This window comes from Pituophis catenifer, unplaced genomic scaffold (genome assembly GCF_029215685.1).
Source record: "Pituophis catenifer annectens isolate HBS135680 unplaced genomic scaffold, rPitCat1.0.hap2 SCAF_2, whole genome shotgun sequence".
Taxonomy (NCBI): Eukaryota; Metazoa; Chordata; class Lepidosauria; order Squamata; family Colubridae; genus Pituophis; species Pituophis catenifer.
The window spans coordinates 32,243,513-32,387,691 of NW_027256882.1; the positions used below are offsets into that span (position 1 = coordinate 32,243,513).

At 42.6% G+C, this 144,179-nt stretch overlaps 6 protein-coding genes and 1 long non-coding RNA gene across 7 annotated transcripts in view; all 7 read left to right on the plus strand.

Moving 5' to 3' along the window:
• LOC139312057 (zinc finger protein 585A-like) overlaps window positions 1-5,702 on the plus strand; it is a 23,543-nt gene extending 17,841 nt beyond the window's left edge. Inside the window, exon 5 of the mRNA XM_070936579.1 lies at window positions 4,897-5,702. Coding sequence (XP_070792680.1) covers window positions 4,897-5,699 — 803 coding nt within the window. The 3' untranslated portion in view covers window positions 5,700-5,702. The remainder of the gene's footprint in view (window positions 1-4,896) is intronic.
• A 6,234-nt stretch (window positions 5,703-11,936) lies between these two features.
• LOC139312078 (zinc finger protein 850-like) lies at window positions 11,937-21,329 on the plus strand. The gene is made up of 2 exons (XM_070936601.1): window positions 11,937-13,473; window positions 20,254-21,329. The coding sequence occupies exons 1-2, from the start codon at window positions 11,955-11,957 to the stop codon at window positions 21,225-21,227; spliced, it is 2,493 nt and encodes an 830-aa protein (XP_070792702.1). The 5' UTR covers window positions 11,937-11,954; the 3' UTR covers window positions 21,228-21,329.
• Window positions 21,330-34,852: 13,523 nt separating this feature from the next.
• LOC139312079 (uncharacterized) lies at window positions 34,853-39,035 on the plus strand. Its single transcript, XR_011599967.1, has 3 exons — window positions 34,853-34,918; window positions 35,225-35,333; window positions 38,541-39,035. It is a non-coding gene; the product is annotated as an uncharacterized lncRNA (long non-coding RNA).
• Window positions 39,036-39,049: 14 nt separating this feature from the next.
• Window positions 39,050-52,477, plus strand: LOC139312077 (zinc finger protein 268-like). The gene is made up of 2 exons (XM_070936599.1): window positions 39,050-40,434; window positions 49,668-52,477. The coding sequence occupies exons 1-2, from the start codon at window positions 39,129-39,131 to the stop codon at window positions 50,423-50,425; spliced, it is 2,064 nt and encodes a 687-aa protein (XP_070792700.1). The 5' UTR covers window positions 39,050-39,128; the 3' UTR covers window positions 50,426-52,477.
• Window positions 52,478-66,329: 13,852 nt separating this feature from the next.
• On the plus strand, window positions 66,330-74,095 carry LOC139312076 (zinc finger protein 253-like). Its single transcript, XM_070936598.1, has 3 exons — window positions 66,330-66,363; window positions 72,633-72,734; window positions 73,236-74,095. Exons 1-3 carry the CDS (start codon window positions 66,330-66,332, stop codon window positions 74,093-74,095), a joined length of 996 nt encoding a protein of 331 aa, XP_070792699.1.
• An 8,699-nt stretch (window positions 74,096-82,794) lies between these two features.
• LOC139310070 (zinc finger protein 135-like) lies at window positions 82,795-106,645 on the plus strand. The gene is made up of 3 exons (XM_070934231.1): window positions 82,795-82,885; window positions 85,682-86,300; window positions 105,706-106,645. Exons 1-3 carry the CDS (start codon window positions 82,795-82,797, stop codon window positions 106,397-106,399), a joined length of 1,404 nt encoding a protein of 467 aa, XP_070790332.1. The 3' UTR covers window positions 106,400-106,645.
• An 18,023-nt stretch (window positions 106,646-124,668) lies between these two features.
• The window catches only part of LOC139309311 (zinc finger protein RFP-like), a 21,404-nt gene continuing 1,893 nt past the window's right edge, over window positions 124,669-144,179 (plus strand). The window contains exons 1-6 of the mRNA XM_070933365.1: window positions 124,669-125,091; window positions 130,266-130,361; window positions 133,506-133,733; window positions 139,818-139,840; window positions 142,186-142,295; window positions 142,858-142,890. Coding sequence (XP_070789466.1) covers window positions 124,669-125,091; window positions 130,266-130,361; window positions 133,506-133,733; window positions 139,818-139,840; window positions 142,186-142,295; window positions 142,858-142,890 — 913 coding nt within the window. The remainder of the gene's footprint in view (window positions 125,092-130,265; window positions 130,362-133,505; window positions 133,734-139,817; window positions 139,841-142,185; window positions 142,296-142,857; window positions 142,891-144,179) is intronic.

The following is a 144,179-nucleotide window of genomic DNA, read 5'->3' on the forward strand; positions in this document are numbered from 1 at the left end:
TCTATTAAGTATTTATATATTTATAGTATTTTATTCGTAATGTTTATAGGTTTTGCATATTTTTATCTTTTTAATAAGCCACTAAGAATTATCCTGTGGTAAAATGGGCAGACAATGAACTGAATTGAACGAACAAATGAACAAATGGATGGATGAAGCTGCCAGGTTCTGTGAATCAGCATTTAAAATTTATCAGATGATGGATGACATGTGCCATAAAATAATTTTAACCAGTATCCAGCTTGTCATATTTGTGTGCTCTGTATTGTGATAAATTTAGTCTGCCACATAACTAACCTTTATGTTCGCTACCCCCATCTCACCCTAGCTTTCCTTTTAGTTCCATTTAAACTTCTGTTTTATATATATATATTCCCTCTTCCGTGTATTTTAAAATAATTATCATTTTTAGACTATGATTCTTTTCTGTACTTTTCAACTGTATGCTGATCTTTCACCGTAATAAAGATCGATTTGATTTTGTCAGGTTATCTAGTACTTTTTTCCTCCAATAGATCACATAGCATATGAACCCTTTACAGAAGGAGACCCAAAAATTAGAATCAGGCCTGGAAGCATTTTTTGGCCTGAGCCTCAAGCTCCAAGTGGCTTCCAATTTAAATATGTGCAAAGTTTTTAAACCTTAAAATAATAAATTTATATTTAATTATCTTTTCCTTCCTTATTCCCTTCTCTCTTTTGGTGCCATTTTTTTTAGCACCTCTGTTATCAAGTCACATTTTATTATGCTTAGGAGTTGAAAATGCGTGAAATGGTTTAAAAGTGACACCCAGCTGTACATCTCCACCCCAGGCCACCCCAATGATGCCCTTGAAGTGATGTCCCAGTGCCTGGAGGCTGTGCGGATCTGGATGGGGAGGAACAGGCTCAAGCTCAACCCTTCCAAGACTGAGTGGCTGTGGCTCCCGGCATCCCGATATAGTCAGTTGACTCCATCACTGACTATTGGGGGAGAGTCTTTGGCCCCCACAGAAGGGGCTCGCAATCTGGGAGTCCTCCTGGATAGGCAGCTGTCCTTGGAGGAACATCTGACAGCTGTAACCAGGGGGACCTTTTGTCAGGTTCGCCTGATTCGCCAGTTGCGGCCCTTTCTTGATCAGGATTCCCTGTGCACAGTCACTCATGCCCTCGTCACCTCTCGCCTTGACTACTGTAACGCTCTCTACATTGGGCTCCCCTTGAAGAGCACCCGGAGGCTCCAACTGGTCCAGAATGCAGCAGCGCGGGTAGTGATGGGAGCAGCATGGCGCTCCCATGTAACACCGCTCCTGCGTGAGCTGCACTGGCTCCCAGTGGTCTTCCGGGTGCGCTTCAAGGTGCTGGTTATCACCTTTAAAGTGCTCCATGGCATCGGGCCTAGCTATCTTCGAGACCGCCTGCTGCTACCAATGACCTCCCATCGTCCTGTGCGCTCCCACAGAGAGGGCCTCCTCAGGGTGCCATCAGCCAATCAATGCAGGCTGGTGACCTCCAGGGGGAGGGCTTTCTCTGTGGGGGCACCTACCCTCTGGAATCAGTTGCCCCCAGAGATAAGGAGAATCCAAGACCTTAGCGCCTTCCGCCGTGCCCTTAAAACCCACTTTTTCCAGCAAGCCGGGCTGGCTTAAGAAGAAATTTTAAATGTTTTAATCGATTTGTATTTTTAATTTTGGGCCAAATTTGTATATATTTTAATTGTTTTTAATATTTGTATTTCATGTTTTTTAATTCTGGCTGTACACCGCCCTGAGTCCTCAGGGAGAAGAGCGGTATATAAATTTAAAATAAAATAAAATAAAAAAAGTGTCTGGATCTTTGAGAGCCCCATTCTATAATGCAAACTCTTAGTGGCTACAATATTCTGATATCTGTGGGTCATCAAAATGGGTCATTAGCACAGAGAGGAGCAATGGAAGATGTTGGAAGAATTCGTGGCTGACTGGCTACTGCAAAAGTTCAGTGCAAAAAGTGTGTTTCTTTTTATTATCATTCTGTAAAGACTCCATTTTTTTTCTTTTGCGGTGTGTCTCATGCATACAATCAAAATACCAGATGGCAAGAAAGAGGGGCAATGGGAATGAGTGTGAGGAGAGGAATAACAATATATGCCATGCTTAAGAACTAAGCGTGGAGCAGAAATAAAAGAATAGCAATTGAATCCCATTACACAAACATTCAAAATAGATACAATGAAACTGCTAAAAAGGGAATAGTGGAATTCCCAACAAGTAACTCCTTAACAATAGAACGAATATATACATTAGGCACTCTAAAACCTATGAACACTATATAACTAATAAAGTCAAACAATATTAAGCAACAGGCAATCTCATAGCTGGAGAAGCTCGTCCCCAGAGCCAGGCTGGAAGCCACTAGGCTACAATCGGAGAAACACTCCATTTCCTCAGAATTTATTGGTTCGATTTATTTATTGGTTCGATTTATATGCTGCCCTTCTCCGGAGACTCAGGGCAGCTTACAATGCATTAAGCAATAGCCTTCATACTTTTGTATATACCTGCTTAGTAGGGCTTTCGCCCCCCCCCCCCCAGCGGGGTTCCTTTTTATACAAAGTAAGCTTATTGCCTCCACAATCCGGGTCCTCATTTTACCTACCTCGGAAGGATGGAAGGCTGAGTCAACCTTGAGCCTGGTGAGATTTGAACTCGCAGTAATTGCAGGCAGCTGGCAGCTAAGTGCTACTTAACAGCACTTTAATCTGCTGCGCCACCAAGGCTCCTAATAAAAGTGTGAGAAGCTCGGATTTAAGGACCAAAAAAAAAAAAAAGAGAGAGAGAGAGAGAGAGAGAGAGAGAGAGAGAGAGAGAGAGAGAGAGAGAGGGAGAGAGATCCATTTTCAGGAGAATAATGGAGAGCCGGTTGCAAAGATGTTGGACTAGATCTTGAAAGATTGCAGCCGCAGGAGCAGCTGAGTGGGTAGATTTTGTGGGGAGTAAGTAGAACCACTTTGGTGTAGTGCTCAAGGTTAGAGACTGAGAAAGGCTCAGCTCCAGTCCTACCTTATGTACGAAGTCATCAACAAAACCCATGCCTAGAAAGCTGGCAACAGAAGAGCAACATTCCTGGTTGCTGTGTAATAACACCCAACCGGAGGGGGAGCGACTAAACTGAAAGGTTTTGTAACAATCGAGTATTGCTAGAGAGGATGTGGGAGGGAACTTCCTCTTCTGGATGATCCATAGGAGAATGGAGGAATGGGGGACGGTTTTCCTGCTCTTCCAAGGACATCAGCTGGGAGGTGAGTTGAGGACAGGTCAGAGGGGAGGCTGAGAGCGAGTTGGGCTGCTTAGTTTCCTCCAGGGTGTAGAAGCAGAGAAGGAACTAGGCTGAAACATGCCATCTACTACATGTTTTTTTTTTTACCTCCCCAAAAACAATTGCACGGATTCTGCTCACTTTAAAACCCGTGTCTGCTATTTTCTGTTGGTTGGGAGTTTTATATGTCTCTTTCACTTTAGGGTGTCTCCTTGTGGTTTTTATAAGCGTGTTGTTTTCTTGGCAGTGAGGAGTTTCATGGCCAAAACTGGCACTTTAAATCTTGCAGAGGCTTTGGGCACCATTTCCTAGGTTGGAGGCCCTCCCTCCCCAAATATGAGACCAAAATATTTGAGCTTACCGACGTTTGAGACATTTTTCAGGCTGAAATACACATGGATTTTCAACACACATACATTTGTAGATGTGTGTATCTATATTTCTCTCTGCGTCTATCTGTATCTGTATAATCTATCCTCAGCATTTCCAGTTATCTTTGATAACAACAATGGTAGAAAATTATGATATACAGGTAATCCTCAACCTATGACTACAATTGAGCCCAACATTTCTGTTGCTAAATGAAACACTTGTTAAAGTGAACTTTGACCCATTTTATGACCTTTCCTGCCACAGTTGTTAAGTGAATCACTGCAGTTGTTAAGTTAGTGTCATGGTTGTTAAGTGAATTTGGCTTCGCCATGGACTTTGTTTGTTAGGTCGCAAAAGGTGATCACATGACCCTGGGACACTGCAACCGTCATAACTATGGGTCAGTTGCCAAGCATCTGAATTTTGATCATATGAGTATGGGGATGCTGTTATGGTCCTAAGTGAACAGTGATCATAAGTCACCTTTTTCAGTGCCATTGTAACTTTGAAGTCACTAAATGAACTGTTGTAAATTGAGGACTACCTATATCAAGTTAACCAGGGAATGTAATGATTGTACGATTATTTGAACTTGGATGTCATAGTCTTCTATCTTTGAAATGAATCATAATTAATGTAATAGTTAATTCTAATACTTCGGCGTGATTACTTTCTGATTGTAATTTATGCTTTTTTTCCTTGCTGTTTTCACATCTTGTGCATCCATTTATATTATATGAATCTTTTAGACGAAGAGGATGTCCAGAAGGCCATCTTGGACAAGTGAGAATCAGAAGCAGCATTAAAAAGGAAAATCCATCAAAGGTTTCTCCCCTTCATCCAGAAAACCAAAACTTCTCCTACCCCAGCCGATGACAGGCAGAAAGAATAAGAGGAAGAGAGTTTTGAACTGGAAAAAAAGAAGTCTGTGGAACTGAAGGAAGCACTCCATCAAAAGGTCAAAGGGGAGCATTTCCAAGTTCAGAAAAAGAGGGAAATACTTGGAAATCAGTGGGGAGGAACGGGTCACTTGGATTATATGATGGTTTGCCCTCTGTGGCAATATTTTTGACTTCCACCTCCAAAACCGTCATAGGTGGAAAAGGCCCACAGATGTGCATATTGCGGAAAAAAGCACAGATTGTAGACCTTACCTGATAATGCACAAGAAGACCCACAGTGAAGAAAAGCCCACCCAGTGCTGCTAATGTGGCAAAAGCTTTAGGAAGCATGTCACCCTACTAATACACAAGAGGATGCATACAGGAGAGAAATCATATGAGTGTCCCGATTGTGGGAAAAGGTTCAGTCAGAATTCCCACCTGGTGAACCACCACAGAACTCACACAGGGGAGAAACCAGTGTGTCTGGAATGTGGGAAACGTTTCAGACACCGTTCCCACTTGGTGGTACACCAGAGGACTCACACAGGAGAGAAACCGTACGAGTGTCCAGATTGTGGGAAAAGTTTCAGTCAGAATTCTGAACTGGTTATTCACCAGAGGACTCACACTGGGGAAAAACCATATGAGTGTCTAGATTGTGGGAAAAGCTTCATCCGGAATTACGCCCTGGTGATGCACCAGAGAATTCATACAGGGGAGAAACCGTATGAGTGTTCAGATTGTGGGAGAAGTTTCAGTCGGAATTCCGGCCTGCTAATGCACCAGAGGACACACACAGGAGAGAAACCGTACGAGTGTCCCATTTGTGGGAAAACTTTCAGCCAGAATTCCCACCTGGTGAAACACCACAGGACACACACTGGGGAGAAACCCTACAAATGTTCAGATTGTGGGAAAAGTTTCAATCAGAGCCATGTCCTGGTGATGCACCAGAGGACTCACACAGGAGAGAAACCATATGAGTGTCCGGATTGTGGGAAAGGTTTCAGTATTAGGACTAACCTTATTAATCATGTAGGTTTACACACAGGGGAGAAACCTTTCAAATGTCCAGAGTGTGGACAGTGCTTCACCCGAAGTTCCTCCCTTACTGCACACAAGAAAATCCATATGAAGCAGAAGGTAATGACTGTAGGGAACACTTGAATTTCATTTCTGAACTGCTTTTAGAAGTATGGCTGAGAAATTAACTATTTAATATGTGGCCTGATTCACTTTAATGAGATATGTCTTAGTATGAGTTATGTGAGAGGAGAGAAAAGAAATGGAAAATGTTAATTTTTATAAAAATTAACTACCTGTATCTGGCTGCGATAGAAGATATTGCATATTTTATTTTGCAGAAATAGTGCAATTCTGAAAATGGTTTTTGGGGATGTTTTTTGCATGTCAGTCATCATAAATCATAAAAATATGGGTATGGCTAGTCTAGTGAAGAGAAGGACCAGGGGAGACATGAAAGCAGTCTTCCAATAGTTGATGGGCTGCCACAGAGAGAAGGGGTCTGGCTATTTTCCAAAGCACCTGAAGGCCAGACAAGGAATAATGGATGGAAACTGAATAAGGAGAGATTCAATTTGGAAATAAGGAGACATTTTCTGACAGTGAGAGCAATCAATCAATGGAACAGAAGTTGCCTTCAGAGGTTGTGGGAGCTTCATCACTGGAAGCTTTCAAGAAGAGACTGGGCTGCCATCTGTCAAAAATGGTGTAGGGTGTGCTTGGGTGGGGAGGTTGAACTAGACGATCTACAATATCCCAACTCTGTTAATCTGTAAAACCTGGACTTAAGGAGAAATTTCCTAACAATGAGAAGAATTAACCAGTGGAACGGCTAGCATCCAGAAGTTGTGGATGGTCCATCACTGGAGGCTATTAAGAAGAGACAGGATAGCCACTTGTCTGAAACTCTACAGGGACTCCTGCTTGTACAGGCAGTCAGACTAGATCTCCAAGGTCCCTTCCAACTTTGCTATTCTGTATTCCTCCCCTTTCTCTTTTTTGCTGCCATTTTTTTATGGCACCTTCGTGAGCAAGTCACATTTTATTACGTTGAGGAGCTGAAAATGCTTAAAATGGTTCAAAAGGCTCGGGATCTTTGAGATGAATCAAATGGGACATGGGGAATAGAATTGAAAGGAAGATGTTGGAAGCATTCAGGACTGAAAGTCTACTATAAGAGTTCATTGCAAAAGGTGTGTTTCTTTTGATCATCATTCTGTGAAGTCTTTATTTCTTTTTTTTCTCTTGGGAGATGTCTCATGCATACTACAAAATACCAGATGGCAAAAAAGTGGGTCAATGTTTGAAAATAACGATAGCAATAATAATTTATGGCACACTTAAGATTAAGTGTGGAGTAGAAAAAAATAATTTTAATAATGCCTTTTGGACAGATTGATATTGATATGAATGGAGTAGAGGAGTACCCAACAAGTAACTCTTTTGCAATAAAAAAGATAACTTAAATGCCACAAAACCTACAAATGATATATACTATATTTTTTGGACTATAAGACACATTTTTTGTCTCCTAAAAGGGGGCGAAAATGTCTGTGCGTCTTATATGCCCGAACCCCCAAAATGCAATGTGCGCGCAGGCCCCGCACATGTGCCCCACTCCCGCATGCACATGTGCCCCCTGCATGCCCCCTGCCTCTGTGCATACATGTGTGTCCCCACATGTGCCCCATTCAGATTAATATAGTTGGAAGGGACCTTGTAGGTCATCTAATCGAACCCCCCTCCCCCCCGCTCAAGCAGGAGACCCTACACCATTTCTGACAAATGGCAGTCCAATCTCTTCCTAAAAGCCTCCAGTGATGAAGCTCCCACAATTTATGAAGGAAAGCTCTTCCATTGGTTGATTGTTCTCACTGTCAGAAAATTTCTCCTTATTTCCAGGTTGAATCTCTCCTTGATCAATTTCCATCCATTATTCCTTGTCTGGCTTTCGGGTGCCTTGGAAAATAGTTTGACCGCCTCCTCTCTGTGAGAGCCCTTCAGATATTGGAACACTGCTATCATGAGGTTAAAATTCCCTCAGTTGCAAAGGTAGGTTTCAAGAGTTTATTTTTTTTATTTATTTATTTATTTGTCATATTTCTATGCCGAGGACTCTGGGCGGCTTACACCAAAGACAGTATACTAAATAGCATATTGCCCCCAACAATCTGGGTCCTCATTTTACCCACCTCGGAAGGATGGAAGGCTGAGTCAACCTTGAGCCGGTGAGATTTGATCCGCTGATGTGCTGAACTAGCAGTCAGCTGAAGTAGCTGCAGTACTGCACTTTAACCACTTAACTTTATTATTGTGTTTCCTCATGGTTCCCCAACCCCCCAAAAATGCTTTCCCTTGGTTTAGTTCCTGCTTCTTGCAAACAAGAGCCACTTGTTCGGTTGCATTGGGTTATTATGAATGCATCCCTGGGAGACCCGAAAGAACTGGTTAGTTAGGGGATATCTCCTTCTGTAGAGAAGCTTTCGAGGTGGTCGGTAGATGTCAATTTGAAGACATATACTAATAATTTAAAATTATCCTTCTGGAGAGAAGCTATTGATATGGTCGGTAGATGTCAATTTGAAGACATATACTAATAATTTAGAATTATCCTTCTGGAGAGTAGCTTTCGATGTGGTCTGTAGATTTCAACTTGAAGATATATACTAATAATTTAGAATTATCCTTCTGGAGAGAAGCTATCGATGTGGTCGGTAGATGTCAATCTGAAGACATATACTAATAATTTAGAATTATCCTTCTGGAGAGAAGCTTTTGATGTGGTTGGTAGATGTCAATTTGAAGACATATACTAATAATTTAGAATTATCTTTCTGGAGAGTAGCTTTTGATGTGGTCGGTAGATGTCAATTTGAAGACATATACTAATAATTTAGAATTATCCTTCTGGAGAGAAGCTATCGATGTGGTCGGTAGATGTCAATCTGAAGACATATACTAATAATTTAGAATTATCCTTCTGGAGAGAAGCTTTTGATGTGGTTGGTAGATGTCAATTTGAAGACATATACTAATAATTTAGAATTATCCTTCTGGAGAGTAGCTTTTGATGTGGTCGGTAGATGTCAATTTGAAGACATATACTAATAATTTAGAATTATCCTTCTGGAGAGAAGCTATCGATGTGGTCGGTAGATGTCAATTTGAAGACATATACTAATAATTTTCTTTAAAAAATCTTGCAAATGCCTCAGGGTAAACATCGAACAAGGGTCTTTTTTTCAGCCTGATGGCGCTCTAAAGATCAGCAACATCCACCCTGAGATAAACGGCAGCGGCTTGTGAGGTAGAGCATTAGAGTGTTGGATTGCTAGAGAGGACGGTGGAGGAGAAGCGTGGCGGAACTTCCTCTTCTGGCTCATCCTTGGGAGGATAGAATCCTGGAGAGAGGGTCTCGTGCTCTTCCCGGGTTCGAAGCAGCAGCTGGATTAGGTGAGTGGAAGAAACGTCGGAGGAGAGTCCAGGAGAAAGCAGGGCTGCTGCTTGGTTTCCTCCACGGAGTAGAAGCAGGGAAGGAACTACTAGGCTGACACATACTCGGGCTGCTGCATATTCCTTCCCTCCCCAAATTTTATTCCAGCGATGCTGCATGATTTAAAATTGGTCCCTTCAATTTTTTTCCTGGGTTGGGAGATTTAAATGTCTCCTTCATGTTAGAGTTGTATGTGTGTGTATGTGTGTGTGTGTGTGTGTGTGTGTTTTATGAGCCCCAAAGCCTAATGCTGCCATTGCTTCACTGTAGATATGGTATACTTTTGGTGATGCACAGTATTGTTTTTGCACCAAACATACTTTTTGGAATTAGCCAAAAAGTTCAACCTTGGTCTCAACTGACCATAACCTATTTTCCCAGACTTTTGATGCAGATTTTTTGCCAAATGTAGCCAAGCTCAGATGTTTTCCTTTGTAATAAAAATGCTTCTGTGCAGCGGTGAAATCCACTTACCTTCGCTACCGGTCAGGAACAGGGGCGTGTGCGCCAGAGGTGGGTTTCAGCAGGTTCTGACCACTTCTGGAGAACTGGTAGCAGAAATTTTGAGTAGTTTGGAGAACCGGTAGTAAAAATTCTGACTGGCCCCGCCCCCATCTATTCTCTGCCTCCCAAGTCCCAGCTGATCAGGAGGAAATGGGGATTTTGCAGTAACCTTCCCCTGCCACACCCACCAAGCCATGCCCACCAACCCACACCCACAGAACCGGTAGTAAAAAATTTTGAAACTCACCACTGGTGTGCCTGCTATGCGTGTGCATGCCTCTTTTGCGCATGCACAGAACCTTCTGCGCATGTGCAGATGGTAAAAAACTGGGATGTAATGATGTCCCAGCAGGTGGGTGGAGTCTCCCGCCGCTGGCGCTACCGGTTCAGCAAGCTGGATACAACTGGGGGGGGTTTCCACCGCTGCTTCTGTGCCACCCTACTGCACAGCCCAGATATATGAAGAATACCAGAGATTGTTGTCACATGTAGCATACAACCAGTACATGCCAGAAATTTCTGCAGCTTCTTTAATGTTGTAGGCCTCTTGGCAGCATCTGAGTCCAAGTTTTCTTGTTCTTTTTTCCTCAAATTTGGAGGGACATCCAGTTCTCTGTAATGTCACTATTGTGCCATATTTTTTCCACTTGTTGATGGCTGCCTTTACAGTGTTCCATGGTATATCCAATGCCATGGAAATTGTTTTGTATCCTTCTCCTGGCTGATACCTTCCAACCATGAGATCCTTTTGATGCTTTGTAAGGTTTTTGGAAACCATGTCTTTTGCTGTAAGAGGCAATTGAGTAAATGCGAGAAAAATCCTACTAGCACAGCTGAATGTGATCAGAGTCATTTCAATTGATGGCACTCTGTACTGACTACTGTTTAACATCAATTTGAATATGATTGGTTAATTCTGAACACAGCACTTCCCTACTTATAAGAGGGTGTATAATAACACTTTTCCATCACATTATTGTGAGTGTTTGTTATTTTCCTGCCTAAAACAGAATTTCTAGAAGTCTGGCACTTTGATAAATTAGCCATCAATAGACATGTAGACCTACATAATATCTACATACTGTGCAAAGGAGACAATCAAGAAGCCAAAATGGGGAACAAAAAGACCGAAACAGTTTCCCAACAGTAGTGAGCACTTAGATGAGCATAGATTAACTCCAAGATTTACATCAAACCAACACTCAATAAGTAAACAATACCCCAATCAAGAAACTGCCAAACAAGCTAACGGTAAACAGCCCAACCATAGAAACTCCAAGACCACTCCCACCAATACCGGACAGGGCAAGCCACTAGAATATAAACTGAGAGCAAACCCCACTCCTTACTATCATTGACAATGTTGTCTAGTTTGGGTAATGAAATGTCTGCAATAAAACAACAACCTCAGAGAGCACCAAGGACCCCTCATAATTTGCATACTCCACATGAAGGAATACAAATGGAGCACATACCTTGCAGGTCACCACAGTGCTAGCCTCTTTCTCCAGGACTCTTCAATATTTGTCCAGATATAATTAGATATTCTCTTGCTTTAGATTTTTAGTTGTAAGATTCACAGGCTGATAGGCATGTAGAACGCTAGCTTGATTAACTGGAGGAAGTCCCAGTTTTCTGCAGCTCATGGTGAACAACTCCTTGCTCTCCCAGCAATTTCTGGTGTTATGTAAATGCAAACAGTAACTCGAGTACTATGGCATGTTTGCTTTTTTATTCTAATTTTTGATTTTTTTTCTTGCTGTTTTCACATCTTATGCATCTATTTATATACAAGAATTAAACTAACAATTTTATGTAAATTTTATAGACGTAAAGGATGCCCAGAAGACCGTCATGCAAAGTGAGAAGCACAAGCAGCATTAAAAGGAAAAGCAAGTCCAGCCAGCCATCAAAGTATTTTCCGCTTCTCCCAGAAAAAGCCCTCCACTATCCCAGAAAGTATCAGACAGAAGAGAGAATAACAGGAAAAGAGTTTTGAGCTGGACATAATTGAGTTTCTGGAAGAAGCAAAAACACTCCACAAAAAGGTCAAGGGTGATCATTTCCAAATTCAGAAAATTGGGGAAATGTTTGGAAATCAGTGGGGAGAAAGGGAACATTTGGATTGCACCACTGTCTGCCTATGTGGCAATATTTTTTATCACCAGAATCCAAAAATAACACTGGCGGGAAAGATGTATATATTGTGGGAAAAGCACAGATTACAGATCATACCTGATTATGCCTGAGAGGACCCGCACTGAAAAAAAGTCCTCCTAGTGCCCTCAATGTTGCAAAAGCTTTAGGAAGCATATACTCTAATAATACACAAGAGAACTCGCACAGGGGAGATACCATAGGAGTGTCTGGATTGTGAGGAAAGTTTCAGTCATAATTCCCAAATGAATCGCCATAGGATTCATGGACGGTGGAAACTGTACAAGTGTTTGGATTGTGAGAAAATTTTCAGATGGAAATACCGCTTAGTTCTACACCAAAGGACTCATATGGAAGTGAAACCATATGAGTGTCCAGATTGTGGGAAAAGTTTCAGTGATAGTTCTGCCCTGGTGAAACACCAGAGGAGTCACCAAGGGAAGAAGCCCTACAAGTGTCTGGATTGTGGGAAGACTTTCAGTCGGAATTCCGATCTTGTGAAACACCAGAGTACTCATACAGGAGAGAAACCATATGAATGTCCAGATTGTGGCAAATGTTTCAGTCACAGTTCCTCCCTGGTGGTACACCAGAGGATGCACACTGGGGAGAAACCATACAGTTGTCTAGATTGTGGGAAGACCTTCAGTAGGAATTACTGCCTGGTGTTACACCAGAGGACTCACACTGGGGAGAAACCATACAAGTGTCTGGATTGTGGGAAAAGTTTCAGTCGGAATTCCCAATTGATAATACACAAGAGGTCTAACCCTGGGGGCAAAGTGTATGAGTGCTCAGATTGTGGGAAGTGTTTCTGTGGGAATTCCGACTTTATGAAACACCAGAAGACTCATGGAAGGAAGAAACCATACAAGTGTCTGGATTGTGAGAAAACTTTCAGTCGGAATTCCGATCTTGTGAAACACCAGAGAATTCATACGGGAGAGAAACCATATGAATGTCAAGATTGTGGTAAATGTTTCATTCGCCGTTCCTACCTGCTGATACACCAGAGGATACATACTGGGGAGAAACCATACAGTTGTCTAGATTGTGGGAAGACTTTCAGTAGAAGTTACTACCTGGTGTTACACCGGAGGACTCACACTGGGGAGAAACCATACAAGTGTCTGGATTGTGGGAAAAGCTTCAGTCGGAATTCCCAATTGATAATACACAAGAGGTCTAACGCTGGGGGCAAAGTGTTTGAGTGCTCAGATTGTGGGAATAATTTCTGTGGGAATTCTGACTTTATGAAACACCAGAGGACTCACAGAGGGAACAAACCATACAAGTGTCTGGATTGTGAGAAAACTTTCAGTCAGAATTCCGATCTTGTGAAACACCAGAGAATTCATACAGGAGAGAAACCATATGAATGTCTAAATTGTGGTAAATGTTTCAGTTGCCGTTCTTACCTGGTGGTTCACCAGAGGATGCATACGGCGGAGAAACCATACAGGTGTCTTACTTGCGGGAAAACTTTCAATACGAATTACCACCTGGTGTTACACCAAAGGACACACACTGGGGAAAAACCATACAAGTGTCTGGAGTGTGGGAAATGTTTCAGTTGGAATTCTGGTCTGGTGATACACCAGAGGACTCACACAGGGGAGAAACTATATGACTGTCCTAAATGTGGGAAAAGTTTCAGTCGACATTCTGACCTGGTGGTACACCAGAGGACACACACAGGAGAAAAACCATATGAGTGTCCGGTCTGTGGGAAAGATTTCAGTACTAAGACTAATCTTATTACTCATGCAGGTTTACACTCGGGGGAGAAACGTTTCAAATGCCCAGAGTGCGGAAGGTGCTTCGCACAAAAGTCCTCCCTTACTGTACACAAGAAAATCCACATGAGGCAGAAGGTGATGACTGTAGGGAAGGCTTGAATTGCTTTGCTTTGGAATTAACTATTTAATTTCTGGCCTTATTCAGGTTAGTCAAAGATGTCTCAATATTAGACGTGAGGAAGGAGAGAAAACAATGGAAATGGAAAATACTATTTTTTATAAAAGCTAACTACATGTAGCCTTTATCAAACTAATATTTTCCAGTTCCATTTATTTTCTGGCTATCGGCAGAACCACAGTAAGTGGATATTCCCATTTGCAAAAATAGGGCAAGTGCAAAAAAAAAAGAGGAATATTTTTGTATATTGATGCCATAGAAATGCATCATGCAGATTTGCGGAAACGTGCTGCAGATCCTAAAAAATATATATTGGGAGATAAGAGCATTCTGATTTATTTAGCGATTGTAGCTCCTCAAATATCGGGTGATGGGAGAGAAGAGACAAAGAGAGTTCAGAGATTATCTTTTTCTAACATTTTCACAAATTCAGGGCAAGAACAGTGAAGGACAGAACGGTGATACACAGAATGAAAAACAAGGGAGGTTTGGGACAATAGAGCACAAGAATTACACATGTAATGTTGTTGACCATGGTATGCAAATGCTATTGGAATATTGTAGAGAAAAATGGAATGTGGGTTTTGAATATAGGAGGTTTTCTACCAACTCTTGCTGCGATCTTTGCTCGGAAGTGCCTCTTGTTATCCTTTGAATGCTGGTGTGTGATTGCAGTGGAAGTTGCTAAAAACTTTCCTGAATTTAGAAGACACCAAAGAATTCAAGGGTTCTCCATGTCAGTTACACAGCTCAGGTTATAATACAATGTGCCTGTGAATCTGAACGCACAGAAACAACAAAAAAGATGCTTCTCCAGGGGCTTTATTAGGCAGACATTAGTATCGGGCTCGTCTCTCCAATTCTGGATAAATACTCAGGGTACACGGGACAATTCTATATCTCCTTGCTGCTTTCAGAGAGTCGCTCTGGTACAAAATACAGTATAATGTTGCCATATTCTGCAGAGCAGCACTTAAAAATTGGGCAGATGATGGATGACCATCATAAAGTAGTTTAAGGAGCATCCAGCTCATTATACTGTGTGCACTATGGAGTGATAGATTTAATCTGCCACATGTTAAACTTTATGCACATCACAGGAATCTTATCCTCCTCACCGTACTTTTAGTTCCATTTAGGCCTCTGTTTTTATATATACTCTCATTTATTTCTCTTGGTTTTTTTTGTATAATTACTATTTTTACCTTGTGATTACTTTCTCTACTTTTTAACTGAATACACCCCACGTCCATTGTGTTGGTCTTTCAGTAATAAACTTTTTAAACTTTAAAATAATCCAATTATATTTAATTTTTGTCATATTTAATTCTTTCTTTTTGGGTACATCTGTTGTCACATTTTTATGGTTTAGGCACTAAAAATGCTTGAAATAGCTCAAAGGCTTCTGGGTCCTTGAGAGGACCGTTCTGTAATGCAGACTCTTAATATCTACAACATTCTGAGGTCTTTGTGGAACGAAGTGGAACATTAGCATAAAGAGAATAAAAGGGAAAAAAGTTGGAAGAGTTTATAGGTGACTGGCTATTGCAAGAGTTCATTGCAACGAAAGAGAGTGTTTCTTTTTATCATTCTGCAAAATAAGGCATTGATTGTCATTATGCAAAGATTCAAAGTAGAGAAACTGAAACTGATATAAAGGGAACGGTGGAATTCCCAACAAGTAGCCCCCTTACAGTAGAATGAATAGCTTAATGAGATCCAAAAAACCCTACTGTAACTCATAAAATCAAGCTAAATTCAGCAACAGGTGATCTCATAGCCAGAGTTGCTGGTCCCCATGGCCAGGCCAAAAGCCAGTAGTCTACAGTCAGAGAAAGACTCCATTAACTCAGAAGAAAAGTTTGAACTTCGTATTTAAAGAAAAAAAGAAACCCATTGGCTGGAGAATAATACAAGTTGATTACTCCACAACAATTCTCTAGGTCACCTTGCCAATCTAAATGAGGGAATTTCCTGCATTTTCTCTACAGTTAATTCCACTATTTTTTCAGATATGTCAGGTGGGGAATGATTGAAAAAAAGCAATAGGATGCCACTGGGTATACTACAGGTAGTCCTCAATTTACAATACCAACAAGGACCAGAATTTTTATCCCTAAGTGATGTACACATAAAAAGCCACAGCACAGCTTAACATTGCCAATCTCTGGAATTCCAATTATCATTGCTAACTGAATCCTATAGTGGTTACACAAGGAAACATCCTGCCAACTTTCCACAAGAAAAGTCACTGGTTGTAAGTCTTATGCCAGGAAGGATGGCTCTCCTGTTGGGAGTGAGAGTGACAGAAGCGCATGGGGATGGAAGGCAAAGTTGGGAAGGCCATATGAGAAAGGAGTTGCATGAAGGGCACCAGGTGGGTGTGAAAAGGTGCGCTGGATGAACAAGAGGCTCTGCATGAACCATCTGCATGAATCATGGAGGATATTCAGGGTGGAAGATAGAATAGGAAGGGTGCAGTGGGGTGGAAAGCAATGAGTAAGAGGTAACTGCACAGTCAGTGGAAGTGCAGAGGGGTGTTAGGTTCACGAAGGCCCCTCTCCATTTTGTAAAAAGGCATCCTCCATTGCAGTGGTGAAATCCAATTTTTTTACTACCGGTTCTGTGGGCCTGGTGCGGCTTGGTGGGCATGGCAGGGGAAGGATTCTGCAAAACCTCCATTCCTACCCCACTCCAGGGGACGGATACTGCAAAATCCCCATTTCCTCCCCTTTCCTGGGGGAAAGATATTGCAAAATCTCCATTCCCACCCCACTCTGGGACCAGCCAGAGATGGTATTTGCCGGTTCTCCAAACTACTCAAAATTTCCGCTACCAATTCTCCAGAACCTGTCAGAACCTGCTGGATTTCACCCATGCTCCATTGCCATTTTGGACGCAGATCTAATATGGTGGAGATGGAGATTCTCCACCAGAGCTTCCTGGAAGCTACTTTTCATGCCTGACCTAACACAGAACTGGAACTGTGTACTTTTAATCCAGGGGTGAAATCCAGCAGGTTCCAACAGGTTCTGGAGAACCAGTAGCAGAAATTTTGAGTAGTTCAGAGAACTGGCAAATACCACCTCTGGCTGGCCCCAGATGGGGTGGGAATGGAAATTTTGCAGTATCCTTCCCCTGCCACGCCCACCAAGACACACCACACCCACCAAGCCACGCCCACAGAACCAGTAATAATTTTTTTTGAATTTCACCACTGTTTTAATCCCGCCTTTGACCCTTACACCCAATGTTTCTTTTAGGTGCCTTCAAGTCAGAGTTGACACCTGGGACTGGCTGGACTGCTTTCTCTGCATTTGTCTTGGCAAGGATTTTGGGAAGTGGTTTCCCTCTTTCCTGCTTCCTAGGTCTGAGAGAGGGAATGGCCAAAGATGCCCAGATGACTCCGTGCCTAATCCTGGACTTGAACTGAGTACCTCCAGGGCTGTGCGAAGGCACAGGAATATTTGGATCAGCTTTCTGCAAACCAGTTTCCTCCAAGTCTTTAGCCCCAATTGCTTGAGAATGATAAGGCTGAAATTTAACTCCACTAGAGATTGGGAAGGGTACACAGAGACATTCTGCCCTCTAGTGAGATTTATATTTCCCAACAATACAGAGAGGAATGTTTAGTGGCAAAGCCAGTTAAAATTCCTCCTCCTACGTAGATGTGGTTCAGATGCAATGCTCGTGGACGCTTTCTGCTTTGTCCCAGGTTTGGCTATTCTGTTAATAGGACGAATCTGGCAATCATTTAGGTCCATGCATAAAAAAAAAAAGAATTTCATGAACTTTTAGGGCCAGCAACTGGCTTAATCTTGCAAAACTAAGTAGACTCAACCTCCACTCTTCAAAGTTCCCTCAGTTTGCAAAAGTAGGTTTTGAGGAGTTATCCTTGCTCCCCCGGACGAATAACTTGCTGGAACAGAATTCACCGATCCAAGAGCCTTGGCAGTACAGTGGTCTAAAGCACCCTGTTATTAAGACCAGCTGCCTGCAATTACTGCAGGTTCGAATCTCGCCAGGCTCAAGGTTGACTCAGCCTTCCATCCTTTCTAAGGTAGGTAAATTGAGGACCCAGTTGTGGGGGCAATAAGCTGACTTTGTATAAATATACAAAAGGATGAAGGCTATTGCTTAGCGCATTGTAAGCCGCCCTGAGTCTCCGGAAAAGGGCGGCATATAAATCAAATTAAAAAAAAAAAAAAACAGAATTCACCAATCCACAAATGAAGTTACTGATTGTGTGGGAATGTTGGTTTGATTTCTCACTTCCTGCAAACAAAGCCGCTGGGTCAGTTGTAGTAGCTTATGAATGCATCCCTGAGACCCGAAAGAACAGGATGGATCCAAAGTGAAGCTATCGATGTGGTCGTTGAAAACCACTTAACGGCACATATCGCAATCGATCAAAAATCTTTCAAACGAGAGTGTTTTTCAAGCCTTAAGTCGCTAGAGGGCGCTCCATGCAATGAGTAAGACCCGGCGACTAGAAAGCGGGTCAATACATTAGAGCGGCATCGATGGCGGCTGACTACCCACATTCAACGGGAGGGGGAGCGACGGAGCCTAGAGGGGTTGAAGCAATAGAGTACTGGATTTCTAGAGAGGAGAAGAACAGAAGAATCTCCTCTTCCGGCTGACCCGTGGGAGGACTGTGGCGTGCAGGACGCCTCTCCTGCTCTTCCCAGGACTTTTAGCAGCTGGAAGGTGAGTTGTAGCAAGTCGGAGGAGAGGCCCCGGAGCAAGCAGGGCTGCTTGATTTCCTCCACAGTGTAGAAATAGAGAAGAAACAGACTGGAACATGTCAGCTGCTGCTGAATGTTCCTTCCCTCCCCAAATTTTGCTCCAGTGGTGCTTGTTGGGTGCTCCTGCTTGGATGGGTGCCCTGTAGTATACACCTTTGATAGTGGAGATGAGCCTAGAGTCAGACACAAGGAAATCTTTAGACTTAGACTAACTTTATTATCACTTTGAAGGTACACTAATCTGCACACATTAAAATGAAATTTCATTGCACACAGTTCTCAAAGGGTCACCACCTCTAATATACACTACAGAAACATAACAAAGAAAGGAAAGAAAGAGAAAGAAAGAAAAGAAAGAAAAAGAAAGAAAGAAAGAAGAAAGAAAGAAAGAAAAAGGAAGGAAGGAAGGAAGGAAGGAAGGAAGAAGGAAGGAAGAGAGAGATAGATAGGAAGGAAGGAAGGAAGGAAGGAAGGAAGGAAGAGAGAGATAGATAGATAGATAGATAGATAGATAGATAGATAGATAGATAGATAGATAGATGCAGGTACCCACATATATTATATGACACAGAGAACCAACACAGTTACTGTTAGTTTGGATGCATACATGTCCATGGGGAGAAAAACGAATCCTGCGAGTTTACCACATGGATGGCATAGGGAGCAAAGCTGTTACAGAATCTGATAGTCCTGCTAGAAATACTTTGAAACCTCATCCTGGAGGGGAGCAACATAAACAGACTGTAAAGTGGGTATGTGGGGTCTCTAACAATGCTTTGAGCTCTAAGCATATAGCGCTTATAAGCAATATCCTGAATAACAGGAAGCGAGCTTCCTATAATCTCTGCTGTCCTTACCACTCTCTGTATGGACTTTCTATCTGAAGCACTGCTGCCACCAAACCAAACGGTGATGCAGTTTGTTAAAACGATCCCAATTGTGCCTCTATAAAAAGTGGCTATGGCAAATCTGTATATTTGAAACTGTTATTTGAAAATAACAGTTTGCAATGCTAAAAGTTTGTGATTTACTGAAATCCAGAAGGAAATTTAATGTTTGTGTGGATGTTTGAGCTTGGATCTCGCTAATCTTCTATGTGTCAAATGAATCATACTTAATGTTAGAGGTTAAAGTAGCATTTTGACATGTTCGCTTTTTCATTATAATGCATGCTTCTCTCTCTCTCTGTTTTCACATGTTCTGCAGCGACTTTATAAACAACCATTAAACTGAGGGTTTATGTCCATTTTATAGACAAAGAGGATGCCAGGAAGAGAATTCCAGACAAGTGAAATTCCAAACCATTAAAAAAGAAAGCAAATGAAGCCAACAATTAAAGTCTTTTCAACCTCCTCCAGAAAACTAAAAAAATTCTTCCTCAGGAAGGTGACAGACAAAAAAGAGAATAACAGGAAGAGAATTTTGAGCTGGAGAAACCTGTCTATGTAAAACTCAAGGAAACACTGCAAAAAAAAAGGTCAAGGGGGATAATTTGCAAATTCAGAAAAATGGAAATAATCTGGAAATCAGTGGGGAGGAAGAGGTCACTTGTACAATCACATCGGACAGGGAGTCATGCAAGTTTTGCCCTGTGAAGAAAGCATAGCTTGAATGAAAGCAACATCCAAGAAGGGATCCAAAATCTTTTTGACCTTAAGAATCCAAAAATACCAATTTATGAGAAATGCAGAGATTGCAGATCACCCCTGATTATACACGAGAGGAACTGAAGAAAAACTCACCCTCTGTCCTCTATGTGGCACAAGCTTTAGGAAACATGCTACCCTAGTGATACAAAAAAGGCCTGAAATGGGGGAGAAGTCATTTGGGTGTTCTGATTGTGGGAAAACTTTCAGTCGGAATTCTCACCTGGTGACACACCAGAGGACACACACAGGAGAGAAACCCTTTGAGTGTCCAGATTGTGGGAAAGGCTTCAGTCAGAATTCGCACTTGGTGACACACCAGAGGACTCACACAAGGGAGAAAGTGTATGAGTGTCCAGATTGTGGGAAAGATTTCAGTCACAATTCCAACCTGGTGATTCACCAGAGGACTCACACGGGAGAGAAACCTTATGAGTGTCCATATTGTGGGAAAGCTTTCAGTCATAATTCAAACCTTGTGAAACACCAGAGGACTCATACAGGGGAGAAACCGTATGAGTGCCCAGATTGTGGGAAAGGTTTCAGTCAGAATTCCCATCTTATTAAACACCTTAGGACTCACACACGGGAGAAAAGGTACAAGTGTCCAGATTGTGGGAAATGTTTCTTCTGTAATTCCAACCTGATGATGCACCAGAGGACTCATGCAGGGGAAAAGCCATATGAGTGTCCAGATTGTGGGAAAGGTTTCAGTCAGAATTCCAGTCTTGTTAAACACCTGAGGATTCACACTCGGGAGAAACGATACAAGTGTCCAGATTGTGCGAAAAGTTTCAGTCATAATTGTGACTTTGTGAAACACCTGAAGACTCACAGAGGAGAGAAACCCTTTGAATGTCCTGATTGTGGGAAAAGTTTCAGTCATAATTCCAAGCTTGTGAAACACCAGAGGACTCATACAGGAGAGAAGCCGTATAAATGTCTGGACTGTGGCAAATGTTTCAGTTGGTATTCTGGCCTAGTGATACACCAGAGGACTCATACAGGAGAAAAACCCTTTGAATGTCCTGACTGTGGAAAAGGTTTCAGTACCAGAACTAACCTCATAAATCATGTAGGTTTACACACAGGGGAGAAACCTTTCAAGTGCCCAGAGTGCGGACGGTGCTTCACACATTATTCCTCTCTTACTGCACACAAGAAAATCCATACGAAGGAGAAGGTGATGACTGTAGGGAAGGCTTGAATTCCGTTTCTGTGTTGCCTTTAGAAGCATGGCTGGGAAATTAATATTTAATTTCTGGCCTGATTGTGTTTAGCCAAGCACGTCCCAGTATTAGGCATGAGGGAGGAGAGAAAAAAATGAAATGGAAATGTTAGCTTGATCAAGGTTAACTGCTTATGTGTGGCTATCAGGAAAAGGCAGTGGATATTCCATTTTGCAAAAATAGCGTAAAGGTAAAGGTTCCCTTGCACATGCACGCTAGTCGTTTCTGGCTCTAGGGGGCAGTGCTCATCTCCGTTTCAAAGCCGAAGAGCCAGTACTGTCCAAAGACGTGGTCATGTGGCCAGCATGACTAAACGCTGAAGGCGCATGGAGCGCTGTTGCCTTCCCACCAAAGGTGGTCCCTATTTTTCTATTTCCATTTTTTACAGGCTTTTGAACTGCTAGGTTGGCAGAAGCTGGGAGAAGTAACAGGAGCTCACTCCGTTATGTGGTATTAGGGATTTGAACCGCTTCGGATTGATAGGCTCAGCGTCTTAGCCACTGAACCACCACGTCCCATGTTAAAAATAGCATATTTGCTGCCAAAAGGCTTTTCAGAATGTTTTTTGCATATTGAACAAGTGAGATCATAGAAAAGCAACATACAGATTTTAAGAATCTGCAGATACTTAAATATATATATATATATTAGAAGATAGGAGCACACTGATTTACTTAGTGATTGTAGCTTACCAAATATGAGATGATGCAAGCAGAGAGTTCATCTTTTCCTAACATTTTCAGAAATTCAGAGCAAGATGAATCCCTGTTCAGACTGTGACCCACAGAATGGAGAATGGAGAATATATGAGGGAATTTTGGGGCAGTGACAAGAGCACAAAAATCTCACATGTAAAGGTTGTTGACCATGGTATGCAAATGCTGTTGAAATATTGTAGAGAAAAATGGAATGTGTTTTTTGCGTGTAGGATCTTCAGGTTTTCTACCAACTTCTGATCTCCTTTGCTCGGAGGTGCCTTTTGTTATCCTTTGAATCGGGGTGAAATGTAAAATTTGTTACTACCGGTTCTGTGGGTGTGGCTTGGTGAGGGGGGTAATGGTGGGGGGGCAGACCATCTGCGGCCAGCAACAGCTCCCCATCGCCTGGTGCGTTCCCACAAGGAGGGCCTCGGGGTGCCGTCGGCCAGACAATGTCGGCTGGCGACCCCTAGGGAGCGGGCCTTCTCTGTGGGTGCACCTACCCTGTGGAATCAGCTCCCCCTGGAGCTCGGGGTAGCCCCTAACCTTCGCTCTTTCTGCCGTGATTTTAAAACATGGTTTCACCTGGCTGATTTGGACTGAAGGGGTTTTAAAAGGGATTTTAATGGTCTTTTTATAATTTTATTGGGTATTTTAACATTGATTTTGCTTTTTATTGTTGTGAGCCACCCTGAGTCCCTTCGGAGATAGGGCGGCATACAAGTTCAAATAAATAAATAATAAATAAATAAATAAATAAATAAATAAATAAATAAATAAATAAAGTGACTGGGTGGGTGTGGGCAACTTTTTTTTTTTAACTTTTCAAAGCATTTTTTCTGCAAATACAAAAAAATGCTTTAAAAGCCTCTGACAATCAGGCAACTCAGCTGGGATCGTCAGAGAGGCTTTTAAAGCATTAAAGCATTCAGCAGAAGAGGTTGCAGAAAAAAATGCTTTGAAAAGCCTCTGATGATCCCAGCTGAGCCACACGATCATCAGAGGCTTTTTTTTACTTTTAAAAGCACTTTTTCGGCGGAAGAGGTTGTATAAAAAATGCTTTTAAAAGTAAAAAAAAAAAAAGCTTCTGATGATCGTGTGGCTCAGCTGGGCATGGTGGGGGGGGAGCTGCAGGGATTTTTGCTACTGGTTCTCCGAACCACCCGCCGCCATCGCTACCGGATTGGGCGATCCGGTCCGAATCGGGAGGATTTCACCCCTGCTTTGAATGCTGGTGGGTGATAGCAGTGGAAGTTGCCAAATTTTTCCCTGAATTTAGAAGACACCAAAGAATTCAAGGGTTCTCTGTGTCAGTAACACAGCTCAGGTTATAATACAATGTGCCTGTGAACTTGAACCCACAGAAACAACAAAGCACATGCTTCTCCAGGAGCTTTATTAGGCAGACATTAGTATCGGGTTCGTCTCTCTAATACTGCATAAATACTCAGGCTGCACAGGACAATTCTATATCTCCTTGCTGCTTTCAGAGAGTCACTCTGGTACAAAATACAGTGTAATGTTGCCAGGTTCTACAGAGCAGCACTTAAAAATTGGGCAAATGATAGATGACCTGTGCCATAAAGTAGTCTTAAGAATCATCATACTGTGTGCACTGTGGAGTGATAGATTTAATCTGCCACATGCTAAACTTTATGCACTCTACAGGAATTTTATCCCTCCGTGCTCCATTTAAGCCTCTGTTTTTATATATACTCTTTCATTTATGTCTATTGTTTTTTTTGTATAATTACTATTTTTACCCTATGGTTACTTTCTCTACTTTTTAACTGAATATACCTCACATTCATTATATTAGTCTTTCACTGTAATAAATGTTTTAAACTTTAAAATAATCCAGTTATATTTAATTTTTGTCATATTTAATTCTCTACTGTTATTTTGGGGCACATCTGTTGTCACATTTTTATGATTCAGGCACTAAAAATGTTTGAAATAGCTCAAAAGCTTCTGGATCTTTGAGAGGACTATTCCATAATACGGACTGTTAGTGACTACAACATTCTGAGGTCTTTGTAGAACAAAATGGGACATTAGCACAGAGAGAATGGAAGATTGGAAGAGTTTCATGGCTGACTGGCTACTATAAGAATTCATTGCAAAGAGTATGTTTTTATTCATTCTGCGAAAATAGTCATTGGATGTCATTATGCAAAGATTCCGACTAGACAAACTGAAAGAGCTATAAACGGAATTATTGAATTCCAAACAAGTAACACCCATATAGTACAACAAGTAGCTTAATGAAATCCCGGAAAACCTACGAACACTATATATAACCCTAACTCATAAAATCAAGCAAAATTCAGCAACAGCTGTCTGTCATAGCGAGAGTTGCTGGTGCCCTAGGGCCAGGCCAGAAGCCAGCAGTCTACAATCGGATAAAGACTCCCATTAATTCAGAATAAAAGTTTGAAGCTCAGATTTAAAGGTAAGAAAAGATCCATTATCTGGAGAATAATGGGGAGCCAGTTACAACGATTGCAAAGATCCAGTTTGGCTTAGTAGTCCAGGGTACAGACTGGGAAGTGCTCAGTTCAAGTCCCGCATTAGGCACAGAGCCATCTGGGCATCTTTGGCCATTGCCTCTCTCAGGCCTAGGAAGCAGGAAAGGAAGAAACCACTTCTGAAAATCCTTGCCAAGGAAATTGCAGAGAAAGCAATCCAGCCAGTCCCCAGGTGTCAAGTCTGACTTGACGGCACCTAAAAGAAACATTGGGTATAAAGACTGCAAAGAAGTTCCAGTTCAGTGTTAAATCAGGCCAGGCATAAAGGTAGCTTCCAGGAGCAGCTATGGATGGAATATTGCCAATCGAAAGGCAAAAAGTTTGTCCATAAAGGGAGATAGGTGGGTAGGGGAGATTAAAATGAAGCTCTTTCTTAGCCCAGGGTGCTCTCTAGGAAATGCTTTCTATCCTTTGAGTTCCCAAAAGTAAAGACGTATGTTGGTGTTGTTTTCATTCAGATTCCTCTATGCCACAGATATTAAAGCAAACAGCTGAACTGCACCTTCCGAGTCTAGTTTGGCTACCATCTCCATCCCTACCACATTAGTTCTACATTAAAAATAGCAGTGGTGGGTGCCTTTTAACAAAGGGTTGAGGCGCCTTCTTGAACCTAAAACACTCCTGTACACTCCCACTGACTGTAGGGTACCTTTTACTCGTCATCTCCACTGCATCGTTCCTATTCTATCTTGCACCCTGCATACTTGCATACCAGGGGTGAAATTCAGCAGGTTCTGACAGGTTCTAGAGAAACGGTAGCGGAAATTTTGAGTAGTTTGGAGAACCGGCAAATACTACCTCTGGCTGTTCTTAGAGTGGGCTGAGAATGGGGATTTTGCAGTATTCTTTCCCTGCCATGCCCACCAAGCCAAGCCATGCCCACAGAACCCGTAGTAAAAAAATTTGAATTCCACCACTGCTGCATACCCTCCATGATTCACGTAGAGCCTCTTGCTGTTCCTGTGCACCATATCACAGTCACTTCCTCACATGCCCTTCCAAATTTTTCCATCTATCCCCACACACTTCTGTCACTCCCCCACCCCAACAGGAGACACATCCTGGCATAAGACTTGCAGCTTCCTGTAAGTTTTCTCAGTGACTTTTCTTGTGAGACGCTGGCGGGAAGTTTCCTTGTGTGACTGCCAGTTAACCATGATAATCAGAACTTCACAGATCAGCAATGCTAAGCTATGCAGTGGCTTTTTTAAAGATAAAAATTCTGATCAGCTTTATCATTGTAAGTTGAGGATTTCTTGCACTGTACCCAATGGCCGTCCCATTGCTTTTTCCAATCATTTCCCATCTGAAATCGCTGAAAATTAGTGAAATTAACCATAGAGAAAGTATTCCCATGTGAGTTTTTTTCCTTACTGCTGAAATCAGCTAAGCAGGGGTTGCATGAAATTCCCTCGTTTAGATAGGCAAGGTGACCTAGAGCAGGGATCGGCAACCTTAAATACTATTTACGGGACCACCTACTGCCACAAACAGCCTCCTACCGGCCGGTACGCTCTCATAGAGAGAGGCTCCTCCAGGTGCCGTCAGCCAAACAATGTCAACTGGCGGCCCCCAGGGGGAGGGCCTTCTCTGTGGGAGCACCTACTATCTGGAACGAGCTCCCCCTGGAGATACGGAGGATCCCGGATCTGCGCACTTTCCGCCGTGCTCTTAAGACCCTCCTATTTCAGCAGGCCGGCCTGGCCTAATTTTCTCCCCTTTCTTTTAAATTTTTAAACTGAAATTTTAATTTGTTTTTAAATTATTGGGAATTTTAATTGTCTCGGGCGAAACTATTTACTTTGGTTTTAATTATGTTTTTTAACTTTTGTATTTATGTGTTTTATTCTGTGCCTGTTCACCGCCCTGAGTCCTTCGGGAGTAGGGCGGTATACAAATCTAAGAAATGAAATGAAATGAAAAATGAAATACTCAAAAGAGCCACAAAGGTCTTAACTGGAAGCCCCCATTCAATTCTGGAGCCAACCGGAAGTCCGGATCCCCCATCATAGTCTCCTCCTAGCACAGCATCCTTTTTCCTCTGCTGACTGGAAGTCGGTTCCCCCACCAAAGAGTCTCCTCCTAGCATGGTATCATTTTTCCTCTACCTGTCCTAATCGAAAGCCCTATCAATTGTGGAGCCGACCAGCAACGGGGAGCCGCAGCAGAGGGATGAAAGAGCCACATGCGGCTCCAGAGCCGTGGGTTGCTAACCACTGACCTAGAGAATTGTTGTGGAGTTTTAGGTTGCCTTTGTCTAATTTCCTTCAATCTACCAGTGAAAGGAGGGTCATTTTAAAGATAAAAATCTTTTAAAAGGGATTGGTGAAACAGGAAACAGTAGAACATTCCTTGGCATACGGTACTGTGCAGGGGTGGGTTCTAATATTTTTTACTACCGGTTCTGTGGGCGTGGCTTATTTTGTGGGTGTGGCTTGGAGGTCATGTGACTAGGTGGGCATGGCTAGCTGGTCAGAGTCATTTCTGAAAGGTCCTCGCACTTACGACCAGTCCTCGCACTTACAACCCGACTCATTTGTTTGCTTTTAACACTGATCAGATATAGGACGGCCCTTTGAAGCCCCGCGGCAAGAGTTTAAACAGTTTTTTTCCCTCTAGTCATCAGCTGGGACTCAGGAGGCAGCAATAGATTGGGGGTGGGACCAAATAAAAGGTAAGAATAATGTGGGGGGTGGGGGGGTGAGAGGGCAGGGGGAGAACCAGTTCAGTGACGTCATATCGTCACCGCTACCGGCTCGGCTGAACCGGACCGAACCGGGAGGAACCCACCACTGGTACTGTGAAAAGAATGGGTGAGCATTCAGGTGAACATTTTGCTATGGCTCTCCAGTCTTAAATAGGCCCTGCATTTTCGCTGCCTCAATGGAATTTTGTAGCAGGCAGAGAAAACCTTGGTCGGTTGGTCCTGTCTCATTCCGAGGGATCCCTCCTGATCTATGGAGTCCCAAAATGAGACTCAACTTTGAGGATCTGGTTCCTGCTTGCCACCTGTGCATAGAGAAAATCTCCCTGTTCTCCTGCACAGAGATGAGCAACGGGGAAGGCAAAAGCTGGTCTGGATTTCTCTGAGGAATGGACTTCATGCCAGGCTCCATTTCCAAGGAGAGATAATTTCCAATAGGAATGCCTGTTGACAACCATGTAGAAAGTTAGCACCCACCCCTCTCCTAGAAGAATGAAATATTTTAGGAAATATTAAAAAGGCAGGATATTATATTTCCCTGGATGAGATATTGAGAAACATGCTCTTGGAGACAGAAACTCAGCCCCAGCTCCCTGCCCCCAGCAGATATTTTGGTGCCACCTTATCTACAAGACAAAAGACTGGGCCAGCCTATCTACAAAACAAAAGACCTTCAGCTCTAGGATGATGGAATTATAATTCAGGGCAAAGCCATTTAGCCACAATAGGAATTGCCCTTCATTGCATCACCCAGCAAGATTCAACCAAGCCTGGGACACAGACAGCCTACAAAGTTAGTGATGATCCCCGCATAGCCCCCTGGGAGTCTACATTTCTTGAACAGGAACAGGAAGCTCAAGGGCAAGGCCCAAGAGAGTATAAATATCTCTCTCTGTCCTTCATGTGTTCAGCTGCACTAGGACTTCAAACCCATGTGGTCCTGTCCCATCAATAAACCATCTTTCCAATCAGCCTCCATGTTTCCAGTGTCTTTCTCCCCACTTGGAACTGAACTCAGATGGATATTTCTTCCAACAATCACTTGATAGAAAGAAGGGTGGAAAGTATAATTGTGTTGTTTTTCTTTTTTCCAATTCCTTTCCCATATATATCTTATTTTCTATATTTGTTTTTGTTTGTTTTATGTTTTATTACAGTAAACATTTCTAAACAACAAGGGCAGGTGTGTCAAATGGAGAATATGGTAACTTTTTATGCAGTTTTGTGTGCACCTGTTTTATACCATCCTTTTTGCAACTGTGAAATGTTTCTTTGGAAGGTTTATCACTTCCTTTAACCAAATATAGACAGTCACCTCTTCCTTCTAAGCCCCATTTTTCTAGGCCCTGTTGTGTATGCAACTCTTTGCTTTGATCTAATGGTGACCCCCTGCAAGGGATTTGACGGAATCACATGGCATTTAGAAGATTTAAAATCTCCTCCTTCAAGATCAAAGCTGGCTTGCAACCCCAGTTAGGATTCCTCCCATGTAGATGTGGTTCAGATGCAATCCTAGCGGATGCTTTCTCGTTTATCCCAGGTTTCGCTATTCTATTACTGGTAATAGGATGAAGCTGGTAATCATTTAGGTCTCAAGAATTTCATGAACCAATAGTAACAGGAACAGAGTTGGAAGGGACCTTGGAGGTCATCTAGTCCAGGGGTCTCCAACCATGGCAACTTTAAGACTTGTGGACTTCAACTCCCAGAATTCCTCAGTTAGATGGCTGAGGAATTCTGGGAGTTGAAGTCCACAAGTCTTAAAGTTGCCAAGGTTGGAAATCCCTGGACTAGTCCAACCCCCTGCTCAAGCAAGAGACTTATACTAGGGTCGTGATGGCAAACCTATGGCACGCGTGCCACAGATGGCACACGGAGCCATATCTGTGGGCATGCGAGCGTTGCCCTAGCTCAGCTCCAGCAAGCACACGTGTGCAGGCCAGCTGATTTTCGGCCTTTCGGGCCCACCGGAAGTCAGGAAACGAGCTGTTTCCGGCCTCTGGAGGGCCTCTGGGAGGGTGGGGTAGGCTGTTTTCGCCCTCCCCAGGCTCCAAGAAAGCCTCTGGAGCCTGGGGAAGGCCAATAACGGGCCTACCAAGCCCACCGGTAACCTTTTTGCCGTCACGTGCCAAAAGTGGGAGTGTGGAGGGGTCGCGTGCACATGTGCGGGGCATGGGGGTATTGAATTATGGGTGTGGGCACGCTCGCATGCAACCCTCCTGTGTTCCCCCCACTTTTAGGGTTAGCCATCACTGTACTAGGGATTCGAACCGTTGAACTGCTGACCTTTCTGATCAACTTTGAGGGCCCAGCAACCGGCTTAATCTTGCAAAGTTAAGTAGACTCAACCTTCACTCTTCAAGCTTCCCTCAGTTTGCAAAAGCAGGTTTTGAGGAGTTACTGTTATGTACTGGGCATACTCCAATGTTTAGGCCCCCTGTTGGAACGAATATATATGGGAACGTGTTGTGATTGGTTGACCTAGCTGACAGGGGAGTATATAAGAGCTGTCAAGAAGGGCTCGGGTGTTCGTTCGCATGTATATGTTAATTGGTTAGGTTGTCAGTTCCAGTTAATAAAAGAGTTACCTCAGCTGTTCATGAGTTGTCAAATATAAATGAATACAGTATTTATTACTGGCGACGAAGGTGGGATAGCGGACCCAGCGGAAGAAACGCAATCGAGGACAGCAGCCTGAGGTAACCTCTGAGGTAACAGTGAAACGAAGCAGATATAAGGCCATGGCGGCACAACAGATGTTTCCCCCATTTGACCAAGGCAAAGAGACATGGGATGCTTATATTGCCAGATTTGAATGTTTTTTAATTGCCAATGACTATACTAATCTCTCGGCTGAGAGGAAGAGGGCATATTTCCTCAGTTTTTGTGGCCCTGAAATGTTCGACACAGCTATGACCCTTATGGCCCCTCAATCAATTCATGCTGGTACGTGGGAGGATTTTCTGGCCAAACTTAAAAGACACTATGCACCTGCACCCTCCCGAATCGCCCGCAGACAACATTTCTATCACCGTGACCAAGCCCCAGGTGAATCGATTAATCAATATGTCGCGGCGTTGCGAAGGGCTGCCCGTCACTGCCAATTTGACAACCTAGATGACTACTTGTTAGACCGCCTTGTGAGTGGCGTGCGCGATAAGAACTTGAAGCAGCGTTTGATCGCCAATGCTGACCTCACATTTCAAGAGGCTTTACGGGAGGCATGTGCCGCGGAATTAGCTACCCTATCCATTGCCGAACTACCCCGTGGCCAGACCGCTCCCAGTTCTGAGACTGGCGCGAACTCAGCTAATGAAATTGTGACTGAACGGTATTCTGACTCAGAAGAAGAGGAAGGCGAGGTTTGCCAAATTAAAGGGACTAAGGCTAGGCAAGTGAGGGAGAGGAACAAAACTGATGGATTCCCCGGGTGTTACAGTTGCGGGGGACAGCACGTTCGTGCGTCATGCCGTTGGAGAGACGCTGTCTGTAGGCTCTGTGGGCGGCGAGGACATATTGCCAGGGTGTGTCGCTCGGCGCAGCCGCAGATCAACTCGCGTTCCCCTGCTGAAAACAACGCGCCACGCCGTTCCGGCCCGAGACCCACGCATACGCGCCAACGACAAGGATTTTCCGCCATCAATCGAGTGACGTCACGCCAGCGAGCGGTAAATCCAAAGATTACTCTGACAGTTCAGATAGAAGGGCGCCCGTGCAACATGGAAGTGGACACGGGATCCTCCACAACCATCGTATCGTGGAGCACGATCAAACGTCTAGTGCCGAAGCTGGCCAAGCGACACCTCAAACCTTGTTCTCTGCTGCTGAAGGACTACCAGGGCACCCTGATTCCGGTTGTGGGAACCGGTACCTTCAGAGTTACTTTTCATGAATTTCAGGGTCGTCTCTCTTTAATAGTCGTTGATGGCCCATTACCTAGCTTACTCGGCCTGAATTGGTTCGCCGCCCTGGGCCTTACTATACAGGGCATTCACTCTATCCAATCATCTGAATTAGACCTCTTGGCGCGTGAATTCCCGTCTGTTTTTTCCGATTCGTTGGGCAAATACACTGGCACTCCCGTATCATTCAGCCTTGATCCTGCGGTTCCTCCAAAACGCCTTAAGCCACGCCGGGTGCCTCTTGCATTACGACCGCGCGTAGACGAAGAACTGGACAAGCTTATTCATCAAGGCGTTTTAGAACCTGTAGATTACGCCCGTTGGGAAACCCCCACTGTCATCGCAATTAAAGCCAACGGCTCCATCCGCATCTGCGCTGACTACCGGGCAACGATTAATCACGCCCTGCAGGATCACGCCTATCCTGTCCCGGTAGTCCAGCATTTGCTGCATTCCCTGGGCCAGGGGTCAGTTTTCGCAAAGCTTGATCTATCCCAGGCATACCAGCAACTGCCTGTGGATGATCTCACCGCCGACGCACAGACCATCATCACACATCGTGGGGCTTTTCGTTGTCGCCGCCTACAGTTCGGTGTTTCGGTTGCTCCTGGGATTTTTCAAAGTCTTATGGAGCGGTTACTCTATGGAATCCCAGGGGTCGCCCCTTACTTTGATGACATCATCGTTTCAGCTGCCTCTGTCCCTCAACTACTGTCTCGTCTCCGACGCGTCCTCACAGTTTTTAAGCAGGCGGGGCTCACTGTTAAGAAGGACAAGTGTCTTGTTGCTGTGTCACAAGTGGAATTCCTCGGATTCCTTATCGACCGCCACGGCATCCACCCAACCCCCGCGAAGACTAAGGCCATCCTGGATGCTCCACCTCCAACTTCCAAAGCTGAACTTCAAGCCTTCCTCGGCTTATTAAACTTCTATGCCGTTTTTCTGCCACATAAGGCTTCTGTGGCTGAGCCCCTACACCGGTTGCTGGACCGTGGGGCTAAGTGGGTGTGGGATACCCGGGCTGAAACTGCTTTTGCCGCTGTTAAGCGTTTACTTGTGTCTAATGCTGTTCTTGTTCAATATTCTGCTACCCTCCCCTTGGTTCTTGCATGCGACGCCTCTCCCTATGGGGTGGGCGCAGTGTTAAGTCATACCTTCCCTGATGGCCGTGAGGCTCCTATTGCCTTCTATTCCCGCACCTTAGCCCCTGCAGAGAGGAACTATTCGCAATTAGACAAGGAGGCATTAGCCATTATCGCAGGGGTTAAGAGGTTTCACGATTACTTATATGGCCGGCATTTCTCCATTCTGACGGACCATAAACCCCTGTTAGGGTTGTTGGCCGGGGATCGTCAATCTCCACAGTTCCTATCGCCTAGGCTTACCCGTTGGTCTGTTTTCCTATCTGCTTATTCCTATTCCCTTACATACGTGCCTGGAAAACATCTGGCACATGCAGACGCTCTGAGTCGCTGCCCCCTTAAATTGCTCCTCTGTGACCCAGCCCCGGTGTCATCCGTCCTCTTGATTGATGACTCCCCCCTGCCTGTCACTGCAGCGGACATTGCTTCGGCGTCCGCTAGGGATAAAGAGTTGTCCACGGTTCTGAAATGGGTTCTCAGGGGGTGGCCTAGTGATGAGTTGGGCCCCGAATGGAGACCGTATACTCTCAGGAAGTCTGAGCTTTCTACTCAAGAGGGCTGTCTACTCTGGGGACACAGGGTAATAGTCCCCGCCTCCCTGCGGGACTCAGTTCTGTCAACGTTACATATAGGCCATCCGGGGATTGTCCGGATGAAGGCCCTTGCACGCGCGTATCTCTGGTGGCCAAAATTGGATGACTGCATTTCAACGTGGGTTTCTACGTGCCAGGTGTGTCAAGAGTCCCGGCCAATGCCACCTAGAGGGGTGCCCAGGGAGTGGGAAGAACCGAGAGGACCCTGGTCCCGTGTGCACGTGGATTTTGCAGGGCCCATCCGCGGTCAGATGTTCTTGGTCCTGGTCGATGCTTTCTCCAAATGGGTCGAGGTGGTGGCCATGGCCTCCACCTCCACAGAGGCACTCTGCCGTGTTTTGCGCACCCTGTTCGCAACCCACGGATTGCCGGACGAACTCGTGTCCGACAATGGCCCTCAATTGACCTCCACGGGGTTTGAAGTGTTCCTTGCAGGGTATGGGATTCGCCATTGCCTTATTTCTCCTTACCATCCGGCCAGTAATGGCCGGGCTGAAAGGGCAGTGAGGTCAACGAAAGAGGCGTTGGGGCGCATGGGAACTAGCAACTGGCAATCAAAATTATCTGAGTATCTCCTTACGCAGCACTCCACTCCGTGTCCCCTGACCAATCGCAGCCCTGCGGAGCTTCTCATGGGCCGCCGTTTGCGTACGGTGCTGGACAGATTACATCCTGAATACACGCACCGTACTCCGTTACTCTCCAGCCGGGCCACTGGCAGGCTGGAGGAAGGGGACTTGGTTTATGCCCGTAACTATACGGGCCAGCCCTTATGGCTTCCTGGGGTTATAGCAGAGGTTACCGGCCCATGTTCGTATAAGATAGACATGGGGGATAATCGGATGTGGAGGCGGCATCTAGACCAGATACGGGTTAGGCACGACCCTAGAGCCAGGGGGACGGGGCCACGCGAGGTAGACACGGACATTAATCAGGATGATGAGGCCCCTACGACACAAGCCAATGCCCGCCTAAACCAAGCTCACCTGCCCTTGCTCCAAGAGTTGTCGGGGGACCGGCTGCCACAAGACCAGCAAATGGCAAGCAGCCAGAAGGATACAGCCTCGTTAAACGAAAGGCCATCTGCGGAGAGACAGACCCCTAGCTATGCCACCGAGACAAATAACGGGCAAACTCCTAGCTATGTCCCTGAACCAAATAACAACTTACCTGACTCGAGGAGTAACTGTCGCGGTACGGCACAGGAAATAAGCGAAGGTCAGGGTCAGCAAGCAGAACCAGTAGTCCCACGCCGCTCCAGTCGAGTCCGCCGTTGGCCGGGGCACCTGCGGGATTACGCATGTGCATTCTAGGGATAAAGGGGTGTTATGTACTGGGCATACTCCAATGTTTAGGCCCCCTGTTGGAACGAATATATATGGGAACGTGTTGTGATTGGTTGACCTAGCTGACAGGGGAGTATATAAGAGCTGTCAAGAAGGGCTCGGGTGTTCGTTCGCATGTATATGTTAATTGGTTAGGTTGTCAGTTCCAGTTAATAAAAGAGTTACCTCAGCTGTTCATGAGTTGTCAAATATAAATGAATACAGTATTTATTAGTTACCCTTGCTTCCTCCAGACGAATAACTGGTTGGAAGAGAATTCACCCATCCACAAATGATGTGTACTTGTTGCTGTTGGTATGCACATTGTTTCTCACACCCACCTATCCTTCCCGAAAACAAAGCCGCTGGGTCAGTTATAGTAGCTATGAGTGCATCCCTGAAGAACAGGTTAGCGATCGATCGATCCAAAGTGAAGCTATCTAGGTGCTGAAAACCACTTAGTGGCGCCTACAGTAATGGATCAAAAATCTTGCAAACAACGAGCGATTTTCAGCCTTACGTCGCTAGAGGGCGCTCCATGCAATGAGTAAAACCCGGTGACTAGAAAGCCGTCAATACAGTGGCGGCATCGATGGTTGATGAATACTGACATCCAACGAGAGGGGAAGCGACGGAGCCGAATGGTGTTGAAGCATAGAGTACTGGATTTCTAGAGAGGAGAAGAACAGAGGGATCTCCTTTTCCGGCTGACCCATGGGAGGACTGAGGTGTGCAGGGCGGCTCTCCTGCTGTTCCCAGGACGGCAGTAGCTGGAAGGTGAATTGAGGACAGGTGGAGGAGAGGCGGGGAGCAACGAGGGTTGTTTGGTTTCCTCCCCATTGTAGAAATAGAGAAGAAACCAGACTGAATCATGTCTGTTGTTGCAGCATGTTCCTTCCCTCCCCAAATTTTGTTCCAGTGGTGCTGGTCGCTTTAAAAGTAGTGCCTGCAGTTTTCTGTTGGTTGGGAGATTTTAAAAAGTCTCCTTCGATTTAGGGTTGACTCTTTGTGATTTTTATGATCTTGTTGTTTTCTTGGAAACTGGGAAATTGCATGCACAAAACTGGCGATTATATCTTGCAGATGCTTTGATCACGTTTTTTATTGGTTGAAGCCCCTCATCTATTGAAGCCCTCTCTTCCTCTAAAATGAGACTGAAAATTACACGTGGACTTTTAACATACTTACATTGGTAGGTGTGCCTATATTTGTCTCTTTGTGCATATCTGCATACCTAGCCTCTGTATGTCCTGCTATATTTGAAAATAACAGTTTGTAATTCTAAGAATTTGTCATTTGCTGAAGTCCAGAAGAGAATTTAATGCTTATGTGAATATTTAAACTTGAATCTTGCTGGTAAGTATATTTGTTTGTGTGCATAACTGTATGGGGGTGCAGTGGCTGAATAGTTAAAAATGCTGAGCTTTCCAGCTAAACCTGACAGCTGGGATTTGAGAGCAGAGCTCCATGCAACAGAGTGAACTCCCATTACTTGCCCCAGCTTCTAGCAACCTAGTAGTTTGAAAGCATGCAAATACAAATTGATTAATAGGTATCACTCTGATGAGAAGGTAATAGAGTTCTATGTGCCTTTGGTGTGAGGTAAAGGTTCTCCTCGCACGTATGTGCTAGTCATTCCCAACTCTAGGGGGCGGTGCTCATCTCCGTTTCAAAGCCGAAGAGCCAGCACTGTCCAAAGTAGTCTCCGTGGTCATGTGGCTGCAATGACTAAACGCCAAAGGCGCACGGAACGCTGTTACCTTCCCACCAAAAGTGGTCCCTATTTTTCTACTTGCATTTTATACGTGCTTTCGAACTGCTAGGTTGGCAGAAGCTGGGACAAGTAAAGGGAGCTCACCCCATTACGCGGCACTAGGGATTCGAACCGCTGAACTCCCGACCTTTTGTTTGACAGGCTCAGCGTCTTAGCCACTGAGCCACAGCGTCCCTTACTTTGGTGTAGAGACATTTGGCCTTGGGTGTAGAGACATGCTAACTGCGTGACCACTGAAATTGTCTTTGGACAATGCTGGCTTCCTGGGCCAAGAAACAAAAGAACAGAATAGTAGAGTTGGAAGGAACCTTGAAGGTCTTCTAATCCAACCCCCTGTTTAAGCAGGAGACCCTGTGCCATTCCAGACAAGTGGCTGTCCAGTTTCTTAAAAACCTCTAGTGATGGAGCATTCACAACTTCTGAAGGCAAGCTGTTCCACTGTTTGATTGTTCTCACTGTTAGGAAATTTCTCCTTAGTTCTAAGTTGGTTCTCTCCTTGATTAGTTTCCATCCATTGCTTCTTGTCTTGCCTTCTGGTGCTTTGGAGAATAGGTTGACCCCCTCTTCTTTGTGGCGGCCCCTCAAATACTGGACTACTGCTATTATGTTATCCCTAGTCCTTCTTTTCTCTAGATTACACAAACCCAATTACTACAATAATTCTTCATGTGTTTTAGCCTCCCAATAATCTTTGTTGCTGTTTTCTGCACTCTTTTCAGAGTCTCTACATGGTTTTTCTAATATGGCGACCAAAGCTGGATCCAATATTTGAAGTGTGGTCTTACTAAGGATTTATAAAGCGGTATTAATACTTTACGTGATCTTGATTCTCTTCTATTCTGTCCTCTGCTAATGCAACCTAGGATTGAATTGGCTTTTTTGTCTGTTGCAACATACTGCTGGCCCATATTTAAGTGATTGTCCACTAGGACTTCAAGATCCCAGTCATGGTTACTGCTATTGAGTCAGGTTTCATCTTATCTTTACCTGTACTATTGGTTTTTATTGCCTAAGTTTAAAACCTTACTTTTCTCTACATTGAATTTAATTTTGTTACATAGGGCACAGTGTTCAAGTCTGTTGAGATCTATCTGGGGTGTTGGCTATTCCTGTCCGTTTAGTGTCATCTGCAAATTTGATGAGTTCCCTTTCTATTCCCTCATCTAAATCATTTATGAAGATGTTGATGAGTACTGGGCCTAAAATGGAAACTTGAGGTACCCCACTTACTTACTTCCATGTAGATGTAGTTTCTTTAAGGACAACACATTGAGTGCAATCTGTCAGCCAGTTACAAATACATCTGGTGGTGATACTATCTATCCCACATTTTTAAAGCTTATCAATAAGGGACTGGTTTGGATAAAACTCAGCAGCACTTTGCGGCTGTTGATAAAAATAGGATTGCCAATGTCCAATAATGGATATGGCAGAAGAACAAGAAGAAGCTCTGCTTTCTCTCTACTGCCCATTACTTTCTTGCCATCTTCTCTCATTAGTGGACCAATTGTTTCTTTGACTTTTTCTTATTTTTTTATATGTTGAAAGAAACTTTTAAAATCATTTTTGTCATGTCTGCAGGGCTTATTTCATTCTGAGCCTTAGCTTTTCTGACTTCATCTTTGCAAGTTCAGGCTATTTGTTTGCATTCTGCCTTAGTTATATATCCCTCTTTCCATTTTTTGTACTTTTGTTTTTCAATTTATCAGAGAGTTCTTTGTGTAACCATGCTGGTTTCTTCTTGGATTTTTTGTTTTTCTTTTTCAGTGGTATTGAGGTGGACTGGGCTTTTATAATCATATTTCTCAGAGTTTCACAACCTTGTTGTTTTCTCCTTTAAGATTTTCATCCACGGAATCCTTCCCAAGCTCTCTAAATTCGTTAAAATCAGCTCCTTTGAAATTTAAGACACTAGTTTGATTATGTTCTATTGTTTGTGTTTGCACTATATTGAATTCCAATATGATGTGGTCACTCTCCCCCAAAGTTGCGGCAACTTCAACTCCATTTATTATTCTATGTTAGTAAGAATTAAGTCCAGTATATCTGTCCCTCTAGTTCCTCTTCTACCTTTTGGATGACAAAGTTGTCAGCCAGATTGGTCAGGAACCTGTTCAATCTCCCACGTGATGCAGAGATTGTCACCCAGTTGATGTCAGGCTAGTTGAAGTTCCCCATTACTGCTATGGTATGTTTCCAACATACATTTGTTAACTGGTTAGCAAAAAGTTCATCTATTTCTTTTGGTTGGGTGGCCTGTATTATACACCTAAGACAATGGAGATGAGCACTGTGCACTAGAGTCAGAAATGACTGACAGGAAAATATTTAGCTATTGCTAATCTATATAATCTGTCCTCAGCATTTTCTCATATATTTGAAAATAACAGTTTGTAATCCTAAGAGTTTGTGATTTACTGAAGTCCAGAAGAGAATTTAATGTTTGTGTGAATATTTGAATTTGGATCCCGCTAGTCTTCTGTGGGTCAAATGAATCATACTTAATGTTAGAGGTTAAAGTAGCATTTTGGTATGTTGCTTTTTCATTATAATGCATGCTTTTCACATGTTGTGCAGCGATTTTATAAATAACCATTAAACTGAGGGTTTATGTCCATTTTATAGACAAAGAGGATACCAGGAAGAGAATTCCAGACAAGTGAGAATCCAAACCAGCATTAAAAAAGAAAGCAAATGAAGCCAACAATTAAAGTCTTTTCCGCCTCCTCCAGAAATGCACAAAATTCTTCCTCAGGAAGGTGACAGACAAAAGAAAGAATAATAGGAAGAGAATTTTGAGCTGGAAAAAACTTGAGTATGTGGAACTCAAGGAAACTTTGCAGAAAAAGATGAAATGGAATAATTTGCAAATTCAGAAAAATGGAAATAATCTGGAAATCAGTGAGGAGGAAGAGGTCACTTGTATAATCACATCGGACAGGCAGTCATGCAAACCTTGCCCTGTGAAGAAAACATAGCTTGAATGAAAGCAACAGCCAAGAAGGGATCCAAAATATTTTTGATCTTCAGAATCCAAAAATATGATTAGTGGAAAAGCTCCATAAATGTGCATACTGTGGGAAATGCAGAGATTGCAGATCAACCCTGATTATACATGAGAGGAACCACACTGAAGAAAAGCCCATCCTCTGTCCTCAATGTGACACAAACTTTAGGAAACATGCTACCCTAGTGATACAAAAAAGGCTTGAAATGGGGGAGAAGTCATTTGTTTGTTCTGACTGTGGGAAAACTTTCAGTCGAAATTCTCAGTTGGTGACACACCAGAGGACACACACAGGAGAGAAACCCTATGAGTGTCCAGATTGTGGGAAAGGCTTCAGTCAGAATTCCCACCTGGTGACACACCAGAGGATTCATACAGGGGAGAAACCGTATGAGTGTTGGGATTGTGGGAAATGTTTCAGTCGGAATTCCCACCTGGTGATACACCAGAAGACTCACACAAGGCAGAAAGTGTATGAGTGTCCAGATTGTGGGAAAGGTTTCAGTCACAATTCCAATTTGGTGATACACCAGAGGACTCATACAGGAGAGAAACCATATGAGTGCCCCAATTGTGGGAAAACTTTCGGTCGTAATACCAACCTTGTGAATCACTTGAGGACTCACATAGGGGAGAAAGTTTATGAGTGTCCAGACTGTGGAAAAAGTTTCAGTCATAATTCCATCCTGATGATACACCGGAGGACTCACAGAGGGGAGAAAGTGTATGAATGTCCAGACTGTGGGAAAGGTTTCAGTCATAATTCCATCCTGATAATACATCAGAGGACTCACACAGGAGATAAACCATATGAGTGTCCAGATTGTGGGAAAAGTTTCAGTCAGAATTCCGCCCTTGCAATACACCAGAGGATTCACACAGGAGAAAAACCCTATGAATGTCCAGATTGTGGGAAAGGTTTCAGTCATAATTCCAACCTTGTGAAACACCACAGGACTCACAGAGGGGAGAAACCATATGAATGTCCAGATTGTGGGAAAGGTTTCAGTCATAATTCCAACCTGATGATACACCAGAGGACTCACACAGGAGAAAAACCGTATGAGTGTTCCGATTGTGGTAAAGGTTTCAGTCAGAATTCCAACCTTGTTAAACACCTGAGGACTCATAATCGGGAGAAACGGTATGAGTGTCCAGATTGTGGGAAATATTTCTTTCGTAATTCCAACCTGATGATACACCAGAGGGATCACACAGGAGAGAAACCCTTTGAATGTCCTGATTGTGGGAAAAGTTTCAGTAATAATTCCAATCTTGTGAAACACCAGAGGACTCACACTGGGGAGAAACCCTATGAATGTCCTGATTGTGGGAAAAGTTTCAATCAGAATTCCAACCTGATGATACACCAGAGGACTCATACAGGAGAGAAACCGTATGAGTGTCTGGACTGTGGAAAACGTTTCAGTTGGTATTCTGGATTGGTGATACACCAGAGGACTCACACAGGGGAAAAGCCATATGAGTGTCCAGATTGTGGGAAAGGTTTCAGTACTAGGACTAACCTTATAAATCATGTAGGTTTACACACAGGTGAGAAACCTTTCAAATGCCCAGAGTGTGGATGGTGCTTCTCGCAAGCTTCCTCCCTTATTAAACACAAGAAAATCCACATGACCCAGAAGATGATGAATAAAGAGAAGGCTTGAATTTCTTTTCTGATCTGCCTTTGCAAGTTCACCTTAGAAATTATTTAATTTCTGGCCTGATTCTGTTTAGCCAAATATGTCTCAGTATTAGGCATGAGGGAGAAGAGAAAAGAAATGAAAATGGAAAATGTTAGCTTGGTCAAAGTTAACTACTTGTGTGTTGCTATCAGGAAAATGTAGTAGATATTCCCTTTAGCAAAAATAGAATAATTGCTGCCAAAAGGCTTTTGGGAATGTTTTTTGCATGTTGACAACAGAGATAATAGAAAAGCAACACACAATTTTTTTTAAGAAATGTGCTTCAGATCCTGAAATAAAATATATTGTAGCTCCTCAAATATGAAGTGATGGGAGAAGAGAAGTAAAGAGGATTCAGAGTGTATCTTTCCTAACATTTTCAGAAATTCAGGTCAAGAAGAATCCCTGTTCAAATTGCGAACAGTGAAGCACAGAATCGAGAACATTTGACGGAGGGTTGGAGCAGTGTGGAGAGCACAAAAATATTCATATGTAAAGGTTGTTGAACTTAGCATTGAAATATTGTTTTAATATTATAGAGGAAAAGAGTTGTGGGTTTTTTGAGTGTAGGCTCTTCAAGTTTATGAACAATTATGATCTCTTTTGCTTGTATGTGCCTCTTGTTAGCTTTTGAAAGCTGATGGGTGATAGCACTGCCAAGATGCTAAACATTTTGCTGAATTTGAAAGATACCAAAGAATTTAAAGTTTCTTCATTTCAGTAATTCAATTCAGGTTATAACACAATATCCCCATGACTCTGGAAACGAGAGCACATGTTTCTCCAGTGGCTGTATTACAGAGACGTTTGTACCAGGCTTATCTCCAGTACTGCATAGATAGTCAGGGCACACAGGACAGTTCTACAGTTCCTTGCTGCTTTCAAATAGTAGCCCTGTTACTACATACTGTTCAGGTAGTCCTCAATTTACGACCATAATTGAGCCCAATGTTTATGTTGCCAAGTGAGAAATTTGTTAAACGAACAACATTGCCCCATTTTACAAATTTTCTTGCCATATTTGTTACATGAATCACTGCAGTTGTTAAATTAGTGACCCGGTTGTTAAGTGAATTTGGTTTCTCCATTGACTTTGCTTGTCAGAAGGTTGCAGAAGGTGATGATCACATGACCCCAGGACACTGCAACCGTCATAAATGTGAGACAGTTGTCAAACATCTGAATATAAATTACATGGCCATATGGACACACTGAAAAACAGCCATAAGTCACTTTTTTCAATGCGGTTGTAACTTTGAATGTTCACTAAGTGTTGTACGTCGAGGATTGCCTATGTAATGTTGCCACATTTCTGCAGACCATTATTTAGGATTAGTCAGATGATAGATGACCTATGCCATAAAGTAGTCTTCAGGAGCCTCCAGTTCATCCCACAATTTGCTCTGTAGAGTGATAGATTCAGTTTGCCACATACTAAACTTCATGCAGCCTCCAGGCATCTTATGCCTTTCTGCCCTCTAAGTTCCTATCAGGGGACTGCGCAGCAGGTGTCCAAATGAAGTCAGAGATATTGACATGAACTTGTAGTTCTATATATAAACATATTTTACAACTGTATATATGGCAAACCAGATAGTCAAGCAAGCAGGAGCATCATGAGGTAAATCACAGAACAGTATACAAAGCCCACTGAAGAAAAAGGTGGGAAAACAAGGAAACTTCCCCTCCACCCCCACAGCAACCAATCACAGCACAGATCACCTCATGCGGAGCCACCAATCAACCATAACTGTGTGTTCTGCCTCACTGTACAACCTCACTCCTCCAGCTATTACATTTAAATACTTGTAACAGTTTCATTTAGAAGCCTGTTTTTAAATTTACTGTCATTTATGTCTTTACTTTTTAGTATACCATAATTATATTATTACACTTTGATGTCCGTACTTTTTAGCTGAATACACTCCACGTTCATTATGCTGGTCTTTGTAATAAAGATTTTAAACCTTAAAATAATCAAATTCTATTTAATTCATGTCAGAGTGTAATTTAATGCTCACACAGTGAAACTGATAGGAAGAAATAGTGGAATTCCCAACAAATAACTGCTTTTCAGCAGAACAAATAGATTAATTAGACCCCATAAAACCTATAAACACTATCATCTGTCCATCCAACATCCATCCATCCATCTATCTATCTATCTCTGTCCATCCATCCTATCTACCTACCTACCTATCATAAAACCATATAAAATTTGGTAATAGGCAATCCAGAAGAGCTGGTTCCCAGGGCCAGGCCAGAAGCCACCATTCCATTTGGAGAGACACTCCATTTCCTCAGAATAAAAAATTGAAGCTCAGATTTGAGACAAACAAGGTCCTTTTTCTGGAAAATAATGGGAACTCAATTGCAAAGATGTTGGACTAGATCTTGAAAGGCTGCAGTGCAGCCACAGGAACAGATGAGTGAGTAGATTTTGTGAGGAGTAAAAAGAGCCAGTTTGGTGCATGGTGAAAGCTACAAGTTACAGACTGGGAGGTGCTCATTTCCAGTCTTGCCATACGCATGGAACCATTTGGGCATCCCTGGCCAGTCCCTCTCTCTTTCAGCCTATAAAGCAGGAAAGAGGAGGCCAATTGGAAAATCCTTGCCAAGGAAACTGCAGAGAAACCAGTCCAGGCAATTGCCAGGTGTGAAGTCTATCTTGAAGGTGTCTAAAACAAACATTGGGTGTAAGAATTAAGGACAGGAGATTAAAACTGCAAAGCAGTTCCAGTTCAGTGTCATGTCAGGCATAAAGGTAACTTCCAGGAGCTGTGGAATATTGAGATGCCAATTTGAGAGGGAAATAATATGTCTGTGAACGGAGATAGGCGGTAGGAGAGATTAAAATGAACCTCTTTGTCTGCCCAGGATGCTACTATTAGAAGAAATATCTTTCTGGGTTCAGCTCCAAGCCGGGAAAAAAACACTGGAAACATGCAGACTGCTTGGAAAGATGGTTTCCTGGTGGACAAGATCACATGGTTCGAGTTCCTGAACAGAAAAGGGCCAAAATGCTGAGCATGCCTTGATTTTATGCCCTCTCTGACTTTGAACTTCCTGGAGCCCAGAAAAAGTATCCTGATTGGTTGTCAGACTCCCAGGGGGTAGGGGTCTTAGCTAGCCTTGCTGGCTGATGTAATCTTCCCAGGTGCCATGTGGTGAGTTTCTGTTGCTAGATGGGTCCTATCGTGTTGCAGATGATGGTCCATTGACAAAGGGTGGGGGGGCAGGAAGATGGGAGCTGCTTGTCTTTAAAACATGTTTCTCCATTTCTCAACCAGGGAGATATAATATTCTGCCTTTTTAATATTTCCTAAAATATTTCATTCTTCTAGGAAAGGGGTTGGTGCTAACTTCCTACACTACCTAGGAAGTGCTTACTATGCCATCTTGAGTTCCCAAAAGAAAAAAGAATCAAGACAATATATGTTGTGGTTGTTTTCATTCAGATTCCTCCATGCAACAGAGATTAGAGCCAACATCTGAATTGGGATTTTCGGACTCTAGATGGGCCAGCATCTCCAGGATCGTCTCTCCCACTCCCGACAAGTAATGCTTTCCCTTGGTTTAGTTCTTGCTTCAGTTGAAGTAGCTATGAGTGCATTGTCGCGTAATCAATCAAAAACCTTGCAAACGACAGGAGCTTTGTAATTCAATTTTTTGTCGCTAGGTGGCGAGCGCTCTATTAAACACCTGGCGACTAGAAAGCGGGTCAATCAATACAGTAGAGCGGCATCGATGGTGGCTGAGTACCCACATCCAACGGGAGGGGGAGCGATGGAGCATAAAGGGGTTGAAACAATAGAGTACTGGATTTCTAGAGAGGAGAAGGACAGAGGAATCTCCTCTTCCGGCTGACCCGTGGGAGGACGGAGGCGTGCAGGGCGCCTCTCCTGCTCTTCCCAGGACTTTAGCAGCTGGAAGGTGAGTCGAGGACAGGTCGGAGGAGAAGCCGGGTGCAAGGAGGGCTGTTTGGTTTCCTTCACGCTGCAGAAGCAGAGAAGAAACCAGGCTGAAACATGTCAGGTGCTGCTGCATGTTCCTTCCCTCCCCAAATTTTGTTCCAATGGTGCTGGTCGTTATGAAAGTGTTGCATGCAATTTTCTGCTGGTCGGGAGATTTAAAAAAGTCTCCTTCAGTTTAAGAATGTGTTCTTTTCTTGGAAACTGGGGAGTTTCATGCACAAAAGTGGGGATTATATCTTGCAGATTCTTTGGGTACCATGCATCAATTAAAGCCCCTCATCTGTTGAAGCCATCCCATCTTCTAAAATTAGACCCAAACGTTTGAATGTACCCTCTTCTAGGACATTTTTGAGGCTGAAATACATATGGACTTAACAGACATATATTCGTAGGCCAATCTTTATGTCCGCATCTGTATAATCTAACCTCAACATTTCTTTTTTTTTTTAAAACCAAACGTTTTTTATTAAATTATTAAGCATTATAAAATACAAAATATAAAAGTAAATAGAGGAACATGAAGGGAGGAAGGGAAAGGGAAAGAAAAGTGGGAAAGGGTGGGAAAAAGAAAAGAAAAAGAAGCATCAACTTCCGACTCTCTGTTGCAGTAAAATAAGGCATTAGCTTCAAGTCACAACTTTTTGTTTTTCCATAACAATATGAACAAGTCATTTCTATAAAGATCTATCAATCTAATCTATAAAAGTTAAAGTTACATTTTTTTCCACATCAAGCACTAAATTCGGAAACGGTTTCCATATGGAAACAAAAGTAAGTAAAGGTAAAGGTTCCCCTTGCACATATGTGCTAGTCGTTCCTGACTCTAGGGGGCGGTGCTCATCTCCGTTTCAAAGCCGAAGAGCCAGCATTGTCTGAAGACGTCTCCGTGGTCATGTGGCTGCAATGACTAAATGCCAAAGGCGCACGGAACGTTGTTACCTTCCTACCAAAGGTGGTCCCTATTTTTCTACTTGCATTTTTTACGTGCTTTCGAACTGCTAGGTTGGCAGAAGGTGGGACAAGGAACGGGAGTTCACCCTGTTACGTGGCACTTGTGATTCGAACCACTGAACTGCCAACCTTTTGATTGACAAGCTCAGTGTCTTAGCCACTGAGCCACCCCATCCCTTGTGAACCACCGCGTCCCTTGGGAAACAAAAGTACTTATGTTCTTTTCTTTAATCAGTGTAGTCAGTTTTGCCATTTCAGCCAATTCCCATCAACTTTTGCAGCCCTTCCTCCGTGGTAGGTGTCAAAGTGTCTTTCCATTTTTGCGCATATAGCAGTCTTGCTTCTGTCAACATGTAGAGTAACAAAGTTCCATTTTTTTTCTCCAGTTCTTTTTCCATTAGTCCCAAAAGGAAAAGTTCTGGTTTCATTTCTATCTCCATTTTCAGGATTTTCTGTATTAAGAGTGTGAATCATACTGCAATTTTTTTTTATTTTATCGCATGTCCACCATACATGGTAAAAAGTCCCTTCTTTATTCTTCCATTTCCAACATTCATTTGACATACCTTTATACGTCTTAGATAGCTTATCTGGTGTTAGATACAAGCAATAGAACATCTCTTTTAAATTATAATTTAATGTAAATTTTAAACCTTTCATCCATATACTTTTCCATTGTTCAAGCATCACATTATATCCAAAATTCCTTGCCCACTGAATCATACAATGTTTTATATGTTCATTTTCTAAGTTCAGTTTCAATAACATTTTATAAATCTTAGCAATAATATGTTCATCGTTACCACATAATGAAAGTATCGAGCACCCTCGACAACTTACCGAATAAGAGGGGCACTCCGTGTGGAAAACCAGCTGGCCGAACATATTAATGCCAGAATAATAAACACGGGTGTTGGTAATGGTGGCGAGAATGGGGCGATAGCGGTAGCAATGTTGGTAGTGGGATTAATAGGGTTCAGTACAGCTGTTTGTGGGATATTGGGATGTAGGAATCCTGTGCCGGAGAGTTGGAACAGCCCGACCTGAAGCTGTAAACACAGACCGATGATGTTATATGCCAGCAACCCGGGAAAAGCTCCAGCTTTATTTCTTGTATAGAGAGCCAGCATTTGCTTATCATCTGTCAAGTAGCTGTCATTAAACGAGTTAAATCATAGTTTGAGTTGTGTGTTTAACTCGGCCAGCACAGGCAGGAAAGAAAAGCCGAGAGAAAGTCATTTTTAACAAAATAAAAACCATAGCATTTTTATCCAATTTAAACATTTCTTTCAGTTGCTGATAAGTAAACCAATGGCAAATGTAACCTTCTGATTCAAATTCTTCCCTCGGCTTTATTGGGTCACCAGAATTGAAAGATAAAATTTTACCATACATCAATCAATCTGGCTTTGCCACCATTTATTTTCTAAAAAAGGCTTCCTGCGGTGAAACCCAAAGAGGCAACTTCGTAGAGAGCCTTGTTTTATATTTATTCCAAATTCTTAATATGGCACGTCTTAACAAAATGGTTATTAAAATCACCATTAACTTTACTTTTGTCATACCATAAGTAGTCGTGCCATCCAAACCTTAATTCATGTCCCTCTAATTCAAGTAACCTCTTGTTTTGTAAACTCACCCATTCTTTTGCCCAGGTCATGCAGCACGCATCAAAATACAATTTCATATCTGGTACCCAACCCCCCCTCTTTCCTTGGCAACTTGCAATAGCTTATATCTAAGCTATTCTTGGTTTTTTCCCTTGCCATTGTTTAAATGGGTTATCAGTTGTAAGTATTGGTAATGTCTGAAATAAAAAAAAATCTTTGGTAAAATATTCATCTTAATTACTGAGATTCTTCCCAGTAATGATAAATGCAATTTATCCCATCTTTGTAAATCTTGTTTAATGTCCCTCCAAAAGGGACATAATTATTTTCAAACAATTTTATATTTGTATTTGTCAACTTAACCCCTAAGTATTTCACCTTTTTCTCAACCCTAAAGCCTGATTTTTAAATGAATACATCATTATCCTGAGACGGCATATTCTTAATCAGCATAGTTTTTCAATTTCCTGTACAGTTAACATAGATAATTGTTGCCATAGCAGTTTAATATGGTGTAACATTTTAGTATCTGTGTTTTTTGCAACAGTATTTATTTCTGTCTAATTTCATCCATTATCCTTTGTGGCTTTTACTGGGATTTTTTTTCTTCTCTATCCGATTGTACTGTATAAAATAGCCCCTCATGACTGCTTTACTAGCATCCCATACAATCGTTAAGCTTGTCTCTTTTCCCAAATGATTCTCTAAGTATTCCTGCAATTTCTTTTTACATTCTTTTACAATCCTATCCTTATGCAAAATAGCTTCGTTTAGTCTCCATCTGAAACTCGAACTCTTGCCTCTTAAAACCAAAAGCACTGGATTATAGTCTTGAGAAAGATTTCGGTAGAATGTCCACTTTCAAAATTTTATTTGCATAGTTTTTAGATACTCATATCATATCAATCCTTGAAAAAAGTTTTATGTCTTTCAGAAAAGAAGGTATATTCTCTGGCATCTCCATTTTTATATCTCCAAGAGTCCACTAATACTAAGTTGTTCGTATCTCAAAAAGTCTTAGGTAGTTTACCCTGTGAGGGTTTAACCCGGTGGTGAAATCCTCCGCGGATCACCACCGGTTCACTGCCCTCACATGTGCGGAGCGCACGAAAAGCATCCTGCACGCGTGCATGCACAGCACATACCAAAAGCACATTCCATGCGCATGCACAGTACACACCAAACGAGCACTTCGCTAGGTAATAGAACAGCGAGGGGGTGGGGAACAGCTGTGCCTGATCCCTTGTTATTTTTCTTGCAAAGTGAACTAGAACATCTCTTGGTAGCTTTTTCATGGCAGCAAATCTGGAGTTTATTCTATATGTCTTATCCAGGTCAAGATTCATTTCTCCTTCCCCTTTATTAGTTAACTGAGCCAAGGCCTTTACCATCATTACTCTGATTTCTTCTCCTGATTGTTCAGGTATTCCACAAAATCTTAATTGAGCTTCCTTTAATCTGAGCTTCCAAGTCTGTAATCTCAACTAGCTCCGCCTCACACATAGCATTAGTTTTCTCCAGTCCATGCTCCACACAGTCTACTCTGGCTTTCACCTCTTTCATATCTCCTTTCAAATCCTTAATTTCTTCCCGGAGCTCCCTTTACAAGTTCATCAATTTTGGATTCCAACTTTGACACACCATTTTGAATTTGTTTGTGCGATTTTAATAATCTACCCTCAACATTTCCTGATAGATTTGAAAATAACAAATTTGTTATTGAAGAATTTTGATTTACCAAAGTCCAGAAGATAATTTAATGTTTGTGTGGATATTTGAACTCACTAGTCTTCTATATGTCAAATGAATCATAGTTAATGTTAGATGTTAATTTAGTATTTTAATTAATTGTAATGCATATTTTTTTCTTCTTGCTATTTTCACATCATCTGCACCCATTTTATAAATCTTTTATGTCAATCTTGTAGGCCAAAAAGATGCTAGGAAGAAAATTCTGGACAAGTGAGAATCCCAAGGAGCATTAAAAGGAAAGCAAATCCAGCCAGCAATGAAAGTTCACTACAAAAGTCTTCTTCGGGCAAGTGACAGACAAAAGAGAGAATATGAAGAGAGTTTTGAGTTGAAAAAAACTTAATATGTAGAACTCAAACAAACACTCCAAAAAACGGTCAAGGGGGATTATTTTCAAATTCAGAAAAAGGAGAAGTAATCTGGAATCAGTGCAGGAGGAAGTGGTCATGATAATCATATAAGATAAGCAGGCATTCAAGCTTCACCCTGTGAAGCAAGTAAGAGTATTCTGAATGAAAGCACTATCCAAGAAGGGATTCAAAACATTTTTGATCTTGAGAATCCAAAAATATCCTTGGTGGAAAAATTCCACAATATGCACAAATTCCACAATATTGTAGGTAAAACACAGATTGCAGAGCACAGCTGATTATGCACAAGAGGACACACACTGAGGAAAAGCCCAGCCACTGCCCTCAATGTGGCAAATAGTTTTAGGAAATGTGATACACAAGAGGATTCAATGGGGGAGAAACCATATGAGTGTCTAGATTGTGGGCAAACTTTCAGTCAGAACTCTCACCTGGTGATACACCAGAGGACTCACACAGGGGGGAAACAATATGAGTGTCCAGATTGTGGAAAAGGTTTCAGTCATAATTCCAACCTGACCATACACCAGAGGACTCACACGGGAGAGAAACCATACAAGTGTCCAGACTGTGGCAAACGTTTCAGTCAGAATTCCAATCTGGTAATACACCAGAGGATACACACAGGACAGAAACAGTATGAGTGTCCAGATTGTGGGACACGTTTCAGTCATAATTTCACCCTTGCAATGCACCAGAGGATTCACACAGGAGAAAAACCCTATGAATGTCCAGATTGTGGGAAAGGTTTCAGTAATAATTCCAATCTTGTGAAACACCAAAGGACTCACAGAGGAGAGAAACCATATGAGTGTCCAGATTGTGGGAAAGGTTTCAGTCATAATTCCAACCTGATGATACACCAGAGGATTCACACAGGAGAAAAACCCTATGAATGTCCAGATTGTGGGAAAGGTTTCAGTCATAATTCCAATCTTGTGATACACCAGAGGACTCACACAGGGGAAAAGCCATATGAGTGTCCTGATTGTGGGAAAGGTTTCAGTACTAGGACTAACCTTATAAATCATGTAGGTTTACACACAGGTGAGAAACCTTTCAAGTGCCCAGAGTGTGGAAAGTGCTTCTCACAAACGTCTTCCCTTATTAAACATAAGAAAGTCCACATGACCCAGAAGCTGAAGAGTAAAGCTTGACTTCCGGTTTGGCGTCACAGCAATGCAGTCGGGGAAATGGCGGGGCTCTGATGAGCCCCACCAAAACCCTGACTGGCTAATTGCCGCTGACAGGTCTGTGGACCTACCTGTCCTGAAGGGACAGGGGAACAGAGAGGGATCCCTTGGGCGGCCAAGAGGAACGGGCAAGTTCCTTGGAGGCCGGAGGCAACCCTCTAAGTCAGCGGCGGGGGACGGCAGCCATGGTGGCTGCCTCGAGATTGCGACAAATTGGGACAAGCAATGCGCAGGAGGAAGGAAGGAAGGACTATGTGCTTCGGAGCCGGGTGAGTGACACCAACCCAGGCGAGAAACAACGTGTTAATAAGGTTATTTACAAATAAGACCCCCAACCTTACCTAGTGGCTAATGATCTGAGGGGCTTGAAGATTTTCTAAAATAAGGAAAAATTGATTGAAATGAACTGCTCATTAACTAAATAGAGCTGGATATTTGAACTTTCTCATTAAAACCGAAATGAATTTGAAAAGAGAAAAGTGATAATTAAGGATTTGCCATCTCTAAAAGCCAGACAAAGAGATCTAACGGATTGCTACATAAATGTTTCAAAATGGCGATTGAAGCTGTGACTAAGTGAAAGTGTTGATTGCGGAAACTTGTTTTTTCCTGAAAAGAACCTATTTGACTTGTTACATATTGTGGATTACTTTGAAAAGAACTATGGTTTTTTGAACTTTGGAGATTCCTATTCTGTTGTTTAATGGCTTTATAAAGAAAGAAGAAATACAATGACTAATAAACTTTTAACTAACTGGCGCAGCAACAAAAGGCTTGGCACAGGAACAGAAGTAGAGAAGCTGATGTTTTACTGGAAACAGACTTTATAATAGAATTAAAAAGGATATGCAGAGTTTTAAGCATGGAAGTATTGACTTTGAATTGAAATGCTTATGGACAGATAAGGAAACGAAGAAGCAAAATAGATAAATCAGATAGCAATGTTTGAATGTTTAATTGTTTAAATGGTTCAAAGTTTAAGTGAGCTTTAAATAAAAACAAGTGTTTATGGTAAACAAAGATAGAAAGATAATTAAAATAGAAGTGGGAAGTTAAGGTGACTAAAAGTGATATTTTCATAAAAGCATAACTTGTAACATGTTTTAGTTTTAATTTGATAACAAAGTGGTGGATGATAATTATGATCAATTGTTAATGATTATAGATGATATACTAAGGTACACAGATGGAAGTCATAATTGTGATTGCATTTAACACATGTTGGAAATGATTAATATTAAGAAATAGATGGGGACACACCCTGGAAGAGTATAGTTGGAAACAGTGGATTAATAGACAACATATTGAAAAAGAAAATTTTAAAATAAGTTAGCAGAATAGTAGTTGGAGTTAATGGAGGAGAATATGCTGAGAACTCAGCCAAAATAATGTAATGCTGGAAATCAGCCAAATAATAGGTGGAATTATGGAGGAGAATGCTGTTAATCAGCCAAAACAAAGCATGTTGGAAATCAGCCAAAACAATGGAAAATGCTGATAATCAGCCAAATAACAGGTGGAGTTATGGAGGAGAAAGGAGAATACATTGAAGAATAATTATTAATAAGGGGTGAAAAAGAAAATGTTGGCTGATAATTAAAATGAAATGGTAAATTTTGAGATGTCTGTGTAAAAGTTTAAGAACATGATAGGATGAATTGGGTCTAGAAAATGAGAAAAATAAAGAAATTTTGATTAATAAATTGAAATAAAAATTGAGTTGTATACATTTGGAAATTAAGATTTGTGGTGATAAAATTGTAAGGTAAATATATAGATTAATAGATTAGATTGTTTTTGTGTTTAATGTTGATGTTAAAAGGAGCAAGGGAAAAAAATTTAGAGAGGTATTGAATTTTGATTTATAATTGAATTTATAATTGAATATAAAAAAGAGCTTTGCTTTTAGTAGGAGTTTAAGATGTATGATGAGATAATAGAAAGATTTATTAAGATATTGGAATTTATGTTAAAATTGTTTGTTCTCATTTGTTAAACTAGTATACCTATTTGTGACCGGACCAAGACTTTGTTCTTGAAAAAAATTTCTTGTTTATGTTGGAAACAATAAAAAATTTCTACAAAAAAAAAAGAGAGAGAGTAAAGCTTGAATTTCTTTTTTGAACTGCCTTTGCAAGTTCACCGAGAAGTTAAGGATTTAATTATTGACCTGATTCTGTTTAGCCAAACATCTCTCAGTATTAGGCATGAAAGGAGAGAGAAAAGAAATAAAAATGGATAAAGTTAACTACTTGTGTGTTGCTATCAGGAAAATGTAGTCGATATTTCCTTTGGCAAAAATAGAATAATTGCTGCCAAAAGGTTTTTTGGAATGTTTTTTGCACATTGAACAAGAGAGATAATAGAAAAGCAAGACCTAGGTTTTTTTTAGAAACCTTCACATCCTGAAAAAAATATATTGGAAGATAGGAACACTATGATTTACTTACCAATTGTAGCTCCACAAATATGAAGTGATGGCAGAAGAGAAATAAAAAGGATTCAGAGTTTCTTTCCTAACATTTTCAGAAAATCAGGGCAAGAAGAATCCCTGTTCAAATTGTGAGCTATGAAGCACGGAATGGAGAATGTTTGAGGGAGGTTTGGGGCAATGTGAAGAGCACAAAAAATTCACAGTAAAGGTTGTTGAACTTGATATGCAAATGCTGTTGCAATATTATAGAGAAAGAGGTTGTGGTTTTTGAGCGTAGGATCTTCAAGTTTATGAGCAACTCCTTCTGTCATCCCCTTTGCTTGAACATGCCTCGTTATCTTTTGAAGGTTGAAGTTGTGATAGCGCTGTCGAGATGTTAAACATTTTGCTGAGTTTGGAAGACACCAATTTTATTTTTAGATTAGATTAGATTGAGTTGGAAGGGACCTTGTAGGTCATCTAGTCCAACTCCCCGCCCAAGCCGGAAACCCTACACCATTTCTGACAAATGGCAATCCAATCTCTTCTTGAAAGCTTCCAATGATGAAGCTCCCACAACTTCCGAAGGCAAACCAAGTTCCATTGGTTGATTGCTCTCACTGTCAGAAAATGTCTCATTTCCAGATTGAATCTCTCCTTGTTCAGTTTCCATCCATTATTCCTTGTCTGACCTTCAGGAGCTTTGGAAAATAGCTTGATCCCCTCCTCTCTGTGGCAGCCCCTCAAATATTGGAAGACTGCTATTATGTCTCCCCTGGTCCTTTTCTTCACTAGACTAGCCATGCCCAGTTTCTGCAACTGTTCTTCATATGTGTTAGTCTCCAGTCCCCTAATCCTGGTTGCTCTCCTCTGCACTTTGAGTCTCAACATCTTTTTTATAATGTGGTGACCGAAACTGGATGCAGTATTCTAGGTGTGTTCATTTCAGTAATTCAATTCAGGTTATAACACAATGTCCCCATGGCTCTGGACACAGAAATAACAGAGCACAAGTTTCTCCAGTGGCTGTATTACAGAGATGTTTGTACCAGGCTTATTTCTCCAGTACTACATAGATACTCAGGGCACACAGGACAGTTCTACAGTTCCCTACTGCTTTCAGATAGTAACCCTGTTATTACATACTGTGCAGGTAGTCCTCAACTTACGACCACAATTGAGCCCAAAATTTATGTTGCTAAGTGAGAAACTTGTCAAGTGAGTTCTGCACCATTTTACGACTTTTCTTGCCACATTTGTTAAGTGAATCACTGCACTTGTTAAATTAGTGACCCGGTTGTTAAATGAATCTGTTTTCTCCATTGACTTCGGTTGTCAGAAATATGCAAAAAAAAATTGACCCCAGGACACTGCAACCGTCATAAATGTGAGATGGTTGTCAAGCATCTAATGTAAATCACATGACCATGGGGATGCTGCAATGGTCATAACTGTGAAAAATGGTCATAAGTCACTTTTTACAGTGTTTACTGTTGTAACTTTGAATGGTCATATATACGGTAAACTAGATAGTCAAGCAAGCAGGAGCATCATGAGGTAAATCACAGAACAGCACACAAAGCCCACAGAAGAAAAAGGCGGGAAAACAGGGAAACTCCCCTTCCACACGCAGAGCAACCAATCACAGCGCAGATTGCCTCACGCAGGAGCCACCAATCAACCACAACTGTGTGTTCTGGCTCACTGCACAGCCCCACTCCTCCAGCTACTATATTTAAATACTCCTGTTTTTATATGTGCTCGTCTTTCATATCTTTGGTTTTTTAGTATAATTACTATTATTATTAGACTTCGATGTCTATACCTTTTAGCTGAATACACCCCACGTTCATTATGCTGGTCTTTGACTGTAATAAAGATTTTAAATCTTAAAATAATCAAATTCTATTTAATTCACGTCAGAGTGTATTTAATTCTCTCTCTTTTTAGTAATACTATTGGATAGATCTGTTGTCATATTTTATCATGCTGAGGCTCTGAAAATACTTGAAATAGCTCAAAAGCCTCTGGATATTTGAGAGGATGACTCCATGATACAAACTCTACAATATTCTGATGTCTTTGGGGAACAAAATGGGACATGAGCACAGAGGCAATGGAGGTGAAAAAGTTGGAAGACTTTGTGGCTTAATGGCTACTGCATGAATTCCTTGCAAAGAGTGTGTTTCGATTCTGTAAAGAATCCAATTTCTTTTTCTTTTGCGACGTATCTTATACAGACAACCAAAATACCAGGTGGCAAGAAAGAGAAGCAATGGGTATGAGGGTAGGGAGAGGAATAACAATTTATGCCATGCTTAAGAATTAAGTGTAGAGAAAGAAGAAGAAAAGAACAGTAATTGAATCCCATTAGACAAACATTCAATAGAGACACAATGAAACTGATACATGGGAAATAGTGGAAATCCCTACAAATAACTCTTTTACAGCAGAACAAATAGATTACTTAAACCCCATAAAACCTACAAACACTGTATATCTTCTGTCCATTCCTAATCAATCTATCTATCTATCTATCTATCTATCTATCTATCTATCTATCTATCTATCTTTCCGTCCATCCATTCATCCATCCATCTCATCTATCTACCATAAAATGAAATAAAATGCAGCAATGGGCAATCCAGAGAAGCTGGTTCCCAGGGCCAGACTTGAAACCACCACTCCATTTGGAGAAACACTCCATTTCCTCAGAAGAAAAGTTTGAAGCTCAGATTTAAGGCAAAAAAGGTCCATTTTCTGAAGAATAATGGGAACTTTACTGCAAAGATGTTGGACTAGATCTTGAAAGGTTGGAGCCACCGGAACAGATGAGTGGGTTATAAAATGTGGGGAATAAGAAGAGCCGGTTTGGTGCAGTGGTGAAAGCTACAAGTTACAGACAGGGAGGTGCTCAGTTCCAGTCCTGCCATAGGCATAAAACCAACTGGGCACACCTGGCCAGTCCCTCTCTCAGGTCTAGGAAACGGGAAATGAAGAGACCACTTGGAAACTCCTTGCCAAGGAAACTACAGAGAAATCAGTCCAGGCAATTGCCAGGTGTGAAGTCTATCTTGAAGGCACCTAAAGTAAACATTGGGTGTAAGAATTAAGAAAAGGAGATTAAAACTGCAAAGAAGTTCCAGGTCAGTGTTAGGTCAGGCGTGAAGGTAGCTTCCAGGAGCTATGGAATACTGGGATGCCAATTAAGAGGCCAAAATTATGTCCCTGAAGGAAGATAGGTGGGTAGGGGAGATTTAAATGAACCTACTTCTTGGTCCAGGATATGACCTAAGAAGTGCTTTATGCTATGAAATGCTACCTTGAGTTCCCAAAGGGAAAAAAAAATCAAGATAAATTGGGGTTGTTTCATTCAGATTCCTGCATGAAATAGAGATTAGAGCAGGGGTGAAATCCAGCAGGTTCTGACAGGTTCTGGAGAACCGGTAGCGGAAATTTTGAGCAGTTCAGAGAACCAGTAGCGGAAATTTTGAGTAGTTCGGAGAACCAGCAAATACCACCTCTGGCTGGCCCCAGAGTGGGGTGGGAATGGAGATTTTGCAATAACCTTCCCCTGGAGTGGGGTGGGAATGGGGATTTTGCAGTGGGGTGGGAATGGAGATTTTGCAGTATCCTTCTGCCACACCCACCAAGCCACGTACACCAAGCCACATCCACGGAACCGGTAGTAAAAAAATTTGGATTTCACCACTGGATTCGAGCCAAAAGCTTAACTGGCGTCTTCTGAATCTAGTTAGGCCAGCAACTCCATCGTCTTCCCCACCCCTCGCTCCCAAGAATGCTTTCCCTTGGTTTAGTTCTTGCTAAAGGAGTAGGTAGGACTGCATCGATGTTGCGCATAGTAATCAAACAAAAAACCTTGCAAACGACAGAAGCCTGTAATTCAGCTTTATGTCGCTAGATGGCGGGCGCTCTATTAAATGAGTAACACCCGGCGACTAGAAAGCATCAATACATTAGAGCGGCATCGATGGTGGCTGAGTACCCACATCCAACGGGAGGGGGAGCGACGGAGCATAAAGGGGTTGAAACAATAGAGTACTGGATTTCTAGAGAGGAGAAGGACAGAGGAATCTCCTCTTCCGGCTGACCCGTGGGAGGACTGTGGCGTGCAGGACGCCTCTCCTGCTCTTCCCAGGACTTTTAGCAGCTGGAAGGTGAGTCGAGGACAGGTCGGAGGAGAAGCCGGGTGCAAGGAGGGCTGTTTGGTTTCCTCCACGCTGCAGAAGCAGAGAAGAAACCAGGCTGAAACATGTCAGGTGCTGCTGCATGTTCCTTCCTTCCCCAAATTTTGTTCCAGTAGTGCTGGTCGTTATGAAAGTGGTGCATGCAATTTTCTGCTGGTGGTGCATGCAATTTTTAAAGCTGAGACTTTAAAAAAGTCTCCTTCAGTTTAAGAATGTGTTCTTTTCTTGGAAAGTGAGGAGTTTCATGCACAAAAGTGGGGATTATATCTTGCAGATGCTTTGGGTACCATGCATCAATTGAAGCCATTCATCTGTTGAAGCTGTCCCATCCTCTAAAATTAGACCCAAACGTTTAAGTGTACCCACCTCTTGGACATTTTTGAGACTGAAATACACATGGATTTTTAACAGACATATATTCATAGGGGTATCTCTATTTGTATCTATGTACGTATCTGTATAATCTAGCCTCGATATTTCCTGGTATATTTGAAAATAACCAATTTGTTATTGAAGAATTTTGATTTAACTGAAATCCAGAAGATAATTTAATGTTTGTGTGGAGATTTGAACTTGGATCTTGCTAATCTTTTACGGTGTATGTCAAATGAATCACAATTAAGGTTAGAAGTTAATTTAGCATTTTGGCATATATATATTTTCCATTATAATGCATGTTTTTACTTTCTTGTTGTTTTCACATCTCCTGCAGCCATTTTATAAATCTTATATGTCAATCTAACCTTTTAAACTAACCTTTTATGTTAATCTTGTAGACTGAAAAGATGCTAGGAAGAGAATTCCGGACAAGTGAGAATCCCAAGCAGCATTAAAAGGAAACCAAATCCAGCCAGCAATGAAAGTGTTTTTCGTCGCCTCCAGAAAACTACAAAAGACTTCTACTTTTCCAAGCAGGTGACGGACAAAAGAGATGAAGAGAGTTTTGAGTTGGAAAAAAATGAATATGTAGAACTCAAGGAAACACTCCAAAAAAAGGTCAAGGGGGATTATTTTCAAATTCAGAAAAAGGAGAAGTAATCTGGAAATCAGTGCAGGAGGAAGTGGTCATTTGATAGTCACATGGGATAGGCATTCAAGCTTCACCCTGTGAAGCAAGTAAGAATAGCTTGAATGAAAGCACTATCTAAGAAGGGATCCAAAATATTTTTGATCTTGAGAATCCAAAAATATCCTTGGTGGAAAAATCCCACAATATGCATATTGTAGATAAAACACAGATTGCAGAGCACAGCCGATAATGCATGAGAGGACACACATTGAAGCAAAGCCCACCCACTGCCCTCAATGTGGCAAATAGCTTTAGGAAATGTGATACACAAGAGGATTCACATGGGGGAGAAACCATATGGGTGTCTAGATTGTGGGAAAACTTTCAGTCGGAATTCTCATCTGGTGATACACCAGAGGACTCACACAGGGGAGAAACCTTATAAGTGTCCAGATTGTGGAAAAGGTTTTAGTCGGAATACCAACCTAACGATACACCAGAGGACTCACACAGGAGAGAAACCATACAAGTGTCCAGATTGTGGTAAATGTTTCAGTCAGAATTCCAATCTGGTGATACACCAGAGGATGCACACAGGACAGAAACCGTATGAGTGTCCGGATTGTGGGAAAAGTTTCAGTCAGAATTCTGACCTGGTAATACATCAGAGAACACACACGGGAGAAAGACCATATGAATGTCCAGATTGTGGAAAAAGTTTCATTCAGAATTCCGACCTAGTGATACATAAGAGGACTCACACAGGGGAGAAACCGTATGAGTGTCCTGATTGTGGGAAAGGTTTCAGTCGGAATTATGCGCTGGTATTACACCAGAGGACTCATACTGGGGAGAAACCATATGAGTGTCCAGGTTGTGGGAAATGTTTCAGTCGGAATTCTGACCTCGTGACACACCAAAGGACTCATACTGGGGAGAAACCTTATGATTGTCTGGATTGTGGGAAAAGTTTCAGTCGGAATTCCCACCTTGTGCTACACCAGAGGAGTCACACAGGAGAGAAACCATATGAGTGTTCTGATTGTGGAAAAAGTTTCAGTCGGAATTCTGGGCTAGTGATACACCAGAGAACTCATACTGGGGAGAAACCTTATGAGTGTCCAGATTGTGGAAAAAATTTCAATCGTAGTTCCCACCTGGTGATCCACCAGAGGACTCACACAGGAGAAAAACCGTTCGAGTGTCCCGAATGTGGGAAAACTTTCAGTCGAAATTGTGAGTTGGTGATACATCAGAGGACTCACACAGGGGAGAAACCGTATGCGTGTCCTGATTGTGGGAAATGTTTCAGTCAGAATTCCCACCTGGTAGTACACCATAGGACTCACACAGGAGAAAAACCATATGAGTGCCCAGAATGTGGGAAAGGTTTCAGTACTAGATCTAAACTTATAAATCATTTAGGTTTACATACAGGGGAGAAACCTTTCAGATGCCCAGAGTGTGGACGGTGTTTCACACATTATTCCTCCCTTAAGGCACACAAGAAAATCCACATGAGGCAGACAGTGCTGAGTGTAGAAAAGCCCTGATTTTCATTTCTGGTTTCCCATTGGTAATGCAAATTAACAATTTAATTTTTATTCTCTTTAGTGAATCATGTCTCAGTATTGGACATAAGGGAGGAGAGAAAAATGAGCAGCAGTGGCACAGTGGTTAGAGTGCAGTACTGCAGGCTACTTCGGCTGACTGCCGGCTGACTGCAATTTGGCAGTTTGAATCTCACCAGGCTCAAGGTTGACTCAGCCTTCCATCCTTCCAAGCTCGGTAAAATGAGAACCCAGATTTTTGGGGCCAAGAGGCTGACTCTGTAAAACCGCTTAGAGAAGGCTGTAAAGCACTATATAAGACTAAGCGCTATTGCTATTTAAACTTCTGTTTTTAGATATACTTCCTTTTTTATATCTTTTAGCTGTTTATAATAATCATTATTCTTATTCCTCAATTGTTTTCTTCTTTAAAAAACGAAATGTATCCCATGAACTTTGTGCTGGTCTTTCACCATAATAAAGATTTGATAATGTTATATATATATATATATATATATATATAACAGTTCTTTTCCTAGTAGTTCATATTTCATATGATACCTTTGCAGAACAACATCCAACAACCAGGAACAGGCCAGGTGTGCAGAGGAACCAAGAGGTTAGTTCGTCCTGAGCCTCAAGCTCTAGGTGGCTTCAAATTTAAACATGTGGAGTTTTAAAACTTTAATCAAATTATATTTAATTCTCCTTTTCTTTCTCTTTTCCTGGTGCCACTTTTTGGTTGCACCCATTATGAAATCACATATTATTCTTAGGAGCTGAAAATGCTTGAAATAGTTCAACAGCTTCTGGATTTTTGAAAAGATCCATTTCATTAATTAGACTCTTAATGGCTACGGTATTCTGCTGTCTTTGGGGAATAAAATAGGATGTTGGTGCAGAAGGAATAGAAGAAGTTGGAAGTGTTCGTGACTGGCTGACTACTGCCAAGAATTCATTGCACAAAGAGTGTTTATTGTGATTATTGTGAAGGCTTACAGATGTAACCTTCCGTGAAGATTTTTGTTTGTTTGTTTCTGTAGATGGTTCATACATAACAACCAAAATGCCAGAAGACAAGGAAGAAGGGCAACTGGTATGAATAGACCAATAAGAAGCCCAAAGCCATTGGCTAAAATGGACGGCCATAGAAACCAAATAAGTAAATAAAAGAACAATAATTTATGTTTAAGAATTAACTGCAGAGCGCAAAAAGGAATAGAGATTGAATTCCCTTCTGCAAAGATTCAGAGTAAGACACATTGAACCTGACATGAAGGGAATAATGGCAAACACAGCAAGTAGCCCCTATACCAGTGATGGCTAACCTTTTACGTCACCGCGTGCCGGCCTGCGTCCGGAAATGGTACACGAAACCATCCGCCTGGATGGCACGGGAGTGCCGATACCCAGAAGAGCGGCAGTCCATCTCGAGGCTGCGCATTCCTCATGGGATGGTTCTACATACCGCTTCCGGCACGTGTTCGCCAACACGGCAATACAATAAAAAAAGTAGATTAATTAGACCCCACAAAACCTACTAACCATATATAACAATAAAATCAAACAAATTAAGCAAGGCATTTTGGGGGAATAAAAGCAGTCCTGAAGACTCTTTGAATCATCGTTGGATCTCAACTTGGTGTCTTCTGTGCCACTGGCCAGTGCCTGTCAGCCTTCTTGAAAAGGAGGTGGTTAAGTGTGTGTGTGAGAAAGAGAGAGAGAGAGAGAGGAGAGAGGGGGGAAATAGAGAAAGGGAGAGAAGAGCAAAACCACTGTGTTACTAATAACATTTTGCTGTTCCTTTAAATCCACTGGGTTTCCATCTCTTCTAAAGAACTGGTTGTGTCTCGTTTGATTGAGAATGATTTGAGAGAGTGGACTGTTGATCAGGGCTGTGAGTATGTGAATGAGTTAACTATAAGCCAAGAACCTGGGAGCACATGTAACTTTTTATAGTGGGATACATGGATGTGACCCTTTCAATTTATTATTTGAGTGATTAGGTAGGCCCTTGTGGAAACCTGGAAACGTCTGGCCAAATGGTGCTTTGTCATTGCCTCCTTCCGAGCAACAGCTTCACCGGAGATTCCTGAGGAGAACGAGGAAATGGATTTGGTACATTGTGAAATGGTGGAAAAGGTGGAAAAGTCTCCACTAAGCAAGTTGAAATTGCTTAGTGGAGACTTGTAGGAGCAGATGAAGTCAACGTATTCAGGGAGGGATGTTAAGATAGAGTTTGGGAAGCTTCATTAAGAGGAGGAAAGAAACTGAAAGATGCACCTGGAATATTGACAATAGTATTTGGAATTGGGAAGAACAGAAATACAGGTAGTCCTCAACTTACAACAGTTCATTTAGTGACCATTCAAAGTTACATTCAAAGGAGTGTGAAGTAAAACATTTTATGAAAGTACCTTAACAAAATGTATGAATATTAGAATTATATAATTTGGATAATTGTTGATAAGTGGTGTAAGAGATAAAAAATATTTTTGAATATACCCTAGGAATGTAGCAATGTAATGAATATAAGAAATGAAGGACTGGAGACAATATTATATACATTAAAAATGTGATTACTAACAAAGTTAGAGAAAGTATGATTGATATATTGGAATATTGAATATTGAATAATGGAAAAGGAAATATCACATCTTTGATTATTAGAATGATAGGGGAAGGGGGGAAAAAAGAGGACTAAAATGAAAGTAGAAATATGAGGGGAAAATAGTAAAAAACAGATATTAAGATGATACGAAGTATGATAGAATTATGAGAAGGTTTAGAGTTGAAAGATGACAGTAGAAACTATATGTTAGTAAATTCAAAAATGAAAATGGATTGCAATTATTAAGAATAATATTGTTATGATTATTTATGTTGGAATGTATGAAACTGGATAATCAAACTATTCATGAAATGAGATGTATAAAAATAAAAAATAATAATAAAAAATTATTCAAAGTTACAACCACATTGAAAAAAGTGACACGACCGCTTTTCACACTTACAGCATTTCCATCATCCCCATGATCAGGTCATCAAAATTCAGATGCTTGGCAACGGATTCATATTTATGGCAGTTAGAGTATCCCGGGGTCATGTGATCATCTTTTGTGACTTTCTGACAAGCAAAGTCAGTGGGGAATCCGGATTCATTTTACAACCGTGTTACTAACTTAACAACTGTGCTGATTCACTTAACAAACGCAGCAAGAAAGGTCATAAAATGGGGCAGTGGTGGAATTCAAACTTTTTTTTACTACCGTTCTGTGGCTTGGTGGGTGTGGTGTGGCTTGGTGGGTGTGGCTTGGTGGGTGTGGGAGGGGAAGGATACTGCAAAATACGATCTGGAACGAGCTCCCCCCAGAGATACGGAGGATCCCGGATCTGCGCACCTTCCGTCGTGCATTTAAGACTTTCCTATTCCATCAAGCTGGCCTGGCCTAAATCTTCTCCCCTTTTTAAATGTAAATTTTTAAATGTAAATTTTAATTTGTTTTAAATTATGGGGTATTTTAAATTCAGCCAAATTATTTAATTCGTTTTTAATTCATTTTAATTTTTTTGTATTTATGTGTTTTATCTCGTGGCTGTTGACCGCCCTGAGTCCTTCGGGAGAAGGGCGGTATAAAAATTTAATAAAATAAATAAATAAATAAATAAAATCCCCATTCCCACCCCACTCCTGGGGGAAGGATATTGCAAAATCTCCATTCCCACCTCACTCTGGGGCCAGCCAGAGGTGGGATTTGCCGGTTCTCCGAACTACTCAAAATTTCTGCTACCAGAACCTGTCAGAACCTGCTGGATTTCACCCCTGAAATGGGGCAAAATTCACTTAATGAATGTCTCACTTAGCAACATGAATTTTGAGCTCAAGTATGATCATAAGTCAAGGATTACCTATAGTTAGGTTGAAATAGATCAGCATTTGCATTTGAACTCAGCTTCCCTTACAATTTGTGTGACCAAGAGATTTGGCCGGTCATTTTATACAATTAAAACAAACTGACATAAGAAAGAATGTGGGAATGCCAAAATGGCCACAGCCACACTGTGGTTAAAACCCCTCCCCATTTATATGCACCACAGTACATAAAAACAGTGACATCTGGATCGCACAGGTGTGGCTGCTCTCTTGATTGGTTTTTTTTTTAACCCCTTCCCTGCAAACAGCGATGGAAAGCAACCTGCTTCCCATATTGCAAGCCTTCTCTTCACAGACCCTGAAGAAGCTATGAGCACTCAGCCAAATCCTTCCATTTTTAATTAAAATAAATTCTAAAGAAAATGTCAGGAGAGGTAAGAAATTTGATGGGGGAGGCCTTGGCAGCTGCATCAGCAACCCTGTGCATAATTTTTTTTTTTTTAAATGACATTTTGTTAGGTTTTAAAAAGTTTTAATGCTGGAAGCCACTCAGAATGTTTGCTATGAGATGGGTGGTAAATGTATATATATTTTTAAAATAGGATTGGTAAATGTTATCGTGGTGAGCTAAATTTAGAGGCTGGAATCGCTTACCCTGGTTTATTTACATCTTTCACAGGATGTAAAGGGGAAGGGGTGCCGAGGAATCCAAACAAATGGGCATATTAATTAGAAAGCCTGTTCCTAAATGGAGCAAACTGATAAGTGAAATGGACTAGAATCATCTTTTTCTCGGGATAATTTAGATGTAAAAGAATTGCCTAGCTGGTCTTTAAACTGGAAGAATTTCTCAAGTTCAGACAGGCATTTGATACCCTTTTCAGTAACTGTATCCTCATGCTTTTGAGGGGGGGAAAAAAACCTTTTAATATTATTCTTTAAGGGATTTCAGATTTTATTCCTCCATGTCTTAATTTCTATGGATTGAATGATCACTTGTTCAGTAACCAAAGTTATAACGGCTCCAAATCATGAGAGGGATTTACGACGGCTCCTCGTAATTGTGGCCATCGTAATTTCCCCATGGTAACGTGATCACGATTCAGGCGTTTGGCAACCAGTACACAATTACTGGGTCCCACACAATGGTGAAATCCACATTTTTTTACTACAGGTTCTGTGGGCGTGGCTTGGTGGGCGTGGCAGGGGAAGGATACAGCAAAATCTCCATTTCCACCCAACTCCAGGGGAAGGATATTGCAGCAACAAAGGTCATAAAATGGGGCAGTGGTGGAATTCAAATTTTTTGACTACCGTTCTGTGGGTTTGTGGGCATGGTGTGGCTTGATAGATGTGGCTTGGTGGGCATGGCAGGGAAAGGATACTGCAAAAGCCCCATTCCCTCCCCACTCTTGGGGGAAGGATATTGCAAAATCTCCATTCCCACCCCATTCTGGGGCCAGCCAGAGGTGGTATTTGCCGGTTCTCCGAACTACTCAAAATTTCTGCTACCGGTTCTCCGAACTACTCAAAATTTCCGCTACCGGTTCTCCAGAACCTGTCGGGACCTGCTGGATTTCACCCCTGGTCCCACAGTCACATAAACACCATTTGTAACTTTCACTGCTGGTTTGCAAAAAGCAAAGTCAATGGGGAAGCCAGCAGGAAGTAACAAGGGAGATCATGTGACACCCCCCCCCCCCGATGCTGCATCGCACAGGGTTTGCCTAACAACAGCAACTGAGACAGCAGCAGCTGCTATTGTAAGTTGGCTCAGTCTTGTAACGTTGTGTTTTATGACCGTGTCGTTTAGTGACAGACTTGCCAGTCCCAATTACCATTATTAGGTGAGGGCTACATGTGTTTGTTTTATTCCCATAAGAAGCAGTGGGTTACATACAGGTAGTCAGTAACAGTAACAGAGTTGGAAGGGACTTTGGAGGTCATCTAGTCCAACTCCCTGCTCACGCAGGAGACCTGTATTAGGGATTCGAACTGCCAAACTGCCAACCTTTCTGATCGACCAGTTCAGTGTCTTAGCCACTGAGCCACCTGCTCAAGGAACAGTCTTTGACTTACGAACACAATTCAGCCTCAAATTTCTGTTACTAAGCAAGACAGTTGTTAAATGAACTTTGCCCCACCTTATGACTTTTCTTGCCACAGTTGTTAAGTCAAATTGTTAAGTTAGTAACACAGTTGTTAAGTGAATCTATCTTCCCTACTGACTTTGCTTGTCAGAAGGTCATAAATACATAAGAGCCGTGGTGGCGCAGTGGTTAGAATGCAGTACTGCAGGCTACTTCTGCTCACTCCCGGCTGCCTGCAATTTGGCAGTTTGAATCTCACCACGGCTCAAGGTTGGCTCAGCTTTCCATCTTTCTGAGATTGGTAAAATGAGGACCCAGATAGTTGGGGGCAATAGGCTGACTCTGTAAACTGCTTAGAGAGGGCTGTAAAGTATTGTGAAGCGGTAGATAAGTCTAAATGCTATTGCTATTGCTACATGCCAATTGCCAAAGGTCCGATTTTTGATCACGTGTCCATGAAGGACGCTGGTGGAAAGTGTGAAAAATGGTCATAAGTCACTTTTTTTCCATTGCTGTTGAAACTCCGAACGGTCACTAAATGAATGGTTGTCAGTCAAGGACTACCTGTAGTGGAAAATTTTAAAAGGTCAAAAATCGGAATGATAAAACATAAGATGCAATTTGCTTCCTTATTCAGGTGAGCTTTGAGGAGGTAGCTGTCCATTTCACAAAAACAGAATGGACTCTGTTAGGCCCGAAAGAAAGAGAGCTGTACAGGGACGTCATGTTGAAGACCTACGAGAATATGGCGTTCGTGGGTAAGTACCACTTTCTCTGTTTCTCCCTCAAGTGCTAGAAAGGGCTTGACCACTGAGATTAACCCAAGGAGATTCTGGATTGGTAAAAGGAAATATTGCTTAAAGTGATACAGGATATATCAGGGGGGAGTTTCAAAACCAGTCGCTACCGGTTCGGTCATGGGCGCTTGCACGCTTGTCCGACATTTCTGCACATGTGCAGAAGCGTCTGGGCGGGTGGGCGGAGCTTCCTGCTGCCGCCGCTACCTGTTTACTCAATCCGGGGCGAACTGGTAGCAACCCACCACTAGCAGGGGTGAAATCTAAAAATTTTCGCTACCGGTTCTGTGGGCGTGGCTTAATTAGTGGGCGTGGCTTGGTGGTAAGGTGACTGGGTGGGCATGGCTTGTTGGTCAGGTGGGAGTGGCCAGGTCGATGTCACTTCTTTGCCCTTTTTTAACCTACAAAACACAACACAACGCAACTGAGCCTTGATAGTACAGTGGTCTACACACCCTGTTATTAACACAGCTGCCTGCAATTTACTGCTGGTTCGAATCTCTCCAAGGCTCAAGGTTGACTCAGCCTTCCATCCTTTCTAAGGTAGGTGAAATGAGGACCCAGTTTGTGGGGGCAATAAGCTGACTTTGTATAAATATACAAAAGTATGAAGGCTATTGCTTAACGCATTGTAAGCCGCCCTGAGTCTCCGGAGAAGGGCGGCATATAAATCAAATTAAAAAAAAAAAAAAACTGGCTCATCCACAATGTAAAAGCAGCTGTGCTAGACCCAAAATGGCTCCTGGAACAAGCAGGAACCTCTCACAGCCACAAAAAGTCCCAAAAATAACTTTCACACTTTACACACACACAACACAACACAACACAACACAACACAACACAACACAACACAACAGGCTCACACAATGTAAAAGCAGCTGTGCTAGACCCAAAATGGTCCCTGCAACAAGCAGGAACCTCTCACAGCCACAAAAAGTCCCAAAAATAACTTTCACACTTTACACACACACAACACAACACAACACAACACAACACAACACAACACAACACAACACAACACAACACAACACAACACAACACAACACAACACAACACAACACAACTGGCTCACACAATGTAAAAGCAGCTGTGCTAGACCCAAAATGGTCCCTGCAACAAGCAGGAACCTCACACAGCCACAAAAAGCCCAAAAAACCAACGTTCACACTTTACACACACACAACACACAACACAACACAACTGGCTCATCCACAATGTAAAAGCAGTTGTGCTAGACTCAAAATGCCCCCTGCAACAAGCAGGAACTTCACACAGTCACAAAAAGTTCAAAAAACCAACTTTCACACTTTACACATACAACACAACACAACTGGCTCACACAATGTAAAAGCAGCTGTGCTAGACTCAAAATGCCCCCTGCAACAAGCAGGAACTTCACACAGCCACAAAAAGTTCAAAAAACCAACTTTCACACTTTACACACACAAAATTCCACATACAGCTTTGTGAGATTTTGTGTGTTTGTGTAGTTAGAATGAAACTCTACAGAAACACACAAAATCTCAGAAACCTGCACAAATATTATTTTATTTTATTTTATTTTATTTTTATATAAAAGCAGCTAAATTTAAAACTTCCTAAACTTTAAATGGCTAGGTCTAAAAAAAGAACAACTAAAAAAAACCCCAATTAACCATTTTTTTTTAAGCTCCCAAAAGGGAAAAAAACTTACTGGGACAAGGCAAGCAGGCAGGCAGGCAGGCAGATAGAGCTGCTCACCGATGAGCTTGATTGCAGGCAGGGAGATTCAGTAGCTTGCTGATGCAATGGATTGCAGGGATTACAGCAAGTGAAGCAAAGCAGGCGTTGCGACCAGCAGCTAAGGTAAGCAAGCTGGAGGCTGGGGTGGGAAGGGATTTTTGCTACCGGTTCTCCGAACTGCCCGCTGCTATCACTACCTACTCGCTCGAGCCGGTCCAAACCGGGAGCATTTCACCCCTGACCACTAGTATATACAATACTTCCATCAAATGTGTTGATGGTGGCCAATTGATATTATTTCCTAATGGTGAGAACAATCAGTGGAACGGCTTGCCTTCAGAAGTTGTGGGTGCTCCAACAATGGAGGTTTTTAAGAAGAGATTGGATAGCCATTTTGTCACGAGTGTTTCCAGGATTGCTGTGGCTATCTGCCTACTCACAAACAGTATGGTTTTAATCAAGCCATCTGCTGTTGGCAATTACCTGCAAGCCTTCCCCGCCCTAGTTAATTGCAGGTTGACTCCCTATATAAGCAAGGACCTTTTGCTTGCTACTTGGGCCTAGTCTAATCTAGGCCTAAATGCACAGCTCCTGCAGGAAGCTTGGTGCAACGCCGCAGATGGGAGAAGAATGCAGATAAGGACTCCAGACGTTACAGAGAGACTCCCACGGATGCTTGCCTTTTGCTGTTTTATAGCACGCAAGCTATCATCGGGATTGTTGTTGCTGGATCTTCTTCCTCCCACAAGCTTCAAGCAATGTTTGCTGTTTGAACTGTTTTTACTTCAGGTGACTTTCAGCTGTGAAGCTCGTGCTGCTCCCACCATGATGGCCTTGATGATGTATCGACGCCGAAGCTGCTTACCTTCATGCTAGCTTTATTCTTTTGTGAACTGTTTCGGTATTGTGGAGAGGGATCTAGGGAGATAGCCTTGTTTCACATACCCAGATAAGACTTTGTTTTTAATGTGTTTTCTTAAAGACATAGTGCTTTTTAAATGTTTTAAAGTAAATTATATTTTTACACAAGACACCTCTGTCAGAATCATTTCAGTCTCAGTGTGTTTACTCATGAGCTGGTTCACGGTCCGGGGTACCCCTCAACCCCATTTCGTCACACATTTGTATCGAATGGTATAGGGTCTCCTATGTCAGGATTTCAAGTAAGAAACCTATTGCAAGCAAAACTCCAAGGCAGGTACATTCCTCAAAGAATAGCTTTATTGGATATATCATATTAGCACAGATCTGGTGAAAACCGACTCTGAAGGTTCCCGTGGTTTTCACCTAACGAAAAGTAAACGTTTGTCACTTTCTCAAAACAATGTCACATGGTCCAATCACGGCGCTGTCTGGTGGTTGCCTGGTGACATCACTCCGCCTTCCTCTGCCCAGGTGTGAGAATGTCCTTGGTTCCCAAGAGAAAGTATTTTGTTTTTGCTACAAAATCCCAGCTATCTAAAATCCCCCCTCCCTATCTCAGCTCCAGTGTGGCAACACTTAAGCGTCCAAGATGCCCTCCGTCAGGTCAGCTTCAGGGTTGACATCAGGGGTGAAATCCAGCAGGTTTTCGAGAACTGGTAGCAGAAATTTGAGCAGTTCGGAGAACCAGTAGCAGAAATTTTGAGTAGTTTGGAGAACTGGCAAATACCACCTCTGGCTGGCCCCAGAATGGGGTGGGAATGGAGATTTTGCAATATCCTTCCCCCAGGAGTGGGGAGGGAATGGGGATTTGGCAATATTCTTCCCCTGGAGTGAGGTGGGAATGGAGATTTTGCGGTATTCTTCCCCTGCCACACCCACCAAGCCACGCCCACCAAGCCAAACCATGCCCACAAAGCCATGCCCACAGAACCGGTAGTAAAACAAATTGGATTTCACCACTGGTTCCGCAGCATCCCATCCTGGACTCAACCCATTGTAGGTTGAGAAGAGAGACCTTGGGGTCTTTTTCCTAGTCAGGAAATTAGAGTTCTGATTGGCTGAGTCCAGCTTCCCAGGACTTGGGATCTGTGCTTTGCAGCTGGGATGGGACCAGTGGTGGGATTCAAATTTTTTGACTACCGGTTCTGTGGGCGTGGCTTGGTGGGCATGGCATGGCATGGCATGGCTTGGTGGGCATGGCAGGGGAAGGATACTGTAAAATCTCCCTTCTCACCCCACTCCAGGGGAAGGATACTGCAAAATCCCTATTTCCTCCCGATCAGTTGGGGCTCGGGAGGCAGAGAATAGATGGGTATAGGGCCAGTCAGAGGTGGTATTTACCGGTTCTCCGAACTACTCAAAATTTCCACTACTGGTTCTCCAGAACTGGTCAGAACCTGCTGAATACCACCTCTGGATGGGACCTCCCCTTACCCCCTGAGCCCACCCACAAGAAAAGATTTGTTTTTCAGAGTTGCATTAATATTACAGATAGTCCTTCTCTGCACTCTTTCTAGAGTCTTAACATCTTTTTTATATCGTGCCGACCAAAACTGGAGGCAGTATTCCCAGTCTGGTCTTAGCAAGGCATTACAGGCAGTCCTCGACTTACAACAGTTCATTTAGTGACTGTTCAAAGTTACAACAGCACTGAAAAGAGTTGACCTATGACCATTTTCCTGGAGGAAACATCTTATCTAGATCCGTTCCAGTCGGGTTTCAGGCCCGGGCACAGCATGGAAACAGCATTGGTCGCGTTGGTAGATGATCTCTGGAGGGCTCGGGACAGGGGTTGCTCCTCTGTTCTGGCCCTGTTAGACTTCTCAGCGGCTTTTGATACCATCGATCATGGTATCATGCTGCATCGGTTGGAAGAGTTGGGGATGGGGGGCACCGTGTTACGGTGGTTCTCCTCCTTTCTCTCAGACGGGTCGCAGTTTGTGTTGGCAGGGGGACAGAGGTCGACCTCGAGGCCTCTTATATGTGGAGTGCCTCAGGGGTCGGTCCTCTCGCCCCTTCTATTCAACATTTATGTGAAGCCACTGGGCGAGATCATCCGTGGCTTTGGGGTGAAGTACCATCAGTACGCTGATGACACCCAGCTGTACATCTCCACCCCAGGCCACCCCAATGATGCCCTTGAAGTGATGTCCCGGTGCCTGGAGGCTGTGCGGATCTGGATGGGGAGACACAGTCTCAAGCTCAACCCTTCCAAGACTGAGTGGCTGTGGTTCCCGGCATCCCGATATAGTCAGTTGACTCCATCACTGACTATTGGGGGCGAGTCTTTGGGCCCCTCGGAGAGGGCTTGCAATCTGGGAGTCCTCCTGGATATGCAGCTGTCCTTGGAGGAACATCTGACGGTTGTTGCCAGGGGGACTTTTGGTCAGGTTTGCCTGATCCGCCAGTTGCGGCCCTTTCTTGATCGGGATTCCCTGTGCACAATCACTCATGCCCTTGTCACCTCTCGCCTGGACTACTACAACACTCTCTACATGGGCCTCCCCTTGAAGAGCACCCGGAGGCTCCAACTGGTCCAGAATGCGGCCGCACGGGTAGTCACGGGAGCCGCATGGCACTCCCATACAACACCTCTCCTGCGTGAGCTGCATTGGCTCCCAGTGGTCTTCCGGGTGCGCTTCAAGGTGTTGGTTATCACCTTTAAAGTGCTCCATGGCATAGGACCTAGTTATCTTCGAGACCTCCTGTTACTACCGACGGCCTCCCATTGACCTGTGCGCTCCCACAGAGAGGGCCTCCTCGGGGTGCCATCAGCCAAACAATGTAGGCTGGTGACCCCCAGGGGGAGGGTCTTCTCTGTGGGGGCACCTACCCTCTGGAATCAGCTGCCCCCAGAGGTAAGGAGAATCCAAAACCTCGGTGCCTTCCGCCGTGCCCTTAAAACTTTCTTTTTCCAGCAAGCCGGGCTGGCCTAACACTTTTTAAAATGTTTTTAATTGTTTGTTATTGTTTTTAATCATGGGGCCAAATTTATATATATCTTTTTAATTGTATTTTAATGTTTGTAGTTTATGCTTTTACTTGGCTGTTCACTGCCCTGAGTCCTCAGGGAGAAGGGCGGTATACAAATTTATAAATAAATAAATAAATAAATAAATAAATAAATAAATAAATAAATAAATAAATAAATAAATAAATAAATAATAAATTTTTCACATGTATGACCATTGCAGCATCCAAATTATTATTTGATTTACATTCAGATGCTTGACAACTGACTCACATTTATGACGGTTGCAGTGTCCTGGAGTCATTGTGATCCCCTTTGTTGACCTTCTGATAAAGCAAAATCAACGGGGAAACCAGATTCACTTAACAACCATGTGACTAATGTAAGAACTGTAGCGAGTCACTTAACAAATGTGGCGAGAAAAGTTGTAAAATTGGGGCAAAGCTCACTTAACAGATTTCTCACTTAGCAACATAAATTTTGGGCTCAATTGTGGTCGTAAGTTGAACACTACTTGTACCATGTTTTTCTTGTGAAGAAAACAGGAGGAGAAGCATGTTTCTTCTCATCCTCTTTCCTTCCTTCTTCTGAACTTCCCTCCTTCTTCACACAGGAATTTCTTCTTCAAAGCCAGATCTAATCTCCTGTTTACAGCAAGGGAAAATCCTATTGGAATCCGATCAACAAAGAGAGTTCCCTTTTCCATCCTGCACAGGTGAGACAATTTGATCCAATAGTTTTTTTTTTTTTTTTTGCACAACTGATACATTCTTTGGCTTTTAGTGAAGAGCGACAATCTGATGAACACATAAACACTTTTGCAAAGCCTCTTTGCGATAAAATTATCAAGTTATAATTTATTTTTTCATAAGAGGTGGGTTTCAGCAGGTTCTGACCAGTTCTGGAGAACCGGTAGCGGAAATTTTGATTAGTTCAGAAAACCGGTAGTAAAAATTCTGACTGGCCCCGCTCCCATCTATTCTCTGCCTCCCAAGTCCCAGCTGATCGGGAGGAAATGGGGATTTTGCAGTAACCTTCCCCTGCTACACCCACCAAGCCACATTTACCAAGCCATGCCATGCCCACCAAGCCACACCCACAGAACCGGTAGTAAAAAATCTGAAACCCACCACTGGCCTGCATGCTGCAAATCTGTATTAAATGTGACGAAATTGAGGTTATGCTGTTGTATCTCACTTCTGTTTTATTTCATTAGGACCTGAGCAAGTGAGTGAGAATGAAGAGACATCCATGCAGTCCATTCAGTTTTGGCCAGGAGACAGGAGGCAGCAAAGAAAACATAGGAGGATGCAAAAGGAAGAAAAGTCAATTCCGAGCAAGAAAAGTCAAATCCAAGGGATTAAGAGTCTGAAGGACTCTTCTGCTTCCAACGTGTCTAACAAGAGATCCGACAAATGTTCAATCTGTGACAAAACCTTCTCCACTAATGCTTATCTTCCCATTCATATGCGCTGCCATACAGGAGAGAGGCCTTACAGATGCTCAGAGTGCGGGAAGAGTTTTGCTTGCTCTTCAAATCTATTTTCTCATAGGAAAAGCCACACTCAAGAGAAACCCTATTCATGCTCAGAGTGTGGGAAATGTTTTATACGGAACTCAAACCTTGAAACGCACCAACGCACCCACACCGGGGAGAAACCCTATGCATGTACTTATTGTGGGAAGAAGTTCAAGACCAGAAGACAAGTGAACAGACATGAAAGAATCCACCGAGACGAGAGACCCTTCACTTGCTCAGAATGTGGAAGCAGTTTTCGTACTGAAGGAAATCATCAGAGACACAAGAAAACTCACGGGGGAGAGAAATTACATCGATGTTCAGATTGTGGAAAAAATTTCCGCAGTGATTCATATCTGAAGCTGCACCAAAGGATCCATACTGGCGAGAGACCTTATCACTGTTCATTCTGCAGTAAAAAATTTACCTTCAGTTCAGTTCTTGCGATGCATAAGAAAATCCACACTGGAGAAAAACGTTATAAATGTCGAGAATGTGGCAAAGCTTTCAGGAGAAAATTCTCCCTTGATAAACATATGGAACGGTATAAACATTAATGCTCAGATGGTGGGGAAAATGTTTGGCCAACTTGCACACCTACAGCTGCATAAAAGCAAAACATACTGGTGAAAAACCATTTGAATGCTTGCATTGCATTGTTTAAAAAGTTTGATTGTAGATCTTCACTGATGATTCACCAGAGAATTCATACAGGAGATAGACCATATGCATGCTTTGTGTGTGGGAAAAGCTTAACAGAAAAATCCAAAGTGGAAGATCATGAGGAAATCCACACGAGAGAGAAACCGTTTTAATGTTGGGCTTGTGGGAAAGGTTTTCCCAACAGCGGTGCTCTTACATCACACAGAAAAGTCACAAGAGAGAGGAAACCATTCCCTTAAACACAAGAGGACCCACAAAGAAGGAAAAGCGTTTAAATGTGTGGACTGTGGAAAGACCTTCATTGAAAAAAACACAGCTAGCTATAAACACTGCAAAACTCGCACAAGCAAGGCTGTCTAAGAGAAATGGCAATACTATACACTACAGTAGCTTTTCCAGTTCTTCGGAAGCAAGTGAGGCTAACTAAACAAAAGGAAATTAATTGCATGTGGGGCCTGGTTGTTGCATTTATGCAGTTAATTTCACCTGGTAAACCCACTTTTATCATCTTCCTTTTCTGCCAAAGTGATGCTCAGCTGTTTCTGGAAGAGAACAAGTCTCCCCCCCTCATCCCCATACTGCTTTTCAGGAGAATGGAAATAAGCAATATATAATAAAGTTTTTTCCGTTTTAAATATGCAATAAAATAAAATTTATTTATTTATTTATTTATTTTATTTATTAAATTTTTATACCGCCCCCTCTCCCGAAGGACTCGGGGCGGTGAACAGCCAAAATTAAAAACACACAATACAAATATTAAAATACATTAAAACAAAATTAAATTATCTTAGGCTTCTCCAATTTAAAACCCCGTTACCCATAAAATTCACCAATTAAAAAATTTTTTTTAACCCAGCCCGGCTTGCTGAAATAAAAAAGTCTTCAGGGCCCGGCGGAAGGTCCGGAGATCCGGGATTAGTCGTATCCCTGGGGGCAGCTCATTCCAGAGGGCGGGTGCCCCCACAGAGAAGGCTCTTCCCCGGGGGGGTCGCCAGCCGACATTGCCTGACAGACGGCACCCTGAGGAGACCCTCTCTGTGGGAGCGTGTTGGCCGGTGGGAGGTTATCGGAGGCAGAAGGTGGTCTCGTAAATAACTGGGTCCTAAGCCATGGAGCGCTTTGAAGATGAGAACCAACACCTTGAAGCGCACTCGGAAGACCACTGGAAGCCAATGCAGCTCGCGCAGGAGAGGTGTCACGTGGGAGCGCCATGCCGCCCCCATAAGTACCCGCGCGGCCGCATTCTGCACCAGTTGGAGCCTCCGAGTGCTCCTCAAGGGGAGCCCCATGTAGAGAGCATTACAGTAGTCAAGGCGGGAAGTAACGAGGGCATGAGTTATACAGCTTTGAAGTGTGTGACTAGAAGTAATAAGCTCTTCTTCCTTTGCAGAAGAAAAGTGCTAAAACCAAGTGCTACCTTGCAAAAGATAAAAAAAAAATATTAACCACTGTACATTTCAGCCATTTAATGCTGATGTCAGGGTTCCAAGTAATAGATCCATATCAGGCCATACTCCAAGGCAAATAGCTTCCTCAAAGAACAGCTTTACACAGGTATATATAAAAGTATGAAGGCTATTGCTTAACGCATTGTAAGCCGCCCTGAGTCTCCAGAAAAGGGCGGCATATAAATCAAACCAATAAATAAATAAATAAATAAATAAATAAATAAATAAATAAATAAATAAATAAATATCATATTGGCACATATCTAGTGAAAACCGACTCTGAAAGGTCCTGCAGTTTTTCACCTAATTAAAAGTAAAAGTTTTTCTCTCAACCCCAAACTATCAGTCACATGGTCCAATCAGATGCTGTCTTTTTTTTAAATTAAAAAAAAATTAAATAAAATAATACAAGCAATACAACATAGTACATATACATCTAAATACAAAAAAGGGGAAAAATTACAAATATTACAGTGCACCCCCACCCCCGGAGACCATTTCCCCCCCCCCCCTTATATTTTTTCTCCTAAAACAACTAAAAGATATACAATATATTTTAATTGTGCCCTTATCCCCTTCAAAACAACATATATACTTGAGTAGGTTTATTCCCTTTGCCTTCCACCAACACTGATTTTATAAAATCCCCCCATATTTCATTATAATTGTTTGCTTTGACAATCCCTTTTTAAAATTTAATTTCTGTTGTTAATTTATCATTTGTTGTCATACTCCAAATTTCATTATACCACTACTTTCTTTGAATATCCCAATTTCGTCCCCATTATTTAGCCATCATTGATCTAGCTGCCATTATCAAATTTACAATCAACTCCTTTTTTGTTTCATGTATATTCCGTTTTTCCACCAGCAACAGTAATGCAATTTTATTTGTTCAACTTGTATGCCGCCTTTCTCCGAAGACTCAAGGCGGCTATTCTCGGTGACATATCTAAATTTACATTCAAAAGTGCTCTAATTTCTCTAAACACCACATCCCATATTGTTTGCAATCAGGCCCTGTCTAGTGGCTTGGTGATATTACTCCTCTTTCATCCGACTGGGTGTGAGAACGTCCTTTGTTCCCAAGATTATTTTGAGTACACAACCCCAGCTATCTCCAGTCCCCACTCCCTATCCCTCAGCTCTAGTGTGGGAGCACTGAATTTCCAATACGGCTTCGGCCTGGCCAGCTTCAGGGTTGACAGCTGAGTCTGTGGAGAGATGCTCCTTCCCACTGGATTGTCACCCTCAATCCAGCAGCATCTCTTCTATGTTTGGAAAACTCAGCTAAGAACATTTTGACAAGATCTATTAATTGTTTTATTAAAGCTAGAAAATAACAGCGAGTCTCTGGTTTCCTATAGTTAAGAATGAAAAATGCCAGAGCATGTTTAATCAAATTGTGTGGTTGTGGGGTGAAGAGACTGACACGTGTACATCTGATATTTGACAAAAGATGTTTTTTCCAATGGATGAAGGGTGCACAGAAATTTCAGCTTACCTATTGCAGCGAGAGAACATTTTGTAATTCAACTTCCTTAGCTTTTGAAAAGCGTAAAAGAGAGAGAGAGAGAGAGAGAGAGAGAGAGAGAGAGAGAGAGAGAGAGAGAGAGAGAGAGAGAGAGACCTCCAAGGTACTTTCCGACTCCATTATTCTGTTTCCCTATTGCCTGCCATTTATCTTATAGGTTGGCGGCTTTACTTCACATCCTATTGTAATCTCTATATGGCAAGGCTGTTACGTATAAGCTGGGTTAACAAAATCACAAATGAGGAGGTGATAAACCACCAGGGAAAGCCAAGGGAAATAATCAAAACCATTAAAAAGCATTTAAGTTAGAATATTTTGGACACGTGATGCGACACCCAGAAAAATACAGCATCCTTCACTTAATCCTCCAGGTAAAGCTTGAAGGCAAATGAGGTCCAGGCAGAAGAAGAACATTATGGCTTCAAAACAGTGGTGAAATCCAAATTTTTTTACTACCGGTTCTGTGGGTGTGGCTTGGTGGGCGTGGCAGGGGAAGGATACTGCAAAATCTCCATTCCCACCCAACTCCAGGGGAAGGATACTGCAAAATCCCTACTTCTGGGGGAAGGATACTGCAAAATCTCCATTCCCACCCAACTCCAGGGGAAGGATACTGCAAAATCCCCACTTCTGGGGAAAGGATATTGCAAAATCTCCATTCCCACCCCACACTGGGGCCAGCTGGAAGTGGCATTTGCCGGTTCTCCGAACTGCTCAAAATTTCCGCTACCGTTTCTCCAGAACCTGTCAGAACCTGCTGGATTTCACACTGCTTCAAAACCTAAGGGACTGGTTTGGACAAAATTCAGCAGCACTTTTTCATGCGGCTGTTGACAAAAATAGGATTGCCAACAGGATCGCCAGCGTCTGATGACGGATATGACACAAGAAGAAGAAGATATGGCAAGGATGAAAAGAAACCATGAAAAGAAATAGTTGAGATGAACAAGTACTGATAGAAAGCTTTAGTGATTTTTAGGCTTGATAAGAGATAAAAGGAAGCCTGCCATCAGGAAACCACTTCAAAGCTTTGTGTGAAAAGCTTCAGGCCACAATCAAATGTTTCTTCACCCAGGAACTCAGATGAGTGCGTGCAGAAACAACTTCAGCTACAGTACATTCACTGCTAAAACTCTACGGTATAACCTTGAGGGAAAATTGAAGGAAGAATGTGTTGAATTATTAGTTGCTCAAAGCCACATTTGGAACATTTTGCCCGTCACAAATCAGGTAATATTATACATGTTCTGCCTGCATCAACTCAGAAAGCTCAGATTGTCCAAGGATCAGTAGTAGTCAAATCCCGGTGCTACCAGTTCGCTATTGGGAGCACGCGGGTGCTCTCGCTCGCTTGCTTTGTGAGTGTGCGGTGCTTCTCCACATGCACAGAAGGTTCTGCACATGTGCAGAGCATTTTTGATGATATCTGGGCGGGTGGGCGGAGCCTCCCCCACCGTCGCTACCGGTTCACCTGAACCGGGGTGAATCGGTAGCAACCAACCACTGCCAAGGCTCTGCTGTTACACTTCTACATAGGAATTATTGAGTCTATCATTTGTAGCTCTATAACTGTCTGGTTTGACGCAGCAAGCAAAAAGGATGGGTAGGGACTTCAACAGATAGTTAGGACTCCAGAAAAAACAATTGCAACCAGCTTGCCTTCCATTGAGGACCTGTATACTTCACAAACTACTGTACAGGTAGTCTTCAATTTACGACTACAATTGAGCCCAAATTTATGTTGTTAAGCAAGACATTTGTTAAGTGAGTTTTGCCCCCATTTTACGACCTTTCTTGTCACAGTTGTTAAGTGAATCACAACAGTTGTTAAATTAGTAACCAAGTTGTTAAGTGAATCTGGCTTCCACACTGAATGTGCTTGTTGAAAGGTCACAAAAGGTGTGCACATGCTATTGCAACCGTCATAAATATGAAGCAGCTGCCAAGCATCTGAACTTTGATCGTGGCCATTGGGGTGCTGCAACTGTCGTTAAGTGTGAAAAATGGTCGTAAGTCACTTTTTTCGGTGCTGTGGTAACTTTGAACAGTCACTAAATGAACTAAATGAAGAGCTTTGGTGGCACAGCAGATTAAAGTGCTGTTAAAGTAACTCCAGCTGCCTGCAATTACTGCAAGTTTGAATCTCACCAGGCTCAAGGTTGACTCAGCCTTCCATCCTTTTGAGGTAGGTAAAATGAGGACCCGGATTGTGGGGGCAATAAGCTGACTTTGTATAAAAAAGAACACCGCTTAGGGGGGCAAAAAGCCCTACTAAGCAGGTATATACAAAAGTATGAAGGCTATTGCTTAACGCATTGTAAGCCGCCCTGAGTCTTTGGAGAAGGGCGGCATGTAAATTGAACCAATAAATAAATAAACCGTTTGTAAGTCGAGGACTACCACTACTAATGGTACAGGTAAGTCCTCGAGTTACGACTGCAATTGAGCCCAAAAGTATGTTGCTAAGTGAAACATTTGCTCAATGAGTTTGCCCCATTTTATGACTTTTCCTGCCACCGTTGTTAAATGAAATTGCATTTGTTAAGTTAGTAACACGATTGTTAAGTGAATCTGGCTTCCCCATAGACTTTGCTTGTCAGAAGGTCGCAAAAGGTGATGATCACATGACTCTGGGATACTGCAACCGTCATAATTATGAGTCAGTCGCCAAACAGTTGAAATTTGATCACGTGACCATGGGGATGCTGCAACGGTCACTAAATGAACTGTTGTAAGCTGAGGCCTACCTGTACTCGGTACAGTATTCTTTGGCTGCCCTTATATACGCAGGCTTGAATATCCCGGGGTGGTGCAGTGCTTAGAGTGCGGTACTACAGGCTACTTCTGCAGGATCACCAGCTGCCAGCAAGTTTGGCAGATCAAATCTCACCAGGCTCAAGATTGACTCAGCCTTCCATCCTTCCCAGGTGGGTAAAATGAGGACCCAGATTGTTGGAGTCAATAGGCTGACTCTGTAAACCGCTTAGAGAGGGCTGTAAAGCAGGGAGGGGGGGCAAATATGGCCCCTTTATGACCTGTGGACTTCAACTCCCAGAATTCCTGAGCCAGCTTGACTGTCTCAGGAATTCTGGGAGTTGAAGTCCACAGGTTATAAAAGGGCCACAGTTGCCCACCCCTGCGTAAAGCACTGTGAAGCGGTATATAAATCTAAGTGCTACTGCTATTGCTATCCCAGGCTCCCTACCCTTCATTCAGCCATCCGCTCCAACAGCTGATTAGTTGGGTCTGCCCTTGCCAGTCTCTTGGCAGGGCTTCGGTCACATGATAGGAAGCGGAAAGCAAAGGAAAAGCCGCCTTTAAAACACAGAAAGGAGAAGGAGAGATTTCTTCCCAGGTCTGTTTGAATCGGCGTGTGCGTTGGATGCCTTAATCCGGTTTAGCGGCCCCTTAAAAGTGCTTTCTCCCATCTACGTGCTCCCAGCTTTTTAGAATTCACCTCTCTTCTTCTTTGATGATGGGTAGTCCTTTTTAGGGATTGCCCTGATGCAGCTGGTGTGGGATGGGTGGAAGTTAACCCATTTATAAAAGTTTGTTTTCTCCCCAAAAGTGGTTGGGGTGTTGAAAAAGAGAGGGGGGGGAAAAAACCACATTCGACTGGGGAAAGAGAAGAAACGCCCGACGAGTGGGATTGCTCAAGAGGCAAAACAGATGGGGAGAGAGAAGGAAGAGTGCAGCATCCAGAATTTAGAATAGAATAGCAGAGTTGGAAAGGACCTTCGAGGTCTTCTAGTCCAACCCCCTGCTTAGGCAGGAAACCCTACACCACTTCAGTCAAATGGTTATCCAACATCTTCTTAAAAACTTCCAGTGTTGGAGCATTCACAACTTCTGCAGGCAAGTTGTTCCACTGATTAATTGTTCTTACTGTCAGGAAATTTATCCTTAATTCTAAATTGCTTCTCTCCTTGATTAGTTTCCACCCATTGCTTCTTGTTCTACCCTCAGGAGCTTTGGAGAATAGCTTGACTCCCTCTTCTTTGTGGCAGCCCTTGAGATATCAGTACACTGCTACCATGTCACCCCTAGTAATTTCCTGCTGGATTAGAGGCAGAGTCTTCACTAAACCTATCCATAATCCCATTGCCGCTCTGTTTCCTCCTCTGTCTCCCCTCCTTGAACTTAACCTTTAAATTCTGCCTCCTCTCTTTTTATAGTGTTATTTCGGAACCACATCTGCACAGAATTAATTGCTTTAGTACTGGGCAGCTACTGATGGGTTGCATATCAGCAGATCATCTGTCTAGGTGGAAATCCTCTTAATCTGAGCAAGGGTAACTTTTGAGTAAATACGGCTGCATCCAGATAACGTGGGGCTCTCTTGTGTAAAAGGACAGGGGACGATTCAGTACAGACCGAGCCATCGTATTTAAAAGCGTTTTGGTTTGCTTTTAATTGCACTGAAGTCGAAATACATTTTAAATTTTCACCATTTTTATCGTGCCCGCTTATTGTTTAAAGTTTGGTCCCAACAGGCCAATCAGAGGCCAGAAGTAATGCAGAACCTTATTAGATATGAGATCAACTCTGAGCGTTCTTTTGACTTTTCAGAGAGATCAGATCAAAAGCAGACCTGCTTTTTTTAAAAAGGAGAAGGAGGAGTTAGAGATGTTTCTAAAATGTGTGTATTTCAGCCATCCTGGCTTGGGGTGCTGGGAGAGGTTGGCTTAGGTCTGAAAATATCGGAGCCCAAAAGGACCTTCCAGATCAGTGTTTTTCAACCTTGGCAATTTTAAATATTGCCATCTAGCACGACTTAGGCAGCACACCTTCTCACTACACTTTGGAACAATCTTCTTGAAATCCAGCAATTTTCTCAACCTTGGCAATTTGAAGCTGTATGGACTTCAACTCCCAGAATTCCCCAGACAGCCAACAGTTATAAGGGATCACTTATAACTCTTCCAAATTTGAAAACCCATTTAAAAATTGGCAAGTACTGAGGGTTGAACTCTGCTTGATAATGTGTGGTCTAAAAAGCCAGCTTGTCCATTTCCATTCCTTATTTCTATTATCTATCCATTCATACCATTTCTGCCATACCGCATAATATTCTGAGTCATCCTTTCCCTTTAGCTCTAATGTGAGTTTATCCATTTCCGCGCAATCAAATATTTTTTGAATTACTAATCCCTCTGGCAGTAAACTATCTTTCTTCCAATACTGCACAAAAGCAATCCTTGCCACCGTTAATATATGTAATATCAAATATTTTATCTTTCTATTATATTTCTCCCTAAATATCCCCAGGAGAAATAATTCCGGATTGAATTCTATTTGACATTTAATGTACATAAAGGAATAGAACATTTAGAAATAGAATGTATATAATATTGAATATTGATTCTAGTTGTATGAATAATGTCACAGATCTGTTAAATAAGTAATAGAGATATGTAAAGAGGAAAAAATGCAATAAAAAATTATATATATAAAAAAATAAAAAATAAAAAGCCAGCTTGTACAATTTTAACCTTGGAGAATAGAAGTAGGTAGGAAAAAATACTTGGCTGCTCAAATCACAACAGACTCTTTTCCCCAAGTTAACATCTTAAAAATGTTATTATTTTGACTCTTCTTTCGTTCCCCCATGACAGGAGCAAGTGGTTTTCTGGTGCTAAACTCAAATGTTGGATTTGGAGTTGCTATGGAAGAAGATTCTGGCAGCATCATTATTCTAGGTGAGGGCTCTTTCTCCTCAAGAGTTGTGAATCAAATGCAAAGCGAATCAGGTTCTTCCCTGACTTCCAGGAGGACTTGATTTGGAAATATTTCACAGGCGTTTCTCCAGCCTCACTTGGAGGTTAACACAGATTGTGTGAAAATGAACCCAGGCAGCCACTTCTAGGGAGAAGTTGCCTGCAGGTATCTTGATGCTTTAAAGAAAGAGATGGAGCAGCAGCACACAATCCATGACCAATGTCCTTTGCTAGCTGAGGAACGCCATTGCTGTCTTGCTTCCCTTCAACTCCATGTGCTACTTGGAGGCACAATGAAGACAAGGCAGCCTTTAGGCACAACCATTGGCCCTGTGTTTCCAGAAGGATCAATCTCTCCCTCAGGTTTTTCCTAGTGACTGCTTTGCTAGCTAAATTTGGGAGTGGGGGGAAGAGGAAATGAGGTTTGCTGTGGGTGGTTTCAGATACTGAAAATGGACGATCGTGGTAAATCGGTATATAGATAGTTCTCAACTTATGGCCGATTGCTTAGCGACTGTTTGAAGTTATGGTGGTCCTACATTAGGGATACTTACAACCTACATTCGAAGTTACGATGGTCAAATGACTAAACTACTTGACAACAGGCCCACATTTACGATCTGTTTGCAGCGTCCCAAGGTCACGTGACTGTGTATTGTGTGACTTTTGCCTCAAACTGGCACTTCTGATTTTCAGCAAGCACATTGGTCTGCTTAACGATTGCAGATTCATTTAATGACCGTGATGATTTGCTTTTAACAGCCGCCACATAATTCATAAAACCAAGTCAGTCACATGACCAATAAGTTTTTACAACTATCATGGCTTATGTTTGTGATGGGCATATGCTGCATTAGGGTTGTAACTTGAGGACTACCTGTGCCTTTAGGGTTTTTTTTTTTTTTTGAGGGATGGGGTTGGCTTTAAAGCTGTTTTCTGAGATGTAGAATTGTGCAGGTAGTCCTCGACTTGCGACCGCAGTTGAACCCAAAATTTCTATTTACTAAGTGAAAAATTTGTTGAGTTCTGCCCCATTTTACGATTGTTCTTGCCACATTTGTTAAGTTGAATCACTGCGGTTATTAAATTAGTAACAGCATTGTTAAGTGATTCTGGCTTCCCATTGACTTCACTTGTCGGAAAGTCGCAAAAGGGGATCACAGGACCCCAGGATCGGGGTGAAATGCTCCCGGATCGGACCGGATCGGCCAATCCAGTAGCGATGGAGGCGGGTGGTTTGGAGAACTGATAGCAAAAATCCCTGCCCCCCCCATGCCCAGCTGAGCCGCACAATCATCAGAGGCTTTTTTTAAAAAAATTTAAAAGCATTTTTTCTACAATCTCTTCGGCCGAAAAAATGCTTTTAAAAGTAAAAAAAAAAGCCTCTGATGATCGCGCGGCTCAGCTGGGATCGTCAGAGGCTTTTAAAAGCATTTTTTCTACAACCTCTTCAGAGGTTGTAGAAAAAATGGTTTTAAAAGCTTCTGACGATCCCAGCTGAGTTGCCTGATCGTCAGAGGCATTTAAAAGAAAAAAAGCTCTGCCGATCAGGCAACTCAGCTGGGATCATCGGAGGCTTCTAAAAGCACTTTTTTCTGCAACCTCTTCGGCCGAAGAGGTTGTAGAAAAAATGGTTTTAAAAGTAAAAAAAAAAAAAGTTGGCCACGCCCACCCAGTCACATTACCCCCCCCACCAAGCCACGCCCACAGAACCGGTAGTAACAAATTTTATATTTCACCACTGCCAAGGATGCTGCAATGGTCATAAATATGAGTCAGTTGCCAAGCATTCGAATCTTGATCACATGACCATGGGGATGCTGCAATGGTCATAAGTGTGAAAAATGGCCATAAGTCACTTTTTTCAATGCCGTTGTAAACTTGGAACAGTCATGAAATGAACTGTTGTAAGTCGAGGGTTGAACTCTACCTGTCTTCTTCAACTCTTTTGAAGTTTGGTCATGTCATAAACTTTTTGGCAATTTTTAAAAAGTTGACTATATCGGCCAAAGTCACAGGCCGTTTTAAAAAGTGATAGTTTTCCTTACATCCGTCATGTCCTTCTTTAACAACTTTGAATTTACTGTTGTTAAAAAGAAAAGTTTCATTTTAGGGAAGGCAGCTTATATTGGTATAGGTAGTCCTTGATTTACGACCACAATCGAGCCCAAAATTTCTGTTGCTAAGTGAGACTGTTGTTAAGTGAGTTTTGCCTCATTTTATGACCTTTCTTGCCAGAGCTGAATCCCTGTAGTTGTTAAGTTAGTAACACGTTTGTTCAGTGAATCTGGTTTCCCCCGTTGACTTTGCTTGTCAGAAGGTCGCAAAAAGGGATCTCACGACCCTGGGACCCTGCAACTGTCATAAATATGAATCAGTTGATCAGTGTCTGAATTTTGATCACGTTACCGTGGGGAGACTGCAACACTCATAAGTATGAAAAACAGTCAACCAGTCACTTTTTAAAGTGCCGTTGTAACTTTAGATGATCACTAAACGAATGGTTGTAAGTTGAGGACTACCTGTATTAACCCCAGGCCAGTGGTCGGTTGCCCCCGGTTTGCACCGGTTCTATAGAACTGGTAATAAAACCGGCGGGAGGCTCCGCCCACCGACCCCGATGTCATCAGAACGCTTTTGTGCATGCTCAGAAGAGCGTACGCACGAGTAAAGCGAGCGCGCAGACGCGGCCCCATTGCGAACCAGTAGTAAAGGTAAGTAGAACCCACCCCTGCCCCAGGCCTACATAAAGACTGATACCCCAATTCTCTCTTCCAGAAGGTGATGAGGATGAAAGAATCTACACGGGTGAGGATCCCCATTACTCTCCGATGTACGGCAAAGGTTTTGGTGATCCGTCAGGCCTCATGGATCACGAGAGACCCAAGGCAACCGAGAAATGGTACAAGTGTGCTGACTGCGGGAAAGGCTTCAAGAAACGATCGGCCCTCCTTACCCACGACCGGACTCACACTGGAGAAAAACCTTACAAATGCTCAGAATGTGGGAACAGCTTCAGTAACAAATCCAGCCTGACCAGACACAAGAGGAAACACACTGGAGAAAAGCCGTTCGGTTGCTTAAACTGTGGGAAGCGTTTCAGCCAGAGCTCGAGTTTAATCAGGCATATGAGGAATCACACCGGCCTGAGGCCTTACATATGCTCAGATTGCGGCAAAAGCTTCAAGCAGAGCTCCAGTCTTCTGGTCCATGGGAGAACTCATACGGGAGAGACGCCGTATAGTTGTTCCATCTGCGGGAAACGCTTTTCCCAGAGCTCAAACCTCGTGAAACACGAAAGGATCCACACTGGGGAAAAGCCATACCGATGCTCAGACTGCGGGAACACCTTTAGTAACAAGTCCAGCCTTACCAGACATAAGAGAAAGCACACGGGGCAGAAACCCTACAAATGTTCCCAGTGTGGGAAAAAATTCAAGCAAAATTCAGGCCGCCTTAAGCACGAGAGAATCCATACACGGCCTGGCTTCTTGAATTATTCTCATCCTATCTTGGATCCGGATTCCAAGCTGCCTGTACGTGAGATAGACCACGTTGGAGAGACCGTATAAATTGCCTGCATTCTATTAGCCAAGTTTTATTTGGCGTCGGTAACAAATAACAGAAATACAGAATAGAGCTGTATTTGAACAGTGGCAAGAAAGTATTGGTTGATAGCAGTGGTGGGTTCCTCCCAGTTCGGTCCGGTTCGGCCGAGCCGGTAGCGGTGACGATATGACGTCACTGAACCGGTTCTCCCCCCCCGCCCTCCCACCCCCCACCCCCCCACGTTATTCTTACCTTTTATTTGGTCCCACCCCCAATCTATTGCTGCCTCCTAAGTCCCAGCTGATGACTAGAGGGAAAAAACCTGTTTAAACTCTTGCCACGGGGCTTCAAAGGGCCGTCCTACAGCTGATCAGTGTTAAAAGCAAACAAATGAGTCGGGTTGTAGGTGCGAGGACTGGTTGTAAGTGCGAGGACCTTCCAGAAATGACTCTGACCAGCTAGCCATGCCCACCTAGTCACATAATCTCCAAGCCACACCCACAAAATAAGCCACGCCCACAGAACCGGTAGTAAAAAAATTTAGAACCCACCCCTGGTTGATAGATAAACAAACGGTGCAGAGTTTGTGACTGGTCTCAGCTATACGGCCAAACCCTCTTTTCCTGCTGCTTTGCAGACAGAACCCAAAGGGGGGAAGATGTTTGATATGTGGTGATGGGAGTTTTCAGAGTTTGACCGTTTTTATCCATGAAATAATTTCCATGGGGAAAGAGACATCTTGAAGAGACAGTTTAGTTGATTATTAATCAAAATGCCACATTGTATAGGGAAGGAAAAGATTAAAATCTGTCTCGAAGTCTGCCCTACCCTTAAGTGAAATGGCAAACTCAGGTTGGATCTTGTCAGCCTTCCTAGATAGATCAGACCAAGGAACAGACACTATGTAGACCTAACACTACTTAGTGGTGTAATAGTAGCTGTAATAACATGTATTATGTTATGTATGAATGTACTTCCCCATCTCCTCTTTGTCTTCTTGAGAATTTGTGGGGGTTGCCTGTCTGAGACATTTTTGTAAACTTCTCTCTTTGGGCTTAAGCCACGTTTTATCTGTTTACAGGTAGTCCTCAACTTACGACCATCATTGAGCCCAACATTTCTGTTGTTAAGTGAGACATTTGTTAAATGAATTTTGCTCCCCCCCTTTTTTTTACAATCTTTCTTGCCACAATCTTTCAGTGAATCACTGCAGTTGTTAAAGTTAGTAACATGGTTAAGTGAATCTGGCTCCCCCATTGACTTTGCTTGTCAGAAGGTTGCAACATGATCCCAGGACAGTGTGACCGTCATAAATATGAACCAATTGCCAAGTGTCTGGATGTTGATCACGTGACCATGATGTTCGTAAGTGGTCGTAAGTGTGAAAAATGGTCATCAGTCACTTTTTTTCAGTGCCATTGTGACTTTGAACTGTCACTAAATGAACTGCTATAAGTCGAGGACTACCTGTATTGCCTTGGTAATAGATCTTTCCTTTCTCCATCAAGACCATGCTCTACAGCAGGGGTGGGCAACTGTGGGCCTTTTACAACCTGTGGACTTCAACTCCCAGAATTCCTGAGACAGCTTGGCCTTATTGCCATGTGCTCAAAAGCCTCATTGGGCTTATTATCAGGGGATGTCTTATTTTGGGGGAAACAGGGTACTGTACTGACTTTTGGAGAACTAAGCTGTAGTTTGACATGTACAAGCTATCCTGTATCTCCTGAATTAGCCTCCTGTGGGGGTGAAATATGTTATCCCATTAAAGGTGCTAGAATTTAAATCCAGTTGCCCAGCCAGGTTGCTTCCGATTCTGAAATTTTGATTCTGAAATTTATCAGGTGTAGGGAAGGGGGAAGGGGTGCTGGAGGGGAGAAATTAATCTTTTTCTGTCATTAATCTCTGGTCAGCTTTGCCTTTTCTATGGATAAGGGAAGATTCCCTGTCCTGGATATTTCCTTTTTCCATTTTAGGATTAATTTGAGCAGATTTCTCATACACAGAATAACAGAGTTGGAATGCATCTTGAGGTCTTCTAGTCTAACCCCCTGTTCAGGCAGGAATCTCTAAACCATTTCAGACATATGGTGGTCCAGTCTCTTAAAAACCTCCAGTGATGGGAGCACCCACAACTTCTGAAAGCAAGGCAAGTTGTTCCACTGATTAATGGTTCTAACTGTCAAGAAATTCCTCCTTAGTTCTAGATTGGATCAATGCGATTAGGACAAATACTGAACCTGATGGAACTAGGATTTCCATTCCAGCCACACAGAAGAGAAGCTTCTCCTTCAAACATGAGCTTAGAAATAACAGCATCTGATTTATTGCTGTAGCAAAGCAGCTGTGCCATCCTTCTTCGGTTACCGAGTTTTGCTGCCTGTTGCAGTTCCGCGTTGATGACAGAGAATGCATTTCCTCCATGGCTAGCATGAAAACTGACAAAGGGAGGATGGGGTGATCCATCTTTCCTCAGTCATCCCACTTGTTTTCCTGGAAGGAATTCCTGATCCTTCTGGGTGAGCAGGTTAATTTTTAAGTGAAAAGCTACAGCAGGGAGAGTTATGTCCTTACTCATTTTAGCTGCCTTGATCAAGAACACTAGTGGTCATTTCCTATGAGATTCACTGGTTAAAATTTGCTTTACAGCATAAGCCACTGGAAACGAAGGCTCAAGGCTGGATCTTTCTTTTGTATTTCTTTAAATATATATTTAGGGACGTGGTGGCTCAGTGGCTAAGACACTGAGCTTGTCGATTGAAAGGTCGGCAGTTCAGCGGTTCAAATCCCTAGTGCTGCGTAACAGGGTGAGCTCCGGTTACTTGTCCCAGCTTCTGCCAACCTAGCGCGTCCCTTTCGCTCTCGACGCGCTGCTGGAATGAGAGAGAGAGAGAGAGAGAGAGGTTGCCTGGAGGACGCGCCACGCAGTTCTGGCGGTGGGGAAGGCGGTGGCTTCGGGAGATAGGCGCTTCTAGCCTTGCCGGCTGCTCTATCCCTGCCTCTTCGGAGCCTCCTCTTCCTTGCCCTGCTTTCCGGGCCTGTCCCACCTTCCCTCGTTCACCTTTCCGGCGGCACAAAACCTTTTCCGCGGCGTCTTGCACGGCCGCGCCACCTTTCCACTTTCACTATCGCGGTCTGCACGGGGAAGGCAGAGTTCTCCTCTTGTGCTCTCCACCAGTGGGAAGTTCGTTCTCTCTCTATCTGTCTGTCTCCCTCTCTCTCTGACACACACACACACAGACACGCAGAGACATACACACTCACACGCACACACACACACACACTCTCCCTCTTTCTCTTTCTCTCTCACACACTCCCTCGTTCTTTCTCTCTCTCACACACACTCCCTCGTTCTTTCTCTCTCTCTCTTTCACATGCACGCACACACTCCCTCGTTCTCTCTCTCTCTCACTCACACACACACAGAATCTCTCTCTCTCTCTCTGACACACACACACAGAGGCACGCAGAGACACACACTCTCATACACACACTCCCTCTTTCTCTTTCACTCATACACACACTCCCTCGTTCTTTCTCTCTCTCACACACTCCCTCGTTCTCTCTCTCTCTCTCTCTCTCTCTCTCTCTCACACACACACACACACACACACACACACACACACACACACACACACACAGAATCTCTCTCTCTCTCAGGGAGATGGCAGGATTGAGAAGAAAGATTGCTGTACAACAAAAAAGATGAAATGGAAGAAAGGCAACCGCGAATATATATAAATCTACTAAGATAAAGAATGAATGGTTAAAAAATAAAAGAGAATAAATATGAATAAGAAGGAAAATTAGAATTTGAGGGCGAATGAAGATGTTGTTTATTATAAGTAAGCGAAGAAATATTGAGATATGATTAAAAAAAAGGGGGAAAAGAAAATTGTGGCAAAAATTGTCATTGAGTAAAATGTATTTGAATTTGATAAATTGTTTAAGATAAGATATGGCCAATACTCTATTCAAAAAAGATCAAAAAAGATGTGGGTGAATGTGGGGGAGGGGAACCAATAAAACTTGATTTAAAAAAAATCTCTCTCTCTCTCTCTCTCTCTCTCACACACACACACACACACACACACACACACACACTCATTCTCTTTCCCATGATGCTCTCACCCATGATGTTTTGGGGAGATGGCTGCCAGTAATGGATAGAGATCACAAGTTGCTAGAAAGAGAGAGATGAGTGTAACGTGTGCTGTGGGAAAGCGCCCTTTGGATTTCCCAGACTCTGAGCACCTGTAGAGGTGGAGGAGTACAATAATGGGGATAACAGGGAGTCCTTGACTTACATCCGTCATTTAGTGACCGTTCAAAGTTACAATGGTGCCGAAAAAAGTGACTCATCATGACAGATTTGCACACTTATGCCAAGGTTGAGAAAGATTTATTTATTAAATTTAGATGCTGCTCATCTCACTGTCAAGCGACTACTGACAAAAATTGATCTGTGGTCCCTAAGGAATTGAAAGTGACTGGATGCACATCATCAGTGATAACTTGAAGGGGCAGCACGTCTATGGCACAAGGGTCCTCCTAGACCAGTGTTTTTCAACCTTGGCGGCTTTAAGTTGTGTAGAATTCAACTCCCAGAATTCCACAGTCAGCCATGCTGGCTGAAGAACCTTGGGAGTTGAAGTCCACACATTGCCAAGGTTGAGACTTTAAGCAGCTGTACGACTCTAGGTGGATAGATACCAAGGCTAAAGAAGATTTGTGCTCGATTGCAGCCCTACTTGGAGCAGAGGACCTTCGTCATAGTAATTCCTGCTCTTACGCAGAGGTGGGTTTCAGCAGGTAGCGGAAATTTTGAGTGGTTTGGAGAACCGGTAGTAAAAATTCTGACTGGCCCCGCCCCCGTCTATTCTCTGCCTCCCAAGTCCCAGTTGATCAGGAGGAAATGGGGATTTTGCAGTAAAATCCCCAGTCCTTCCCCTGGATTGGGGAGGGAATGGAGATTTTACAGTATCCTTCCCCTGCCACGCCCACCAAGCCACACCCACAGAATCGGTAGTAAAAATTTTTGAAACCCACCACTGCTCTTACATATACTGTTTGGTTTATTATTGCAATACCCTCTATCTGGGGCTGCTTCTGAAGACCCCTCAGAAGTGCAATTGCTGCAAAGTGTAGAGGTGGCCCACCCAACCAGTCCAGTATGCATCTTCCGTAATCTTTTAATGATACCCATATGGTGGAGATGAAAGAGATTGAGGCTGCAGGCAATTTATTTAATAGAAGATAATATCTGTAGCTTAGGGTTGAACTCTAAAGTGCTAGGTGTTCTCAGAGCTTGATTGTTTGCTGGCAGATTCTTTGTTACCCAACTAGGTAACACCAGTGTGGGTGAACTCTCACCTGGATGATGTTTGCCTAGTTCGGCAATGAAACATCTGCAAGCAAACAACCAAGCTTTGAGGGTACCTTGAGCATCGCAATATAGGTAATCCTTAATTTACAACCATTTTAGCAAACCATTCACAGTTACAGTTGCACTTAAAAAAGTGACTCATGACCAATCATCATATTTATGATTGTCCCAGCAACCAGAGTCATGTGATCACAATTTGCAACCTTCCCAGCTAGCTTCTGGCAAGCAAAGTTATTGGGGGGAAGCCAAATTCGCTTAACAACCGTGTGATTTACTTAACAACTGCAGTGAATTTATTTTATTATTTATTTTATTTTTATTATTTGTCAAACACGCAAGATAACAGATATAAATATAAACATGATTATGAATACAGGATAAGGATACGAATAAATGGGGATGGTAGGACAGGGACGGTAGGCAGGTTGGTGTGCTTATGCACGCCCCTAACAGACCTCTTAGGAATGGGGTGAGATCAACCGTGGACAGTCTAAGGTTAAAGTTTTGGGGTTTGGGGAAGAAACCACAGTGTCAGGTAGTGCATTCCAGGCATTGACCACTCTGTTGCTGAAGTCGTATTTTTTGCAATTGAGTTTGGAGCGGTTTACCTTAAGTTTGTAGCTATTGTGTGCTCATGTATTATTGCGGTTGAAGCTGAAGTAGTCATTGACAGGTAGAACAATGTAGCAGATAATTTTGTGTACTACGCTTAGGTCAGACTGAAGGCGGAGTAGTTTAATTTAAAACTTAAATTAAAATTAAATTTAAATTAACACAACTGTTAATTTATTAATTAAGTTATTTCTTAACAGTTGTGGCAAAAAGGATTGCAAAATCAGGCGTGACTCACTTAATAAATGCCTTGATTAGCATGGAAATTCTGGTCTCCAATTGTGATCATAATAAGTGAAGGACTTGCTATATGTCTCTCTTGAATTTTGCAAGGGGATGGAGATCTTCCTCCCGATGATTGGATTGGCATTCTTATAATCCACAATTTCCTGATGATTGGATTGGCATTCTTACAATTTTTAGAAAAATAGTGTGGCAACGAAGAAAACTTCAAAGTTCCCTGATACACTTAGTGCATTGTTTTTAGGGTTGTTTGGTTTTTTTTTTTTTACTGATAGCTATGTTTTTATTCTGTGTTTATGTTTCTATGTTGTAATTTACTGGGAACTGTTTTTGTTGAATTCCAGTGGTATATAAACACAAGCAAAGAAAAAAGATCTGACAAGTTAAGGCAGTTCCACCCAGGGGAAACCCCTCTACCTCACCCCATCTGTAGATTAGAAACATTTTCCTGCCAGAATTGGCAGGAAAGGATATCCCCACATTGGGACAGTAATACCTGTGGAATGTTGGCATGACTTTCAGCTATTTCAAAAACGGTGATTATCTCAGATGTATTCGGACAATTAATCAGTGGAACGACTTGCCTCCAGAAGTTGTGAATGCTCCAACACTGGATGTTTTTTTTAAATTAGATTTTCATTTATACTTTTTTCTTTAACATCCATAGGTGCTTGGTGAACAGTGTATTGTCCGGGTCAATTTATACATAATAATAATACTAATAATATTATTAGTATTATTATTATGTATAATTTGACCCAGACAATACACTGTATTGAATACATAGTAATCATCTTTCAACTTCTAATATTTACCTATACATAGTAATAATAATGTATTGTATTATGTAGCAGTATACATATTTTCCCAATTTCTAATTTCTACTTCTATTTTCTAACCATTAATAAGACAAATCCCATATTAAGAAATATTCTGTTATCTATCCATCATCTCTTGCCCTTTTTAGTATTTCAACTCTTATTGACTTTTTAACAAATCTCACATGCTCCTCCCCTTAATCTAAGTATTTCATCTACCTCCATGTCTATACCTTTCGCTTTCCGGTCTCAAGGACACCCACCAATAATTCTTTAATCTCCTCTGGCAGATCTTCCTCACTGGAAGTTTTTAAGATGATGTTGGATAACCATTGGTCTGAAATAGTATAGGGTTTTCTGCCTAAGCAGGGGTTGGACTAGAAAACCTCCAAGGTCCCTTCCAACTATTCTATTCTATTCTATTCTATTCTATTCTATTCTATTCTATTCTATTCTATTCTATTCTATTCTATTCTATTCTATTATTCCATTCTATTCCATTCCATTCCATTCCATTCCATTCCATTCCATTCCATTCCATTCCATTCCATTCCATTCCATTCCATTCCACTCCACTCCACTCCACTCCATTCTCTTTGCTTCTTTGTAAACTCTTGTGATCAAACTGTCAGCGGGTGTGTTTCTGTCAGGTAGCTTTTCTTTGTAAGACCACAGACATTTCCTGTTCTTCTTTATTCTTTCTTCTTATTCTAAGCCATATTATTTTTCTAAGTGCGGGTTCTTAAAAATGTTAAATTAGGTCTGGTGCAAAAACAGCACTTTGTTATTTTCCACATTCCTATCCCTATCCCTATCCTACAAAATCTATGCACTGAATGTGTCAATTTCCATCTGTCAGTTACCGCCTATCAGTTACCATCCATCAGCCGTGGTGGCGCAGTGGTTAGAATGCAGTACCGCAGGATACTTCTGCTGACTGCCAGGTGCCTGCAATTTGACAGTTCAAATCTCACAAGGTTGACTCAGCCTTCCATCTTTCCGAGGTGGATAAAATGAGGACCCAGATTGTTGGGGGCAATATGCTGACTCTGTAAACTGCTTAGAGGGGGCTGTAAAGCACTGTAAAGCGGTATATAAGTCTAAGTGCTATTGCTATCAGTTACCATTTGCCATGGCTTGGGACCTGGTTACTTACGGGACCGCCTACTACCATCATCAGCCTCCCACCGACCAGTACGCTCCCACAGAGAGGGGCTCCTCCAGGTGCCGTTGGCCAAACAATGTCGGCTGTCGGCCCCTAGGGGGAGAGCCTTCTCTGTGGGGGCACCGACGATCTGGAATGAGCTCCCCCCAGAGATACGGAGGATTCCGGATCTGCGCACCTTCCGCCGCGAGTTGAAGACGCTTTTATTTCATCAAGCTGGCCTCGCCTAAATCTTCTCCCTTTTAAGTGTAAATTCTAAATTTTAATGGATTTTAAAATATGGGTATTTTTAAATTATGGGTATTAATTCAGCCAAATTTATTTAATCCATTTTATTCGATTTTAAATTTTGTATATTTATGTGTTTTATTTCATGGCTGTGCACCGCCCTGAGTCCTTCGGGAGTAGGGCGGTATACAAATTCAATAAATAATAATAATAATAATAATAATTGCAAACATCCACACTGCTTGCACACCCTATCCTGATATCCTAGGGTTTTTTTTGGGGGGGGAGGGGATATGATGTGTATGAAAGCCAACACTAGCAGCATAAATAACTGGCAGCAAACAACTGTGTATATAACAATAATATACACCTGCATATGATACCCCTGCGCCATAGGAGGTGCAGAGGACATTCCCTAAATTTTAAGGCAAAGATTGGGGATGTTGATTCAGCGGCCACAGATTTGCGAGCCCATCCATCTCTGCTTATCAGACACTTTCCTAACGGTGCTTTAAGGAAATTACACTCTCCACCTCCAAGCCCGTCTCAAACTTTCGCATTTGCTGGGCTTCCATCCGCATCCCTGCAAAAATCAGTCGCTCAGATCCATGCCCATTACCGCCTACCCCCCCCCCAAGACCCCCACCAACTTTCCATTCCTGATTGCCCCCGGGCGCGCTCTATCCTCCGCTTCCTCCCCATCCTTGTCTCTCCCCCGGCTGAAAATGGTTAAAGCAGCGGATCTGCCATTCCTAGAGAGGAGGGAACAGGAAATGCCGGCCAAGGGCCCCTTTATAGATAGGGGAGGGGGCGCGGGCTCTTCCTGTCCCGCCCCCTTTTTTCCATTCTCCCAGCGGACAGCACAGTCCGCGGCTGGCGGCGATTGCAGGTGGACGGTCCTTTCTCGCTCGCCCGCCCTACCGGGAGCGGCGAGGAAAGGTCAGCGCTGGGAGAATCGAGAGGAAAACCCACCGGGCGGGTGGACGAGAGACCGGAGCCCGCGGCGGGAGCGGGGAAGGTCAACGTCTCTGGACCGGTTTTGCAAAGCGGAGAGGCGAGGCAGGGCTCCGGGGAAGCGGGGTGGGGTGGGGTGGGGGAGACGGACTCCGTGGACCCGCGTCCATGTTGTTTTCGGGTTGCTTCTTCCCGTTTTTCCCCCTCCCCGATTCCCCCTGGGAGCTCCGGGTCTTGCTCTGGAGGAAAAAGCGGGGTCCACCCGAAAGTGGTGTTGCAGGGGAGGCGGGATCGGGCAGGCGAGAGTCAGCCCCCCTTCCCTTCCTTTGCTTTCCCAGGGGAGAGGGGAGGGGGGCTTCAAGGAGTCGTCCTTGTTGTTCCCTAAATTCCCAGATTTTCGACCAGTTTGGATTTACTGGTGGTCTCCCATCCCAGGACTGGACTGATTGAGTTTGGCTTGGCCGATCAGCCAGGATTGGGGGGGGGGGTCTTTGTTGCTTCCTGAGCTTGCTCGTTTTCTTGCAGACGTTTCATGACCCAAACTAGGTAACATCATCAATTGCTAGTAAGGAATGGAGGTTGCTATCAGTTTATGTTCTAGTGGGCCTGGGTGGTGCAGTGGACTAAGTGCTGTTAAAGTAGTACTTAGCTGCCTGCAATTACTGCAAGTTCAAATCTCACCAGGCTCAAGGTTGACTCAGCCTTCCATCCTTTTGAGGTAGGTAAAATGAGGACCCGGATTGTGGGGGCAATAAGCTGACTTTGTATAAAAAAGAACATCGCTTAGGGGGCCCCCGAAAGCCCTGCTAAGCAGGTATGTACAAAAGTGTGAAGGCTATTGCTTAACGCATTGTAAGCTGCCCTGAGTCTCCGGAGAAGGGCGGCATATAAATCGAACCAATAAATAAATAAATAAATAAATAAATAAATAGTGGCTTGCCCTGTCAGTGTTGGTGGGGGTGTTCTTAGTCTTAGAGGTTCCTTGGTTATTTATTTATTTATTTATTTATTTATTAGATTTCTATACCGCCCTACTCCCGAAGGACTCAGGGCGGTGCACAGCCAGACAATAAAAACACATACAATACAAAATTTAAAAAATAGAATAAAATCAAATTAAATAATTTTGGCCCCGACAAATTTAAAACCCCAAACTTTTAAAACCAATTTAAAATTGAATATATAAATACTAAAAGATATTTAAAATTTTAAAAATCTTTTATAAAAGAGGGGGAAAATTAGGCCAGGCCGGCCTGGTGAAATAGTAAGGTCTTTAAGGCGCGGCGGAAGGTGCGCAGATCCGGGATCCTCCGTATCTCTGGGGGGAGCTCGTTCCAGATAGTAGGTGCCCCCACAGAGAAGGCTCTCCCCCTGGGGGCCGCCAGTCGGCATTGTTTGGCTGATGGCACCCTGGTTGGGCTGTTTGGCACCCTGACACGTCAGCCATCAGTAGACACTTTGACATTAACAGCATTTATAGACTATGCAAAATAGAATAGAATGCTTTATTGGCCAAGTGTGATTGGACACACAAGGAATTTGTCTTTGGTGCATATGGTCTCAGTGTACATAAAAAGACAAGATACATTCGTCAAGAATCACAAGGTACAACACTTGATGATAGTCATAGGTACAAATAAGCAATCAGGAAATAATATCAATATAAATCGTAAGGATACAAGCAACAAAGTTACAGTCATGCCATATAAGTGGGAGGAGATGGGTGATAGGAACGGTGAGAAGACTAATAGTAATAGTAATGCAGCCTTAGTGAATAGTTTTGACAGTTTGAGGGAATTATTTGTTTACCAGAGTGATGGCATTCGGGAAAAAAAGCTATTCTTGTGTCTAGTTGTCTTGGTGTGCGGTGTTCTATAGCATCATTTTGAGGATAGGAGTTGAAACAATTTATGTACAGGATGCAAGGGATCTGTAAATATGTTCACAGCCCTCTTTTTGACTTGTGCAGTATACAGGTTCTCAGTGGAAGGCAGGCTGGTAGCAATTGTTTTTTCTGCAGTTCTAATTATCCTCTTAGGTCTGTGTCTGTCTTGTTGGGTTTTAGAACCGAACCAGACAGTTATAGAGGTGCAGATGACAGACTCAATAATTCCTCCGTAGAACTGGATCAGCAGTTCCTTGGGCAGTTTGAGCTTTCTGAGTTGGCGCAGAAAGAACAGAGACAAGCAACCAGCCCACAAGAGAATAAAAAGTTCCAAGCACCTCTCCACCAGCAAGCAGCACCCAGATCAGCATAGATTAACTCCAAGGTTAACATCAGATCAACAATCAATAAACAATACCCCAGTCAAGAAATTGCCAAAGAGCCAACAGCAAGAGCCCAACCAAAGAAACTCTAAGACCACCCCCCACCCCCATCAACACTGACAGGGCAAGTCACCAGAGTATAAACTGACAGCAAACTGCACTCCTTACTAGCACTGATAATGTTACTCCCTAACCATACTCCCTTCTCTTCCATACTCCCTAAGAGCCTGGTGGCGCAATGGACTAAACTGCTGTTAAAGTAGTATTTAGCTGCCAGCTGCCTGCAATTATTGCAAGTTCAAATCTCACCAGGCTCAAGGTTGACTCAGCCTTCCATCCTTCTGAAGTAGGTAAAATGAGGACCTGGATTGAGGGGGCAATAGGCTGACTTTGTATAAAATAGAACACCGCTTGGGGGGGGGGGGCAAAAAGCCCTACTAAGGAGGTATATACAAAAGTATGAAGGCTATTGCTTAAAAGCATTGTAAGCCGCCCTGAGTCTCCAGAGAAGGGCGGCATATAAATCAAACTAATAATAATAATAAATACCTAGTTTGGGTCATAAAACATCTGCAAGAAAACAAGCAAGCTTGGAGAGCAACCAAGACCCCTCATGTCATCCTTGAGCTACAAATATTCTCCTTGATTGGCAGCCAGGATTGGCTCACAGTCACATCAGGATGCCTGGTTTCCTATTAAAAGGATTGAAAAGGGAAACGGGGGGAATGTCGATCAATAATGGCTGCATGTGGGTCATAAGTTGAGGACTGTGGCTTAATCAATCCTGCACAGGAGCGACATTTGGAATCTTGGTCCTGGGAAATAATTCCAGGGGGAATGTATCAATTCAGATACTGCATTGGATGCAAGCAGAGGATTTGCTGGTCTGGATAATTGGAACTGCTGCTCTGCCCATAACACTATCAGGATAACAGAATAACTGAGTTGGAAGGGACCTTGGAGGGCTTCTAGTCTAACCCCGTGCTCAAGGAGGAAACCCTATACAATTTCAGACAAATGGTTGCCCAATCTCTTCTTGAAAACTTCCCAGGGGATGGAGCACCCACAACTTCTGGAATCAAGCCATTCCACTGATTAATTGCCCTCACTGACAAAAAAAATTCTCCTTAGTTCCAGGTTGCTTCTTTCCTTGATTAGTTTCCTTGCCCTGCTTTGTGGTGCTTTGGAGAATAGGTTGACCTTCCTCTTCTTTGTGGCAGCCCCTTAGATATCGCAACACTGCTATCACGTCACCTCAAGTCCTTCTTTTCATTAAACTAGACTAGGAGTGTCAAACTTGATTTCATTGGGGGCCGCATCAGGGTTGTGTTTGACCTCGGGGATGGGCGTGGCCAATTTGACATAATTTGTGTCGGGGGCATCTCTGGTGTCCCGGGCTGGCTTGGGGGCTCCATTGTCTCCAGCTGAGGAAGGCAAGACCAGGGAGAGCGCCAAACCCTTGTCCTCCAGAAGTGTGTTGCCATCTGCTGGTGGCCAAGTGCTAAGGCAGAACCTTCCTTTCTTTTTTTCTTTTTCCTTCCCTCTTCATTCTCCTTTCTTCTTCCTCCCCTCTTTCCTTCTTTTTTCTTCCTTGCTCTCTTCCCATCTTCCCTTCTTTTTCTTTGTCTTTCCGCTTTCCCTTTCTCCTTTCCTGCCCTTTCTTGGATGCTCAAATGGAAAAAGGAAAACATTTCTCCTTTTGTTTTGTTTTGCCCTGAACTAGACTGTAGGGGTAGTTTAAACTAGTGGCTAGTATCCCTGATATTTGCGAACAACTTGCTATATTAGTTTCTGAAGAAAACAAGACTGAAAGTGTTTTTCTGCTTAGCCAATTTTCTTTGAAGTATATCTGGTTAGCCAACAGGAATGCCGGTCCAGATTGGCCTTTGATCTGTACTTTTCTTGGACCTACTCCCTTCAGTGCTGTGTTTAGAATGGAATAGAATTCTTTTTTAAAAAAAATAATTTTTATTAATAGAATTCTTTATTGGCCAAGTGTGATTGGACACACAAGGAATTTGTCTCCAGTGCATAAGCTCACAGTGTACATACAAGCAACAACTGATAAATCATAATCATCATAAAATACATTCATCAGAAATCATAAGATGCAACACTTTGTGATAGTCATAGGATACTAAATAAGCAATCAACACAAGTCATACTAGGATACTAAATAAAACAATTCATATAAAGTGTAAGATACAAGCAACAAAGTTACAGTCATAAGAAGATAAGGAAATAGGTAATAGGAAAAATGAGAATACAGCATTACTAGGTAGTTTGACTGTTGTGGGAATTAGTTGTTTAGCAGAGTGATGGCATGGGGGAAGACGTATCCTTGTGTCTAGTTGTTTTGCCTTCTCGAGGGAAGAAGTTGACACAGTTTATGTCCAGGATGTGAGGGGTCTTGTAGGTATTTTCACAGATTTATTCCAGATTCCCAATCATTTCAAGTTGGTTGTCAAATCAATCCTTGCAACTTGCACAGCGTATTGATCAAGAATGCACATCTGCTTAGAAACAGCTTCTAAGTATTGCGATTGTGTGATTTCTTATTGCATTTTGATTTCTTATCTTTGGACTGGGAGCAAGGAATTCTAATTTCTGTTCTACATGAATTCAAGATGTCTTAAGGTCACAGTGACAAGACTTAGTCTAACATAGAGGTAAAGAGCTGAATTCTATATTCTGAATACAGAAGCCACAAACACTATCCCGAAGTTTCTTGGAGATATAAAAACTATATAAAAATGAATCTGGCTGTCTGTATGAACTATTGTATGAAGCAGGGGTCTCCAACCTTGGCAACTTTAAGACTTGTGGACTTCAACTCCCAGAGTTCTTTGGGAGGACTTTGGGAGTTGAAGTCCACAAGTCTTAAAGTTGCCAAGGTTGGAGACCCCTGGTATAAAGATACCAGCAGCAGGCTATTATGATAATGATAGGTTCTCTTTTCTATATTAGAAATATACAGTACTATTTAAATAGAAATAACTCTTAATAGATAGCAATAAATGGATAGCAAACCCCAATTAATGGATTAATGGATAGCAATTAGTGGATTAATGGATAATAATGGATTTATGAATAGCAATTAATGTAATACATTAATGTAATGTAATGGTGAATACATGTCCCCAGGGCACTGCAACTAAATAAAGATGCTAACAGCAGCGTATTATGATAATGAATATGTTGTTTTTTCTGTATTAGAAATATACAAGTACTATTGAAATGGAAATAACTCCGTTTCATAGATAGCAATAAATGGATAGCAAACCCCAATTAATGGATGTCATTTGATTAGTGTCTGATGCTTGTTGACTGATTCATATTTATGACAGTTGCTGTGTCCTGGGGTCACCTTTTGCAACCTTCTGAAAACCAAGGTCAATGGGGAAGCCAGATTCACTTAACAACTCCATTAGCAGCTGCAGGGATTCACTTAACAACGGTGGCAAGAAAGATCGTAAAACCAGGCCAAAACTTCACTTAACAAATGTCTTCCTTAGCAGCATAAATTTTGGGCTCAATTGTGGACGTAAGTCATGGACTACCTGTAAAGGAAGGGGGAAGCGCGCATCCAAACGGCAAGATGGCAAGCATGGCATTAGCAATCTGAGCCCCGCCCCTTTTTTGTACTGTGCATCCAATGGCAATGCTCGTACAAAAGGGGCAGGGCTTGCATCATAATGCTGCACCTGCCGTTTTGACCCGTCTCTTTGAATGCCATAGCAGGGCCAATTGCTAACTGGGAAATGTAGGAAAAGGAGACCCTGTTGAGTTGGAAGGATAGTTCAAGTGTTCCTAGGGTGGTGAAGAAAAGCAGAAGATAAGTTGCTTAATGCTGATGATCTTTTGAAACTTAAGTTAATGTTTATATACAAGTGTTGCCTGTCAGCCAAAGGTCTTCTGTGTTTGCAATCATGGCAATACTTTAAACCGGTCCTTTTCAACCTTGGCAACTTTATGATGTGTGGACTCCCAGAATTCCCCCCACCGGGAGTTGAAGCAGGGGTGAAATCCAGGAGGATTTCCAGGAGGGTCTGACAGGTTCTGGAGAACTGGTAGCGGAAATTTTGAGTAATTCGGAGAACTGGCAAATACCACCTCTGGCTGGCCCCAGAGTGGGGTGGGAATGGGGATTTTGCAGTATCCTTCCCCCAGGAGTAGGGAGGAAATGGGGATTTGGTAGTATCCTTCCCCTGGAGTGGGGTGGGAATGGAGATTTTGCAGTATCCTTCCCCTGCCACACCCATCAAGCCACACCACACCCACCAAGCCATGCCCACAGAACCGGTAGCAAAAAAATTTAGATTTCACCACTGAGTTGAAGTCCACACATCTTAAAGTCACCAAGGTTGAGAAGCACTGGTTTAAACAATATATAAATAATAGCACCAGTGCATCTTAGGCATTGCTATGTTCTTAAGGATCTTTGGGTGGATTAAATGCCTTCAAATTTGATTTTGGACTGGAAAAGCAGACACACTAGAAATATGGGTAGTCCTCAACTTACAACAGTTCATTTAGTGACCGTTCGAAGTTACAACAGCACTGAAAAAAGTTCATTTTTCATACTTATGATCATTGCAACATCCCCATGGTCACGGGATTTACATTTTGATGCTGGACAACTGGTTCATATTTATGACGGTTGTAGCGTTCAGGGGTCGTGTTGCGACCTTCTGATAAGCAAAGTCAATGGGGAAACCAGATTCTCTTAACCATGTTACTAATTTAACAACTGTAGTGATTCGTGTAACCAATGTGGCAAGAAAAGCCGTAAAACGGGGCAAAACTCACTTAACAAATTTCTAACATAGCAAGATAAATTCCAGGCTCAGTTGTGGTCCTATGTCGAGGACTACCTGTAAAAGGAGAAACTGAAAAGAAAAAAAAAAGATCTGCAAAATATTAAGGATAGAAAATTTTCTTCCGGTTCCTGCCATGTGATCATGGTGAAGCTGTTTTGAGTTCCATCAAGCAGGATTGGGCAGAAAGTGATTTGTTTCATTTCATGGCGTTCTCGTTTTTCTTCTAGGCGTCGGGCAGTGGAGAAAGAGAGAGTTGCTTCTGCTAAGACGGACGAAATTCTCTCTCTGAGTCTGTGAAGATCCAACTCCCCATGGAGGCTATCCCGGAAGAGGATGAAAATGCGAGCTTGCTGGGTAAGAGAATTTGGGCATCTGGATCAAGATACTTCGCTCCCTGAAACAAATAATAAGAGGGAATTTCTTGCTCATTCCATGTCCAGGCCACCTCTGGGACTGGGAAGTAGATCTTACTTCCATACAGCTAGTCTTTCACTTACATTTAGTGACTGTTTGAAGTTACAACGGCACTGAAAAAAGTGACTTACAACCGTTTTCCACACGTACAACCATTGGAGCACCCGTGTGGTCAGGTGATTAAAATTCAGACACTTGGCAGCTGGCTCATGTTTATGACGGTCCCAGGGTCACGTGATTCCCTTTTGCGACCTTCTGACAAGCAAAGTCAACGGGGAAGCCCGATTCACTTAACAACCATGTCACTAACTTAACAACTGCAGTGATTCACTTAACAACTGTGGCAAGAAAAGTCATAAAACGTGGCAAATCTCACTTAACAAATGTCTCACTTAGCAACAGAAACTTTGGGCTCAGTAATGGTCGTAAGTCGAGGACTAACTCCAGTGGTGATGGGGAAGTACCGTGAGCCGCATTCAAGCAAGCAGGCTTAATTCAGAGGCCAAGCCGGGTACCTGGCTTTGTCCTTTAAGAACGCTGTCAGAAAATGTCTGAAGATCAGCTTCCTGCAAATAGTGCTTTCCTTTGCTTAATTGGCAGGGCCGATCCTGCAATTCGGAAACAGCCAGTTTTTTGCCTTGATTCCTGGTGTAAATTCAGAGCAAGGAAGATTAAATATTAAAAGGAATATTAGCAACAAGATTATTGAGGATGTGTTTGTGTGCGTGGGTATATTAAAAAAAAGTTAAAGGTAACTGTGACTGCACAACTGAAGCCCTGTCCCCTTTTGTTATAAAAGGTAAAGGTAAAGATTCCCCTCGCATATATGTGCCAGTCGTTCCCGACTCTAGGGGGCGGTGCTCATCTCCATTTCAAAGTCGAAGAGCCAGCACTGTCCGAAAATATCTCCGTGGTCATGTGGCTGGCATGAATAAATGCCGAAGAAGCACAGAACGCTGTTACCTTCCCACCAAAGGTGGTCCCTATTTTTCTACTTGATTTTTTACATGCTTTCGAACTGCTAGGTTGGCAGAAGCTGAGACAAGTAACGGGAGCTCACCCTGTTACTCAGCACTAAGGATTTGAACTGCTGAACTGCCGATCTTTCGATTGACAAGTTCAGCGTCTTAGCCACTGAGCCACTGCATCCTTTTGTTATACATGGGTTTTAAAAAAAGGTAGCAGGGCTATGACCTTGGCAGACTTTATTATTTTTAAAAATTCCGTGTGGATGCTTGTGGTGATCAGGAAAATAAGTCTAATGTAGAAAGGATGTAGGTGGTGGGAAACTCCCAGGATGGGTTCACGCAACAAATATACAGTTAGCCCTCAATACATGACCACAATTGAGCCCAAAATTTCGGTTATTAAACAAGACAGTTGTTAAGTGAGCTTTGCCCCATTTTACGACTTTTCTTGCCACAGTCGTTAAGTGAATCACCACAGTTCTAATAAGTTAAGTCTAAGTCAGTGTTTCTCAACCTTGGAAACTTGAAGATGGGTGGACTTCAACTCCCATAATCCCCCAACCAGCTGGCTGGGGGATTCTGGGAGTTGAAGTCTACCCATTTTCAAGCTACCAAGGTTGAGAAACACTGGTCTAAGTTAATAACACAATTGTTAAGTGAATCTGACTCCCTCATTGACTTTGCTTGTCAGAAGGCCACAAAAGGGGATCACACGACACTTCAACCGTCATAAACATGAACCGGTTACCAAGCATCTGAATTTTAATCACGTGACCATGGAAAATGCTGCAATGGTTGTGAGTGTGAAAACGGTCGTAAGTCACTTTTTTTCATAACTTTGAATGGTCACTAAACGAATGGTTGCAAGTCAAGGACTACCCCAGTGAGTCACTAACCCTTTCAAGGGTGTCTTACGTTTGGATTGGGCAGCCTTTGGTCATGGTGGCTGGGGAATTCTGGGAGTTGAAGTCCACCTATCTTAAAGTGAGAATTGCTGCTCCAATTCTCCCTGGATCCTTCACTGACTCAGTGAAGGGTGTTGCGTGTGGGAAATAGCCACTGAGCAGACAAACCAACGGCATATGACACCTTTCATATTCCTGTCACCCATTGGTTGCTTTTTTTTATTATTATTCCTGCAGGTAACGGGGAAGTGACAGAGCCCGAAGTGGCAACCTGTTGGATGGTGAGGCCTGACTATATGGAATTCAACGGGGATTTGCTGGAGGAAAACATGTATGAGTTTCCTGGGATATCTATGGTTGAGGAGGGGAGCCATTCAGAAGCTGCAGTAGAAGCGGCTTCCTTTTGTGCAAAAGGCCCAGGCTGTACCAGCACCATCCCAGACTCCTTTAACGACCAGAAATCCACGGTTAGAGAGAAACCCTACAAGTGCTCATTCTGTGGGGAAAGTTTCAAGCAGCGTTCGTACCTGGTCAAACACGAGAGGACCCACACGGGAGAAAAACCCTACAAATGTTCGGTGTGTGGGAAAAGCTTCAGCCAGAGCTCCCACATCATTACGCACGAGAGGACTCACACGGGAGAGAAACCCTACCAGTGCTCGGACTGCGGGAAGAGCTTCAACCGTAAAGCCAACCTCCTGGCGCACGAGAGGACCCACACGGGGGAGAAACCTTACGCCTGTTCGGATTGCGGCAAGTGCTTCAGCCAGAGCTCGTGGCTGATGGCTCATAAAATCATCCACACCGGGGAGAAACCATTTAAGTGTTTGGTCTGCGGGAAGCGCTTCAATAACCGCTCGAGTCTCATTAAACACAAGAGGTCCCACTCGGAAGAGAAACCCTACATTTGCTCAGACTGCGGGAAGTCCTTCAAGGAGAGCTCTAAGCTTATTAAACACCAAAGGATTCACACGGGCGAGAAGCCGTACCGGTGCCCATTGTGCGGCAAAGGTTTCTGCTTCAAATCCAGCCTGAGCCAACATGAGCGAACGCACACGGGAGAGAAGCCCTACGCGTGCTGCGTTTGCGGGAAAACCTTCCGGCAGAAGTCGCATCTCATCAGGCACGAGAAGATGCACATGGGAGACAAATCCTACCCCTGTTGAGACTGCCAAAAAGCCATCGGCTGGGGGCTCCAGGTAGCACAGGATAATATGTGTTCTACCTGCAGGGAGAGATACGGCTGAAGTTCTGCCAGCAGCCCCTGTGGTCTTAGAAGAAAGGACAAAAAAACAAATGAATTGGAAGGACAGTGATCTGGGACTTGAAACAAATACATTTTAGCCTGCTTTGTAAATCTTTTTGCAATTTTCTTTTTTTCTAATAAAAGGAAACCAAAGTAGATCTCCGAACTTAGTCTGTACGTCCTTGTTTCAAGCTTCTCAATCTGCCCAGAGTTATGTTTTGAGGTAAGATGGCCGACCTGTAAATCTATATATATAAACGCGAAAAGCACTCATGCATTAATCACAAAATATCCAGAACCGTAAAGCCTACAAACTTGAAATTTGCCACATATGTTCCTCTTGGCTTCTAGGTGCTCACTAAGAAAGGATTTTTTGAAATGACCACCAGGGCATTAGTATTTTCTATATTATTATTAACACACTCTGATGCTAAGGATTTCTACTCACCCTCCCCACCTGAAAAGAAATCTGTTCCACACTCTGATGCTAAGGACTTCTACTCCCCCTCCCCACCTGGAAAGAAATCTGTTCCAAATGCAAAACACAAGCAGAGGAGAGGAGTTTCACTTTCATTTTTACTTTCACAGCAGCAAGCAGTTTTACTACAGAACAGTTGAGCTAAGCCATGCCCAGCCTCCTTCCTGTCTCCTTGCTCACACAGCAAATACTGTTTGAGTTTCCAAACACCCCTCAACTCTCACACACTGACAGGATGCTAGCCAGATGAATACTGATGGATGCTGTGGGCTGGGACATTCTGCTCCCACTCCCCCTCTGTTCCAACTGCCAATTGCATTATATTAACACACACTGATGCTACAGAGTTACACATTCTACATTAAGTTTCAGGCTGTGTCAATTTATCAAGCCCGAGCACATAGTTTCGTAGCGAAGCACGGGTGTCCAGCTAGTTTTATATATAAATAAAATATAGAGTCGACCTCCTTAGCAGTCCTGATTAGGAGGGGGCTGCTTCCTCCTTCCAAGGAGGGCCTCTTGCAGAAATGGGGGGGGGGAGAGAAAGAGGCTGACCCAATGAAGGGAAAAGGAAAACGGTAAAAGGAAAGTGATGTCCTAAATAACAACTACACTGCAATGTGTTTTGTGACTGTGTGATTGCATTGGAGGTAGTTCTTATACAGAGGTAGGATTCCCTTCCCTTCCCTATCGGTTTGCAAATGTGAGCACGCGCACGCCTTTCGTGCATGTGCACGGCCTCCAAAATGTGGCTAAATAGGACGGCATTATATCCGGGTGGGTGGGTGTGGCCTACCGCAGTTGCCGTTTGCCCAAACCGGACAGAACCTGCTGAATCCCATCACTGTTCTTATATCACCTCTTATCAGTGGTGGGTTGTCCCAGTTTGGTCTGGTTCTATCGAACCGGTAGTAAAACCGCCAGGAGGCTCCGCCCACCCACCACGACATCGTCATGGGTAATCTGCACATGCGCGTGCGGTCCTGTTGCAAGCCGGTAGTAAAGGTAAGTAGAACCCACCCCTGCCTCTTATCATATTGAAGGTGATTCGCATTAGTCATTAAAACACGAGGGTTTTTTAAGTAATTGTACTATAAAGCCCCCTGCTATAACTCAAGAAAGGTCACAGAGAGGATCAAAAATATTTCCCAATAGAATCATATATAAGTCTTGCACTATTAACATACACAATCCCAGTTTAATATATTAGTAAGCAATACAAGTTTTGGTTAAGTTTTAATAAAGGTATATCAGGGTAAAGTGGAATTGAAACTTTCAACATTTCTTTCATGCCACGATAAAATTATTTTCCTATTATTGTTCAGCTTTGCAGCACATAAGGAAGGAGTCAATTTATTTAATGCATTTGCAGCATTTGATAGAAAATGAGATACTCATCTTGGCAACCAAGAATGGAGTAAGATACTAGTAATAAAGTGTCTTACACCAAGTTACTCCAAGTAGATTTTTTAAGTTTGAACTTAAAACCACAAATTTCTTTTGCGAAGTGAAACATTTGTTAAGTGAGTTTTGCCCCATTTTACGACTTTTCTTGCCACAATCGTTAACTGAATCACTGCAGTTGGTAAATTAGTAACACTAATTTAAGTGAAACTGGTTTCCCCATTGACTGCTTGGCAGGAGGTTGCAAAAGGAGATCACATTGCCAAGCATCTGAATTTTGATCATGTGACTGTGGGGATGCTGCAACGGTCATAAGTGTGAAAAATGGTCATAAGTCACTTGTTTCAGTGGTGATGTAACTTTGAACGGTTGCTAAATGAACTGTTGTACTACCTGTACATTCAAACTTCCATTTTCCATTGGAATTCCCACTGCTCCACCTCTAAAACTATATTAAAATTTTGCATTCGTTTAATCATAGTTTTTTTTAACCTCTTCAGAACTGTAATCCACTAATAAACTCAAATCGAGAAGTGCTAAATTGTGAAAAAGGAAACATTGGAGACATCAGTAGCCTTTCTCCAACAGATGATACGTGTTGTCTCTTAAAAGGAACAACATTTAAAAGAGGTACAACTGTTGTGGTCCGCCAGCAGCCTGCAGAGCTGGCAGTGGAGTCGGACAGCGATGAGGCTGAGGAAGAACACGGGCCAGTCCTGGAGGCTAGGGAAGGCCCGGATGAGGGCTCTACATCGGAGGCAGAGCCAGGGCCATCGGGGAGTGAGGTGTGGACTACAAAGCCTCCAGAGGCTGACAGCAGAGAGGCAGAGGAACAGAAGGAGCCTGTTCCTAGCGCACATATGAGAAGAGCTGCCAGAAGGCAGGAGCAGCTAAAGCAGAGAGGACAATTCAGAAGTAGGCCAAGAGATGATTGGCCTCTCCCATAAGGCTTAAAACAGACCAGCAACGGCGTTTGGGCTTTGCCGGAAAACAACGTTGGTAGCTTTGTCTTTTTCTTCGTCTACGGCTTGTATTTATTTTTGTATCTATGACTTCTGAACGTTTGCCAAGAAAGGCCTTTGGCAGTTTGCCTAATTGGACAAGGTTTGAGATAGGACTGAAGAATTTGTGTTGGGAGAAATTTGCTTTTAGAACATAATTTAAGAGGTACAACCTCTTACAACTCGACTTACAACCCTTCATTTAATGATGCTTCAAAGTTACAACGGCACTGAAAAAGGTGACTTATGACCGTTTTTCATGCTTATGGTCCCCATGGTCACATGATCAAAATGTCAGGTTTTTCCTGACAGGAAGGAAAATATGAAAGGGGAGAAGACTGCCAGTGCCATCAAAATTCAAATTTTTCAAACATGACCTCTGCAGTTTATCCATCAGGTGAAAGGACTAGTTCATGGGTGTCAAACTCAAGGCCCGCGGGCCAGATTTGGCCTGTGGGGTGCTTAGATCTGGCCCTCGGGCCCACCCTGAAAACAGCAAAGGACCAGCCTGCGGTGCCTCCGCCAGTGCAAATGGAGCCCAGGTGGGCCACACACAGCCTCCCCGAGCTCTGTTTTTGCTGGCAGAGGGCTGCAGGAGGCCATTGCGGCCGAAAACGGAGCCTCGGTGAGTGATGTGGAGCTGGGCACGCCTACCCTGGCTACACCCCCAGCCCCCCAAGGCCGAACACAACCCTGATGTGGCCCTCAAAGAAATTGAGTTTGACACCTCTAATCTACTTCATGAAATTGGAATGTCAAAATGGCTTTTTGAGAATCGGTTGCAGGCTTCTTTACAACTTCCCAGGATTCCTGTGGACCATCAGGCTTTCTCTACAACCAAGGTATTTTTTGCAACAAAAAATGCTCACCTGTTCTTCTTTTGCAGCAACACACAACTGCCTAGTAACCTTATTCTTCCATCCTCCATTTCAAGAACAGTCTGATCGGCAGGCGGTTCTTCCTTCAGCCTTGTAGGTTGCAGGACGGGAATGGGGAACTGACTCCAAATACAGGTAGTCCTCAATTTATACAGTTCATTTAGTGACTAAAGTTACAACGGGACTGAAAAAAAGTGACTTATGACCGTTTTCCAGAGTTACGATCTTTGTAGCATCCCCAAGATCATGTGATCAAAATTCAGATCCTTGGGAACTGGTTCATATTTATGACCATTGCTGCATCTCAAAATCATGTGATCACCTGTTCTGACCTTCTGACAAGCAAAGTCAATGGAAGGGGGGTATGATTCACTTAACAACCGTGTTACTAATGTAACAACTGCAGTGATTCACTTAACAATTGTAGCAAGAAAGTTTTAAAATGGGGTAACCTAATCAATCAATTTTAATGTTTTAAGGCAGGGGTGGGCAAATGTGGCCTACAACCTGTGGACTTCAACTCCCAGAATTCCTGAGACAGCTTGGCTGTCTCAGGAATTCTGGGAGTTGAAGTCCACAGGTTGTAAAAGGGCCACATTTGCCCACCCCTATTTTAAAGGATTCATGCACCTGTCAGTCAAGGGACAATAGTTTTGGAAAATAAATTCCAATCTGGGGGCAGCAACTTTTGAAAGGGACCTCCATCTGCTTCAGAGCAGCCTAGAGGCATCTGTGGGAAAAGCTGGGCTGAAGGTGCTTAGTCTGATCTGATCTCATGTTCATTGTTGGATCTTAAAGCAGCAGTCGCTGACATTCAATAAGCTGAGGAAAAAATTTCTAGCAAATGCTGTGCTCATCAGGGGAAAATAAGCATGTGATTCAATCACAGAACTCTTTATTGTTCCAATAAAGGTAATCCTCAACTTACAACAGTTCATTTAGTGACCATTCAAAGTTACAACGGCACTGAAAAAGTGACTTAATGACCGTTTTTTCACACTTAACGACCATTGCAGCATCCCCATGGTCACATGATCAAAATTCAGAGGCTTGGCAACTGACTCATACTTATGACGGTTGCAGTGTGTCAAGTGGTCACCTTTTGCAACCTTCTGACAAGCAAAGTCAACAGGGAAAAACAGATTCACTTAACAACCTTGTTACTAATTTAACAACTGCAGAGATTCACTTAAGAACTGTGGCACGAAAGATCGTAAAAAGGGGCAAAATTCACTGAACAAATGTCTCACTTAACAACAGAAATTTCAGGCTCAATCATGGTCGTAAGATGAGGACTACCTCTACAGTAGCAGTGCCTTTCTCAGATAACGGTTTTGGGTCTAAGTCTTGGGAATCTAAGTAGGAAAGGAGGTCAGGATGCTACTGCAATTCAATTTTGACTGCTGAGCTTGGTGATTTTCTTGCAGATATTTTGGTCAGGCCTGCCTCTGTTCAAAACCCAAGAAAGAAAACCCCCAACTCCATCGCGATAGAGAAGTACTTTTACCGAGTTTGAAATGATAGCAGCAAAAGCAAGGCAAGATCTGATTCAAAACACGCAGTTCTCCAGAGTTTCTCTCTTTCCAGCAATCCTTTCTCCTTTGCTTCTTCTATTCCATTCTATCCTTCCTTGTTCTTTGCTATTGTTATTCCTCTAGTCAGTTTCACTAGGTCAAAAAAAACCAAAACAAGACAAGTCCATCTTTTTCCTGTTGCATCAATGAACCTGAAACATCCTGTCGCTGTGAGCTTTCGCATTGGCAATGTTATTAATGCCACATGGAGAGCATGACCACGGAATCTCTTTCTCCTTTCCCCTTCTTCTTTCCATCTCGACTTATTGTCCTGGCCTTTGATGTCAGCTTTGAAATTTCCTACTGTGATGTGCTGCAGTGTGTGTGTGTGTGTGTGTGTGTGTGTGTGTGTGTGTGTGTCTTTCTGGTCATAATATTGCTTCAGCCTTCCGCTCAACTCTTTGTGGGATAATTGTCCCTGACAAGAGGGTGAATCACAGTGGAGAGTTGATAAGCTGATGACAGACGTCAAGACATATCGGATTACTGCTGTGAATATAATAAAAGAGAGACTAAACATATTGGCAGTTTAAAGATTACAGATTGAAAGTTTCCCCAAATCCTTCCTCCCCCACCCTCCAGGATCCAGCCCTGAGGGTCCAATCAACATCCAGCAGGATGTGGTGTGAAGCTCATCTTCAGGTATTTTGCCCATCTGGAGTCCTAGGACGACAACTCCACTCGGCAGCACAATAATTCTTGAGAACAAACCTCCCTTTCAGTTCACATGGGACTTCACCTCACCAGCTCACTTCCCCAACCCAAATGCCATGCCCCCCTCTCTCCGTTACTATGGCAGCCGATAGCAAGCAGAACCCCAAGCTGGAGATCCAGTTTCATGACAGTTTCATTCCACATAGCATGGCTAATTGGCTATAGTATTATTTTTGTTATCTTTTTTTACTCCCCCCGTTACTGATATTATGATTATCATTATTCAGTTGCTTTGCATACACTGAGAGCTGCTGCACCGGAAACAAATTTCTCAGGTGTTTTAACCAGGCTTGGCCAAAGTATTCAATTCAATTCAATTCTCCAAACTAGGTAATATCTTAAGTTATTGCTGCCACCTAGTGACCAAGTGTAGAATTGCAGCATTCCAATATCTCAGGGGTTGACACAAAGAGGGAGTCAGGCTATTTCTCCAAAGCGCCTGAGGGCAGGACAAGAAGCAATGGGTGGAAACTAATCAAGGAGAGAAGCAAGCTAGAATTAGGAAGAAATTTCTTGACAGTGAGAACCATTAGCCAGTGGAATGGCTTGCCTCCAGAAGTTGTAAGAGCTCCAGCAGTGAAGGTTCTTAAGAAGAGATTGGACATTTGTCTGAAATGGTATAGGATTTCCTGGGGTGTTGTGGATTGTCAAGCAGGGAGGCAGAAAGAGTTAGGGCTTGTTTTAATATTTGGGGCTCTGTTTGCTACCAACTTGCCTTCCATTGAGGACCTGTATACTGCACAAGTCAAAAAGAGGGCTGTAAAAGTATCTACAGACCCCTCATATCCTGGACATAATTTTTTTTTTTTTAATTTGATTTATATGCCGCCCTTCTCCGGAGACTCAGGGCGGCTTACAATGCATTAAGCAATAGCCTTCATACTTTTGTATATTTATACAAAGTCAGCTTATTGCCCCCACAAACTGGGTCCTCATTTCACCTACCTTAGAAAGGATGGAAGGCTGAGTCAACCTTGAGCCTTGGAGAGATTCAAACCAGCAGTAAATTGCAGGCAGCTGTGTTAATAACAGGGTGCATAACCACTGTACTATCAAGGCTCTTGTTTCAACTTCTACCCTCAAAACACTATAGGGCACTGCACACCAGAACAACTAGACACAAGGAGTTTTTTTCCATAATGCCGTCACTCTGCTTAACAACTAATTCCCACAACACTGTCAAATAATTTACTAAGACCGTATTACTGTTATTCTTCTCTTCCTTCCTAGTATCTATCTCTTCCCACTTATTACTATAACCATGTTGCTTGTATCTTTCAATTTATATTGTTTTTGTTTCCTAGTACGATTTGATAGCTTATTAGTAACCTTGACTATCACTAAGAGTTGTATCTTTTTATTCTCGATGAATGTATTTTATTCTCCTTAAGTACACTGAGAGCATATACACCAGGGGTGAAATGTAAAATGTGTTACTACCGGTTCTGTGAGCGTGGCTTGGTGTGGGGGGGATAATGTGACTGGGTGGGCATGGCCAACTCTTTTTTTTTAACTTTTCAAAGCATTTTTCCTAATGCTTTGAAAAGCCTCTGGTGATCAGGCAACTCAGCTGGGATCATCAGAGACTTTTCAAAGCATTTTTTTTACCACCTCTTCGGCCAAGAGGTTGCAGAAAAAAATGCTTTGAAAAGCCTCTGAGGATCCCAGCTGAGCCACACGATCATCAGAGGCTTTTTTTTTTTTACTTTTAAAAGCATTTTTTTTGTCGGAAGAGGTTGTAGAAAAAATGCTTTTAAAAGTAAAAAAAAAAAAAAAGCCTCTGATGATCGTGCGACTCAGCTGAGCATGGTGGGGGGGGGGGGGCGGCAGGGATTTTTGCTACCGGTTCTCTGAACCACCCACCGCCATCACTACTGGATCGGGTGATCCAGTCTGAACCAGGAGCATTTCACCCCTGATATACACCACAGGCAAATTTCTTGTGTGTCCAATCACACTTGGCCAGTAAAGAATTCTATTCTACTCAATGAACATATAAAGGTCTGTAGTCCAGTTTTTAGCCAAGATCCGTCGGTTAGGAAATCATGCCTTCCAAATTCAGTAATTATGGTCAAACTTACAGAAAGATGGACCTGAAATCCAGTTGTTACAGGCAGCCTTCCCCCATGTGTCTCTAAGGGTTTTCTTATAAGATAGTAAAACTGAATTAGAAATATTTTTCTTTCCTACCGTAATCAATGACAATCAACCCACTAACTTCGTCAACCAGTAATAGTATCCTAGAAGCATCTTTTCTTCTTGTTCGTTTCTCAAACTCAGCAACTGTTGGATTTAAACTTTCCCAAAACACAGTGGCTGGGGAATTCTTGGAGTTAAAGTCCACGCAGTTAAAAGTTGCCAAGTTGAAAAACACTGGCTCAGAATGTTGTGTAAACAGCTGAGCTCACATGCCCACCGATATGGCTCGGCATGCCACCTGTGGCACACATGCTATAGGTTCGCCATCACGGACTTAGAGCATTGATAAGCACTGTTCAACTCAAGCAATGTAACTCGGGATGGTATGCAGGAAGTCCTCGATTTACGACTTCAATAGGAGCCAGAATTTTTTTCATAAGTCATTGAGTTGATGCTAAGTGATCCTTAGAATCTATAGTGATTGTAAGTTGATTCACTATATGACTGGGTGCAATGTTATGATCATTTTTATGATGGTTTAAAATGAGTCACCAAGGTCAATAAATAAATCGCATAGCCATTAAACGAACCCAGCTTCCCTGATGGGGTCTTTTGCCTAAAACTGGCAAAAAAAAAAAAAAAACAACCCATTACAAATTATGACCATGGAGTGCTTCAACCAGTTGTAAATTGCAAGCTGGTTGTCAACTACCCATATAATGATCCTATACCTCGGGGGCGGTATGTGTGTGTGTGTCTTGATCAACTTTAACCCTGATTTTAATTTAATCTTGCCTTTTTAAATTTTATATAACATTTTTATGTTTTAATATTTCATTTCTACATTGCCCAGAGTTCCCCTGTGAGGAAGATTACAGGTTTTAAATTTTAATTAATAAATACACAGGTAGTCCTGAACACAGAACAGTTCATTTAGTGACCATTCAAAGTTACAACAGCACTGAATGTGACTTATGACCGTTTTTCACACTTATGACTGTTGCAGAATTCCCCAGGATAACGTGATCAAAATTCAGATGCTTGGCAACTGACTTGTATTTATGATGGTTGCAATGTCCTGGGATCGTATTTTGCAACTTCTGAACAAGCGAAGTCAATGGGAAAGCCAGATTCAGTTAACCATGTTACTTAAAAATTCACTTGGCAAGAAAGGTGGTAAAATGAAGTAAAACTCACTTGAACAACTGTCTTGTTTAGCAACAAAAATTTTGGGCTTAATTGTGGTTGCAAGTTGAAGACTACCTGTACATTAAAAAAAAAAAAAACTGCAAGAAAATATAGTTGGTGACTAGGTTAATTTAATTACGGGTTGCCTAACTTTGCACATTGCATTAACCCAGTCACTAAAATTTGCATAATGACTTTTAGAGGCTAATGGAGAAATCATAATTAAATGATGGTTTTAGGGTTTTTAAAATGCCTTCTTTCCAAACTGCAGTTTTGAAGGGAGGATGTGTGGTGCAGTTTGCAATTTTAAAAAAGATAACATTCAATTTCTGAAAACTTCAAGGGTCTAAGACAGTGATGGCTAACCTTTCTGCCATTGTGCCAGGAAAGGGTGGGTAGGGGAGGTTCGCGAGCGAGCATGCCCACACCCATAATTCTATGCGTCCCACCCTGCACACGCGACCCCCCTTCCCCCCGCTCCTGGCACGTGATGTCCTGGTAGGCCTGTTTTTCTGTCCCACCTGGCTCCAGATCCTCTCTATGCATCTGGGGAGGGCAAAAACAGCCTTCCCCATCCCACCCACAGGCCCTCCAGAGGCAGGAAACAGCCTGTTTCCCTACTTCTGGTGGGCCCAGAAGGCCCAAAAATTAGCTGGCCGGTGCATGCATGTGCACCCTAGCTGAGCTGGCGTGCCAGGTGACATGGCTCCGTGTGCCACCTGTGGCACACGTGCCATAGGTTTGCCATCACGGGTCTAAGAAGTCACCAAAGCTGCAAGAATGGAGTGTTTGATATTTGCAGGTTACTTTTCCCAAGTCTTTTACTTAGATGATAAGACAACTGGTTGGAGATACCATTTAATGAATCATGGGGAAAACATCTATACAAGAGAGAAATTCTATATATGCTTATTTATTTGTTTATTTATTAATTAATTCAATTTATATGCCGCCTTTGTCCGGAGATTCAGGGCGGCTTACAATGCATTTAAAAAAAAAAAAAATTATAAAAACATTTGAAAATTAAAACATTAAAACCCATTCACACCATTCATGGTCGGATCTCACAAGATCGCAACAGCGAGATCAACGGCCCTAGGCCTGCCGGAAAAGCCAGGTCTTCACCGCATTTTGGAAGGCCAATAGGGTGGGGGTGGTCCGGACCGCAGGAGGCTTAATTTGTGTGGGGGGTGAAAAATATTTCAAAAATCACATCTCATTAAACATAAAACCAGCCATAGAGGTAGGAAACCATATACATTTTCAACCTGCGAAAAATGTTCCAGTCAAAGATCCCATCTTATTAACCATGACAGGAAGTGTGTGTGTGTGTGGGGGGGGGAAGGGGGAAATCCATTTGCTTGTTCAGGGTAAAAAAACCTGAGTTGTAAAACACCCCTTATCAGTCCACGAAAGAATACATACAGGAGAAAAACCATATCAATGCTCCATGTGCTTTTCTGAGAGTGCTGGCCTTTACTTCATAGGAAGATCCCTCACAGAGGAGTAAAACCATATTTGTGGTCCATGTGCACAAAATGCTTTAGTAACCAAGCATGCATGCTTAGATACGAGCAAATTCATCTGGGAAAGATACCTTTGTCCCACCTGTGGCAAGAGCTTTTACCTTGTCCTCGGGTTTTCTCTAGCACAGAATAATTGATAACAGTGGAAATGCCCTATAAATAAATCCTCGATTTACGGAAAAGGCTTCCGTCATAAAAACGTCTAAAGACATAAGAGAAATCATACAGGAGAAAAACCATATATGTGCTCGGTCCATGGGAACGGTTTTAGCTGGAAAAGCCACCTGGCTGTCCATGGGAGAGGCCATAAGGAAGAAAAACTGCACACACGTGTGGGAAATGCTTGAACCAAAGATTCAATCTTCTTAGTCACAAACAGTCTCGTATCCAAGGGAAAACTTACAGGAGAGACACCCTTATAAATGCTCCGTGTGTGGAAATGGGAGGAGCGAGAAAACTAACTTGATTTCGCAGGAAAGCACTCCCACACAAGAAAAATGTGTTAACTGTGTGCATTCTGTGGGAAAAGTTTCAAGCAACGATTCCACCTCACCAACCATGAAAGAGACCAGGCTGGAAAACCGCCGCATACATGCTCAAGTCTGTGGGAGAAGCTGCAGCGGTAAAACCAACCTTCTCAGACGTACAGTATGAGAAACCCACATGGGGGCGATGCCATATTCGTGCTCCATCTGCAGGAGGAGGTTTGGCAATGAATCCCGCGAAATAATTCACGCTGGAGAAAAACGCTACATCTGTTCAGTCTTTGGGAAGAACTTCAAGCACAGAACAAGTTAAGCACCCAAGGAAAAGCTGTAAATGTGCTTTGTCTGCGTAGGAAGTTCAGCCGTAAATAACTTCTGGAAGAATCCACCTAAGGGAGAAACCGTATTCGTAGGGGAATTGCGGGAAAAGGTTCAAGCAAAAATCAAATCTTATGTCCCATGGTGGCCTCCCTCCTTCACGGGAGAGAAATCACATATGCTCCGTCTATGAGAAACTTTATCAAACCTCATGAATCACGAGAGAATCCACATGGAAGAAAACCCACAGAGGTGTCCGGCCTGTGGGAAAAGTTTCTGGACCAAAGCATACCTGAGGATAAATGGGAAAAAAAAAATCCAGGTGAGATGAAAGAGTCTTTATGTTAATGACAAAGTTAAACTCAAAGTTACAAGGGCCCTGAAAAAAGTGACTTTCACACAACTATTGCAACATCCTTATGGTCACATGATCAAAATTCATACACTTGGCCACTGACCGTTGCTGTGCTTCAGGGTCATATGATCCTCTTTTGTGACCTTCTGACAAGCAAAGTCAATGGGGAAGCCAGATTCACTTAACCACCGTGTTACTACTTTAACAACTGCAGTGATTCACTTAACAAATGTGGCAAGAACGGTCGTAAAACTGGGCAAAATTCACTTTAACAAATGGCTCACTTAGCAACAGTAGTACTGTTGTGGCCCGCCAGCGGCCTGCACGGATTGTTGCTGATCCCGACGACGAGGAGCCTGGTGTGGTGCTGCGCCAGCAGCCTGTGAAACCGGTGCTTGAGTCGGACAGCGAGGAGGCTGAAGATGTGGTGCCAGAGGCAGGGATTCAGTCAGGGCCTTCAGAACCTCCAGAGGCTCCTTTAAGTGAAGAGGATGAAGAGGAGGAGCCTCTTCTCAATGCACGGGCACGCAGAGCTGCCAAAAGGCAGGAGTGGTTCCTCAGGAGGTCTCCTCGAGAGTAAGGCTTGGGGCTAATTGGCCACGCCCTTAGCCTGTTTAAGAAAGAAGGTAGCTTGTAACAAGCTGCAGGAAACAACTTTAGTTCGCTAATCATCGCGTTGGGATTTCTCTGCAACCTTGCTTCTGGGCTTTCTGCCAACTCCAGTAAGACTCTATCTTATCTGTGGAATTCTGGCAGGCTGTTAAGGACACTTATTAACAGCCGGCATTTGCTAAAACTGCGTTATTTGAGTAAACTAAGTTTTGTTCAGAGTTTGTGGGTGCTGTGTTCTTTGGGATCTGTAACTGGGGCAGAACAAGTACTGGGCTATGTTGTGGTCCTAAGTCAGGACTACCTGTAGTAGGAACTTGAGGAGACCCCAATGAACCAACCCATAGTTAAACCAGAAGAGCAATTTCAGCATTCTTTTCAAGTACAAAGAAGGATCCTACACCCCTACAGACCAGACTCGTATTTATTTCTCCATCCATCATTCTGACACCTGGAATTCTGGGAGCTGAAGTCCACATACTAGACGGTTTTTTGTAATGAGTTATGTGCCATAAGGTTGTTTTGGACTCCTAGCTACTGCCTAAGATGCATTTTCACCTGAATGATGAAATGCGCTTAGCGGCACTGCAACAGAATCTATTACCCTTGCTGCTTCTTCTCCTTTTTAACAGAATCTAACAGAATAATAATAAGGGTTGGAAGGGACCTTAGAGGTCTTCTAGTCCAGCCCCCTGCTCAAGCAGGAGACCCTATACCCGTGATGGCGAACCTATGGCACACGTGCCACAGGTGGCATGCGGAGCCATATTGGTGGGCACACGAACTCAGCTCTGGCATGTATATGCACGCCGGCCAGCTGATTTTTGGGCTTTCTGGGCCCACCGGAAGTAAGGGAAAGAGGCTGTTTCCGGCCTCCTGGGGGGTGGGGAAGGCCATTTTCGCCCTCCCCAGGCTCCTAGAAAGGCTCTGGAGCCTGGGGAGAGAAAAAAACGGGCCTTCCAGTCCCACCGGAAGTCGACAAACAGGCCAGTTCCAGCCTCCGGAGGGCCTCCTGGGGGGTGGGGAAGGCAGTTTTTGCCCTCCCCAGGCTCCTAGAAACGCTCTGGAGCCTGGGGAGGGCGAAAAACAGGCCCACCGTGCCAAAAGCAGGGGAAGCACTGGGGGGGATCACGTGTGAATGCGCGGGGGGGGCAGGGTGCATAGAATTATGTGTGGGCATGCACATGACCCCCTCGTTTTTTGTACGCGATGACAAAAAGGTTAGCCATTGCTGCACTCAGGGTGGATTTGATTTAAATCGAATTGATTTAAATCACAATTTAAATCATGATTTAAATCACTAGTAAAAAGGCTTGATTTAAATCAACTCGATTTAAATCATAATTTTTAAAGAGCAACTGTCATCTCTGCTACTCCTTTGACCCACTGTTGACTCACCGATAGTCCGTGTTGCAGAATATACAGCCTCATGCTACATAACTAAGCTCCATTTCATGCTGAATAAACCAAATTATTTATGTATCTTAAATAGAAAACTATCTTATGATAGATTTTTACCCCAAAAGATTTTTATTAAAATAAATTCGATAAAAATAAAAAAAAATCCGATTTAAATCAAAAAAATCTGATTTTTTTGATTTTTTAAAAAAAATTATTTATTTTTATCCATCCTGACTGCACTATACCATTTCAGATAAGTGGCAGTCCAAGTCTCTTCTTAAAAGTCCCCAGTGATGGAGCACCCACAATTTCTGAAGGCAAATGGTTCCCATTTTCCAGATCAGAGCCATAAGAAGGACAAGGAGTGACTCTTAAGAAAATATTTGAAAACCCCCCCCCCCCAGCACCACTAACCAGCTCCCAACATCCAAAAAGCCTTAAGGGTAGCTGGGGGAGGGGTTCTAAAAGTTCCTTCCGCTACTTGTAAATTGAGATGGGGAGGGGCTGGGAATTGCGCCTTAAAATCCATCTCAATGGATTAATCCCAATGTGGAGGTGCATCTCAGCTGGAATTTTCTCTATTTAGTATTTGTAATGTTAGCTCTATTTGCATTTTACATTCCTATTTTATTGCAATGTAAGCCACCCAGCATCGCTTTTGATGGCGAGATGGGTGGCATAAGAATTTTATAACTAAAAATAAATTTCCTATACTGAGTTAAGAGGGAGTGGATATGACCTCTAAACTTGCTTTTCTTTTTCTGGCATTTTTTTTAATTTTTTTAAAATTTATTTTTATTTTTTATTTTAATTTGATTTATATGCCGCCCTTCTCCGGAGACTCAGGGTGGCTTACAATGCGTTAAGCAATAGCCTTCATACTTTTGTATACTTTTTACAAAGTCAGCTTATTGCCCCCACAAACTGGGTCCTCAATTTACCTACCTTAGAAAGGATGGAAGGCTGAGTCAACCTTGAGCCTGGCAAGATTCGAACTTACCAATTTTCTCCAGATTGATTAAATGTGCTCATCCGTACTTCCATTTACCTGGCTATTCTTTCCTTCCATCTTCCCCAGATCAGAGCCCAAAATAAGACGAGGGACTCTTTTAAGAAAATATTTGAAACCCCTCCCCCAGCACTATTAACCAGGCTTCCAACAACATCCAAAAAGCCTTTAAGGATAGCTCGGCGTTTGTAAAAGTTCCTTACAACTATTTGTAAAATGGAGACGACAGGGCTGGGAATTGCCACCGCAACGGATTAACCCCAATGCGGCGGTTGCACCTCAGCTGGAGTTTCCTCTACTGTTTGCAATTTTAGCTCTCTCTATATTTGGATTTTACACTCCTAGTTTATTGCATCAAAAGCCGCCCAGAGATGGCGAGATGGGTGGCGTAGTAAGGAATGCAACAAATAACTCAAAATAAATCAACTTCCTATACTGAGTAAACAGGGAGCGGTGATTATCTGTAAACTTGCTTTTAGTTTTCTGGCATTTCCTCCAGAGTGATGCATGTTTAATATTTGCAATGTTAGCGCTCTCTCTCTTTGTATTTCATATTGATAAAGTAGAATATTTGTAGCTCAGGATTGAACTAAGGAGTCCTTGGTGCTCTCTACCTTATGCCCTTGAAGTGATGTCCCAGTGTCTGGAGGCCGTGCGGGCCTGGATGGGGAGAAACAGGCTCCGACTCAACCCTTCCAAGACCGAGTGGCTGTGGCTTCCGGCGTCCCGATATAGCCAGCTGGTGCCATCGCTGGCTATTGGGGGCGAATCACTGGCCCCCACAGAGAGGGCTCGCAACTTAGGCATCCTCCTGGATCCACGGCTGTCTTTAGAAGAGCACATGACGGCCGTGGCCAGGGGGGCTTTTTATCAGGTTCGCCTGATATGCCAGTTGCGCCCCTTTCTGGATCGGGACTCCCTACGCACGGTCACTCAAGCACTCGTCACTTCCCGCCTGGACTACTGCAATGCTCTCTACATGGGGCTCCCCTTGGGGTGCACCCGGAGGCTACAGTTAGTCCAGAATGCGGCCGCGCGGGGGATTATGGGAGCGACAGGGCGCTCACATGACGACACCTCTCCTGCGCGAGCTGCACTGGCTTCCTGTGGTCTTCCGGGTGCGCTTCAAGGTGTTGGTGACCACCTTTAAAGCGCTCCATGGCTTAGGGCCGGGTTATCTGCGAGACTGCCTTCTGCCGCCAATAGCCTCCCACCGACCGGTTCGCTCGCACAGAGAGGGCCTCCTCAGGGTGCCGTTGGCCAGACAGTGTCGGCTGGCGACCCCCAGGGGGAGAGCCTTCTCTGTGGCAGCACCCGCCCTCTGGAATGACCTACCCCCTGAGATACACACAATATCAGACCTCCGGACTTTTCGTTGGGCCCTGAAAACACACCTATTCCATCTAGCTGGGCTGGCTTGATCCCATCCTCTCAGTTTTAATTGAATTTGGTTTTAATTGGGTTGTTTTTAATATCTTGGGCCGAAATTATTTAATTGTTTTTTAAATTGTTTTTAAATTTTATATGCAATATTTTATCTTGGCTGTACACCGCTCTGAGTCCCGCAGGAGAAGGGCGGTATAGAAATAAAATAAAATAAAATAAAATAAAATAAAATAAAATAAAATAAAATAATAATAATAATAATAATAATAATTTTCTTGCAGACGTTTCATGACCCAAAGTAGATTAACATCACCACTACTACTGTAGTAGTCCTACTATCTCCCACCACGGTAACAAGCACTGATGCTATTACCCCATTTGGGTCATGAAAACATCTGCAAGAAAACAAGCAAACGCAGAGAGAGCACCAAGGACCCCCGTGTTTCATATTCCTCTTAAATTACACCCTAAACCGCCCAACTTTCGATGGAAAGTTGCGTGGAAATTTAATAAATAACCAAAACAGCACTAGCAACAGCACTTTATATACCGCTTCAAGGTGCTTTACAGCCCCCCTCTAAGCGGTTTATAGAGTCTGTTGCAGAATAATAAAGAAATGAATTTCGAGATCAGAAAAAGCTTTTATTTTGGCCAAAAGGTTCAGACATGCATTCTATTTACATTCTGGACAAAGACCTTCCTTTAAGACACGCATCTTTATAGTTAACAAAAACAGGAAGTATCTGAGAACTGCCTCTTTAGCTAGCCCCCTCCTTTATTGCAGGAAGCTGGTTAATGCTTATCCATGTGGAGTAACTCTGCAACTGTCTCTAATAATTACTAGTTAAAGGGGCCCTTCAGAGATCATTCAGGCTGACCCCGTATTATTTCACTCTTATATTCAATTTTACTTTACGTCCTACTTTTAAGTAGGACGTATTTATTAACACAGCTGCCTGCAATTACTGCAGGTTCGAATCCTACCAGGCTCAAGGTTGACTCAGCCTTCCATCCTTTCTAAGGTAGGTTAAATGAAGACCCAGTTTGTGGGGGCAATAAGGTGACTTTGTATAAATATACAAAAGTATGAAGGCTATTGCTTAACGCAGTGTAAGCCGCCCTGAATCTCCGGAGAAGGGCGGCATATAAATCAAATTTAAAAATAAATAAATAAATAAATAAAGTCACATATTGCCCCCCGTCCTCCCCCCAGCAATCTGGGCCCTCATTTTACCCACTTCGGAAGGACGGAAGGCTTTGTTGTTATAAAAACAGCTAGTTTATATTATGATGGAAAAGTTAAAAAAAAGTCTAGAGCTTCGGTTTTAATGCTCCATTCTACTGCAACAGAGGGAGTCGAAAGTCAAGTTGGTTCCCCCCCCTTTTCTCCCTCCCCCTCCTCACTTTTCTTTTCCCTTTCTCCTCCCCACTTCGTCCTACTATTTGCTTCTGTATATTTAATTCTATAATTTAATACAACGGTTGCAAAAAAAGAAAGGACGAGTCAACGTTGAGCCCGTGAAAAAAAACAATAAATTTCCTATACTGAGTAAGCAGGGAATGGCGATGACTTCTAAAGTCGCTGTTTCTTTTTCTGAGCAAGCTACGCAAACGACCCCACCTTATTTGCTCCGTTTATGTTTCCCAAGCGGACTTTCCCCGAAGGATCGAATTCGAAAAGGAAAGGAACTTTTTAAAACTTTTCAAGCCGGAGTGAGACGGTCATGGCGGCGGCTGCTGCTGCTGCGGCCGGGAATCCCCTGCGGGATCTCTGCGACGAAGTCACTTGTCCCATCTGCCTGAATGGTTTCAAGGACCCGGTGACCATAACTACGTGCGGGCACAATTTCTGCCGCACCTGCCTGAGCAGCTACTGCCAAGGACCCGAGAAAAGCGGCACCACCTGCCCCCAGTGCAGAAAAACCTTCGACCACGGACAAAACATCATCCCCAACCGGTCGCTGGCCAACGTGGTGGAGATCGTGAAGAAGTTCCGACGGGCCAAACAAAAGTCAGGCAAAGGCAACTTGTGTGAAAAGTACCACCGACCCGTGCAAGTCCTCCACTGTGACATCTGCGGCACCACCAATCCGCACAGCAGCAACCATGGGAGCCCAACCGTGCAGAAAGCCAACGATGCAAATAAGGTGAGCAATAAAAAAAAAAAATCTTACTCGTTTGGATCCGGATTGCTTTTTTTCCTCCTTTACCAAAACTCGGACCGCGCGCAATCCCGGTTTCTGGGAATGATTTGGGGGGGGAATTGGGAGGAAGGTCGTCAATGCGCATGCTCAGTAACAAAGAGAGCAATCAATTTCCAATTAAGTGATCCGAAGCCGGCTGGCTGCAGTTTGTTTTGTTGGCTGGCGAGGCGTTTAAAACGCGATTTGTCGGTGATTTATTTTGCAGCTTTCTTCTTTTTTTTTTTGCTTCTTTTTTTTTTTTTTAAAAAAATCGCAATTAGAAGGTGGTTAGAGGATGCCTTTAGGGCTGCGGGGCAGAATTGCTTTACCTTAAAAAAAAACAAAAAAAAGGTTGCAAATTGCAATCATTGGCATCTAATTTCCGAAACCAATTGACACCATTGGGCTAAAAGATCCGTGTGATCTTTGCTATTCGGGGCGACTCTTTCCCCAGTAATAATCCCGATGTGCGTGCAAATGAATCTTCTTGGAGAAAATACTCAGCCCTGGTGCTTTCCAAAGAAGGAAAGGAAGACACTGCTGGGAAATAGATGAGAAATGACCAAGTTTATTAAAAGCACCATTCCCACCCCCATCTCGTGGAGAGAAAAGGCGGGTCTTTTTTAATGGGTATAACAGCATAAAGAGCAAGGAAACAGCTTGAATAAGCAAAAGGAAGTTTTTCTTTCTTTGCAACACGTGATTAAAGCTAGGAGCACGCTTGATCACTGAGTACTTAGTCTGTGGTTAAAAAAAGCAAATGGCAGCGCCAACGCAAAAGATTTGGATTTAAACCTATAGTTCTGCCTTTGTGTGCCTTTTTGTTTTCCTGTAAGCCTGATGTAAGAAATCTTAGCATCTTGCAAGCAATATTTGGATTTGAACCAGTTGAATCAGAGAGTGAAATGAAATGGATCTGATCCACCAAGATAGGTGATAGTATAAAGAGGATATAATGCTTGATAGGAATTCTTCAAATACAGTGTTGACTTGACTCAGCCCAAAAGATGAGAGCTCAGCCAGTAAGCTAGTTTCTTTTTAAAATATAATTTTGACCATAGAAAGGTTTAAAAAAGCGGAAACAATTCAAATATTGGAAAAAAAAAGAGTAAAGGAATGTAAGAAGAAATATCTGAATTCTGGGTTCAGCTCCAAGTGGGGAAAAAGACACTGGAAACATAAAGACTGCTTGGAAAGATGGTTTAATGGTGGACAGGATCACATGGTTTGAGTTCCTGAACAGAAAAGGGCCTAGACACAATGAGTCCCTGGGTTTTATATCCTCTCAGCTTTGAACTTCCTGGGGTCCAGAAAGAGTATCCTGATTGCTTGTCAGACTCCCAGGGGGTGGGGGTCTTAGCTAGCCTTGCTGGCTGATGCAATCTTCCCAGGTGCCATGTGGTGAGTTTCTGTTGCTAGATGGGTCCTATTGTGTTGCAGATGATGGCCCATTGAGTAAGGTGACCAGACGTCCCGCTTTTGGCGGGACAGTCCCGCTTTTGAGCAATTTGTCCCGCGTCCCGTGGCGTTTCAAAAAAGTCCCGATTTTTCTTGAGCCCCAGCTGATGGCTAGAAGAAAAAAAAACTGTTTAAACTCTTCCCCGGGGCTTCAAAGGGCCGCCCTACAGGCAATCAGTGTAAAGCAGTTTTTTTTCCCCCTAGCTAAGCTTCAGAACCGAAACTGAAACCGAAACCAGGGTCTTTGGTGCAGCGTGACAAAATGAGGCAGAGAGAGATTTATTTTTATTTTTATTTTTCCTCCCCAAAAAAGGTAGGTGAAAAACTGCAAACAATGGGAAATTTAGGAGGAGACTTCAAGATTTTAAAACACAAAGGAAAAAAAGCTGTATTTAACTAGGGAATTGTAATAATTGAGATACTATTAATTGTATATTGTGTTGAAAGCAGAAATGGTTAAGTTGTGGTTCGGAGGAATATATGGGAGAAATTATTTGGTTTATTATTATTGGTAAATATAATTAATTGATTTGTAAGAAATTGGATTGCATGGAAATAATTGGAATATTCATGTTCATATTGATTAATATACAAAAAAGATAGTTTTATAACTAATTGATTTATATTAAAATGTTGAATTTGTATTAAACAACTGTATTACATAATTACATAATTAAACAATGTGAGGATGGATATAAAAATAGATGACAATGGGAAGGGGTATAATATAGAATAGAAGGGAAAAATTGAATTTGATTAAGATTAGAGATGAGGATGAAGGGTAATATTGGTTTTTTAAAAAAATAGATGAGGAATAAATATGGCAAAAAGGAAATATAGAAATTGTAAATTTAATTGAAATGACTAAACGCTGTTTAAATTTGTGAACCAGCCAAATATTCTGTTCAAAGAAAATACATTGTATGTTTGTATGTGTGTTTCTAATTATTGCTATTTATTCATATTTGTTCTCTTTTATTCTTTAAAGTTTAACAATTCATTCTTTATCTTAATATCTTTATATTTGCTTGGGGTTGGCTTTCTTCCCTTTCATCTTTTTTATTGTACAGCAATCTTTCTCCTCAAACCTACCACCTCTCTCTTTTCTTTCCTTCTTACTTTCTCTTCCCCCCACCCTCTTTTTCTCCTCCCTACTTCCTCTTTCTTTCTCCTTCTCCTCCTCTCTTCCTCCCTCTCTTACCCTCACTCCTACTCTAATTTCCATTCCTTCATCCCTCTCTATTGCTGTAATCCTTTAATGCATATGGACTACTCAGAGGGCTGAAAAAGTTATTTTTGACTGGTCCTCACACTTTTGACCAGTCCTCGAATTTATGACTGTCCTCACATTTTACATTTTTGCCCTATCTTGTCATCATGGTGAAGAGAAGCAGTTGTGAAATGAGTGACATGGTTGTTAAGAATGCTGCATGGGCATAAATGTGAGGATGGTCATAAGTGTGAGGACCAGTCAAAAGTGCGAGGACCTGTCAGAAATGACTTTTTTCAGCTCTCTGGTTAGTCCTTTTGTGCATATGGACTACTCAGAGGGCTGAAAAAGTTATTTTTGACTGGTCCTCGCACTTTTGACCAGTCCTCGAACTTATGACTGTCCTCACATTTTACATTTTTGCCCTATCTTGTCATCATGGTGAAGAGAAGCAGTTGTGAAATGAGTGACATGGTTGTTAAGAATGCTGCATGGGCATAAATGTGAGGATGGTCATAAGTGTGAGGACCAGTCAAAAGTGCGAGGACCTGTCAGAAATGACTTTTTTCAGCCCTCTGGTTAGTCCTTTTGTGCATATGGACTACTCAGAGGGCTGAAAAAGTTATTTTTGACTGGTCCTCGCACTTTTGACCAGTCCTCGAACTTACGACTGTCTTCACATTTTACGTTTTTTTCCCTATCTTATCACCATGGTGAAGAGAAGCAGTTGTGAAATGAGTGACATGGTTGTTAAGAATGCTGCACGGGCATAAATGTGAGGATGGTCATAAGTGTGAGGACCAGTCAAAAGTGCGAGGACCTGTCAGAAATGACTTTTTTCAGCCCTCTGGTTAGTCCTTTTGTGCATATGGACTACTCAGAGGGCTGAAAAAGTTATTTTTGACTGGTCCTCGCACTTTTGACCAGTCCTTGAACTTACGACTGTCTTCACATTTTACGTTTTTTTCCCTATCTTATCACCATGGTGAAGAGAAGCAGTTGTGAAATGAGTGACATGGTTGTTAAGAATGCTGCACGGGCATAAATGTGAAGATGGTCATAAGTGTGAGGACTAGTCAAAAGTGCGAGGACCTGTCAGAAATGACTTTTTTCAGCCCTCTGGTTAGTCCTTTTGTGCATATGGACTACTCAGAGGGCTGAAAAAGTTATTTTTGACTGGTCCTCGCACTTTTGACCAGTCCTCGAACTTACGACTGCCCTCACATTTTACATTTTTGCCCTATCTTGTCATCATGGTGAAGAGAAGCAGTTGTGAAATGAGTGACGTGGTTGTTAAGAATACTGCACGGGCATAAATGTGAGGATGGTCATAAGTGTGAGGACCAGTCAAAAGTGCGAGGACCTGTCAGAAATGACTTTTTTCAGCCCTCTGGTTAGTCCTTTTGTGCATATGGACTACTCAGAGGGCTGAAAAAGTTATTTTTGACTGGTCCTCGCACTTTTGACCAGTCCTCGAACTTACGACTGCCCTCACATTTTACATTTTTGCCCTATCTTGTCATCATGGTGAAGAGAAGCAGTTGTGAAATGAGTGACGTGGTTGTTAAGAATACTGCACGGGCATAAATGTGAGGATGGTCATAAGTATGAGGACCAGTCAAAAGTGTGAGGACCTGTCAGAAATGACTTTCCAGCCCTCTGAGTAGTCCCTATACATATAGCCATGGCCACCCGGTCACATGACCAGCTAGCCACGCCCACCCAGTCACATGGCCTCCAAGCCACGCCCACACAATAAGCCACGCCCACAATGGTGTCCCTCTTACCAATGTTAAAATCTGTTCACCTTACCCTATACACATAGCCATGGCCACCCGGTCACATGACCAGCTAGCCACGCCCACCCAGTCACATGACCAGCTAGCCACGCCCACAAAATAAGCCACGCCCACAATGTCCCTCTTTACCAATGTTAAAATCTGGTCACCTTACCATTGAGTGAGCTTGGCTGAGGCCTTAATGGCCCATTAACAAAGTGTTGAGTCCTCGTTCTTATGACGAGGTCCTCGCCTCGTTTGACTTTACCTGGTCTCGCCTCAGTTACTGACCCCCGGGTTGCCCTACAGAGCACAAAGGTGTGTGTGTGTGTGGGGAGGGGGGGGGAAAGGCAGGAAGCTGCTTTGTCTTTAGAAGGTGCTTCTCCATTTCTCATCCAGGGAAACATAATATTCTGCCTTTTTAATATTTCCCAAAATATTTCATTCTTCTAGGAAAAGGGTGGGTGCTAACTTCCTACAGGAAAGTAACAAGGAAGTGTATAAAGAAATGGTTTCTGGTCTTTATAGCAATTTCGAGTACTGTACTGTACATTGATATTTTACTTCCTCTCTCTCAAATTACCACATAATTTCCTTCTTTCCTTAATCTACCCTTTCTAATAATCAAACCTTCACACCAATAAGCTGACTTCCAAAGATATATTAAATCTTGTTTGTCATTTTCTCCCTAGGAATTCATTGACAATTTTCTGGAGATGCTGAAGGAGGGAAAACAAAATATTTTGGCACGTCAGTCAGGCGGAGAGAAGGAAAGCAAGGACTTGCTGGTAAGTAGTTGTCCCCACCAAGTGAATGAAAAAAAAAAAAGACTTAAAGCCACATTGTGATTAGAAATACAGATAGTCCTCAACCAACAACCAAAATTGAGCCCGAAATTTATGTTGCTCAGTGAGAAATTTATTGAGTTTTTATTAAATGCCCCATTTTATGACTTTTCTTGCCACATTTGTTAACATGAATCACTGCAGTTCTTAAATTAGTAAAATGGTTGTTAAGTGAATCTGGTTTTCCCATTGACTTTATTTGTCAGAAGGTCGTGAAAGGGGAGGACGTGATTCTGGGACATCGCAACTGTCATAAATATGAGTCAGTTGCCAAGTGTCTGAATTTTGATCACATGATCATGGGGATGCCGCAATGGTCATAAGTGTAAAAAATGGTACAAGTTACTTTTTTCAATGCCGTTGTAACTTTGAATGGTCACTAAGCGAACTGTTGTAAGTTGAGGACTATCTGTAGTGATAGGCAAATATGTATGATTATTATGATTGGTTTCACAGTCAGCTATATGTTTATACTGAATTTAACATTTTTGTCCACCTATCGAGACCTTCCTAAGGACCTGAAATAGACAGGTGTTATTTGATGCTTCAAAGGGATCGTCACAGAATATAAGATGTTCCAAGTAAAGCTGTCTTTTGCAATGGATGATGGTGAATTTTGTCAATGGCCAATGATGTTAAGTGCTCCAGATATGTTGGGATTGCGCCTAAGGTACCTATGACTATTGGTACTGTTGGAAGAAATATCCATCTGGCTCAGTTCCAAGATGGGAGAAAGGCAGTGGAGACAAAATGGAGGCTGGAGGCTGATTGGAAAGAGTGTCCATTTATTAATGAACAGGACCACATATTTGTGGTTCTGGTGCAGCTGACTCCACATGGAGTGGAGAGTGGGTTTTTTTAAATACCTTCTTTGGACTTTGCACTTGAATTTCCTGTTCCTGTGCAAAAACATGTATTCTATTGGCTGTTGTAGGGGTCATAGTTGGCTCTATAGGTTGTCTGAGCTACGTTTGGTTGATGTTTGAAGGGTGATGCAATGTCCTTAGGCGTTTGTGCAATGTAGTGAGCTCTGCTGCTGGATGGTAGTGGGTTAATCCTATTATGTCTTGAAGGCTCATGTCTTCATCCCATCATCCTGGAGCTGAAGGTCTTTTATTTTGTAGATAGGATGGCCTAGCCCCGTGATGGCGAACCTATGGCACGGGTGCCACAGGTGGCACACATAGGCCTCTCTGCTGGCACGTGAGCTCTCACCCCAGCTGAGCTCTGTGCGCGCGCCTCCCACCAGCCGCCTGATTTTCGGGTCTCTGCAGTGCTGTTGTTTAATCAAAATGCAGTTAAAACACTATACAAGCCATCGAGAACATATATATGACTGCTGACATAAGCCTGATGATGGCAGATGGGATTCTGCCGAAACGTCGCTTCTACCCTTTTAGGGATACACACACACACATATATATATCCAACAGGAACAGGAAGTGCCTCACAGGAGCAGATAAAGGTAAATCCTAAAGAGGCAGGAAATGCATCACTGAACAATGGAGATGAATGCTAGAGAGGAATAAAGCCGCATACAAGGCAGACATAACACCTGTAACAGTGTAGGCATGCAAGGGTGGGGGTGGGGGAGAGTGCAGCGCACGCATGCATGGAGGGGTGTCGTGCACGCATTGTATTATGGGTGTGGGCACACGCACATGCGCTGTTGTGCATGTGCGCGCGCTTTCGGCACAGAAAGACAAAAAGGTTAGCCATCACTTTCTTAATGGGCACAAAATATCTGCTGTGGGGGGGGGGAGGGAGCTGGGGCTCTGAGTTTCTGTCTCCCTTAAGATTTTTATTTCTCTTTTAAGGAGATATAATCTTCTGCCCTTTTTAAATATTCCCCAAATTATTTCATTTTTCTAGGAGAGGGGTGGGCGCCAACGTTCTACAGTACTATCTTAGCTTTCTTTTGCCACAGTCATTTATTATTTTGATGGGTCATGCAATCAGCCAGATAGGTAGACCTAGATTTGACATTTTTATCCACCCGTTGAGTCTATGGAGATTCTGAGTCATCCGGATCATGGTTATTCCAAACGTGCTTTTTCAAAAGGCAACTGGACTTCGTTTTTCCTTGGAGATGCTTCGCTTTTCATCAAAGAAGCTTCTTCAGTTTGGAATGAATGGTGGAGGATGGAAGGATTAATATTCTTTGCAATCATCTGGACACCCATTTGCACTATTTTGGGTGTGGACACCCATTTCCACTTGGAGGTTTATCTGTGCCCTCACAGTCATCTGAATAGAGCAAATGGGTGTGGCACCCATTTCCACATCCTTTTGCACTATTCAGGTGACCCTGAGGGCACAGATAAGCCTCCAAGTGGCCTCAATGGCTCCCAGAAAGACAGCTAATGACCAGATATCTGGAAGGAATATAAATTAATTAATTAATTAATTAATTAATTAATTAATTTATTTATTTATTTATTTATTTATTTATTTATTTATTTATTTATTTATTTATTTATTTATTTATTTATTTTATTCGGCTTATATGCCGCCCTATCTCACAATGGACTCAGGGCGGCTCACCAACAATAAAACACAAGCCACAATAAAAATAAAGACTAAAATCTAAAAAATTTAAAATTAACCCATTAAACCCCTTAAAACCCCATCATCAGACCAGGTCAAGGGATTTGAAAAGCCAAGTTTTTAATTCCCGGCGGAAGGTGCGAAGGTCAGGCGCTAGTCGGAGCTCCAAGGGGAGTTGATTCCAGAGGGTGGGCGCCCCAACCGAGAAGGCTCTACCCCTGGGGGCCGCCAGCCGCCACTGTCTAGCCGACGGCACCCTGAGTAGGCCCTCTCTATGGGCGCGAACCTTCCATTCTCTACCATTCAGTCAGAACTGATGAACCTCGCATGAGAAGTGAAACGTCTTCAAGGAAAAACGAAAGTAAGTCCAGTTGCCTTTTGAAAAAGCTGTTATTATTAATTTATAATTGAAAGGGAGAAGAGTTAGAATCACGACAAGGGATTTATGCTCTTGCTATCTCTGAATCCCCGATTTTAGCTCTACCCACTCCATACTTGCAGCCCTTTTTTGTCTATTTATCTGTTTATCTATTTCTGCAGAGACACATAAAAGTGGAGCGAGAAAAGGCGACATCTCTGTTCAAAGGTCTTCACCACTTCCTGGAAGACCAAGAAAAACAATTCCTGGCCGAGATGGTAGAAGTAGAGGAGGAGATAATCAGAAAAAGAGATTCCTTCACGGCTTTCTATTCTCAGGAATTTTCGCTCTATGAAAGGATCATCCAGAAGATAAAAAATTCTCAGCAGCCCAACGATGAACTCTTTACGGTAGGAACAGAGTTCTTTGGTGTATTTGCTTGTTGCCATTTCAAGGAAAGGTTTAAATGATAAGGTTGCTTTCCTTCTACATTGCTGTGCAGCAGTGATTGGTTTCAATTTTTTTTACTACCGGTTCGGTGGGTGTGGCTTGGTGGGCGTGGCTTGGTGGGCATGGCAGGGGAAGGATACTGTAAAATCTCCATTCCCACCCCACTCCAGGGAAAGATTACTGCAAAATTCCCATTCCCTCCCCACTCCAAGGGAAGGATACTGCAAAATCCCCATTTCCTCCCGATCACCTGGGACTTGGGAGGCAGAGAATAGATGGGGGTGGGGCCAGTCAGAATTTTTACTACCGGTTCTCTGAACTACTCAAAATTTCCGCTACCGGTTCTCCAGAACTGGTCAGAACCTGCTGAAACCCACCTCTGCTGTGCAGATAGGCCTTGACATATGGCCGTAACGGAGCCTGCCCATTATGTTCAGAAGTCACAACCATTGTAAAATAAATTCAACCTGGGTTTATGACCTTTTTTGTGGTGGTGGTTTAGCAAATCACCATGGTTGTTAAGTAAATCCACATCATGAGTTGAATTAACGGTTTGCTATGGTCTTGGTTTTGCCAAAATCTGGAAGTTAAATATCGGTTTTGGCAAAATTGTAGTACAGGTAGTCCTCAACTTACAATGACAATTGAGCACAAAATTGATGTTGCTAAGTGAGACATTTGTTAAATGAGCTTTGCCCCATTTGACGATCTTTCTGGCCACAGTTGTTAAGTGAATCACTGCAGTTGTTGAATTAGTAACGTGGCTGTTAGGTGAACCTGGTTTCCCCATTGATTTTGCTTGTCAGAAGATTGCAAAATCACGTGACTCAGAGACACTGCAATGGTTGTAAATACGAACCAGTTGCCAAACATCTTAATTTTGATCACATGATCATGGGGATACTACAAAGGTCCTAAGTGTGAAAAATGGTCACAAGTCAATTTTTTCAGCGCTTTTGTAACTTCGAACGGTCATTAAATGAACTGTTATAACTGGAGGACCGCCTGTAAAACGTCCATCAATGTGGCCATGTTGTCAAGTTCCCGAAATTCAGACCCCTGACTGCAGAGGGGGCTCAATCATCAGAACTTTAAATGCAGGTCCTAAGTCCCCTTTTTCAGGTCAGTTGTAACTGAACGGTACTAAGTAACTGGTTGTAAGTTGAGGATTATCCTGTACGTCGAATTGCAGCGGTAACAACCTTACATGAATATTTTCAGTGGGAAAGAGAATAGTTTGCATGTATAGCAATAGCACTTAGACTTATATGTCGCTTCATAGTGCTTTACAGCAGAGTTCCCCAACTTTTTTGGGTTGGCGGCCTGGCACAGGGGGGAGGGGGGAAAGAGAGGATGGTTTTGTGGGAGGGGCAGGTGTGAGCACTTGTTGCTCAGGCAAGTGGGGCCGCAAGTACCTGTGATGTTCGCTTGAGTGGGGCTCCAGCCAGTCACTCACGCTGCCTAGTTGCAAATAGGCTGCGGCCCAGTAGTGAGCCATTGCCCACAGGTTGGGAACCTCTGCTTTGCAGCCCTCTCTAAGTGGTTTACAGAGTCCACATAGTGCCCCCAGCCATCTGGGTCCTCAGTTAACTGACCTTGGAAGGATGGAAGGCTGAGTCAACCTTAAGCCGGTGAGAATTAAACTGTCGAACTGCCGGCAGCCGGCAGTCAGCAAAGTAGCCTGCAATACTGCATTCTAACCACTGCGCCACCAAGGCTCACGTATGGCAAGAACATTAATTCTTTTTTTCTGGAAAAATGTATATTTGGGTGATTAGCCACTGGAACTGCTTTACAATATTCTTTTTTTTTAATTTTTATGAATTTTTTATTAATAAAATTAACATACATAAATCATAATATATAATATAAAACAATATACACAATACAAACAGTCAACAAGTGCTCCTCCACCCCTCGGGATCATTCCTGCTTCCAAAATCTTAAAGCTTCTTCTGGTGGTGGTATCCCCCTTCCTCCAGAAAACACATATATTAGGAACTGTTTCCAAATTCCATTGAATTCATTCACTTTCATTGTGCCCCTCCTTACTTTAATATTACATGTCAGTTTATCATTTATGGCAATATCACAATATCACATACTTCCTTATACCATTCTTCCAAACAATAATCACCTCGTATCTTCCAGTTCCTAGAAATCATTAACCTTGCTGCGGTCAACAAATTTATTATCAACTCTTTAGTTTCTTTTTTACACTTTATATCTTCCAATAGTGAGAGTAATGCTACCTTTGGTGCCTCTTCTACCTTTATTCCTACAATTTCTTCCATCTCCTTAAACACCATCTTCCACAATTTTTGCACAAATTTACAATCCCACCACATATGTAAATATGTTCCTTTTCCCCCACAACCTCTCCAACAGTTATCTGAATAGTGCTGATTCATATTGTTTAATCTAACCGGAGTTAAGTACCATCTCCATACCATTTTATAATAATTCTCTTTTATTCTTATTGACATATTTCTCAACACTCTTTGTTGCCAAATTCCTTCCCAACTCTGTTGCCCTATTTGTATCTTCAAATCGGTTTCCCATACCATCTTTCCTAAATTTTCCCTCTCCTCTTCCTCCAACAATATTTTATAAATTCCACTCATTAAGCCTTTTATCCCTTTATTTTCTTCCTTTACAGTTTCATTTTTTTCAGTTAATTCCTCGAACCTCGTTAACTCTCTACACTCTCCATTTTCTCTTATCCAGTTTTTAGTCCAATGTTCCACTTGGCTGTAATTTAACCAAGACAACCGTTTTCCTCCTAAAACCTCTTCCAATTCCCCACGTGTCCTCATTCCTTCTAACCATTCCTTTAGTTTCATTTTATTTTTCTCTTTTAAAATTTTATTCACTTTATTCTTCAAATTCCCTGGGAACTTTTCCAAGATTACTACCGGTGATAATGGAGAGTTCTTCGGAAGCAAACTCCCTTTATATTTACTCCAAATTTCCCAATGAAGCTTTAGGAGAGGATTGCTTATACTTTCAGCCCATTTCTTTCCACCTTCCATAAAAAATATATTTTCCAGCTTCCATTCTAATTTGGTTTTAATTTTAGATTTATCTTCCAACCATTCCAATTCTCCTATTCCTAAAATTGCCTCTATAACATGTCTAAGCCTATTAGCGACATAATATAATTTAATATTTGGGAGTCCTAAACCCCCTTTTTTTTGGCTTAGATACCACCTATTTTTATTTATCCTTGCTTTCTTATTCCCATTACAATAGTTATTCAGTATATTCTGCCAACTCTTTAACTCTAATTCTGATATTCTTATTGGTAGCAACCTAAAAACAAAATTAATCTTTGCTAAACTCTTCATTTTTACTAAAGCAATTCTTCCAAACCATGATAAATTCAACCTTTTATATTTATTCAAACTTTCCAAAATCTCCTTCTTTAAGCTGCCTAGATTTTCCTTTTCTAACTTCTCCAGATTTTTTGTAATTCTAACTCCCAGGTATTTAATGTGTTCTTTAATCCTCATTTCGCTTCCCTTCCCTTCCCTTCCCAATCCTTCTCTTCCCTTTTAGTATAATTAAACAGCATCAACTCAGATTTTGACCAATTTATTCTTAATCCAGTTACTTCTTCAAAATCTTTTAGATGCCATCCATTTCTTTCCATTTTATCTACTATATTCTTAACTGTTAACAATGTATCATCAGCAAACATATTTAGTTTTATCTTACCTATCCCTTCTATCTCCCCGTCATCTCTTAATGCGTTAGTCAATAGTTCCATAACCAATACAAATAGGACAGGTGAGAGTGGGCACCCTTGCCTTGTTCCTCTGGCTAGTTGTATTTTGTCTGTAACACCATCATTCACCACCACTAAGGCAGAATTCCGAGAATATAATTGATCTATTACAGCTTTAAATTTGTTTCCAAACCCCATTCTATCTATTACCATCTTTAATGCTTGCCAGTTCACACAATCGAAGGCCTTAAAAATATCTAAGGCTAGTATCCCCGCTTTAAGCTTTAAATTTTTAATCTCCTGAATTATATTTAACACTCTACCAACCAAATTATGCATTTGTCGGCCCATTACAAATCCACATTGATCTTCCCTTATATAATTACCTATAAAATTATTCATTCTTCTTGCTAAAATAGTTGAAAAAAATTTTGCATTTTGATTTATTAATGATATAGGTCTGTATGAGTCAGGGAGCGTCAGATCCTTGTCTGGTTTAGATATTAATATTATTAACGACTGCTCCCATGATTCTGGAATCTTTTCCCCTTCTAATATTTCATTATACAGCTTTAATAATTTCGGTACCAATAATGTTTTGAATATTTTATAAAATTCTGTTCCTAATCCATCTACCCCGGGTGATTTACCCACCTTTAAACCCCTCCAATCCATACTTGAAGCAGACTGACACCCACCATGAAGAGATGGCACGGCCACGAACACGAAGCCAAACAACAGCAACACAGCTCACCAGCTCAAATCCCCCTGCTACTCAGACTAACCCGAGCACAACCAAGCCCCCACCTAAACAGAACACACACCCATCCAATCAGAGCACAGCCAACCCCCCATCCAATCAGAGCACAGCCAAACCCCCAACCAATCAGAACACACCTCCGCCCAATCAGAACACAGCCAAGCTCCCACCCAATCAGTTCACACCCCCACTGGCAATTAAAAGGAAGAAACAGCTGCAATCACACACATTGCTCCTAGAAGCACGAAGCCGAGAACACCATCCTGAAGATGACGAATGAGACTTCGTCGAAACGTTGCCAAGAAACCTCCAATTTTACGCGGGAGAAAACCCGAATAACCAAAGACCGACCGACCTACCTACCTACCTACCTACATACCTACCTACCTACCTACCTACCTACCTACATACATATATATATATATATATATATATATATATATATATATATATATATATATAGTTTTCTGAGGTTTTCGCGGGTGTTTGTATGTAGGTCTTTGGTTATTCGGGTTTTCTCCCGCGTAAAATTGGAAGTGTCTTGGTGACATTTCAACGAAGTCTCATTTGTCATCTTCAGGCTGTTGTTCTCGGCTTCATGCTTCGTGCTCCTAGAAGCACGAAGCCGAAAACACCAGCCTGAAGATGACGAATGAGACTTCGTCGAAGCGTCGCCAAGACACTTCCAATTTTACGCGGGAAAAACCCGAATAACCAAAGACATACATACATACATACATACATATATATATATATATACACACACACACACACATACATACATACAGTATATTTAGTCCTTAAACTTGTATTTAAGACTTCTTTTACTAAGGATTGAAGGAGACTCACCTGATATTGTCAGATTTGTTGATCCAAAGATTTCTAACAGCTGAAAAAGCAATTGACAAGTAATTTCTGAAAGTGATTAGAAAGAAACCCAGTTTCCTTTCAAAGAGTACCAACCATGAGTTGAGCAAGATAGCTATTTGAACATCTCCCAGTCCTTTTAAATTCACTGGAGGCCACTATTTTGCTGTCTTCTAACAAGGAGCAGCTGTCTGAAGTACTCATGGGCAATCTCAAGTCCTCTCCTTGTCCTAGGAGGAATTATGAAGAGTTGGTTTACTTGCTGGCTCTTCATTCTACTGTATTTGGATGAATTTCACCATCTTCAGCCTATCATTTTTAGGGAAGACCCTAGAAGTCTCCCTCTTGGACTTTAGAAGGTGGTGAAGACCTGGCTTTCCCCCAAGCACTGAGGGCAGGGTGTGAATGAAACTCTAGGGTGGTTATGTGTGATCTGTGAGTGTTGAGATTCTACATGGGGCCTCGAGTTTGTCTCTTCTTCTTTTTCCAAAGTGACTTTGATTGTGTTATATCCTTGTTTACTCCGCAGAGTTCCTTTTGCTAGCTAGATGGCCCTTTAAATTTCACGCATGAATAAATAAGCGAATGAATGAAGAGTTTAATTGCCAACAAAATTCAGCAAAAACTCTGGCAGAATTCTTTCAATTCCTACTCATGGCATTACTTATTTTCTTTCTCTTCTCCCTCCAGGAAATCTTAAACAGCTTGCAGACGTAAGTGGATCCCATCTTTTCGTTCCCCATTTATTATTATTTTATTATTTATTTTATTTTATTTATTATTATTTATTATTACAGGTAGTCCTCACCTTACGACCTCAACTGAGCCCAAAATTTCTGTTGTTAAGTGAGACATTTGTTAAGTGAATTTGGCCCCATTTTACGACCTTTGGTGCCACAATTGTTAAGCGAATCACTGCAGTTGTTAAGTTAGTAACATGGTTGTTAAGTGAATCTGGCTTCCCCATTGACTTTGCTTGTAGGAAGGTCACAAAAGAGAATCACATGACCCCGGGACACTGCAACCATCATAAATATGAGTCATAAGTATGAAATACGGTCATAAGTCACTTTTTTCAGTGCTGTTGTAACTTTGAACGGACACTAAATGAACTGTTGTAAGTTGAGGACTACCTGTAGAGAAAGGGATATTGATGCACCTGTTGTTGGTCCTCCATGTTCATTTTAAGCAAGGAGACCCTTAGTGGCATATTTTGTGGGGCATCGAACTCCTATTTCATTGCAACAACAGAGCAGAGCAAAACCAGCAATGTCTATTCATGACGATGGGCACATGTGGCCCCTGAAAACCTTGGATGTTGCTCCAGTTTTGGAGATCTCCAAAAATAATCTATTGTATCTTTAAATGAGACAGGGAAAATGGTCAAATCCATAGCCAGATAATAATGGAATGACCTGCCTTGAATTCAAATCAAACATGAAAGCAATTAAATCAACATTTGTTTTTGTCCCAACTTCATGATTACAGTTGTCCAGAAACTGACTAGTCCTTGGCTTGGAAAAAGTCATACACCATGAATGAAGGCAGATGTATACGTGTCTCAGGATAATGTTGCAGGTTCCAATCTGGGTCGGTCACTGGGGCCAAAGGTTTAGTCTTCCAAGCTTTTGGACTTGTGCTGGAGCCTATCTTCAGGGAATTTCTCTCTGCACATGTTGTGATGACCGGGGACAAGTCACGAAGGTCACACAGCCAGCTGAGAGTTCAAACTCCCCTTCAATGCTCAAAATGTCTCCTCAATCCTACCATCTTTTGGCAAGTTCCAGAGCAAAGTGTGCGCTCACACACATGGCAGCCTTTGGCTGCGCCCAATCCAGCAAAACAAAGGAACAGGGAAATGAATCCATGGAACAAGGAACAAACAATGAGTCCACAAACCAAGGAACAAACAATGAGTCCACAACATCAGGAACAAGGTACTGAGTCCACAAAGTCAGGAAGAAGGCACTGAGTCCACAAGTAAGGAAGAAGCAAGCAGTCCTGCAAACTCCAAATGTCTGTACTGGCACACTAAACTCTACCAATTCGGCGTTTGTTCCTGACAAATGCCCCTCCCCACAGCATTTCCTTAAATCTCAGGCCCAGGTGTACCTTGTGAAGCGGGGCGGGGCGGGGCGCTCTCCTCCCGAGTCGTCGGGTCAGCCTGTGCTGTTCCAGTCTTCTCTCTACTCTCCATGCTCAGGGATCAGGAGGGAGAGGTCCTTGCTCATCGCCTGAGCTCCATCACTCTTCAGGTCCAGTGCTTGCCCTCTCTTGGTCATCCTGCCCCCATTCCTCCTTGCTAACAAGCCGTCCCAATCCTGAGGGGCCCTGGGCTGCCTCAGCCTGCTCCTCCCCACATTCCTCTGAAACCAATGAAGCTGCCTCCTCGATCTCCATTGGCTGTAGCTCCGGCTCATCCTTCTCCGCAGATTCAGGCTCTAACGTGGGCATGACACATCTACACATTCTGGTAAGAGAGAAGTTCCCTCAGGATGGGCTCCAGCATGAGTCCAAAAGCTTGGAAGAATAAAACTTTGGCTTCAGTGACCGACCCAGATTGCATCCTGCAAAGTTGCACACCTTTCATCTGGAGAAAAAAAGTGGGTGAGATGATGATTGCAACCCCAAGTTGCAATCGAAAACCATTACTAGGACAACATAGGCAAGAATAGTAATAGCAATAGCACTTAGACTTATATACTGTTTCACAGTTCTTTATAGCTCTCGTTAAATGGTTTATAGAGTCAGCATATTGCCCCCAACAGTCTGGGTCCTCATTTTACCCACCTCAGACGGATGGAGGTGGGTAAACCTTGAAAAAGCTCTGTTGATGATAGTCATTATTTAAAATGTCTTCTGCATTTAGGAAGAGAGGAAGGAAACTGAAATTTGTTTATTTCTGGAAAATGTTGTGCTCATCAGGAATCTTCTCTCCAAAACATCTTCTACTCTGCGTCTTCTGCTATACCTTTAAGATTCTGTCGTTTGTTTCCAACCTATGCAAGGGAATTTTTGACGGGGTGGACTGAAGGCTAACATTGTTTCATTTCTCCAGTGAGGAAAATATTGCGAACTGTTCATCTTTTCAACCTGCCCTAAAGTGGAGAATTTGGGACGTCTATGATATCAATCACATCCTGGAAGAAATCACGAAACACTTTAAAGGTAATACGTGAAGATTTTGTGCTAACTCCTACAGTCACCCAGTTGACGCATGTCAAGATTTTAGTTGAGGGCAGCAGTGAATTTTCTGAGAAATTCTGAGAGTTCAAGCCAATTTAAACATTTGATCTGCTTATACATAGTCGAACGAGCGGTGCGGTGGCCTAGAGGTGGAGCTCTCACCTCACAATCAGGAGGCTGTGAGTTTGATCCTAAGTAGAGGCAGATATTTCTCTCTCTGGGCGCAATGAAAATATAACTCTGCATTGGCGACAGGAAGGGCATCCGGCCAGTAAATACTCAGCTCCATTCAGTTGCCCAGAGTCCACCCCCCAAGGGATTATGGGGTCATTAAAAGAAGATGATGATGATATGTGACCAAATGTTACTGTTTCTTCCTCCATGAAAAACTGATTTCAGCATTAAAAGATCCAATTGCATGATAAGATGCACACAAATAAATATCTGTAAAATTTAACTGAAGAGTATGTTTCATGTTATTTTTGTAAGATCTGTGTTGTACATGAGAGAGCAATGCTTACTTCTTTTCCTATTGTCTTTTCAGATACTTTGCTATCTGGTCTTCAGCTTCAGAAAGGTAACCCTGGGGGAGGGGAATTGGTGAAAGCAAAGTGGGCTGATTTTCTCTCGGCCAGATCATTTAGTGAAAATGGAGACCTAGACTCCTTTGGAGCGCCCATAAAGAGGGTTTCTGTTTGTTACCAGCAACCAGAATTTATCTAGTTAAAAAGCCCCCAATCATTTAAGATAACTCTCTGAACCTCCCTAAGAGTCAGGAAGGAAGTGCTCATTGAAATTTTTTCTCTCCCTCCCGTATTTTGTCAGTTAGTGATAGAAAAGATATAATGTATGTTATATATAAATTTATATATAAATAAAAATAAATGTATTTATAAATCAAGATAAATTTTATACCCTGTTTCCCCCAAAATAAGATATCCCCTGATAATAAGCCCAATTGGGCTTTTGAGCGCATGGCAATAAGGCTAAGTGCTTATTTCAGGGTTCAAAAAAATATAAGACAGGGTCTTATTTTCAGGGAAACACGGTATATAAATAGAGTTTCTATTTATATAGTATATTTAGTAAATATACTATGTACATTTATTGTGTGTGTGTGTGTGTGTATATGTATATCCTGTCTGTCTATCCGTCTGTCTGTATACCCCCCCTCCTCTCTCCTATTTATGTAACCCATCTATGCAGTAAGAGAACTCTGGCCTCTCTCTGTATGCCCCCCTCCCCTGTCCTGCATTAACAGGATCTTCTCCCCTTTTTAAATGTTCTTCTCCCCTTTTTAAATGTAAATTTTAATTTGTTTTTAAATTATGGGGTATTTTAAATTTGTTTAGCCAAATTATTTAATTCGTTTTTAATTTATTTTAAATTTTTGTATTTATGTGTTTTATCTTGCGGCTGTTCACCGCCCTGAGTCCTTCAGGAGAAGGGCGGTATAGAAATTTAATAAAATAAAAATAAAATAAATAAAACAGAGGGATAGAGTCATGATAACGTGAAATGTTAGTATCACTTTATAAAGCCTTGGTATTATTACACAAGAGCAACAAAGATAATTAGGGGACTGGAAGCTAAAACATAGGAAGCATAATTGCAGGAATTGGGTTTGGCTAGTCGAGAGAAAAGAAGGACTAGATAGAGGCGATATGATACCATAGTGTTCCAATATTTGAGGGGCTGCCACAAAGAAGAGGGTGGTGGTGGTGGTTGTCAAACTATTTTCCAAAGCACCAGAAGGCAGGACAAGAAGCAATGAATGGAAACTAATCAAGAAGAGAAGCAACCTGGAATTAAGGTGAAATTCCTGTGAGAACAATAAACTAGTGGCAAGACTTGCCTCCAGACCTT

What these genes read in the sequence shown, in the direction of transcription:
- LOC139312078 (XM_070936601.1), top strand. Translation starts at nt 11,955, where the DNA reads ATGAATCGCCATAGGATTCATGGACGGTGGAAACTGTACAAGTGTTTG. An exon ending in TAAGACTAATCTTATTACTC is followed by an intron (nt 13,474 to 20,253) that starts ATGCAGGTTTAC and finishes ACCTGGTGACAC; the next exon opens with ACCAGAGGACACACACAGGA.
- LOC139312077 (XM_070936599.1), top strand. Translation starts at nt 39,129, where the DNA reads ATGGGGGAGAAGTCATTTGTTTGTTCTGACTGTGGGAAAACTTTCAGT. An exon ending in AGATTGTGGGAAAGGTTTCA is followed by an intron (nt 40,435 to 49,667) that starts GTACTAGGACTA and finishes ATGAGTGTCTAG; the next exon opens with ATTGTGGGCAAACTTTCAGT.
- LOC139310070 (XM_070934231.1), top strand. Translation starts at nt 82,795, where the DNA reads ATGACAGGAGCAAGTGGTTTTCTGGTGCTAAACTCAAATGTTGGATTT. An exon ending in TGGCAGCATCATTATTCTAG is followed by an intron (nt 82,886 to 85,681) that starts GTGAGGGCTCTT and finishes TCTCTCTTCCAG; the next exon opens with AAGGTGATGAGGATGAAAGA. An exon ending in CATAAGAGAAAGCACACGGG is followed by an intron (nt 86,301 to 105,705) that starts GCAGAAACCCTA and finishes ATCCACGGTTAG; the next exon opens with AGAGAAACCCTACAAGTGCT.
- LOC139312076 (XM_070936598.1), top strand. Translation starts at nt 66,330, where the DNA reads ATGTTGAAGACCTACGAGAATATGGCGTTCGTGG. An exon ending in CGAGAATATGGCGTTCGTGG is followed by an intron (nt 66,364 to 72,632) that starts GTAAGTACCACT and finishes TTCTTCACACAG; the next exon opens with GAATTTCTTCTTCAAAGCCA. An exon ending in CCCTTTTCCATCCTGCACAG is followed by an intron (nt 72,735 to 73,235) that starts GTGAGACAATTT and finishes TTATTTCATTAG; the next exon opens with GACCTGAGCAAGTGAGTGAG.